Genomic DNA, 144,179 nt, shown 5'->3' with positions numbered 1-144,179 from the left:
TTCTCTTTCCTATACACTCTATTTCTCTCACCCTAACCCCCTCTTACTCTCTCCCCTTTCTCTCTCTCCCTCTATCGCTCTTCCCCCTCCTCCCCCCTCCACCCCTCTCTCGTGTTGCGTGGGGAGAGATTCCTTGGGCTTTGATTAATCTCTGCTGTCAGGGGAAGGTTCCTGTGTGTGGGTCCCAACAGGCAGGTTGCCCACTCCACATCTGGAACCTCTCCCTCTGCGGTCCCCTGCACACACACACACACACACACACACACACACACACACACACACACACACACACACACACACACACACACACTTCTCCAGTCCTACTGTCACTACCCTCTGCAATAAACACACCATCCCTCCATTATTGGTTCCTATTTGTTTTTCATTGTTTCTTGTAAATGAGTTGGAGTTTGAAAATTCAGGTAAAGATGTCAGTTTTAACTTTGACCTCTTTTTCCCTTGTAGTTATAGAAATAACTAAAAGGGTTAACATATTTAAACTGTGAGAGAATACCAACAGTGGAATCACTCTGGTATCTCTCAAATTAATGACGCAGAGCAGTGGTTCCCAAACTTTTTATAGTTCCATACACCTTCAAACATTCAACCTCCAGCTGCGTACCCCCTTTAGCACCAGGGTCAACACACTCTCAAATGTTGTTTTTCGCCATCATTGTAAGCGTGCCACACACACACTATATGATACATTTATTAAACATAAGAATGAGTGTGAGTTTTTGTCACAACCCAGCTCTTCTGAAGTGACAAAGAGCTCTTATAGGATCAGGGCACAAATAACAATATAATAATAGTAATCAATAATTTTGCTCTTTATTTAGCCAGCTTACATATACAACCTTTATTGTTCATCAAGGGCATGCTTGAAGGATACACATAACTCTGTAATGTTGGGTTGTATTGGAGAGAGTCTCAGTCTTAAATCATTTTCCACACACAGTCTGTGCCTGTATTTAGTTTTCATGCTCGTGAGGGGCGCGAATCCACTCTCACATAGGTACGTGGTTGCAAAGGGCATCAGTGTCTTAACAGCAAGATATGCCAAGGGCAAGAAACTTTGAGCACAGCCCTATCCATAAATCTGGCAGTGGCTTCTGATTATATTACATTTTCACAGAACCACTTTTTGCAATTTCGATGAGGCTCTCTTGTTCAGATATCAGTAAGTGGACTGGAAGCAGGGCAGTAGCTACATTAAATTTGCTTGAAACAGCAGAAATGCATAGCAGTACAGCACTCTGATTATGTACACCGTGATAAAACCTCATGTAAAAGCAACACTTACCGCTTCATCAGCAATTGTGGTATAGACAATAGAGTCCCAAGTAACGTTGACATTGTAATGATTCATATTATAATGTAATGATTATGGCACACCATGGTTTATTTGAATTTACCCCACTATATGTATAATAACATTGCTCTTTCTGACCTATCAATATCTTACTGTTATTAGTCTGGTTTGAGACCAAAATGCATCCCAAATGGAACCCTATTCTCTGGTCAAAAGTAGTGCAATTTGAAGGGAATAGGGTGCCATTTGGGACTCATTCCAACTCAATGGACTATTCAGTTCATGTTCTTAATGTAAATCTCCCTCTTTGGTATTCCCTGTACATATACATCCCAAATGTGGTTCTGGTTATAAAGAGAAACAGGGAGACAGAAAACGGGAGAGCACCCATGTAAATGTTCCTTTAAATCAACATGTTTGAGCACACTTTTGCTGAGATTTTGACATACAGAACTATAAACAGTGTAAAATAAATACCTGAAAATGATAAAGGAGCACTTTGGGCTTTATCAGTCCCATATGTTATTGTGTGAGTGTACACGAGTGCGAGCGCGAGTGCGAGACAGAACGTACGTGCTGCAGGGCTAAGGAAAGTTGCTTTCTCCAGCTAAAGTATGGCATCCTTTTCAGGGCTCTTATGTGTAAATATCCATTAAACCCACAGCCAAACAGGCAGCCAGACAGCTTCACACACTGCCAGACATTCCAGCATGGACTTTTTCCCCTAGGTCCTCCTTCACTACCAGTAATACTGACTTATTATAATATTAAGGTGAAATACTCCAATCTCCATATTAAGATGTTGTGCTTACCTGTTTTTTTTGTCCAAATGAGAAAAGCACAATTATTTTGATGTGAGTGTTTCTTTGGACAGGTGGTATGCTATCACATTTTGACCTTACAAGGAAAACACAAGGAAGAAGACACAGATAGAACAATAGTGTTATCATCAACAGTGCTTGGGAGTATGGTGTATATTTTAGGACATCCTCAGCCTCAAGCCTTACGCTTTCAAACCTTGAGTCAATCGTAATAATAATTAAAATGACCACAGTAAAAAGTATCCATCAAGTTTTGCTAGTCAACATCGGCACAACAAACAAAACATAAAGTTGAATACTACCTGACAACATCGAATCCAGATCAACACTTTTCGCTCAACAGACGCTACTTATCTCCTATCACATACTTGTATTACAGAATACATTCGCTGTTTGATTGACACACCGTAGAGCAGTGAGGGTGGAATTAGCGTTCGGGAGCACCAACGGTTTCTAGTCACAGACCCCTGCACACGATCCAAGAATTGTTGTTCCCTCTCACGTGAGGAGGAGGGGTGACAGCGGTTTCCAGGGGAGAACGACTGCCCCCTCTCATTGAAGCCACTGAAGTTCAAGGCCGACCGCAGTACTGCAGGCATTGTTAGCAGAAATTAGGATCCCCATTATAGCGAATGAAAAAATTGCAGTCTCTGTGGTCAATCTTTGCATACTTTTTAATCAAAGACAATATTAGTACTAATAATTGCTTCGAATACACCAGATGTATGTCCTAGAACCAATTTCTTTGAAAATCGCATCCAGATGAAAAGTTAGAAAAGGATAGCATACAGACAAAAAAGGGAGAAAGGACTTATCTAGAAAGTCTGATTTTCTAGGAGACTTCTAAAACACATGGAGGAATAGAGACCGCAGCAGTTCAACAACCAGGACAAAAGAAAGATGAGTGTTATACGGATAATTCAGTTGCCAATGGCAGCCTGCAATACCCCGTTCAACCTTGACTTACGCAACTTGACTTACGCATTGAGTGGAGGCAAGTTCACTTCCTGGAGTAGCTCAAATGAGAGTCAATAGCACATTGAAGACAAATTTAGGTTGGTTATGAGATCTTAACCAACCTAAATTTGTCTTCAATGTGCTATTGACTCTTCACATAGGAATGAATGCTGTCACGTGATCGTTGGCTTTGGTTATTCATTTTCAGTGCCTTCAGAAGTATTCACACGTCTTAACTTTTTCTAAATTTTGTTGTGTTACAACCTGAATCTGAAATGGATTAAATTTAGATTTTGGGTTACTAATCTACATACAATACCACATAATGTCAAAGTGGAATTTTGTTTGTTAAACATATTTGAAATTAAGAAAAAATGAAAAGCTGAAATGTCTCAAGCCAATAAGTATTCAACCCCTTTGTTATGGCAAGTCTAAATAAGTTCAGGAGTAAAAATATGCTTAACAAATCACATAATAAGATGCATGGACTCATTCTGTGTTCAATAAAAGTGGTTAACATAATTTTTGAATGACTACTGAATGGACTATTCAGTTCATGTTCTTCATGTAAATCTCCCTCTTTGGTCTTCCCTGTACATATACATCACAAATGTGGTTCTGATTATAAAGAGAAAAAGGGAGACAGAAAAGGGGAGAGCCCCCATGTAAATGTTCCTTTAAATCAACATGTTTGAGCACACTTAAATTTGTCTGTACCCCTCACATACAATTATCTGCAAGATCCCTATATCGAGTAGTGATGTCAAGCACAGATTCACCCACAAAACCAGGGAGGTTTTTCAAAGTCTTGCAAAAAAGGGCACTGATTGGTAGATGGGTAAGAAATAAAAATAAACAGTCACATAAATATCCCTTTGAGCATTGTGAAGTTATTAATTAGGCTTTGGATGGTACACCCAGTAACTGCACAGAAACAGGCGTCCTTCTTAACTCAGTTGCCAGAAATTAAGGAAACTGCTCAGGGATTTCACCATGAGGCCAATGGTGATTTTAAAACAGTTACAGGACGGTTGAAATAATGTAGGGTAATGTAAAAAAAATCTCAGGACATAGACATATCTGATATGGGCAGAAAGCTTAAATTCTTGCTAATCTAACTGTACTGTCCAATTTACAGTATATATTACAGTGAAAGAACGCCATGCTATTGTTTGAGGAGAGTGCACAATTATGAACTTTAGGGCAGTCTTGATACAACCTTTTGAACAGATATACAATGGTTCATTGGATCAGTCTAAAACTTTGCACATACACTGCTGCCATCTAGTGGCCACAATATAAATTGTGCCTGGGCTGGATGAACACATTATGGCCTTTCTCTTGCATTTCAAAGATGATGAAAAAACTAAACAAAACAAATTATGTTTTTTAATTCATATTATCTTTTACCAGATCTAATGTGTTATATTCTCCTACATTCATTTCACATTTCCACAAACTTCAAATTGGTGCCTTTCAAATGGTATCAATAATATGCATATCCTTGCTTCAGCTCTTGAGCTGCAGGCAGTTAGATTTGGGTATGTCATTTAAAAATTGAAAAAAGGGTTGGGTCCTGAAGAGGTTTAAATAGTTGTGATATGAGAACTGAGGATGGGCCAAGAACAGTGTAGTTACTCCACAATACTAACCTAAATTGAAGAGCGAAAAGAAGGACGCCTGTACAGAATAAAACATCAACAAGGCACGTAAGTACTACTGCAATAAATTTGGCAAAGAAATTAATGTTTTACCCTGAATACAAAGCACTATGTTTGGGGAAAATCCAACACAACACATCACAGATATTCTTCATATTTTCAATGATGGTGGTGGCTGCATTATGTTATGGGTGTGCTTGTCATTGGCAAGGACTAGGGAGTATTTTATGATAAAAAGAAACAGAATACTGCTAAGAACAAAATCCTAACGATTATTCTTTCCAACAGACACTGGGAGAGTTGTATTCAGCAGGACAATACCCTTAAACAAAAGGCCATATCTATACTAGGGTTGCATAACCAAGATGACTTTGAATGTTCCTGAGTGGAAAGTTACAGTTTTGACTTTATAGCAATGATCAACAACAAACTTGACAGAGCTTGAAGATTTTTTTTAAAGAATAACATTGTACAATCCAGGTGTGCAAATCTCTTAGAGACTTGACCAAAAAGACTCACAGCTCTAATCACTGCCAAACGTGTTTCTAACATGCATTGTCTCAGGGGGTGAATACTTATCAAGATATACAAGTACATTTTTCTTCTTCTTTGACATTAATTAAGTTTAATCTCACCTTGTAACAACAATATGTGAAAAAAGTCAAGGGGTCTGAATACTTTCTGAAGGCACTGAAGCCACCTGGAAGTAATGCTACCTGGTCCCCAGTGCAGGGTTATAAGGAGACCTGTGGACAGCAGTGATCTCGTTAGTGTAGCCTGTAATTATGAGCAACACTTGACACACTGAACAGGGGAACTTGATCATCCACCTCTTCCTGTAACTGTAATACAGCTCTGCATTGAGAAGGGTTTTTTGCTTTTATTTCTGTCCATGGTCGATCAAGTTTATTTTTGTGGAGATGTGTCGTTAGTGTGTAATGGGGTGAGAAGGGAAAATCATATATTTTTTAAGGGATTTATCAGCAGTTGTGAATGTGTTTGGCACAGTATTGCAAAATAGAAACTTTACTATCCTTTAAGATAGGTTATGTTTATCCTGCTGTGTTTTAACAATGCCTTGCAATGTTTTACTGCAATGGATGAAATCTTTGATTTGTATTTAGTATTCTATTCATTTGTGTGTGTGTGTGTGCAGCTCAGGTCACCACACGCTCTGAAGCGGCAGTGATAATAATCGGGAGGAGCTAATGGTCAGTGAACGCACACAAGTGAGTCCTCTCACCCCCAGTGCCTAATGATTTCCATTACTTATTCCAAGTCGAACTCCTCCACACACACAACCTGGGCTAATACCTACTAGTGGGGTCTCTGGCTGGACTTCCTCAGGCTGTGCATGTGCTTGCCCGCTCACCCCACTAGTTGGCAGCATGAGTGAAGCATGCTTTGTTGCGAAATAGGAAGCCAATTCTAGATTTAATTTGGAATTAGAGATGCTTAATATGAGTCTGGAAGGAGAGTTTACAGTCTAACCAGACACCTAGCTATCTGTAATTGTCCACATATTCTAAGTCAGAACTGTCCAGAGTAGTGATGCTAGGAGGAAGGGCAGGTGTGAGTAGCGATCGGTTGAAGAGCACGTATTTAGTTTTACTTGCATTTGGGAGCCGTTGGAGGCCACGGAACGAGAGTTGTTTGGCATTGAAGCTCATCTGGAGGTTAGTTAATAATTAACACAGTCTCCAAAGAAGGGCCAGAAGTATACAGAATGGTGTCGTCTGCGTAGAGGTGGATCAGAGGATCACCAGCCGCAAGAGCGACATCATTGATGTATACAGAGAAGAGTCGGCCCGAGAATTTAATCTTGTGGCACCCCCATAGAGACTGCCTGAGGTCCGGACAACAGGCCCTCTGATTTGACATACTGAACTCTATCAGAGAAGTAGTTGGTGAACTAGGTGAGGCAGTCATTTGAGAATCCAAGGCTGTTTAGTCTGCCGATAAGAATGTGGTGATGGAGTCGAAAGCTTTGGCCAGGTCGATGAATAGTTTTGCATTTTGTCGACGGCGGTTATGATATCATTTAGGACCTTGAGTGTGGCTGAGGTGCACCCGTGATCACCTCGGAAACCAGATTGCATAGGGAGAAGGTACAGTGGGATTCAAAATGGTCAGTGATTTGTTTGTTAACTTGGCTTTCGAAGACCTTAGAAAGGCAGGGTAGGATAGATATAGGTCTGCAACAGTTTGGGTCTAGAGTGTCTCCCCCTTTGAAGAGGGGGATGACTGCAGCAGCTTTTCAATCTTTGGGAATCTCAGACGAGACGAAAGAGATGTTGAGCAGGCTAGTAATAGGGGTTGCAAAAGTTGCGGTGGATAATATTAGAAAGAGAGGGTCCAGAATGTCTAGTCCTGCTGATTTGCAGAGGTTCAGATGTTGCAGCTCTTTCAGAACATCAGCTATCTGGATTTGGGTGAAAGAGAAGCAGTGGAGGCTTGGGCAAGTTGCTGTGGGGGTTGCAGAGCTGTTGAATGGGGTAGGGGTAGCCAGGTGGAAAGCATGGCCAGCCGTAGAAAAATGTATCGGTGGTGACAGTGTTTCCTAGCCTCAGTGCAGTGGTAGCTGGGAGGAGGTGCTCTTATTCTCCATGGACTTAACAGTTTCCCAGAACATGTTTGTGCTATAGGATGCAAATTTCTGTTTTAAAAAGCTAGCCTTTTCTTTCCTAACTGCCTGTGTATATTTGTTCCTAACTTCCCTGAAAGTTGCATATCGGGGAGGCCATTAGAAGCTAATGCAGTACGCAAGAGGATGTTTTTGTGCTGATCAAAGGCAGTCAGGTCTGGAGTGAACCAAGGGCAATATATGTTGCTGTTTCTACATTTTTTGAATGGGGCATGCTTATTTAAGATGGTGAGGAAAGCACTTTTAAAGAATAACAAGGCATCCTCTACTGATGGAATGAGGTCAATATCTTTCCAGGAGACCCGGGCCAGGTCGATTAGAAAGGCCTGCTCGCTGAAGTGTTTCAGGGAGCGTTTGACAGTGATGAGAGGTGGTTGTTTGACCGCGGACCCATTACGGACGTAGGCAATGAGGCTGTGATCGCTGAGATCCTGGTTGAAGACAGCATAGGTTTGTTTAGAGGGTAGGTTGGTCAAGATGATATCTAAGAGGGTGCCCGAGTTTACGGATTTGGGATTGTACCTGGTTCTATGATAATTTGTGTGAGATAGAGGGCATCTAGTTTAGATTGTTGGTCGGCCGGGGTGTTAAGCATATACCAGTTTAGGTCACCCAACAGTACAAACTCTGAAGATAAATGGAGGGCAATTCATGCACATATGGTGTCCAGGGTGCAGATGGGGGCTGAAGGGCATCTGTAACAAGCGGCAACAGTGAGAGTCTTGTTTCTGGAATGGTGGATTTTTAAAAGTAGAAGCTCAAACTGTTTTAGCACAGACCTGGGTGGCATGACAGAACTCTGCAGGCTGTCTCTGCAGCAGATTGCAACTCCACCCCCTTCGGCAGTTCTATCTTGGTGGAAATTTGTATAGTTGGGAATGGAAATCCTGGCCTTCCTAAGCCAGGATTCAGACATCAGGGTTGGCAGAGTGTGCTAAAGCAGTGAAAAAAACAAACTTAGGGTGGAGGCTTCTGATGTTAACATGCATGAAACCAAGGATTTTGCGGTTACAGAAGTCAACAAATGATACCGCCTGTGGAATAGGAGTGGAACTGGGGTCTACAGTTGCCTGGGTTAACCTTTTTGGGATAGGGGGCCACATTTTCACTTTTGGATGAATAGCGTGCCGAGAGTGAACTGCCTCCTACTCTGTCCCAGGTGCTAATATATGCATATTATTATTAATATTGGATAGAAAACACTCTGAAGTTTCTAAAACTGTTTGAATGATGTCTGTGAGTATAACAGAACTCATATGGCAGGCGAAAACCTGAGAAAAATCCAACCAGGAAGTGGGACATCTGAGGTTTGTAGTTTTTCAAAGCTTGGCCTACCGAATACACATTGAGGTATGGATAAAGTTGCACTTCCTACGGCTTCCAATAGATGTCAACCGTCTTTAGAAACTTGAATGAGGATTCTAATATAAAAGAGAGGCTCGGGAGACCTCTTTGAGTCAGTGGTCTGGCAGAGTGCCTTGGTCTCATGACGCGTGGGCCCGACAGAGTTAGCTCTCATTCCAGTGCTTTTCTGAAGACAAAGGAATTCTCCGGTTGGAACATTATTGATGTTTCATGTTAAAAACATCCTAAAGATTGATTGCATACATCGTTTGACATTTTTCTAAAGGACTGTAATGGAACCTTTCAAGTTTTGGACAAAATGCCTGCGCCTCATGAAGATGGATTACTGGGCTGAACACGCTAACAACAAGTGGCTATTTGGATATAAATTATGGACTTTATTGAACTTTATGGAACAAATCGGTAATTTATTGTCGAACTGGGATTCCTGGGAGTGCCTTCTGATGAAGATCATCAAAGGTAAGGGAATATTTATGGTGTTGTTTCTAACTTCTGTTGACTCCAAAATGGCGGATATTCCTCTGGCTGTCAAAAAGAAAGAAGGCACTCTTCATATAATTAATTAAATAACCTTTATTAGTATGGCATGTTCAATAGAAACAATGTTTTCTGGCATTCTCAGATTATGCTTTTTCCGTAAAGGTTTTTTGAAACTGGCACAGCGGTTGCTTAAAGGAGAAGTCTATCTTTAATTCTGTGAATAACACTTGTATCTTTTATCAATGTTTATTAAAATCAACAGATGTTTTGGAACCAAAACATTACTGCACGTAAGGCGCCAATGTAAACTGAGATTTTTGGATATAAATGTGCACATTATCGAACAAAACATACATGTATTGTGTACATGATGTCCTATGAGTGTCATCTGATGAGGATCATCAAAGGTTAGTGATTAATTGTATCTATATTTCTGCTTTTTGTGACTCCTATATTTGGCTGGAAAAATGTCTGTGTTTTTTCGACTTGACTATGACCTAACATAATCATATGTTGTGCTTTCGCTGTAAAGCATTTTTGAAATCGGACACGATGGGTGTAACAAGATGTTTATCTTTCATTTGCTGTATTGGACTTGTTAATTATGGCTGCAGTCCCCATACCGGGATCGATTTGACAACTACCAGTGAAAATAGAGGCCGCCATATTCAAACCACAGAAAATCACATAATTACAATTCCTAAAACATACATGTATATTATATCATTTTAAAGGTAATCTTGTTGTTAATCCCACCAAAGTGTCCGATTTCAAATATGCGTTTGATGACGATGAGAGAGGTTTCGTCTCTGAAGGCATCAATTAACATATGTGAGGTCTCCGCATGTGTGTGGGGTTGGAATAAAGAGGTTCTTTTTTTTAGCGGGACAGTGGGCCCTACAGTGAAATAAAACAAATAAAACTAGCCAAGACTGCAGTAGACAAGCCGTATTGACATTAGAGAGAGGTATAAAGCAATCACGGGTCTTGATCAGGAGAGCTAAGACATCAACGGGTAAATGGCGATGAATGGGCAGAGCGGTTCAGTTAGATACTTACAGGACCTGAGTTCGAGGCTGGGTCCGACATGTAAACAAAATGAGGTACCGTGTATTGAAATAGTTCAGGGGGCATCAGCTGTGTAGCGTAGTCATCATAGGATCAAAAGAGTAGCAATAGGTGAGTCAGGGTGCTGTATGGTATTCACTACTACGCTGGGCGAGCAGGGGACACAGCATTCCGAAAAGCTACTGGGCCAGGGCTAGTAGATGGTTATGTGGCGATATCCTATCACAATAGCCTGTTGAGACCACATCAGGCGATCACGTCGGCAGTCCAGTCGTGATGGATCGGCATGGCTGTGTGTCGACAATAAAGGGTCCAGGCTATTTGGCAAAGGAGGTATTGTAGTACTAGAATTAGTTGGTATATGGGCCTAGCTTGAGGCTAGCTCAAGGCTAGCTGGTGCTTGCTTCGGGACAGAGGTGTTAGCTAACAGTAGCCACTCTGGCAGCTAGCTAGGAGTAATGATCCAGTGTAATGATCCAGAGCGGCAGTAATCTGGTGATATGGTAGAGAGAAGCAGTCCGATATGCTCTGGGTTGATATTGCCGTGTGTAAGACAAGCAGGTGTTGTCCGAGCTAAGGGTGGCTGATGTCGTGGGAAATAAGGCGAGGACCGCTAGCCGTGGCTAAAAAAGAATAGTAGCTAGTTAGCAGGCTAGCTCTTGATGGAAGTTTCAGCTATAAGGAATAAAAATAGCAGATCCGTCCACATTGGGTGAGGCGGGTTGCAGGAAAGTATATTTAGTTTGTAGATAGAAGTGAGAATAAGGTATATACAAAAAAGACCAGCTATTTACAAGGGATAGGACACAGGATAAGACAAAGACAGATATACACGTCCGACTGCGCCACCATCTTGGATTCTTTTTTTTTCACCTCGTGTTGAAGTTAAAAGTTTTAACCACTTCAAACATGTTGCTACCGCCTCACGTTTCCTGATCTAATATTAATCTCTGTTGGCAATCATTTTATTCCCTCTGGCTAAAGGGGATGGTTCCGTCAGTATGACACGCTCTGATCTCACTTGGGGTGTGGCTTCTTAATTATGCACAATTTATAGGAGATATATTATCTTATACCTCCTAAAATCACATTCATATCTTAACAAAAATAATTTAATCATTTTTCATATTATATGCACGTATTGCATGGAAACTTGACAGATAAAGGGGATATCATTTCCAAGTTACAGTATTTCATCCATACAGTTTTTAATGACTACACAAAATGCAAAACAAGATGTCATTAATTTTCTATAGCTCTCCACTGACCTTTCCCCACATTCTTATGTTTACATTTACATTTACATTTAAGTCATTTAGCAGACGCTCTTATCCAGAGCGACTTACAAATTGGTGCATTCACCTTATGACATCCAGTGGAACAGTAGTGCATCTAAATCTTTTAAGGGGGTGAGAGGGATTACTTTATCCTATCCTAGGTATTCCTTAAAGAGGTGGGGTTTCAGGTGTCTCCGGAAGGTGGTGATTGACTCCGCTGTCCTGGCGTCGTGAGGGAGTTTGTTCCACCATTGGGGGGCCAGAGCAGCGAACAGTTTTGACTGGGCTGAGCGGGAACTGTACTTCCTCAGTGGTAGGGAGGCGAGCAGGCCAGAGGTGGATGAACGCAGTGCCCTTGTTTGGGTGTAGGGCCTGATCAGAGCCTGGAGGTACTGAGGTGCCGTTCCCCTCACAGCTCCGTAGGCAAGCACCATGGTCTTGTAGCGGATGCGAGCTTCAACTGGAAGCCAGTGGAGAGAGCGGAGGAGCGGGGTGACGTGAGAGAACTTGGGAAGGTTGAACACCAGACGGGCTGCGGCGTTCTGGATGAGTTGTAGGGGTTTAATGGCACAGGCAGGGAGCCCAGCCAACAGCGAGTTGCAGTAATCCAGACGGGAGATGACGAGTGCCTGGATTAGGACCTGCGCCGCTTCCTGTGTGAGGCAGGGTCGTACTCTGCGGATGTTGTAGAGCATGAACCTACAGGAACGGGCCACCGCCTTGATGTTAGTTGAGAACGACAGGGTGTTGTCCAGGATCACGCCAAGGTTCTTAGCGCTCTGGGAGGAGGACACAATGGAGTTGTCAACCGTGATGGCGAGATCATGGAACGGGCAGTCCTTCCCCGGGAGGAAGAGCAGCTCCGTCTTGCCGAGGTTCAGCTTGAGGTGGTGATCCGTCATCCACACTGATATGTCTGCCAGACATGCAGAGATGCGATTCGCCACCTGATCATCAGAAGGGGGAAAGGAGAAGATTAATTGTGTGTCGTCTGCATAGCAATGATAGGAGAGACCATGTGAGGTTATGACAGAGCCAAGTGACTTGGTGTATAGCGAGAATAGGAGAGGGCCTAGAACAGAGCCCTGGGGGACACCAGTGGTGAGAGCACGTGGTGTGGAGACGGATTCTCGCCACGCCACCTGGTAGGAGCGACCTGTCAGGTAGGACGCAAACCAAGCGTGGGCCGCGCCGGGAGATGCCCAACTCGGAGAGGGTGGAGAGGAGGATCTGATGGTTCACAGTATCGAAGGCAGCCGATAGGTCTAGAAGGATGAGAGCAGAGGAGAGAGAGTTAGCTTTAGCAGTGCGGAGCGCCTCCGTGATACAGAGAAGAGCAGTCTCAGTTGAATGACTAGTCTTGAAACCTGACTGATTTGGATCAAGAAGGTCATTCTGAGAGAGATAGCGGGAGAGCTGGCCAAGGACGGCACGTTCAAGAGTTTTGGAGAGAAAAGAAAGAAGGGATACTGGTCTGTAGTTGTTGACATCGGAGGGATCGAGTGTAGGTTTTTTCAGAAGGGGTGCAACTCTCGCTCTCTTGAAGACGGAAGGGACGTAGCCAGCGGTCAGGGATGAGTTGATGAGCGAGGTGAGGTAAGGGAGAAGGTCTCCGGAAATGGTCTGGAGAAGAGAGGAGGGGATAGGGTCAAGCGGGCAGGTTGTTGGGCGGCCGGCCGTCACAAGACGCGAGATTTCATCTGGAGAGAGGGGGAGAAAGAGGTCAGAGCACAGGGTAGGGCAGTGTGAGCAGAACCAGCGGTGTCGTTTGACTTAGCAAACGAGGATCGGATGTCGTCGACCTTCTTTTCAAAATGGTTGACGAAGTCATCTGCAGAGGGGAGGAGGGGGAGGGGGAGAAGGATTCAGGAGGGAGGAGAAGGTTGCAAAGAGCTTCCTAGGGTTAGAGGCAGATGCTTGGAATTTAGAGTGGTAGAAAGTGGCTTTAGCAGCAGAGAGAGAAGAGGAAAATGTAGAGAGGAGGGAGTGAAAGGATGTTAGGTCCGCAGGGAGGCGAGTTTTCCTCCATTTCCGCTCGGCTGCCCGGAGCCCTGTTCTGTGAGCTCGCAATGAGTCGTTGAGCCACGGAGCGGGAGGGGAGGACCGAGCCGGCCTGGAGGATAGGGGACATAGAGAGTCAAAGGATGCAGAAAGGGAGGAGAGGAGGGTTGAGGAGGCAGAATCAGGAGATAGGTTGGAGAAGGTTTGAGCAGAGGGAAGAGATGATAGGATGGAAGAGGAGAGAGTAGCGGGGAGAGAGAGCGAAGGTTGGGACGGCGCGATACCATCCGAGTAGGGGCAGTGTGGGAAGTGTTGGATGAGAGCGAGAGGGAGAAGGATACAAGGTAATGGTCGGAGACTTGGAGGGGAGTTGCAATGAGGTTAGTGGAAGAACAGCATCTAGTAAAGATGAGGTCGAGCGTATTTCCTGCCTTGTGAGTAGGGGGGAAGGTGAGAGGGTGAGGTCAAAAGAGGAGAGGAGTGGAAAGAAGGAGGCAGAGAGGAATGAGTCAAAGGTAGACGTGGGGAGGTGAAAGTCGCCCAGAACTGTGAGAGGTGAGCCGTCCTCAGGAAAGGAGCTTATCAAGGCATCAAGCTCATTGATGAACTCTCCGAGGGAACCTGGAGGGCGATAAATGATAAGGATGTTAAGCTTGAAAGGGCTGGTAACTGTGACAGCATGGAATTCAAAGGAGGCGATAGACAGATGGGTAAGGGGAGAAAGAGAGAATGACCACTTGGGAGAGATGAGGATCCCGGTGCCACCACCCCGCTGACCAGAAGCTCTCGGGGTGTGCGAGAACACGTGGGCAGACGAAGAGAGAGCAGTAGGAGTAGCAGTGTTGTCTGTGGTGATCCATGTTTCCGTCAGTGCCAAGAAGTCGAGGGACTGGAGGGAGGCATAGGCTGAGATGAACTCTGCCTTGTTGGCCGCAGATCGGCAGTTCCAGAGGCTACCGGAGACCTGGAACTCCACGTGGGTCGTGCGCGCTGGGACCACCAGATTAGGTGGCCGCGGCCACGCGGTGTGGAGCGTTTGTATGGTCTGTGCAGAGAGGAGAGAACAGGGATAGACAGACACATAGTTGACAGGCTACACAAGAGGCTACGCTAATGCAAAGGAGATTGGAATAACAAGTGGACTACACGTCTCGAGTGTTCAGAAAGTTAAGCTTACGTAGCAAGAATCTTATTGACTAAAATGATTAAAATGATACAGTACTGCTGAAGTAGGCTAGCTGGCAGAGGCTGCGTTGTTGACTATGTAGGCTAGCTGGCAGTGTCTGCGTTGTTGACACTGCACTAATCAAGTCGTTCCGTTGAGTGTAATGGTTTCTACTGTGCTGCTATTCGGGGCTAGCTGGCTAGCTAGCAGTGTTGATTTACGTTACGTTGCGTTAAAAGAACGACAATAGCTGGCTAGCTAACCTAGGAAATCGCTCAAGACTACACAATTATCTTTGATACAAAGACGGCTATGTAGCTAGCTATGTAGCTAGCTACGATCAAACAAATCAAGCCGTTGTACTGTAATGAAATGAAAAATGTGATACTACCTGTGGAGCGAAGCGAAATGCGACCGGATTGTTGAGTGCGGAAGTTCTGTTACGTTAAGGACGACGAATAGCTGGCTAGCTAACCTCGGTAAATTAAGATAATCACTCTAAAACACACTCTAAACTACACAATTATCTTGGATACGAAGACAGCAAAGACAACTATGTAGCTAGCTAACACTACACTAATCAAGTCGTTCAGTTGAGTGTAAGTTGTGCTGCTAATCGGTAGACGGTGGACTAGCTAACGGTAGACGTTAGCTAGCTAGCTAGCTGCAGGGCGGTGTAGACTGCGTTAGGACGACGAAATACGATAATTACGCAATTATCTATGATACAAAGACGGCTAAGACGGCTATGTAGCTAGCTAAGAAGAAAAATTGCTAAGATTAGACAAATCAAACCGTTGTACTATAATGAAATGTAATGAAATGTAATACTACCTGCGGACCGAGTGCAGATGCGACCGCTCACTCCAACCCGGAAGTTCAAGGTTGAAGGTTATGTTGGAATTATTGTTCTACTATTCACGTTTGACCGTGCATGAGTTTCAACGGGTAAACTTTTGTGAAACAAAGAACTTTCCTTGGGTTAAATACTTGAGGGGGAGAGAAAGTCTCATTTTCCTGTAATTTATGACAGGGTGTGAACTGTCAACCATCCAGCAGCTCTCTCTGTGGGCGAGAGAGGGCCTGGTTACTGTCAGCTTTTGCCAAGCTGATCTGACCCATTCTGATCCTCACAGGATAGTCATGACACTCCTCTCCCCTGAATTATTGATTCCAGACTCAGCCCTGGAGCATGTGACTATAATATAGGCATAGCCTGGTCCCAGAGCTGTTTAAAAATAAGCTAAATCAAAAAGGGTAGAAAAGATATTAATATTTTTAATGTTCAAAAAATGTATGTGAAAATGTATATTTCAGAATCTATACAAAATCCATATTTGAGAGAACACTATAAGGAGCATAAAGACAGCAAGATGTTGTCTGAATCATGTACGGTTCACAGGTCATAGTGTCTTACCGGAGGCATACAAAGGGTCTAAAATTGCAAATTTCATCACGATTTTCCATCATGTTTGTGATACAAATGTAAAAAGCATGTTAAACATCCTTCCTCCCAGTGAAGTTCCTATGTAAGAATTGCCAGAAAAATCTGAGATACCAAATATTTTTCGCTCCCACTAATGTGGAATCACCCGGTAATGGTGACGGCAGAGTTCAGCAACTTAGCGGTTTTTGCCAGAATCAGGGAAGCCAGTCTGGTCTGGTATGTGTTGGGTTTAATGGAGGTGGAGAAGTAGGGGATGGAGTGAGTATGGTGTGGAGAGCTGGTGAGTAATGGGGCTCTCCTGGGGGAGACCAACTTCCAGGCCTACGACTACAGTCCGGGGAGCCCCACCTGGCACAGCTACCATAAATGCCCCTGTTTTTACGCCATGAATCGAACAAACGCTTTTGGTTTCATATTGGTTGTGGGAACAAAGCCATACATTTACCATACCGGTAAAACTGATAATCCCTGTTCTGGGAACGTACATTTGATGTTGCAGGGAGGTTCTGAGAACATTCTCCTCTGGTTCCTTTAAAGTTTTTCTGGTAGGTTTTATAAACGCTCTGAGAATGGAAAGTAAAGGTAATTTTGAGGTTTTTTTTTAAAGTTCTTAAAACGTTCACTGCATGTTTCAAAAACACTTTCAATAACACTGCTAGCTTATTTTGGGTTAACATTTGTTCCCCTCCTAGCACAGATAGGACATGGAAATTAATTTTGTTTGGCATTAATCAAGCAAACACCATTTTGTTTTGCTGTGACACGACATCAATGAGATTCAAACCTGTGTTCGATATTCTGATCTCTATCGTTGGAATTAATCTACTGCGCCACCAGGATGTAGCATGCCATGTTTTTTCTACCCATACAAAACTGTTCATTTTAGTCTATTCAAACAGACCCAATTTCAAAGAAAACAAGCACTCAATCTCTTCGAGCGTCCCCCCTACTTTTTTTCAATTTCCACCTGAAGACATACCCTAATCTAACTGCCTGTAGCTCAGGCCCAGAGGCAAGGATATGCATATTCTTTGTATCATTTGAATGGGAACATTCTGAAGTTTGTGGAAATGTTCATTGAATGTAGGAGAATATAACACAATAGATCTGGTACAAGAAAAGAGATATAAAGAGCATACGTTTTCTGTTTTTTTATTGTTGTAGCATCTTTCACATGTACTAGAATAGCCATACAGTCAGATGGGATGCTGGAGATAATTTTGATGGATAATGAAAGAGGGCAACTGTAGTTGTGCAAAGTTTCAGACTGATAACTTCAGGAATGGGTGAGCTACATGACATTTAGCCGAATTGGTGAAATGATATATAACTATATACAACATATCAAAAAGCAATTCTAACACACAAAAACAATTATAAAAATAAAAAAACTGGTGTAGACCCTTTGGAAGACCCTGAGTCCTCTACACAATATTTTGCTGCTGGTGCCATGCCCCATAGCAGTCTCTATATGCTGTAAAGCAGAGGCAAACTCAACAAGTGGTGCAGGTGATGGGGGACTTCATGCGACACAGAACACAACGACGCCTCCATGCTGTGCCCTTTTGGCCCTGAGGCACATTCATGCCTGCAGTTATGAGTTTTGGCATATGAACACCACTGGAGGCAGGAGTAGAGGGGGTAGAGGGGGCAGAAGTAGAGGGGGCAGAATGTGATGCAGTGGACTTCCTGCTATAGCCAGCAAGCTCCCGGATGAGCAGCTCCCTGAAGGCTAGCTGTGAGATGAGGGGCTGTCCACAGCTCTTCGCCATTTCCTTCTGCAGGATGAAAGAATTCACCACAGCAATGTCAATGAAATGGTAAAACAATGTACTATTTCTTTGTCTTATGGAGAATATTGTAGTACCCTATCAGTGCGTCTGATAGGTCTACACCTCCCATGCCCTTGTTGTAGTCCTTGATAGCTGCAGGAATGGGGACATATTTGGTGGTCCATGCCCCAGTAGCGTCCTTCACACGCCTGACGACGTGATCGCCACTGAAGGACTTGTGGAGCACATCACCACCTCTCTGGTATCCATCCACTTCACAAACAGCAGGCCATCTTCACGGATCCATCGAATGGTACCCCGCCCAGCCCGCTTAGGCATGTTGTTCACCTTTGTCTTCAGAAAGCCCACTCTGTTGGTCCGAATGGTGCCACAAGCCCACACCTCCCACATCTTCCTCAGGCCTGCAAACAGGGTAGGGCTTGTGTAAAAGTTGTCCACAAAAAGATTGTAGCCCTTTCCCAGCAGTTGAAAATCCAATAACTCCATGACGGAATCGTAACTGAGTCCCTTACCTGTTGGAAAACTGCTTTTCCCCTCATAACCAAAACAATTGCATGTGTATACACACACAGAATCATCCAAAACAAACAGCTTGTAACCCCATTTTGTTGGTTTGTTACGCATGTATTGTTTTAGGCCCATTCTGGCCATTGTGGCTACCATCCTCTCATCTATGGACAAGTTCTGGGTGGGCTGAAAATGAGTCTTCCCATGCTGGGGTAGAGAGGTTTGACTTTGCAGAGCCTCTCCTCCTGTCATTCTCCTCATCAACTGCTGGGTCACTGATGTGAAGCGCCCGTGAGATATTTAGAAACCTTGTAGAGGACATGACAGTGGGGTGGAAAGGCAGTTGATAGAGTGGGGATGTTTTCCAGTAAACCTTTAGGGTTTTTAACTTCACCAGCCCCATGTAAATGACCATTGAAAGGTAGCAGAAAAGGTCTGACATGGAAATGGGCTTCCATGCCTCTTTCTTTCCTGCTTGCTTCCTAGCCCCAAACTTGTTTGTATTACACACCAGGGAATCAACAACTGACGGGGTGAAAAACAGTTGAAAAAGTTGCATGGGGCTGTATTTCGAGGTCATGTCCTGCTGAGGTCCTGGTGGCCTTTTTGGTCTGAATATTGCAGGACGTGTCTCCTCATCCTCCTCCAGCACAGAGTGCCATTGCCCTCTCTGACAGCAGGTTCCACACTTCCCTTCCTCCGCTTCTTTGTTTGTGTCTTCACACCTCTAGATGGCCGGGCGGAGGTAGGTGTGGAGCAGGAGACAGCAGGGGTCCGGCTGGATGAACCCGCTTCAGTGGGGGATGGGCACCTTGGCACCGGGGGGCTCCCAGTCGGAGTCGCTATCAGTGTGAAAGAAAACATTTAAAAAATATATTTGTTATGTATGAGCCTTTAATCATCACGTAAAATAAACAGCTATGTATTGTATAGAGCAGAGGGAACAGTCACTAAGGTGAAGTGCTGTTCCATTCAACTCCGGTTGTGGGCCTGCCCTCCCCATAACAGCACCCAATGGCTATTTCATATGGAAATGGAGTGGAGCAGCGGGCGCAGTGACCATGTGTGTGTTTGCTGTTCTACTCCATTCCATTTTAATAAAACATTTAAAATATATGTATATATATCTGACATGGAATATATATATATATACACACACACACACACACACACACACACACACCCAAACAAACAACACACACACACACAGGTTATGGGTCATACATATACGCTCACTCAAAGATTCTTCAAACAACAAATCTGTCTCACTTTCTCGATCAATTTCTTCTATAATCTGGTGCAAATCTGTATACTTAGACTTGGACTTCGCTTTGCCTGATTTATTCGCCATGATGTCTTCAATGAAATCGTTGAAAAAACACTTTCCAAAATACTGCTGTGCGTAACGCGCCTGACTGCAACAAGTCAATGGCGAATGAAGTTCGTTACGCGTGCGTTTACGAACAAGGGATGGTGGTCCAACCCATAACCATCACATACTGGCGTTTACCTCAGCTCATTGGCTATCTACCAAGCTAGATTTCAAGAAGATCAGTGGTCATTGGGCAGAAATACAGTCAATCAATGAGGTCATTGCTCGTTGTTTTCAAATCAGTTATTTTCGGTCAATACGCCTGCACAAAGAACAATCAATTATGGCTGTGTTACAAACATCAAGAGGATTGCAATGAAACCAACCATGACTAGAAAAACGATTGTTTAGTGTGTATAATTATGTTGAATGCTTCATCAAAAGTTGATAGAGATGGAATTCACGACACAAGCGGTTTACAAAATGTTTTCGTGTTAGGCTATAAAAATTGATTTTATCAAAGACAACGGCACTTCTTTTGATCACTGGGACCCTCAGGAGGAGAAATAAGAGCAAGATCATAAATCATAATTTTACCTTCATATGTGAACGTATCAAAACTGTCATGGAGGGAAAAGTTTGTTGTTGTTGATCGCTCTTCTCAAACAAAAGCATGGTATTTGTTCTCTGTAATAGCTATTGTAAATCGGAAAATGCAGTTTGATTACAAGATTCTAATCTTTTGAAAGATGTAAGACACTTGAAATTTCAATAATGTTTAATGTTACGACGTTGTATTTTTAATTTGTCGCTCTGAAATTTCCCCGGATGTTGATCCCGTTAACGGGATCGCAGCCATAAGAAGTTAACCTCTCTAGGGTAGGGGGCAGCATTTGGAATTTTAGATGAAAAGCATTCCCAAATTAAACGGCCTGCTACTCGGGCCTAGAAGATATGATATGCATATAACTGGTAGATTTGGATAGAAAACACTCTAAAGTTTCCAAAATTGTTAAAATAGTGTCTGTGAGTATAACAGAACCGATTTGGCAGGCAAAAACCTGAGAAAAATCCATTCAGGAGGTTTTTTTCTTTTTTTTAGTTTTCTATTCAATGCCATTACAGTATCCATTGACTTAGGACTCAATTTGCAGTTCCTATGCCTTCCACTAGATGTCAACAGTCTTTAGAAATTGTTTCAGGCTTGTATTCTTATAAATGAGGGAGTAAGACCAGTGTGAATGAGTGAACCCTACCGTGTCGCAGAGCTTTTTCATGCGCAATCCCGAGAGAGTGCATTTCTTGTTTACCTTTATATTGACGACTTTATTGTCCGGTTGAAATATTATAGATCATTTAGGCTAAAAACAACCTGAGGATTGAATATTAACATCGTTTGACATGTTTCTATGAACTTTACGGATGCAATTTGGATTTTTTGTCTGCCTGTTTTGACTGCGTTTGAGCCTGTGGATTACTGAAGAAAACGCACAAACAAAACTGAGGTTTTTGGATATAAAGACACTTTATCGAACAAAAGGAACCTTTATTGAGTAAAGGAATGTCTTCTGAGTGCCACCATAGGAAGATCATCAAAGGTAAGGGATTCATTTTATCTCTATATCTGAGTTTTGTAACGCTTCTGCTTGGCTGGTTACTGTTTGTAATAATTTGTCACCTGGGCTATGTTCTGGGCTAGGTATGTTCTGGGCTAGGTATTCTTTCGCCGAAAGCATTTTATAAATCTGACACTGTGGTTGGTTAACAAGAATTTAATCTTTAAACCTATTTCAAATATGTTTTTTTTTTCTGAATTTTTATAATGAACATTTCTGTATTTGAATTTGGCGCTCTGCAATCTCACTGGATGTTGGCCAGATGGGACGCTAGCGTTCCACATACCCTAGAGAGGTTAAACATTTATTTATTAACTAACTAAATAATAACACAGAATACCATACACACTCACATTAAATAAAAGTCACTAGTTACTGACTTGATTTGACAGCTGGAAAGGGGGCTGGGGAAAGATTCAGAGTGGGAGAGACAAAGAGAGTCAACTTATCGTACATACATTTGGAAACTACGCTCACGGAAATACGAATACTTATTACCCTAACCACTGCTCATTCGAATTAGAAATGAAAAATATATTTACGCGTAGATGAGTTTCTCTGTCGCCTTTCTGTTGAAACCAATCGATAAGTCTATTGGTAGTGGCTCGATGTAAGGCTCTGGTTGTCCACCAGAGGTCACAATGTCCTTCTTAGTTGTAGAACTTCTCTGGTCTTGGAGTTAATCTAGATACTTCAGATGCACCAGTGATAGTCTAAGATGGGGTTTCTTCCTTCCAACCTCATGTCTTGAGTCAAAGTTCTAGGACCACTTGTGTAATTATTTAGTTAGTTAATCACTGGTGCATCTAAAATATCAGAGTGCTTAAAAGCGAGTCCTTTTACGCACTCTGGCCGAAGGGGGCCTTCCATCATGCTGGCATGAACTCTGAGCTCACTGGGGCGTGGCTACTGACTGGGCACAAGTTTAGATTAAAAAAAGTATAATTGAGAAGGCATTGCTATGTGAACCTAATACATAGGACGCAAACATAGGACGCAAACACTTTCAGAATTACTGTTACCTTGATATACCATCCCTAATGACATCACAAAATAATAAACAATGTGACAGGATTATTCTTTAGACCCCCCCCCAGACCATTCTTAACATTTGGACATCTAAAATTAATGTTCCAATGCTCACTCTTTTGATGTTAGAGTTTTTAGGCGGGCCACACTCTCTGTAGACAAAGCATTCCTTTGGTGGATACTGACAGGCAGAGAGGAAGTGTTAAGGTGTCAAGACCGGCACAGCCCACCTACCCCTCTTCTGTGGGAGAGAGGAGGTCTTCAAACATTTGTCTAGCTGATGGGGCTTTTGATCCACTGTCAGTGTAACAGTACTATTCTTGCGTTGTGTACAATCAGTCATCGACACGGAACTCCAACATGTAGCACCAGTCATGTAGATTTATTCTGATAGGAACGACACAAAATTGCACGTCATGCAATGCTCGTCTCACCATCCAACTCTGCACTCACGCACGCTGGTTTGGTGCTTGTTCACTGGGCTACTTACCAAAATAATACAATTACAATATACAATATATATCTTTAACAATGTACCTGATAGGAACGACACAACACTCACGCACTGTACAAAATATATGAACCCCCCCACCAGACACAGTAAGTTGCTAGCTAGTACTGGTGGGAATTCTTTACAACAAAATGCACAACAAATACAACAAATATTCTCCAAAAACCGCTGCATCTTATGTGTGATGTTCGAATAACATTTACAAACAATTTGATATAAATTATACATTTAAATCATCACTTGAGAGTATAAAAATCACTTTTGATGTACAGTGCTTTGCAACCAACAACTTACCGCTGGTTTGGTGCTTGTTCACTGGGACGATTCTAACTGGAACATCCCCCCTCGTAAGCAAGCTACGCAAACCAGCCAAATAGATGCCATGTTGAGTAGGTGAAGGCAAGACAAACTCAAACCAAAAACCCATTGGCTTAACAATAAAGTGGCAAGGGGAATCACCAATATAACCCTGTTACATCAGGAGAGTCATGACAGTGCACATGTTTTCTAAACCACACTCCAACATTTACTGCAGGGTGCCGTGTGTGACAGCAGCATCCTGGAAAGACACCCGACCAGCTGGTGTGAGGAAGTAGTCCTTGAGGTTGTTGCACATGTCTATAGCAACTCTAGTTGCACTGTCTACTGACATGTTTATTGTATTTTAAGAAGCCGGTGTCCTCTTGTACCACCTGTTTCCACGACGCAGGTCCTCAGTGGGTGCGGAGTAGTCAACAAATGTGTGGTGGGTGTACAATGTTGACGACTGTTGTAAGTGTCTGTGGTGCATAGGTAGTTGTCGAGGGCTACGCAGGCCTTCACAATGGTCTCAGCTTTTCTCTGGGGCAATCTCAAGGGCTCGTCCCAGGATCCTCCATCGCACAGCAAGGATGCCAAAGCAGTTAGTTCTCTGAAATTCTTCTGGCTCTTGAGTGACATTAGTTGTAAATCTTCTTGGCATCAAAGGCCAGAAGAAGCTTTGAAAATTAAACATTTCATTAGTATTGAACAGGAACATGAAGGCTATCAAATGTGTACTGTAATAAAATGTGTTGTCTATATTTTATCCTCCTACTGGGATGCCAGAACACTTTTTTTGTGAGACATATCATTACAACTTCTATTCACATTGGTATACTTTTCACATACGATTACAAGTTACATGCATTTACAGTATCTTATGGTCGCATCATGTTGACCTTCAGAGGGAACTTGCTTCACAAGAAAATTCCCTCATCTCCCACCCTCCCAAATGCGCCCATGTCGACCATGGTCATCAAGTCATTAAATCTGCCAGCTGACATCCAAAATTATTGAAAATGTATTTCATCATCAATGCTTTGATTAGGTTGGACAAGAGACATGTATTCTCCATCATCCCAACTTGTAGTGTTAAGTAGACAAACATGCCATTTTCTCCCTCATTTGTTTTTCAAGTTCAAGCTCTTCCAATTTGGAGACAGACATGTTTGCTTTGGCTTCTGTAGCTAGTTAAATCCTTAAAGTAGTGTTAAAGACACAGAATACCAGAATGTAGCTAGCTAGCTAGTATTTGCAAACAGGCAAGAACAAACCGGATCCAGATGTTCAAAAGTGTCGGCCCCTCTTGTTTGGTAAGCTACTCTAGCACCCAAAGCCCCCTAGTGGATATATACACTCCACAAGGTGGACTTCCTCTCTGGGTGAAACGGAAGGAAAAGTATCCGCTGACCCAAAAACTCCACTACGAACATGCACGTCCATAAATCTATGCATGCAAACAGTGTAGCGGCCTTAACCCTAATTGTAACCTTAACCCTAAACCTAAAATAGCCTTTTCCCTTGTGGGGACCAACGAAATGTACCCAAAAATACACACAATTTACTCACAGTTAGAGTTAGGCTGAAGGGCTCCCGAGTGGTACAGCGGTCTAAGGCACTGCATCCTCAGTGCTAGAGGCATCACTACAGACCCTGGTTTGATTCCAGGCTGTATCACAAACATCTGTGTTTTTGTGTCCCATAGGGCGGTGCACAATTGGCCAGCGTCGTCCGTATTAACACTTGGCCGGGGTAGGCTGTCATTGTAATTAATAGTTTGTTTTTAACTCACTTGCCTAGTTAAATAAAGGTTAAATAAATGGGCAGTCCTGTAAGAGAGGGGTGTGCGTGCATATCTGTGACTGTGTGAGGCCCCGACTTGATCCACTCCTTATCTTTATACTGCATCTGAACTTGTGACTGTCTGGCCGAGAGCTCACTGAACTGACCTTTAGCAGCTCTCTACTATATGGTCTGGTCTCTACTATATGTCATAAACGAGGGGAATTTTCCTTTTAAATTTTAATGACAGCTTATCACCAGGGGATCAGTTAAGATCAGATGCAGATGGTGGTGCTGGAGGTGGCAGGCAGGGGTATGACTGGATGGTATTGTAAGACACTTGAGAAAACACCAATGTCAGGCTTAATGTGGGAGAGAGGTTAAGGGGAGAGAAAGCGAGAGAAGGGAGAGAAAGCGAGAGGCCCTCCACATTGTTTGGTTCTTATGGTTAGTGGACTTGTGGTCGGCTGATGACAGTAGCCTGGCTTTCGCAACTACTGCAGAAATATGGAAAAAGATCTGGCCCACTCAGAGGGGGGTCTCGGCTCCCTAGATTGCGCCGTTAGCCTGGCTCTGCTAATTATGTATGTCGTTCCTAGTTGCGGTGACCAAGGCTGGGGACCAGAAACTGTCAGGATCTTACCTGGGACGCCAGCTTTCCCTTGCCCACCAGCACTCTCCCTGGCTCGCCCCCAACCGGCCCACACGGCTTGCCTGACCGCTGTTTTGACAAGTGCTTCAGACATTGCCCGAATGTCACCGAGAACCCCACCGGCCTGCCAAAAATGCTAACTAAACATAACAATAATTAAGAAGAGAATGGGGAGAAAGTAGAGGCTGAAACGCTAACAGAAGCAGAGTTGGAGGCAGCAGTGGTGGTGGTCATTGTGGGGAGGCTTAGATGCAGGCCTGATTGGAATTTCAGGGGGATGCCATGGAGCTGTGCTGGGAATGGTGGAAATGGTGGGACATTTAATGGTTTCATTGCCTGGGTCTCCAAGACATTCTGTATAATGAATAAAATTCTCTCTCTCGTTACCCACAGGTTTATTATTCCTTAAAGATAGATATTTTTTTTAAAGTCACAGCTAATGCAAATTCCTAAGCCTTATTGAGGAACACATTTACAATTGCTCAATCAGACCCACAATTGATATATTGATTTGTTTTTAAATAATCCATTGTGAAGCCAATTCTGCTCATTTAGTGCAATGCATACAAAATCAGCGCTTTGCTTCTGAAGTCCTCCAGCTGGATACATAACACAGGAGATGTCTTTTAATTTACAACAGCCTTAATTTTCTTGGAGCTTGCTGAATTTTGCAAATCTAAGGAGGGAGTTATCACATTTAGATTTAGTTTGTTTTCTTATATCTAAAACATGTGGGGAGAGGAAGAGTCAACAAGGGTGTCTGGGGCCGCGTTGGAACGGTAAACATGTGTAGTCACCAGATAATGACAAGCTGATTGTGCACTTTCGCACATGAGGAATACACTACGGAGCACGACCACATATCCAACTGTCGACTGTAACATTGTGGCAATAACAAGGAAGCCAAGGTTGGCTTAAAGTATATAGATTAATTGACTGCTAACCTACAAAGCATTGCATGGGCTTGCTCTTACCTTTCTTTCCGATTTGGTCCTGCCGTACATACCTACACGTACGCTATGGTCACAAGACGCAGGCCTCCTTACTGTTCCTAGAATTTCTAAGCAAACAGATGGAGGCTTTCTCCATTTTTATGGAATGGTCTGCCTACCCATGTGAGAGACGCAGACTCAGTCTCAACCTTTAAGTCTTTATTGAAGACTAATTTCTTCAGTAGGTCCTATGATTGAGTGTAGTCTGGCCCAGAAGTGTGAAGATGAATGCAAAGGCACTGGAGCAACGAACCACCCTTGCTGTTTCTGCCTGGCTGGTTCTCCTCTCTCCACTGGGATTCTCTGCCTCTAACCCTATTACAGGGGCTGAGCCACTGGCTTACTGGTGCTCTTCCTTGCCGTCCCTGGGAGGGGTGTGTCACTTGAGTGGGTTGAGTCACTTACGTGATCTTCCTGTCCGGGTTGGCGGCCCCCCTTGGGTTGTGCCGTGGCGGAGATCTTTGTGGGCTAAACTCGGCCTTGTCTCAGGATGGTAAGTTGGTGGTTGAAGATAGTGGTGTGGGGGCTGTGCTTTGGCAAAGTGGGTGGGGTTATATCCTGCCTGTTTGGCCCTGTCAGGGGGTATCGTAGGATGGGGCCACAGTGTCTTCTGACCCCTCATGTCTCAGCCTCCAGTATATTTGACGAAGTAGTTTATGTATCGGGGGCTAGGGTCAGTCTGTTATATCTGGAGTGTTTCTCCGAAGTAGTTTATGTATCGGGGGCTAGGGTCAGTCTGTTATATCTGGAGTGTTTCTCCTGTCTTATCCGGTGTCCTGTGTGAATTTAAGTATGCTCCCTCTAATTCTCTCTCTTTCTTTCTTTCTTTCTTTTTTTCTTTCTCTCTCTCGGAGGACCTGAGTCCTAGGACTATGCCTCAGGACTACCTGGCCTGATGACTCCTTGCTATCCCCAGTCCACCTGGCTGTGCTACTGCTCCAGTTTCAACTGTTCTGCCTGCGGCTATGGAACCTGTTCACTGGACATGCTACCTGTCCCAGACCTGCTGTTTTCAACTCTCTAGAGACAACAGGAGCGGTATAGATACTCTGAATGATCAGCTATGAAAAGCCAACTGACATTTACTCCTGAGGTGCTGACCTGTTGCACCCTCGACAACCACTGTGATTATTATTATTTGACCCTACTGGTCATCTATGAACATTTGAACATCTTTGCCTTGTTCTGTTATAATCTCCACCCGGCACAGCCAGAAGAGGACTGGCCATCCCTCATAGCCTGGTTCCTCTCTAGGTTTATTCCTAGGTTCTGGCCTTTCTAGGGAGTTTTTCCTAGCCACCATGCTTCTACACCTGCATTGCTTGCTGTTTGGGGTTTTAGGCTGGGTTTCTTTACAGCACTTTGTGACATCAGCTGATGTAGGAAGGGCTTTATAAATACATTTGATTGATTGATTGATTGATTGATTGATTGATTGATTTTGATTGATTTGGGCTCCCAAGTAGTGCAGCAGTCTAAGGCACTGCATCTCAGTGCAAGAGGTGTTACTGTGGTCCCTGGTTCAAATCCAGGCTGTATCACATCCGGCTGTGATTGGGAGTCACATAGGGCGGCGCACAATTGGCTCAGCATTGCCAGGGTCTTAACTGACTTGTTAAGTAAATTAAAACAATTACTGTTATTTATTGTGTTACTTTTTTTTTCTTTTTTTTTTTTTTTTTACTTAACTCTATATTCTTAAAACTGCATTGTTGGTTAAGGACTTGTAAGTAAGCATTTCACGATACGATCTACACGTGTTGTATTTGGCGCATGTAACAAATCAAGTTTGATTTGAAGTTATTTAAAAAAGATCATGCAAAATGTTCTCAGAATTCTTTTGTTGAAGATGTAAACATTTTTGTAAAATTATTCATGCCAAGTGTTAAGAAACTAACTGTAAGAACTGCTAGAGCTGCCTGAAAAATTGTATGGTTCAAAGAAATTATGCAAAGGAGGTGGAAAAAAAGTCAGCCTGCTCAGCTGATTGGTTGACATACTGTACATTGAGAAATGCTGTGACTAAACTTAAGAAGTAAAATAAATGATATTACCAAACAAAGATAAATGACATAAAAACACAATGGAAAAAGACTTGAGTACCTTAAATTATATCATGGTTAGAAAACCCAATTAATCTCCATCGTTCATTAAAGTTGAGGGATCATTTATAATATACCCTTTCAATATTGGCAATCATTTCACAAATAAAGTGGAAAAACTCATAATTGAAATGACAACGTTGAACAGTGAAGCATCATTTTTTTGGTATAAAGATCTGATAATGAAAGAGAAGGATTGCTGTTTTGAATTTGGTCAAGTTAATGTGGGAGAGGTGGAAAAACTCTTGTTATCCATCAGTAATGATCAGCCAACAACTGAGAATGGTAGCAGACTGTATTGTCACCCCTATTTGCTATATCTCTAACCAAAGCCTAAAGGAGTGTTTGTTTCCACTACAGGTGTGGGAGGGAGCTAATTTAATTCTGCTTCCAAAAAACAGTGAAGCACCCTTTGCTGGCTCTAACAGCCGCCCAATCAGCTTGCTGCCTGTTTTTAGTAAACTGATGGAGAGGATTGTGTTTGAACAAATACAAAGATATTTTTGAAAGAACAATTTAACTACTGACTTTCAGCATGCATTTGTGACCCCTTTCAGGAAACTAGGCGTATGTCGCAAGTCGTTTCTTCACAGGAGAGCCATTTGAACGTAAACTTTTTTGAGGTTGATCAAAATGCATTTTTGGGCAGAAATGCCTTCTCAAACATGTGAACTTTCATGTACTTTAATAACAAACTTGTATGCCATCTGTAAATACAAATAAATTGTTAAATTACGAGCCTAGTTGGTTTAACCAAAGAAAAAACAGCAACCTTCCCGCTAGCCGTGATTGACTGAGATAATGAGTGGGCTGGACATGCCGAGAGATGAGTTTGGATTGGTCTGCCATATAGCATGCCTCTGTCTATTTGAGCTGGTCAGTATGTCTATGTAATCCTGCCTAACGTGGCTTTTTTTAAATGTATCGTGTATTAAAACTGCATAAGTGCTGTTCTCCACTTTCTGGAGGACTGAGTTTGGAATCAGTGGAATTCCAGTATGATAGCTTCTGGATAACATATTCAAACTGAACTAGCTAGATACCATTGAACCTGGTTGGTTAGCTACCTGCAGATACAATCAGGGTAGTAAAGTAATGAGTTGTGATTACGGTTCGTTGTTTACCAAGCTAGCTGTCTGGCTCACTAGCTAACATTACATGTATGACATTATGTGTAACAGACAATCTTACAGCACAGTTGCAGCCACCAATGGTCTGGATAACATAACAGCCTAACCAGCTCCGCTAGGGTGAGTAATGTTCAGTGAGCTGTTCTCTTGTCACATTCTGACCTTAGTTATTTTGTTATGTCTTTGTTTTAGTATGGTCAGGGCGTGAGTTGGGTGGGTTGTCTATGTTCCTTTTTTTATGATTTGGGATTTCTGTGTTTGGCCTGGTATGGTTCTCAATCAGAGGGAGCTGTCATTCGTTGTCCCTGATTGAGAACCATACTTAGGTAGCCTGGTTTCACTTTTGAGTTGTGGGTGATTGTTTCCTGTGTCTGTGTTTGTACCACACGGAACTGTTTCGATATTTTTTTTTGTAGTGTTCAGTTTTATATATTAAAATGGACGCTGCACATTGGTCTGACCTCTCTTACTCCTCGTCAGAAGAAGAGGACAATCGTTACATCTCTCTCACTTCTGAGCTTTACTGCTGTCGTTAGTACATTCGGATCAACCCTTAAAGACATGGGTGGGGATAAAGCTTAAGAGGGTTTGAATGAAGCTGAATGTGTGTAGACAAAGAGGGGCTCTCCAATAGTAGAGCGCCTTGCAAAAGTATTCATACCCTTTGGTGTTTTTCCTACCTGTAATTTAAAAATAAATGTTTTATTTCATGTAATGGACATACACAAAATGGTCAAAATTGGTAAAGTGAAATGGAAGAAAATACCTTGTTTCAAAAAAAAAAAATTATAATACCACCGGAAAATTGGAGCATGCATATGTATTCACCCCGTTTGTTACGAAAGGCCCTAAATACGATCTGGTGCAACCAATTACCTTCAGAAGTCACATAATTAGTTAAATAAAGTCTACCTGTGTGTAATCTAAGTGTCACACCTGTTCTGAAAGGCCCCAGAGTCTGCAACACCACCAAGCAAGCGGCACCATGAAGATCAGGCTCTCCAAACAGGTCAGGGACAAAGTTGTGTAGAAGTACAGATCAGGGTTGGGTTATAAAAAAATATCAGAAACTTGAATATCCCACGGAGCACCATTAAATCCGTTATTAAAAAATGGAAGGAATATGGCACCACAACAAACCTGCCAAGAGAGGGCCGCCCACCAAAACTCACGAACCAGGCAAGGAGGGCATTAATCAGAGAGGCAACAAAGAGACCAAAGATAACCCTGAAGGATCCGCAAAGCTCCACAGCGGAAATTGGAGTATCTGTTCATAGGACCACTTTAAGCCGTACACTCCACAGAGCAGGGCTTTACGGAAGAGTGACCAGAAAAAAGCCATTGCTTAAAGAACAAAATAAGCAGATATGTTTGGTGTACGCCAAAAAGCATGTGGGAGACTCCCAAAACATATGGAAGAAGGTACTCTGGTCAGATGAGACTAAAATTGAGCTTTTTGGCCAGCAAGGAAAACGCTATGTCTGGTGCAAACCCAACACCTCTCATTACACCGAGAGCACCATCCCCACAGTGAAGCATGGTGGTGGCAGCATCTTGCTGTGGGGATGTTTTTCATCTGCAAGGACTGGGAAACTGGTCAGATTTGAAGGAATGATGGATGGCGCTAAATACAGGGAAATTCTTGAGGGAAACCTGTTTCAGTCTTCCAGAGAATTGAGACTGGGACGGAGGTTCACCTTCCAGCAGGACAATGACCCTAAGCATACTGCTAAAGCAACACTCAAGTTGTTTAAGGGGAAACATTTACATGTCTTGGAATGGCCTAGTCAAAGCCCAGACCTCAATCCAATTGACAATCTGTGGTATGACTTATATATTGCTGTATACCAGCGGAAACCATCCAACTTGAAGGAGCAGTTTTGCTTTGAAGAATGGGCAAGCTTATAGAGACATACACCGAGAGACTTGGGGTAATTGCTGTAATTGCGTCTTTACAAAGTATTGACTTTGGGGGGTGAATAGTTATGCACGTTCAAGTTTTCCATTTTTTTTGTCTTATTTCTTGGTTGTTTCACAATAAAAAATATTTTGCACCTTCAAAGTGTTAGCCATGTTATGAGAGCTCCCCCCAACTTTGTGCAATTTCGCCTGAAGACATACCCAAATCTAACAGCCTGTAGCTCAGGCACAGAACCAAGGATATGCATATATCCATTTGAAAGAAAACACTCTGAAGTTTGTGTAAATGTGAATTGAATGTTGGAGAATATAACATAGATCTGGTTTAGATAAAACAATGGAAAAAAACATACGTTTTTTATTTTTATTTCATCATTAAAATAACAAGATAAAACAAACATTCAGATAGGATGATGGGGACAATTTCAGTGAAAAATATAAGAGGGCAACAGTACTTATGCAAAGTTTCAGAATGATAACTTCCAAAATGAGTGTGCTACCTGACATGAAGTCAACCAGGTGTCCCACACAAGTAGCCCAAATGTACCCAAGTGGCCAAATTGGTGAGGGTATACATTTTTGAAAGAAATAACTACATTCAAAATAACAAAATGGTATTCTAACACCCCCCCCCCCCCAAAAAAAAAAAAAAGAAATTGAGAAAAATAAATGAACAAAGAAAAAATAGGGGGAAAAAATAATATTGATAAAAAAAATTATATGTACACATTTACAAAATAACATGGGTAACTATTTACACACTTTCAATATTTGGAAGACCCTCAGTCCTCTATCAAATCAAATCAATTTATATAGCCCCAGTCTAAAACCCCAAACAGCAAGCAATGCAGGTGTAGAAGCATGGTGGCTAGGAAAAACTCCCTAGAAAGGAAAAAACCTAGGAAGAAACCTAGAGAGGAACCAGGCTATGAGGGGTGGCCAGTCCTCTTCTGGCTGTGCCGGGTGGAGATCACAGTGGTTGTAGAGGGTGCAACAGGACAGCACCTCAAGAGTAAAAATGAACAGTTTAGGGTTCCATCGCCGCAGGCAGAACAGTTGAAACTGGAACAGCAGCAAGGTTGGGTGGACTGGGGACAGCAAGGAGTCATCATGGCAGGTAGTCCTGAAGCATGGTCCAAGGGCTCAGGTCCTCTGAGAGAAAGAAGGTGAGAAAGAGAGAGCAGACTTAAATTCACACAAGACACCGGATAAGACAGGAAAAGTACTCCATATATAATATACTGACCCTAGCCCCCACCCACTTTATTATGTCCATAATATCGACAGAAACATGGTAAACGTTTTTTATAATCAATCCTCAAGGTGTTTTTCAAATATCTATTTAATATATCAACCGAGCGAGAGGAAAAATGACTACCTCTGTCTTTTACGCTAGAATCACTCTGAGAGCCCTGAGCTGGGCACTTACGCAATGTAGTCGTTCACGGTCATTCTTCAACATAAAGGCGTGAAACTGCGTCAAAATGCTGTAGACACCTTAGGGAATACGTAGAAAAGGGAATTTCGTTGATATCCCTTTCAATGGCCAATAGGGGTGCATAGGAACATAACGGTTTCAAAATAAGAGGCACTTCCTGATTGCATTTTCCTCAGGGTTTCGCCTGCAATATCAGTTCTGTTATACTCACATACAATATTTTGACAGTTTTGGAAACTTTAGAGTGTTTTCTATCATAAGCTGTCAATTATATTCATATTCTAGCATCTGGTCCTGAGAAATAGGCGGTTTGCTTTGGGAACATTATTTTTCCAAAAATAGAAATAGTGCCCCCTAGTTTCAAGAGGTTAAACGAAGTACCAATGTACAAACACACACATCACTGATTACATTATCAATGGTAGTTATGATAGTTGAATTGCAGGAGAGACACGTGATAGTACCTTGAGCAACCTGATTCAAGTGTCCTCCACTACTCTGAAACGGGACTGGCTCAGCCTTATTTTGCTGTTGGCATGTTGTTTTGGTTTATCTAAAGCTATCGAATGCTAGTTAGCTAGCAGTGATCTTAGCTAGCCAGTTTGAGTTGAAACATTATTGAAAGCAAGCTAGCTACATTCTATCTAATCTGAAATGCTAATGAATAGGTTACAGTTGCCATGATCTGGCATGATAGCCAATCGAGATCCCTCCACCATGCAGTTGAAGAAGCTGTTGTTAGCAAGGTAGCTATCTTGCTAACATTAGCAAAGCAAATATTCCTCTGACATTACATCACACATTAGGGAGAAGATTTGTATTTAGCTATTCACAGTATCATGGCTAGCCTGGCTAGCTAGCATTATCAAATAATAAACTGAACAAAAATGTAAACACAGCATGTGAAGTGTTGGTCCCATGTTTCATTAGCTGAAATAAAATATCCCAGTAATGTTCCATCAAACAAGAAAATGTATATCTGTCAAATGTTGTGCACATATTTGTTTACATCCCTGTTAGTGAGCATTTATCCTTTGCCAATATAATCCATCCACCTGACAGGTGTGGCATAATTAAGAAACTGATTAAACAGCATGATCATTACACAGGTGAACCTTGTGCTAGGGACAATAAAAGGCCACTATAAAATGTGCAGTTTGTCACACAACACAATGCCACAGATGTATCAAGTTTTGAGGGAGGGTGCAATTGGCATGCTGACTGCAGGAATGTCCACCAGAGCGGTTGCCAGATAATTGAATGTTAATTTCTCTACCCTACGCTGCCTCCAACATCATTTTAGAGAAGTTGTCAGTACGTCTAACCGGCCTCACAACTGCAGACCACGTGTAACCACGCCAGCCCAGGACCTCCACATCCGGCTTTTTCACCTGCGGGATCGTCTGGGACCAGCCACCCGGACAGCTGATAAAACTGTGGGTTTCCACAACCGAAGAATTTCTTAACAAACTGTCCGAAACAGTTCTTCCATGTCCTGCATACTCACCAGACATGCAACCCATTGAGCATGTTTGGGATGCTCTGGATCGATGTGTACGACAGTGTGTTCCAGTTCCTGTCAATATCCAGCAACTTCACACAACCATTGAAGAGGAGTGGAACAACATTCCACAGGCCATAATAAACAGCCTGTTCAACTCTATGTGAAGGAGATGTGTCATGCTGCATGAGGCAAATCGTGGTCACACCATATACTGACTGGTTTTCTGATCCATGCCCCTAATTTTTTTTATGTATCTGTGACCAACAGATACATATCTGTATTCCATGTCATGTGAAATTAATACCATGTGTTAATGGAAAAAGGGGGACATGTATGTTGACATAATTGCAATCCCAACCTCTCATGTAAATTCAGACGAACTCACTTCCAAAACTCAGTTTCATATTTACACTATTGTAGTCAAATTTGACAGTAGAATAAATGTTTCTGAATCATATCGATGTCACATAGGCCGTTTTCAAATAGAGAAGGTACTTTTTAGATTCAGTCGCCCTTTAACAGCAATCATTATGAGAGAATATATGATTGATAAAAACATCACAGTTGGAAATGGGCTGAGGGGAAAAAATAGTCAATTTTTTATTTGTCACACTTGCCAAAGATAGAGTCAAAAGTCACCTAAATTTCTTCACTCAAAGGCTGACGGGAGATCTGCAGAATTATTGAAATGACACTTTAAATAAAAATGTATTTAATTGAAACAGAAGGGTTCAGAAAAAAAGTGTAATGTTGGCAACATCCTTGAGCAGGCTTAACTACTTGAACCATCCTTTCAAATTAAAATTTCTTATTTGAGTAAAAATGGTTTCTTTCCCTCCGCTCTCTTAATTTTTGGGACTTTTCTTTTAATGGATCTCATTTGTCAAGCCAGAAGAGATACACACTTTTGGCTGTGGCCTTCATAGAAAAATAGATCGTTTTTTTCTCACTAAAAAACAACCCTTCTAGATGAGTGTTATTACTCCTTTGTCTTTTCCTACTCAATGATTCCTAAATCTCCCCTCTGTTCCAACTCCTGCAGTCCCAGTTCACTTTGGCAGGAGAGAACAGGCATCTGTCCAAAACGTCAACCCGTCCGTCTGACCTCACCATGCCCCCACTTAATACACACACACGCAATCAACTCATACTCACATTAAGGATATTGTAATGATCTTGGCCTGACTAGTGGAAGCTGGCTTAGTGTGGAATGGCCCCATTTGATAGTCTATGAACGTTCCAATAAATCACAGACACCAAGGACCAAGTACTCTTGCTTACCCACATATGAAAAGCATCGCCACGTTGCTCCAGTATCTCTCCAACTCTCTCTATCTTGCTTTCTCTCTCTCTACCCTTCCTCTCTCTACCCCCCCCCCCCCCTCTCTTTCTACCGCACCCTGCCTCCCTCTATTTTCTCTCTCTAATTGGAGACAGTGTCCGGTCTGGAGAGCTTCACTCTATTTCATCTCTTTCTCCTGTCTGACAGAAAATCTACCAACACATCTGTCTCATTCAAGAGTCAGCGACTTTAGAAGGTTCACCAGGGGGGAAATTCCAACATCAAGCTTTTTCTGATGATGTTCTTGCTTTTATTTATTTTTATCAGGTTACAAAGAAGTGTTACCTAAACAGCCCTTAAACACTCTGTGGCCTATATACCAGAAAAGGAGGTTGAAATGACTATTTCTTTCTGAAAGATCGTATCTTATCCAGGCCATATTTGAGAACAGAGTGGCTCCGCTGGCTAGTTTGAGAGGTTGGGTGATGTTAACCTGTTGCGACTCTAGGGGCAGTATTTTCATTTTTGGATAAAAAACGTTCCCCTTTTTAAACAAGATATTTTGTCACGAAAAGATGCTTGACTATGCATATAATTGACAGCTGAAGAATAGCTGTAAGGGAATAGCCGTAAGGGACCACATTGAGCAAGTGCTCACATGATGGCTCCCGCAGAAAATCTTGCGTAAAGTACACAAGTAGCCATTTTCGCTTCATATGAGAAACCAATTGTCCCGACGGATATTTTATCGAATAGATATGTGAAAAACATCTTGAGGATTGATTCTAAACAACGTTTGCCATGTTTCTGTCGATATTATGGAGCTAATTTGGAAAAAAGTTTAGCGTTGTAGTGACTGCATTTTCCGGTCGATTTCTCAGCCAAACGTGAAGAACATATTTCGCCTACAAAAATAATATTTTTGGAAAAAAGGAACATTTGCTATCTAACTGAGTGAAAACATCCAAAGTTCTTCAAAGGTAAATGATTTAATTTGATTGCTTTTCTTATTTTCGTGAAAATGTTGCCTGCTGGTAGCAGAGCCTAGCATAGCATTATGCCATGATAAACTTACACAAATGCTTGTCTAGCATTGGCTGTAAAGCATATTTTGAAAATCTGAGATGACAGTGTGATTAACAAAAGGCTAAGCTGTGTCTCAATATATTTAATTTGTGATTTTCATGAATAGGAAGATTTTCTAGGAAGATTTATGTCCGCTGCGTTATACTAATTAGTTTGAGGCTATGATTACGCTCCCGGATCCAGGTTTGAGAGTCACAAGAAGTTATTAACATCCCAATCTCATTTAGTAACACAAGCAGGTGATCTGTGTGCCATGCTTAATTAATGAGCCTGTTTGTGTGGTAACAGTGAGTAGGTGAAGAAAGGAGGCCTTATTTTCCCTCACGCCACAATGAGCAGAAAACTGAGAAAATTATACTTTAAGGCTCAAGTGCATCACACCTTTACAATATGTGGTACCGAGAATTGAACTATTGACTCTTTCATGAACCCTGGCACATGTTGGTATCCATTTAGCTGAAAGGGTCAGTCTTTTGAACAAAGAGCTAGTTCTAATTCTACTTAATAAGATAGCTCAAAGAAACTGGGTGGCAAACTTTGATCTGTGGTATCCTGGAAGGTCTACCCCGGGGGTTGGTGATAGAGGGAGGGTACGTGCCATGATGTTGGCTCCCTCTGCTGGGAGAATACGGGCTGGGCACCCCAACGCTGATGCCCCAAGTAGAGGTAATGAGTGGAGAGTGCCAACCAGCAGTGCAGGCCACATAAAGTGAGCACCTCGAGGGAAGACAGAGAGACAGACATGGAGCCGAATCTGAGAAGAAGGACTGAGCTAAGTTATATTGTTGTTATGTTTATTTTGTTGGAGGTGGAGGCAACAGACGGACCAGCTGACACAGGAATCCTCAAGGGCCAGCTCGGGATGGTCCAGTTAGAAGACCCCAACCTCCAGAATGTGAGAGGCCAGGTTATCGTGGTGGAGGGCACACTATTACCCGGGGTAAGTGAGTGGCGCTACCCCCTCATCGCCATCAAGCATAATTGATTGTATCAGGTAGTAAAGCACAATGGGGAGACGAAGACTTATTTCTCATACCCACCCAGTATGTTAGGACTGTCTTGCAGCTCGCCTACACCCACCTGCTCGGGACACACCTGGGATGGAGAAAACCATGGAGCGGATTGGGAATCGGTTCCACTGGCCCGGAGTCAAGCGCGCCATGGAGGACCACTGTCGTACCTGCCCAGAGGGCCAGATCACAGCTCAGAGGACACATTATAGGAACCATTTGGTTCCCTTGCCGATTATAGGGTGCCGTTTGAGCGGATGGCAATGAATCTGGTGGGTCCGTTGGTGAAGACCGCGAGGGGGCACCAATACATCCTGGTAATCGTGGATTATTCCACCTGGTATCTGGAGGAGATCCCATTACGCATGGCGGCAGCGAAAGGTATCACATGGGAGCTTTTCCAATTATTCAGCCGGGAGGGTATTCCTTGGGAAATCGTGATGGACTAGGGCACGGCATTCATGTCTCGTGTAATAAAAGATGTCTGCAATCTTTTACGAATCAAACAGGTGAGGACCAGTGTGTACCATTCACAAAAGGATGGGCTAGTCGAACACTTCAAGAAGACCCTAAAGCAGATGCCATCGGAAGAAGGCCATCGGGAGAGATGGGAGGAACTGGGACCAGTTGCTGCCCCACCTGATGTTCTCGGTGCACAAGGTACCCCAAGTGTCTACTGGGTTCTCCCCCTTTGAGCTCCTGTATTACCGTCAGCCCCACGGACTGCTGGACCTAGTCAAGGAGATCTGGAAGGAGCAACTGACCTCCCTTCGTAGCATGTTGGAACCCGTGGAGCAGATGAGGGAGATGATGACAGCTATTTGGCCAGTGGTAAGGGAGCACATGGCACAGGTGCAAGACGCCCTGGGGCGCGTATACAACCGGTGGGCTCAACCATGAGAGTTCCACCCAGGTAAGAAGATCTTAGTGTTGATCCCCACTACAGAGAGCAAATTCCTGGCTATGTGGTATGGGCCCTACGACATTGTCGAGCGGGTAGGCAATATTAATTGTAAGGTCCGCCAACTTGGGCAGAGAAAACATCTACAGCTTTATCATGTGACCCTACTAAAGAAGAGAGGTGCTTTGCGCAACGTGGACCTGGCCACAGCAGAACCCACCCTCTATTGAAGTTTCCATGGGGGTACACCTCAGTGCTACCCAACGACAAGCGCTCCGAGAGTTGGCCCAGCCGAATACAGCCATGTTCTCGGGGAGCACGGATCTCGTGGAACATCATATCCACAGACGTCTGGGAGAAAAAGTGCGTAAACGGCCATACCAGATACCAGAAGCCCGGAGGGCGAAGGTCCAGAGGGAAATTATGACAATGCTAGAGCTGGGGGTACTGGAGGAGTCCCATAGTTAGTGGTCTAGCCCTATAGTGCTGGCACTGAAACCGGACAAAACCGTCCGCTTCTGCAATGACTTCCAGGGCCTGAATGAGGTCAGTGAATTCGATGCCTACCCCATGCCCCCAGGTGGACCGCTTGGGGAAGGCAAGATACATCAGCACCCTGGACCTGACAAAGGGGTACTGGCAGGTGCCGCTGGCATCGGCCTCCTGGGAGAAGACGGCCTTCTCCACCCCAGGGGGGCTATACCACTACCGGGTTCTTCCTTTTGGGCTGCACGGGGCCCCAGCAACCTTTCAGCGACTCATGGACTGTGTCCCGTGCTCGCGCTGTGATCACGCTGCTTATTTGGATGATATAATCGTACATGGTGAGTGTTGGGAGTCCCATCTCTGTAGGTTACAGGCGCTACGGGATGCGGGGCTGACCGCAAACCCCCACAAGTGCAAGCTGGGCTATACCGAGGAGGAGTACATGGGCAATCGAATCGGGCGGGGAAATTTGAAGCCCCAAGAACCAAGAGGTAGGTGAAGTTGTTCCTGGGGTTAGCAGACTACTACAGTCGATTTGTACCTAACTTTGCCGCAATAGCTTCTCCCCTCAAAAACATAATGAAGGCATGCCTACCCCAGATGGTGCGAAGGACAGAGTACACAGAGGCGGCATTCCAGGCCCTGAAGGACTCATTATGTTCGCACCCGGTACTCGTCTCCCCAGACTTCTTAAAAAACCTCCTGGTCCAGACAGACGTGTCCGACACGGGTAGGGGCCATCTTGTTCCAAGAGCAGGAAGGCGAGGAACACCCCATCATGTATGTCAGCAGGAAGCTCCTCCCGAGGGAGAAGAAGTATCGAATTGTCGAGTTGCATCGCCATGAATTATTACCTCCTCGGGAGGAAGTTCACCCTGATCACTGACCATGCCCCTCTTGTGTGAATGGCAAGAGGTAAGGACACAAATGACCACTGGTTCCGATTTTCTTTCTCTGTCATCCACAGGTCAGGGGCCCAGCACGGCAATGCGGACGCCCTCTCCGGGAGGGATGCAAACCTAGCCCTGACCGCACCTCCCTCTCGGTTGCTTAGAAAAGTTGTGTTTTCTGACTAGAACCTCCCTGTCTCTGTGTTCATCTCTGCAACCCAACACATCTCTCAACCCAACACAGCACAGTTTACCACAGATCTTATATCACTTCAAGGTGTGTATACTTCCATCGCTGCCCTGCCCAGCCACCTCTTTTAGGGGACGGTTAAGTGCATTGCTACCTGAGACCTTAAAAGTACAGCCGCCCCATTTCCAGAAGGTCAGGGGTATTGATAGTATTTCTTGAGTACATTGTGTTAGGGTGGGAAGGGTTGCGGCTTTGTGCTCCAATTAATGGGGAATTTACACTTGGTTACATCTGGAACATACACTTTCTTTTAGGTAACTTGCAGACACTGAAAGGTTGATAGGGCCAGATTATGTATTCCTCTGTTTGCCGTTACCTGATTAATTTAGCTGTCGTGGTCATACAATGAGATTGTGGAACATGCAGAACTGTCAAAAATTCCTCTGTCCTTGACACTCGAGTTCCCGTGAGGCTCTGTGATACAGTGAATCGAGGGCTGTCCAATCGATTAGCGACTACTTTCTAAGCACCTTGCAGAGTTTATTAAAAGCTTGCTTCGCCTTCACCCGTTCAGAACAGATAGAGAAAAGGTGTCATGGTTCTCTAACATGCAGAGTGGAGGAGAAGGAGCTGCCTCGTTTATGTTAAATTTCAATTAATTAATGTTGTCTTGGCTCCCTCCCTCAATAAGCATGCTGGTCAGATGGGAGGTTTGGGATACTGTTGTTCCAGATATAAAACTGTGCACAGCCCTGGCCAATGAAGTCCAGGCTCTCTGAAAACAACTGACAATAGCTAGAGGAAGATGCTAGGCTTCATCAACTGCCTGCTAATGTAGGTCATCTTGTTGTTTTCATCCTTATTAACGCCCCCTTGAGTTGCAAAGAGCATCCTCTTGTAGAGTATATTGTTGAGTGGTGGGCAAACAGCTAAACCAGTTTAATCAAATCAAATAAAAAATTATTTATATAGCCCTTCGTACATCAGTTGATATCTCAAAGTGCTGTACAGAAACCCAGCCTAAAACCCCAAACAGCAAGCAATGCAGGTGTAGAAGCACGGTGGCTAGGAAAAACTCCCTAGAAACGCCAAAACCTAGGAAGAAACCTGGAGAGGAACCAGGCTATGTGGGGTGGCCAGTCCTCTTCTGGCTGTGCCGGGTGGAGATTATAACAGAACATGGTCAAGATGTTCAAATGTTCATAAATGACCAGCATGGTTGAATAATAATAAGGCAGAACAGTTGAAACTGGAGCAGCAGCACGGCCAGGTGGACTGGGGACTGCAAGGAGTCATCATGTCAGGTAGTCCTGGGGCATGGTCCTAGGTCCTCTGAGGGAGAGAAAGAAAGAGAGAAGGAGAGAATTAGAGAACGCACACTTAGATTCACACAGGACACCAAATAGGACAGGAGAAGTACTCCAGATATAACTAACTGACCCTAGCCCTCCGACACATAATCTCTGACATGGGTAGGCAGACAGTTCCATAAAAATGGAGCTCTATAGGGGAAAGCCCTGCCTCCAGCTGTTTGCTTAGAAATTCTAGGGACAATTAGGAGGCCTGCGTCTTGTGACCATAGCGTACGTGTAGGTATGTACGGCAGGACCAAATCAGAGAGATAGGTAGGAGCAAGCCCATGTAATGCTTTGTAGGTTAGCAGTAAAACCTTGAAATCAGCCCTTGCTTTGACAGGAAGCCAGTGTAGAGAGGCTAGCACTGGAGTAATATGATCAAATTGTTGGGTTCTAGTCAGGATTCTATCAGCTGTATTTAGCACTAACTGAAGTTTATTTAGTGCTTTATCGGGTAGCCGGAAAGTAGAGCATTGCAGTAGTCTAACCTAGAAGTGACAAAAGCATGGATTAATTTTTCTGCATCATTTTTGGACAGAAAGTTTCTGATTTTTGCAATGTTACGTAGATGGAAAAAAGCTGTCCTTGAATGGTCTTGATATGTTCTTCAAAAGAGAGATCAGGGTCCAGAGTAACGCCGAGGTCCTTCACAGTTTTATTTGAGACGACTGTACAACCATTAAGATTAATTGTCAGATTCAACAGAAGATATCTTTGTTTCTTGGGACCTAGAACAAGCATCTCTGTTTTGTCCGAGTTTAAAAGTAGAAAGTTTGCAGCCATCCACTTCCTTTTGTCTGAAACACATGCTTCTAGCAAGGGCAATTTTGGGGCTTCACCATGTTTCATTGAAATGTACAGCTGTGTGTCATCCGCATAGCAGTGAAAGTTAACATTATGTTTTCGAATAACATCCCCAAGAGGTAAAATATGTAGTGAAAACAATAGTGGTCCTAAAACGGAACCTTGAGGAACACCGAAATTTACAGTTGATTTGTCAGAGGATAAACCATTCACAGAGACAAACTGATATCTTTCCGACAGATAAGATCTAAACCAGGCCAGAACTTGTCCGTGTAGACCAATTTGGGTTTCCAATCTCTCCAAAAGAATGTGGTGATCGATGGTATCAAAAGCAGCACTAAGGTCTAGGAGCACGAGGACAGATGCAGAGCCTCGGTCCGATGCCATTCAAATGTAATTTACCACCTTCACAAGTGCCGTCTCAGTGCTATGATGGGGTCTAAAACCAGACTGAAGCATTTCATATACATTGTTTGTCTTCAGGAAGGCAGTGAGTTGCTGCGCAACAGCCTTTTCTAACATTTTTGAGAGGAATGGAAGATTCGATATAGGCCGATAGTTTTTTATATTTTCTGGGTCAAGGTTTGGCTTTTTCAAGAGAGGCTTTATTACTGCCACTTTTAGTGAGTTTGGTACACATCCGGTGGATAGAGAGCCGTTTATTATGTTCAACATAGGAGGGCCAAGCACAGGAAGCAGCTCTTTCAGTAGTTTAGTTGGAATAGGGTCCAGTATGCAGCTTGAAGGTTTAGAGGCCATGATTATTTTCATCATTGTGTCAAGAGATATAGTACTAAAACACTTGAGCGTCTCTCTTGATCCTAGGTCCTGGGAGAGTTGTGCAGACTCATGACAACTGAGCTTTGAAGGAATACGCAGATTTAAAGAGGAGTCCGTAATTTGCTTTCTAATAATCATAATATTTTCCTCAAAGAAGAAGTTCATGAATTTATCACTGCTAAAGTGAAAGTCATCCTCTCTTGGGGAATGCTGCTTTTAGTGAGCTTTGCGACAGTATCAAAAAGGAATTTAGGATTGTTCTTATTTTCCTCAATTAAGTTAGAAAAATAGGATGATCGGGCAGCAGTAAGGGCTCTTCGGTACTGCACGGTACTGTCTTTCCAAGCTAGTCGGAAGACTTCCAGTTTGGTGTGGCGCCATTTCCCTTCCAATTTTCTGGAAGCTTGCTTCAGAGCTCGGGTATTTTCTGTGTACCAGGGAGCTAGTTTCTTATGAGAAATGTTTTTAGTTTTTAGGGGTGCAACTGCCTCTAGGGTATTACGCAAGGTTAAATTGAGTTCCTCAGTTAGGTGGTTAACTGATTTTTGTCCTCTGGCGTCCTTGGGTAGACAGAGGGAATCTGGAAGGATATCAAGGAATCTTTGTGTTGTCTGTGAATTTATAGCACAAATTTTGATGTTCCTTGGTTGGGGTCTGAGCAGATTATTTGTTGCAATTGCAAACGTAATAAAATGGTGGTCCGATAGTCCAGGATTATGAGGAAAAACATTAAGATCCACAACATTTATTCCATGGGACAAAACTAGGTCCAGCGTATGACTGTGACAGTGAGTGGGTCGAGAGACATGTTGGACAAAACCCACTGAGTCGATGATGGCTGAAAGCCTTTTGGAGTGGGTCTGTGGACTTTTCCATGTGAATATTAAAGTCACCAAAGATTATAATATTATCTGCTATGACTACAAGGTCCGATAGGAATTCAGGGAACTCAGTGAGAAACGCTGTATATGGCCCAGGAGGCCTGTAAACAGTAGCTATAAAAAGTGATTGAGTAGGCTGCATAGATTTCATGACTAGAAGCTCAAAAGACGAAAACGTCTTTTTTTTTGTAAATTGAAATTTGCTATCGTAAATGTTAGCAACACCTCCGCCTTTGCGGGATGCACGGGGGATATGGTCACTAGTGTAGCCAAGAGGTGAGGCCTCATTTAACACAGTAAATTCATCAGGCTTAAGCCATGTTTCTTTCAGGCCAATCACATCAAGATTATGATCAGTGATTAGTTCATTGACTATAATTGCCTTTGAAGTAAGGGATCTAACATTAAGTAGCCCTATTTTGAGATGTGAGGTATCATGATCTCTTTCAATAATGACAGGAATGGAGGTGGTCTTTATCCTAGTGAGATTGCTAAGGCGAACACCGCCATGTTTAGTTTTGTCCAACCTAGGTCGAGGCACAGACGCGGTCTCAATGGTGATAGCTGAGCTGACTACACTGACTGTGCTAGTGGCAGACTCCACAATGCTGGCAGGCTGGCTAACAGCCTGCTGCCTGGCCTGTACCCTCACTCACCTTACTCATTTCTTTACTTAAATTTGAAACGATATAACAATTCTGTTCTGTTGGATGGTGTCAAACAATCATTTAAGGTTACCCAATTTGACTGAGTGGTATATTTTTCATCACAGAACCAGAATTTCCGCCTAAAATGACATACCCAAATCTAACTGCCTGTAGCTCCGGACCTGAAGCAAGGATATGCATATTCTTGATTCCATTTGAAAGGAAACACTTGTGGAAATGTAAAATTGATGTAGGAGAATATAACACATTAGGTCCGGTAAAAGATCATACGAAGAAATAAACATATGTTTTAATTTACAATTTTCACCGTTGAAAGGCAAGTGGTCATTCTCTCTTTCTCCCCTTACCCATCTGTCTATCGCCTCCTTTGAATTCCATGCTGTCACAGTTACCAGCCCTTTCAAGCTTAACATCCTTATCATTTATCGCCCTCCAGGTTCCCTCGGAGAGTTCATCAATGAGCTTGATGCCTTGATAAGCTCCTTTCCTGAAGACGGCTCACCTCTCACAGTTCTGGGCGACTTTAACCTCCCCACGTCTACCTTTGACTCATTCCTCACTGCCTCCTTCTTTCCACTCCTCTCCTCTTTTGACCTCACCCTCTCACCTTCCCCCCCTACTCACAAGGCAGGCAATACGCTCGACCTCATCTTTACTAGATGCTGTTCCTCCACTAACCTCATTGCAACTCCCCTCCAAGTCTCCGACCACTACCTTGTATCCTTTTCCCTCTCGCTCTCATCCAACACTTCCCACACTGCCCCTACTCGGATGGTATCGCGCCGTCCCAACCTTCGCTCTCTCTCCCCGCTACTCTCTCCTCTTCCATCCTATCATCTCTTCCCTCTGCTCAAACCTTCTCCAACCTATCTCCTGATTCTGCCTCCTCAACCCTCCTCTCCTCCCTTTCTGCATCCTTTGACTCTCTATGTCCCCTATCCTCCAGGCCGGCTCGGTCCTCCCCTCCCGCTCCGTGGCTCGACGACTCATTGCGAGCTCACAGAACAGGGCTCCGGGCAGCCGAGCGGAAATGGAGGAAAACTCGCCTCCCTGCAGACCTGGCATCCTTTCACTCCCTCCTCTCTACATTTTCCTCCTCTGTCTCTGCTGCTAAAGCCACTTTCTACCACTCTAAATTCCAAGCATCTGCCTCTAACCCTAGGAAGCTCTTTGCCACCTTCTCCTCCCTCTTGAATCCTCCTCCCCCTCCCCCCTCCTCCCTCTCTGCAGATGACTTCGTCAACCATTTTGAAAAGAAGGTCGACGACATCCGATCCTCGTTTGCTAAGTCAAACGACACCGCTGGTTCTGCTCACACTGCCCTACCCTGTGCTCTGACCTCTTTCTCCCCTCTCTCTCCAGATGACATCTCGCGTCTTGTGACGGCCGGCCGCCCAACAACCTGCCCGCTTGACCCTATCCCCTCCTCTCTTCTCCAGACCATCTCCGGTGACCTTCTCCCTTACCTCACCTCGCTCATCAACTCATCCCTGACCGCTGGCTACGTCCCTCCCGTCTTCAAGAGAGCGAGAGTTGCACCCCTTCTGAAAAAACCTACACTCGATCCCTCCGATGTCAACAACTACAGACCACTATCCCTTCTTTCTTTTCTCTCCAAAACTCTTGAACGTGCCGTCCTTGGCCAGCTCTCCCGCTATCTCTCTCAGAATGACCTTCTTGATCCAAATCAGTCAGGTTTCAAGACTAGTCATTCAACTGAGACTGCTCTTCTCTGTATCACGGAGGCGCTCCGCACTGCTAAAGCTAACTCTCTCTCCTCTGCTCTCATCCTTCTAGACCTATCGGCTGCCTTCGATACTGTGAACCATCAGATCCTCCTCTCCACCCTCTCCGAGTTGGGCATCTCCGGCGCGGCCCACGCTTGGATTGCGTCCTACCTGACAGGTCGCTCCTACCAGGTGGCGTGGCGAGAATCCGTCTCCTCACCACGTGCTCTCACCACTGGTGTCCCCAGGGCTCTGTTCTAGGCCCTCTCCTATTCTCGCTATACACCAAGTCACTTGGCTCTGTCATAACCTCACATGGTCTCTCCTATCATTGCTATGCAGACGACACACAATTAATCTTCTCCTTTCCCCTTCTGACGACCAGGTGGCGAATCGCATCTCTGCATGTCTGGCAGACATATCAGTGTGGATGACGGATCATCACCTTAAGCTGAACCTCGGCAAGACGGAGCTGCTCTTCCTCCCGGGGAAGGACTGCCCGTTCCATGATCTCGCCATCACGGTTGACAACTCCATTGTGTCCTCGTCCCAGAGCGCTAAGAACCTTGGCGTGATCCTGGACAACACCCTGTCGTTCTCAAATAACATCAAGGCGGTGGCCCGTTCCTGTAGGTTCATGCTCTACAACATCCGCAGAGTACGACCCTGCCTCACACAGGAAGCGGCGCAGGTCCTAATCCAGGCACTTGTCATCTCCCGTCTGGATTACTGCAACTCGCTGTTGGCTGGGCTCCCTGCCTGTGCCATTAAACCCCTACAACTCATCCAGAACGCCGCAGCCCGTCTGGTGTTCAACCTTCCCAAGTTCTCTCACGTCACCCCGCTCCTCCGCTCTCTCCACTGGCTTCCAGTTGAAGCTCGCATCCGCTACAAGACCATGGTGCTTGCCTACGGAGCTGTGAGGGGAACGGCACCTCACTACCTCCAGGCTCTGATCAGGCCCTACACCCAAACAAGGGCACTGCGTTCATCCACCTCTGGCCTGCTCGCCTCCCTACCACTGAGGAAGTACAGTTCCCGCTCAGCCCAGTCAAAACTGTTCGCTGCTCTGGCCCCCCAATGGTGGAACAAACTCCCTCACGACGCCAGGACAGCGGAGTCAATCACCACCTTCCGGAGACACCTGAAACCCCACCTCTTTAAGGAATACCTAGGATAGGATAAAGTAATCCTTCTCCCCTCCCCCCTTAAAAGACCTAGATGCACTATTGTAAAGTGGCTGTTCCACTGGATGTCATAAGGTGAAAGCACCAATTTGTAAGTCGCTCTGGATAAGAGCGTCTGCTAAATGACTTAAATGTAAATGTAATGCTTAAATGCAAGAGAAAGGCCATAGTATCAGATAGGAGTTCAGTTGTAATTTAGATTTTGGCCACCATATGGCAGCAGTGTGTGTGCAAAGTTTCAGACTGATCCAATAAACGTTACAATACTACACTAAATTTTGTATCAAGTCTGCCAGGAGAATGCCCAAATGTGCCAAATTGGTCAGTTGATCCGTTTTCCAGTACATAACTATAGAGAACATAAACATGTAAGAATACATTTAAGATTTAAGTTTAGTTACATCCAGGAATGTCGTACATGATAGATAAGTACCTTCCCTGCAGAAAAAAACACTAACACACATCTAGATGGCCGGGCAGGGTGAGTGTGGGGCCAGAGACATCAGGGGCTCAAACTGTATAACCCAGTTCCTACATTTGAATATAAAAATGTATTTTATCAAACAAAACTATGCTGCATTTTATCTCTGGGACCATCAGGATGACAAATCAGAGCAAGGTTACTGAATGTAAGTACATTATTTACCTTCAGAGGTGAATGTATCAGACCAGTTGCCATGATTCTGTTTGGTTGTTATGCACTCTCCTCAAACAATAGCATGGTATTTTTACACTGTAATAGCGACTATGAATTGGACACTGCAGTTAGGTTAACGCAAATTGAAGCTTTCTGCCCATATAACACATGTCTATGTCCTGGAAAGTTGGCTGTTACTTACAACATCGTCTAATCGTATGAGCGCACGTTAGCATCCACCATCCCGGTTTAAGGACACTGATCCTGTAGAGGATAAACACAAGGAAAAATAAAGAATGAAAATAATGTTTTCAACAAGCCTAAATGAAGATAGTGGTTCTCTGGTATTATAAAAACAATGGAGGTTTTGTATAGTATCAGAAATCTCACCTTCACTGTAGATTAGCTCAAGCACTTGGAAATGATCATGTCAATGTAAATTAAATTATACAACTTTAGTCATCTGGAAATAATGAGTACAGTAACAATACCTGCTCATGAAGCCAAGTCAGTCAACATTTACTGCTGCCATACTTCAAGGCTGTAAATTCTCAAATAAGGGTACATAGAGATTTTGTCTTCAGTGCATGAATCTAATGTCTAGGCTGTATTCTTTTTATCTCGGTAGGGACACCATTTTGACATGTCAGGGGGATTAATGGCCAATGATAAGTGGGATGGTGTATTAACTACTTTGAGTGTTGCCATTTCCATTTCAAGCATAATTTGTGGGATAATGGGAATTACAGTAGATCTGAAGTAGTAGGGTAGAAGGACTTTCAGTGAGGGACACAGATCCAAAAAACGTGCCAGTTTAGCTGAGCCAGACTATCAACAGCAAAACAGACGGCATACAAACATGCTCACAGACAGACACTCAAACATCTGCACGTTCACACACACACAAACACACACTATAACAGCTTTTCTATATGGCAGCATGAGCACTATGAGCCGAGGGTGTCTTCGCAGTGGGAGGGCGAAATGTAGGCAAGTTGGGAGTCTCTGTGTTTGCGCATGTGCACGGCTCACATATGTGCATGTATGTGTTGCAATGTTAGCATAAGCCAAGGCAGGACCCTCTGAAGTTCAGTGGTTTGGGGTGTTAATTATCTGATCAGCTTTTTTCTGATAATGTAAGTCAAAACGGCAGAGCCAACTCAGGATGCAAAACTCAGGTTCAAAGTAAAACCATTGACCATACGTATCAAACCTCTCAGAGTATGAGTGCTGCTCTAAGATCAGGTCTTGCCCGTCTATGTAGTCTTACTAATTGCAATCTAAAATGCAGAACTGATCCAAAATCAGCCCTCCTACTCTGAGACGTTTGATAGATATGGTTCCAGATCTTTTCACACGAGTGCATTTCTAACCTTGAGAGTAGACACACTTCTCAGAACCGTTCCCTTGTGAAGAATGCATACAGAAATGCCCAAATATAAAAGCCCAATTCGATGAACTGTCGTCATTCAGCTCGTTCGCCAGGTTTAACATTCTCCTAAACAGGCAGCCAGGAGAGCAAGACTTCAGGAAAGCACAAGGCAGCCTGTTTCCAGTAGTCGGCAGTATCGACTAACAGATACTATATCACGCCTTGTCGAGCCAGTGTCCAACCAGGAAATGGGAATTACAGAGTAGCATGGCCTTGAAAGCATGCTATGCAGAGCCCTTCACAAGCATGAATTTGGATCCTGAGCCCTACCCATGCCCACGACATTCAGGCCCTACCATACCCAGGCTCGATTGCTTCTGTCAAATTTAAAGCCTGGCCTTGCAGGGAATGACCACGCATTTAAGAGTGCCTTCTTTCCCCCACCTGTGTGAGTTCAAATAAATCCTGGAGGCTCTTGTAGTTATGCAAATGAAAATGCATCAATTTATACTGTAACTATATCAGAAAATAGAAAATAGTCCAGAAAGTGATGCAGAGCTGGGCCTGGGCATGCTGATTGGGGCTTGGCCTGGGTCATTTTAATGGAGCAAGAGGGACATCTAATGGTTGTATTTAGACAGTGTGCTCTTTTTCCACATTGTTTTCTCACTAGTATCTCAAGTCTCCCTTTGTCTATGGCTGTGAGTGTAATATGAGCCCATGTGCTACAGTATAGTTATTCATATGCATCTTAAATGTCACACTATCCCCTATGTAGTGCACTACTTTTGATCAGGGCCCACAAGGGTAGTATCTGAAGTTGTGCACTACATAGGGAATAAGGTGCCATTTGGGACTCAAACATGGTTATATGCTTAGGCTTAACTACATGTGTAGTGTAATGGTTTTGACTTGACTTGAGGTGATTGTTTGTTAGGGGTGCAAGGTAGGTCATCCCTACCAGAGAAACATTGGATTTCTCCTTTGTCTCATCTGTCAGTCATGTCTACACCAATACAAAGGATTCATGTAAAAGTCAGTATTGTGAAATACACTTTGCATAAACCCTTAAAACATTGGAAGCAGTAAGTAACTTCAAAACAAAGGTGTTAATTTCCTTTTCTTATATTATTCAAATTAAAATATCCCACAAACATAACAGAGTCTCAAAATAATAATAACTTTGGTTCCTTAGGAAAGGCACATTCCTCCGGCCTAAATGGTGTCTGGCTCAGTAAATGACTACAGTGAACCTATTTGACCTGTCTAGCAATGTTCATAAATACATAAGGGAGGATTCTGAGTCACATGGTGAACAAGGTGATTAGCTCACGAAATAACTCTTAAGCCAAATTTGTGTTTGGGCTGGACTCTACAAAGAGTCACTCACTAGCCCCATTACTAAGGTCACCAACACATTCATTGGTGGCGTTACCAATAGTCTGGAATAATGCAGATCTTTGTGAGGAACTACAGGCCCATTAGTATACTACCTGTGGTGTTGAAGGTTGCTGAAAAGTGTGTAGCAGAGCAACTGATTGCCCACTTCAACAACAGCCCCTTCACAGAAACTGCCAAATGCTTTCTTTGGAAAATGTGAAGTCCAAGATGGACAAAGGGGGCATTGTTGGGGATGTGTTTCTAGACCTAAGGAAAGTCTGTCATACTGTTAACCATGAGGTTCTCATCACAAAACTGTCCAAATCAAACTTTCACCCCAATGTCTTGAGATGGATGAAATCATACCTTGAAAGCAGAACCCAGTGTCAGAGTGAGCAATGAGATGTCACCCACTCTCAGCTTTGATGTAGGCATGCCCCAAGGGTCAATCCTGGGGCCACTGCTGTTCAGCCTGTACATTAATGAGCTGCCTGTCTGTTTGCACTGGGTCTGAAGTTCAAATGTATTCAGATGATACAGTGATTTATGTGCATGCAAAGAGCAAACAACAAGTTGCACAATAAGTCACTACTTCAATGGTCCATGTTACCAAGTGGCTGTGTGAAAAACTGTCTGCATGTTAGTCACAAATAGGGCAACTTATGCTACTAAGCCAGATGTCTATGTGTCAGGGGAGAAGATCCAGTTGGTATCAAATTTAAGTACCTTGGCATCATACTTGATTCCAACGTCTCTTATAAAAAGAAAATGAAAAAGGTATCTCAAATAACCAAAATCAACCTGGCTAATTTCCGACACATACAAAATTGTTTGACTACAGAGGCAGCAAAACTGTACTTCAATGCTATGATACTCCCCTGATTGGAACAGCCGTAGCACTCAAAGAGAAATGCGCCACAACAAAATGGCATTCTCTTGCGACACCGACTATTTTCCCTCCCATTAGGTCAAAGTTCACAGCAAATGCTCCATTACACTTTCTAGTGAATGAGGACATCTAGTGGAAGACGTAGGAAGTATTTCCAGATCCATAACTTGTTGGGAAGGGAGGGGGCAATGACGTCAAAGTTGCCCCAACTTTCAGGATTTCAAAACTTGTTTGGAAGATTGCCTGCCCTGCGAGTTCTGTTATACTCACAGACATAATTCAAATGGTTTTAGAAACTTCAGAGTGTTTTCTATCCAATATTAATAATAATATGCATATATTAGCAATTTAGGACAGATTTTGATGCAGTTCACTATGGGCTCGCAATTCATCCAAAGTGGAAATACTGCCCCCTGTCTCTAACAGGTTCATACTGCTTGACTAGTTGTGCCCAAGCTTGCTGTACACCATTAAAACCCATTCAGTCTGTCTACAAACAGGCTCTCAAAGTGCTTGATAGAAAGACAAATCGCCATCATTACTGTTACATCCTTAGAAAGCATGAGTTCCTAAGTTGGGAAAATCTTGTGCAATACACAGAGGCATGTCTTGTATTCAAGATCCTAAATGGCCTGGCTCCACATCCACTTAGTACTTTAGTCAAACATAAACCAAACCCATGGCAGCAGATCCACAAGGTCTGCCATGAGAGGTGACTGTATAGTTCCCTAAAGGAAAAGCAGCTTCAGTCAAACTGCTTTCTCTTTGAGAGCATCCATGTCTGGAACACACTGTCATCCGACACACATACAGTACATACAGTGGCTTGCGAAAGCATTTTCCTTATTTTGTTGCCTTACAATCGGGAGGGGTTTGTATAATTTAATTTACAGTTGAAGTCAGAAGTGTACATACATATACACATTTTGTTGCATTTTTTTAACGTTTAATAAATTGCATGTTACATTTACCACATTGGTAACACAACCTTAAGTGTCCTTCAAATAATAATACTAAATAGTAATACATGTATTTATAGCACAGTAGTTACATGTAATTACTATATAAATAATTTAAATTGAAGTGTGCTCTCTCTAATTCTCTCTTTCTCTCTTTCTTTCTCTCTCTCGGGGGACCTGAGCCCTAGGACCATGCCTCAGGACTGCCTGACATGATGACTCCTTGCTGTCCCCAGTCCACCTGGCCGTGCTGCTGCTCCAGTTTCAACTGTTCTGCCTTATTATTATTGGACCATGCTGGTCATTTATGAACATTTGAACATTTTGGCCATGTTCTGTTATAATCTCCACCCGGCACAGCCAGAAGAGGACTGACCACCCCACATAGCCTGGTTCCTCTCTACGTTTCTTCCTAGGTTTTGGCCGCTCTAGGGAGTTTTTCCTAGCCACCGTGCTTCTACACCTGCATTGCTTGCTGTTTAGGGTTTTAGGCTGGGTTTCTGTACAGCACTTTGAGATATCAGCTGATGTACGAAGGGCTATATAAATCAATTTGATTTGATTTGATTTGACATACTATGTGATTACACTGTAATAGCGGTTTAGTGCTATAGGTTACTACACAAGTGGATATGTAATTACAAATCAGCTTGATGGCAGTCATTCCACATGTATAATTACTTTTGTCCCTTTTGTTCAAACTCCCGAGCCCAACAATGGTAATCTTGGCACTTGCAGAGCCTTTCTTGTGCAATGCTCACTAGTATTTGAGCAACAGCCCTACTCTGTGCTAGTGAACGAGCCAAGATTCAGTCACCTATCTGCTTCTCCTACGGTAGATTCACGGAGGAGATGAGGAAGGCCTTTGACCACCCGGTCTGTGGGAAGGATGCCGATAAACTACTTCTGTCCCTTCGTCAAGGCTCCCAGAGTATGGCTGAAATAGCATGTGAGTTCCGCACCCTCGACGCAGAGAGCAGCTGGAATGAGGAGGCCCTTCAAGGAGCATTCCGGAACGCACTCACTGAGACCCCCAAAGACGATTTGGTGTCCAGAGAGGAGCCTGATGGACTTGACGAACTCATTTCTCTCACTATCCGCATTGACAAACATCTCTGTGAGTGTCGGAGGGAGAGGGGAGGTAGGGTTGCATGCCCCATAACATCTGCTTCAGTGCCTTGCTCTCCTCCTCCGACTGCATCACATCTCCAGGCATGTTCTAATCCTAAACCCATGCAGCTCAGCCGGACCCGTCTATCTCCAGAGGAGAGGCAGCGGTGTATTGTCACCTGGTCTCCACTTGTTCCCTGTGTCCAGCAAAGAGGGGGCTCAGCAGTAGTGGGGGGATATACTGTTGAACCAAATGGTCTGTTCATCTCCCAGACCCCTGCTTGAGGCCAACCTTGTGTGGCAGAGCCAGGCTTTTCCTCTGTCTGCTCTCCTCGATTCAGGTGCCGACGAGAGCTTCCTGGACCGAGGGGTCATTAACCAGTTGGGTCTGGATACTGTTTCTTTCGATTCACCTCTCGATGTCAACACTATCAATGGAAAGCTACTCTTCCGTGTTTTTGAGAGAACTGTTCTTGTTATCCTGCATCTCTCTGGAAATCACCAGGAAAAGATCAGTTTCCACATAATCGACTGTCCTTACTCTCCCCTAGTTCGGTGTCATCCACGGTTAAAGCTACACAACCCACAGATTGACTGGTCCACCGGGAGGGTAACTACTTGAAGTACTGTACATTTTGTCATTCCAATCATCAACATTCTGCACTTCCACCTGCCTTGTCTGCACCCCAGACCTCACCTGTCACCCTGGCATGAACCAGACAGTTGCCTTCCTGCGTCAGCGATTTTGGTCACCCACCATGGGGAAAGACACTCGGGAATGAATCTCATTCTGCTCGGTCTGTGCCCGGAACAAAACCTCCTGCTTCGCCCTCTTCCCATACCCAGTCGCCCCTGGTCATACATAGCTCTGGACTTTGTCACTGGTCTTCCCCCTTCGAAGGGTAACTCAGTCATCCTCACTAATTTTTTCTTATCGCTTTTTTTTCTTCAAAGCGGCTCACTTCATTTCCATCTCCATGCTTCCTTTCTCCTGGGAGACTGTGGACCTGCTGGTATCCCATGTGTTGTGGCTGCATGGCATCCCTATTGACATAATTTCTGACGGAGGACCCCAGTTTACATCCCAGGTATGGAGAGCATTCTGCACAGCACTTGGTATTATTGTTAGCCAGACCAATGGAAAGACCAAGCTGTGTGACTTCGGCTAACCCTTCCACCTGGAGAGCCCAGCTACCCTGGGTGGAATATGCCCACAACACCCTCATCAATACCTCATCAGGTATGTCACCCTTTGAGTGTGCTCTGGGTTACCAACATCCCTTGTTCCCTGCCCAAGAGGTTGAGGTAGCAGTGCTCTCAGTTCAGGACCACATTAACTTTTGGCATCGCACCTGGAGGAGGGCCCAGGCTGCTCTTCGTGCCTCCGCCAGGACCCAATTCCAAGCTAACCGTCAATGTGCATCAACCCCAGTCTACACTCCAGGCCAAAAGGTATGGCTTTCATCTAAGGACTTGCACTTGAAAGTGGTTTCCAGAAAACTAGCGTCCCGATCCATTGGTCCCTTTGAGATTGATTGTGTCATAAACCCCTCTGCGGTACATCTGAAACTCCCAGACTCTCTCAAAATCCACCCCACCTTCCATGTGTCCTTAATTAAACCAGTCTGCTCCAGTCCCCTGTCCCCTCCTGCAGCTGCTCATTGACGACCATCCTGCCTACACCATCCAGCGGCTTTTGGATGTGCGCCGTCATGGTTGGCAGTATCTGGTGGACTCGGAGGGATATGGACCCGAGGAGCGCTGCTGGGTTCCCCGTGATCACATTCTGGATCCCTCCCTCTTACAGGATTTTCATACCTCACAGCCAGACAAGCTGGGTCGTGCGCCAGGTGGCAACCGTAGAGGGGGGTGTACTGTCTCTCTCTCTCTCTCTCTCTCTCTCTGTGTGATTGGAGACAGGTGTGCTGGAGTCAGAGCAGATCCCTACCAGCTGCAACTCATTCCATAATCAAGACTTCTACAAATCATAATCTCTGCTCAGTCAGTTCATGCTTCTAGCTATCTATGATTATTCAAGATCCTATTATGCTGCTGTGCCTGTTTCCCTGTCTGATGCTGTTTATCCTCTCATTGCAGTTTTACCGCTCTGTCTCTGGCGTCTGTCTCCGGTTCCACAACACCCTACTACCCTGTTCTGGATTTAGCTCACCACCACTACTTTGGATTCCCCTCCGGACCTGTTTATCCGGTTCTACCCAGCTCACTCCAACCATGTGTTACAATAAATATCTTGGTTCATTCATCCCTGTTTCCTCATCTGAGTCTGCTCTTGGATTCCCCTGTGCCGCTCCGCCTAACAGATTACAACTGTGAGTCTTTTTGGGTAAGTCTCTAAAGGATTTGCACACCTGGAGTGTACAATATTTGCACAATATTGTTTTTGAAATTCTTAAATCTCAAGTTGGTCGGTCATTTTCAAGTCTTGCCATACATTTAAGCCAATTTAAGTCAAAACTGTAACGAGGCCACTCAGGAACATTCAATGTCAACTTGGTATACAACTCGAGTGTATTTAGCTTATTGTCCTGCTGAAAGGTGACTTCATCTCCCAGTGTCTGACGTAAAGCCGACAAACAGGTTATTCACTAGGATTTTTCCCGTGCTTAGCCCCATTCCATTTATTTGTTTTCCTGGAAAAAGTCCCCAGTCCTTAACAATCTCTTTCAGCTAGGGGGCAGTATTTTCACATCCGGATGATGCTCGCAGGCCCAAAGTAAACTGCCAGCTACTCAGGCCCAGAAGCTAACACTAAAGTCTCTAAACTGTTTGAGTAATGTCTGAGTATAACATAACTGATATGGCAGCCGAAAACCTGAGAAAAATCCATCCAGGCAAAAAAATTGAGGTCACTCTCTTTTCAATGAGAGTTCTATGGGAATCTAGATTTCTGTGAGACTTGCTTGAAGTTCCTATCACTTCCACTGGATGTCAACAGTCTTTAGAAATTGGATGATGTTTTTCCTTTGAGAAATGAAGAAGTATGGAAGTTCAGAATGAAGGTCGAGTGAAGTTGTAATGGTTTTCGTCATCGGATGAGGAAGAGATGTCGGACCAAAGTGCAGCGTGGTATATGTTCATGTTTTTTTTATTGAACTGAACACTAATACAAAATAACAAGAGAATAAATTAAACCGAAACAGTCCAGTAAGGTGCAAACACTAAACAGAAAATAACCACCCACAAAACCCCTGTGGGGAAAAAGCTACCTACGTGTGTCAACAGCTGTCCCTGATTGAGAACTATACCCGGCCAAAACAAAGAAATACAAAACATAGAAAAAGGACATAGAATGCCCGCACAAATCACACCCTGACCAAACCAAAATAGTGACATAAAAAGGTGCGGACTCCGGCCGCAAAACCTGACCCTATAGGGGGGGTCTGGGTGGGCATTTCTCCGCGGTGCCGGCTCTGGTGAGGGACGTAGACCCCGCTCCACCTCTGGCTCAGCCCACTTAGGTGGCGCCTCTTGAGCGTAGACTCACGCCGCCGACCCCAGACTGGGGACCCTCATAGAGATCCCCGGACTGGAGGACGCTGCTGGAAGCTCCGGACCAAAGGGCGCCTCTGGACTGAAGGGCGCCTCTGCACGCTCCGGACTGAAGGGCGCCTCTGGACGCTCCGGACTGACGGATGACACTGGCGTCTCCGGACTGGAGGGCGACTCTGGAGGGAGGAGACGCAGAGACAGCCTGGTGTGTGGGGCTGCCACAGGCCTTCGGACGAACCGGGCTGTGGGGGAGCACTGGAGATCTGATACTTACCACTCGCACCTCTCCATTTGGTTCAATGCCCACTTTCGCCCGGCACATGCTAAGCACAGGCATAGGGCGAACTGAACCCTCCCAGCGACCCGGAGACACAGTATGCAGAGCCGGCGCAGGATACCCTGGGCCGAAACGGCGCACCGGAGACCAAACGCGCTGAGCTAGCACAATCTGCCCTGTCTGGATGGCTACTCTCGCATGGCACTTGCGGGGGACTGGCATGTAGCGCTCCGGGCTATGAGCGCGCACTTGAGACACCGTGCGCTTCACTGCATAACACGGTGCCTGACCAGTACCACGCTGCTTCCGGAAAGCACAGTAATTTGGCTCAGGTCTCTCGCCTGACTCTGCCAATATCCCCGTGTGCTCCCCCCAAAACATTTTGGGGGGCTGCCTCTCATGCCTGCTGCGCTGACTTTCCTCATATCGCCTCATACCGCCTCTCAGCTTTAGCTGCCTCCAGTTCTTCTTGTGGCGGCGATATTCCCCAGCCTGTCTCCAGGGTCCCTGTCCGTCCAATATCTCCTTCCATGTCCAGTAGTCATGAACCCTCTGCTCCCTGTTACCACGCTGCTTGGTCCGTTTGTGGTGGGTGGTTCTGTAACGGTTGTCGTCGTCGGATGAGGAAGAGTAGTTGGACCAAAGCGCAGCGTGGTAAGTGTTCATGTTTTTTTATTGAACTGAACACTAATACAAAATAACAAGAGAATTCATGAAACTGAAACAGTCCTGAAAGGTGCAAACACTAAACAGAAAATAACCACCCACAAAACCACTGTGGGAAAAAGCTACCTAAGTATGGTTCCCAATCAGAGACAACGACAGACAGCTGTCCCTGATTGAGAACCATACTCGGCCAAAACAAAGAAATACAAAACATAGAAAAAGGACATAGAATGCCCAAACAAATCACACCCTACCAAACCAAAATAGAGACATGAAAAGCTCTCTACGGTCAGGGAGTGACAGAAGTGTACTGTTTGTTAGAGGCGCGTGACCTGAAAGCTCGCTCCACTTTTTTTTATCCACTATTGAACGCAGTTTATCCTGTCTTAAATTTTTATGATTATTTACGTAAAAAAATACCTAAAATTGTTTGGACAAAGATTACAGGTCATTTATTAGATATTTTCTAGTCATGTTGCGCGAGTTGGAACCGCTGTTTTTCTGGGTCAAACGTGTCAAATAAATGGACATTTTGGAGATATAACAATGGAATTAATCGAACAAAAGGACCATTTGTGATGTGTATGGGACATATTGGAGTGCCAACAAAAGAAGATCTTCAAAGGTAAGGCATGAATTATATCATTATTTCTGTGTTTTGTGTTGCGCCCGGCGGATTAAAATATGAATGTCATGTGTTTGTTTGGTGGTGTGCTATCCTCAGATAATCGCATGGTTTGCTTTCGCCGTAAAGCCCTTTTGAAATCTGACACATTGGCTGGATTAACAACAAGTGTAGCTTTAATTTGGTGTATTGCATGTGTGATTTAATTTCAAGTTTAATATTTATAGTAATTTGAATTTGGCGCTCTGTCATTTCACCGGATGTTGTCGAGGGGTTAAGCTAGCGGAACGTCTAGTCGTAACAAGTTAACAATTACAAGCATGCCCATAACATGATGCAGCCACCGCTATACTTGGAAATATGGAGATTGGTACTCAGTAATGTATTGGATTTGCCCCAAACATAACAATTTGTATTCAGGACAAAGTATATTGCTTTGCCACATTTGTTGCAGTATTACTTTAGTGCCTTGTTGCAACCAGGATGCAAGTTTGAAATATTTTTCTTCTATACAGTTTTCCCATATCACAGCCATTAATTAAACATTAAATCCCTGAGCAATTTCCTTCCTCTCCGGCAACTGAGTTAGGAAAGACGCCTGTATCTTTGTCGTGACTGGGTGTATTATTACACTATCTGTTACACCCTGATCTGTTTCACCTGTTCCTGTGATTGTCTCCACCCCCTCTAGGTGTCGCTTATTTTCTCCAGTGTCTTTATCCCTGTGTTTCCTGTCTCTCTGTGCCAGTTTGTCTTGTATGTCAAGTCAACCAGCTTGCTTTTCCCTTACTCCTTTTGCTATTCTACTTTTTGTAGTCCTCCTGGTTTTTACCCTTGCCTCTTTCTGGACTCTGTACCCACCTGCCTGTCTGCCACTCTGTACCTCCTGGCCTCTGATTTGATTTTGACCTTTTTGCCTGTCTACGACCATTCTCTTGCCTACCCCTTTGGATTATTAAACATTGTAAGACTCCAACTTTCTGCCTCCTGTGTCTGCATCTGGGTCTCACCTTGTGAGTTGATACCATCCAAAGTGTAATTAATAACTTCACCATGCTGAAATGGATATTCAATGTCATCTACCAATAAATGCCATTTGTGAGGCATTAGAAAACCTCCCTGGTCTTCGTGGTTGAATCTGTTTTAAATTCACTGCCCCACTGAGGGACCTTACAGGTAATTAATGTTTGAGGTAGTCATTAAAAAAACATGTTAAAGACTATTATTCCACAGAGTGACTCCATGCAACTTATTATGTTTCTTGTTTGGCACATTTTTACTCCTGAACTTATTTTGGCTTACCATGAGAAAGGGATTGACTACATTTCAGCTTTTCATTTTTAGTTAATTTATACAAATGTCTAATATAATTCCATTTTGACATGATGGGGTATTGCGTGTTGGCTATTGACACAATCTAAATTTAATAAATTTTAAATTCAGGCTGTAACACTACAATATGGAAAAAGTCAAGTTGTTGTGAATACTTTCTGAAGGCATTGTACATATTCACATGTCTAGGCCTACATCATTGGTTTTAACTAATATAAAGCTGTGGCTTCTCATATGTTGGGAATAATTGTTTCTAAATTTCTCTGTGCTTAATGTTTGCATATGCTAGAGAAGTCAACAGAAGAGCAAAATACTTCATCCAGTTCAGGGCAGTATGTTGCAACTTTTGGGTTGCCTGTACAAGAGACTGAGCCAACGTAGCTAGCACAGTGTAGCTAGCACTAGACAGTGTTTTTGTCATTGTAAGCAGAGCAAAATATATAGGTAATTTGTCTATCGGCACGGGATGAGAGGAAATCCATGTGTTTTGAGATATTAGACAGAGTAAATAATAAAATCTAACTTTATTTGTCAAACGGACTGAAATCGCCGTGAAATGCTTAATTACAAGCCCATAACTAACAGTGCAGTTCAAGAAGAGTTTGTTTATTTATTTTATTTATTTCACCTTTATTTAATTAATCAGGTAGGCAAGTTGAGAACAAGTTCTCATTTACAAATGCGACCTGGCCAAGATAAAGCAAAGCAGTTCAACACATACAACAACACAGAGTTACACATGGAGTAAAACAAACATACAGTCAATAATACAGTAGAAAAATAAGTCTATATACAATGTGAGCAAGTGAGTTGAGATAAGGGAGGTAAAGGCAAAAAAAGGTCATGGTGGCGAAGTAAATACAATATAGCAAGTAAAACACTGGAATGGTTGATTTACAGTGGACGAATGTGCAAAGTAGAGATAGAAATAATGGGGTGCAAAGGAGCTAAATAAAAAAAGAAATACAGTAGGGAAAGAGGTAGTTGTTTGGGCTAAATTATAGATAAGATAAATTATAGATAATTATAGTTAAGAACATATTTACCAAGTAAAGTAATTATAAAAGTAGCGCAATAAGAATAACAGTAATGAGGTTATATACAGGGGGCACCGGTACCGAGTCAATGTACAGGTTATTTGAGATCATTTGTACATGTAGGTGGGGGTGACTATGCATAGATAATAAACAGCGAGTAGCAGCAATGTACAACAGAGGGGGGGTCAATGTAAATTGTCCGGTGGCGATTTTGTAAATTTTTCAGCAGTCTTATTTATGGCTTGGGGGTAGAAACTGTTGAGGAGCCTCTTGGTCCTAGACTTGGAACTCTGGTACCTCTTGCCATGTGGTAGTAGAGAAAACGGTCTATAACTTGGGTTACTGGAGTCTCTGACAATTTAATGGGCTTTCCTCTGATACAGCCTATTATATAGGTCCTGGATGGCAGGAAGCTTGGCACCAGTGATGTACTGGGCCATTCACACTACCCTCTGTAGCGCCTTATGGTCAGATGCCGAGCAGTTGCCATACCAGGCGGTGATGCAACCGGTCAGGATGCTCTCTGGTGCAGTTGTAGAACCTTTTGAGGATCTGGGGGCCCACGACATATCTTTCTAGTCTCCTTAGGGGGAAAAGGTTTTGTTGTGCCCTCTTCATGACTGTCTTGGTTTGTTTGGACCATGACAGTTCGTTGGTGATGTGGACACCAAGGAACTTAACACTCGACCCGCTCCACTACAGCCCCGTCGATGTTAATGCGGGCCTGTTCGGCCCGCCTTTCCCTGTAGTCCATGATCAGCTCCTTAGTCTTGCTCACACTGAGGGAGAGGTTGTTGTCCTGGCACCACACTGCCAGTTCTCTGACCTCCTCCCTATAGGCCGTCTCATCATTGTCGGTGATCAGGCCTACCACTGTCTAGCCAGCAAGCTTAATGATGGTGTTGGAGTCGTGTTTAGCCAGGCAGTCGTGGGTGAACACGGCATACAGGAGTGGTCTAGGTACACACCCCTGATGGGCCTCAGTGTTAAGGCTCAGCGTGGCAGACGTGTTGCCTACTCTTACCACCTGGGGGCGGCCGTCAGGAAGTCCAGGATCGTGTTACATTCAAAATCCTAATGTAACAAATCATCTCAATTATTTCTACTGCTGAAAGGAAATCATTATTTGACATTAAAATATTTTATTATTCTTCATGTTACATTCAAAATCATGATTTATTTCATGATTGGCTGTTAAAGGTTGGCTTATCAATGCTCTTTGTCCTGTATTTCGAACATTTGCGGATAAATGTGCCACCAATCGAGTGTTTTTTTTTAAACGTAACTTTATTTAACCCTTTACCGTGTATCTATGTTTTTCCTCTGCATGCCTTTGTTTGTTTGGTGAAATCCATACTTTTTAATAAAATGTTAATCAAATACAACTACCGACTGTTTCCTTGTTGAGATTGAATTGGCCCATGACCATTCCCTGATTTGCCAATCTTATAACACCAATGAGTCAGTCATTGGTATGTGATTAACTCTAGTCTGCGCTCAACTCTGTGGAGGAGTTGAGGTACTTGGCAAATCACAGTACAATACACTACAGTATCAACAAGCTGAATTCAACTTTGGATTGGATATCTGATGCCTGTGTGTAGTACACCAGCCACGATTCATGTGAGTGACACACATTGTAACTTCTATTATGCTGCTCTGTGATATGATAATTAACAAATCAAACATATCTTATCATTATGGAATTGTTAGTCCAGTATCATGACGGGAGTGAGTCAGTTGGGCCGCTTGGGTGAGTAGTTTTTACAAGAAGTTGTCAAATATTATTTTTGAACTTTTCATACGAGTTGAGACATTCAGGAACTCTCAAAATCAATAAGCCTAACATGATGTTGGTAGAAAATGTCATTCAACTTAAGTGCAGTGAATGTATGTCTTAGCTGTAAAATTACACTGTACAACTACAAAACAATATGCTGAAATGACTTACAAAACACCTCACGTTGTCACAACGAAAGCTTCATACTAGTCAACACTAGTGCAAATATTTTCAGTGCAGTGAGTTAACCTTGAACTTTTCCCCACATGAATGCAGTCACTGGTCAGTACAAGGAGTGTTCAGTACAGGGAGTGCTACATGTAGTACATTTATTTGTGCATTTATGGAAGGAGTCTGGTGGAAAATAGCCTTTTTTCTAAACTGACTGAAATTGCCTATTCAAACTGTTACTTCTCTTTCAATTTGAACTCCTGTGTCCGTCCCATTTGAAAAGGGGAAAACACGGCTATTGGGAAACACTTAAAGGAACTTGTCAAAAGAGATTATATGTTTTATCTTGTATTCCTGTAAGTAATTTTATTGGCCAAAAGATGTCATACAGCTCAATCATATTAATTTGAATTCAAGTTGATAGTTTTTACCTCAAGTTGTTCCCAATCATTTTAGTTGCTATAATAATATTTAATACCTATTTAGCCTAATAACAATGAGTATTGGGTTGTTTCTTTTAGTTCCACAATGAGCCAAGGCATAATCAAGGAGGAAATTCTTCGCGATGATCTAAAATACTACTTCATGAGCCCTTGTGAGAAATACAGGGCCAGACGCCAGTTACCATGGAAACTGGGGGTGCAGATTCTGAAAATCGTCATGATCACATCACAGGTATAGTCTGAGAAGTGTATCATGAGAACTGTTTCTCTCTTTTTAGGAATTATCAAAGGTAATTGCTAAGAATGGCTATTCTGGCTGTTAGTCTGTTTCTGCTCGCTGTCTTGTCAACTCCTTATGGAATTGGTTTGGCATGGCATAAGGAGTTGGCGGTAGAGCATAAAATAACAGACTGGCAGCAAGGCTTAAGAATGCGATCAACCCTTATGGATTTTTTTTACTCTCACAAATCATTAGGTGAATTTACACTGATTTGGTGACATAACAATTTGATATGGTTGTGATATGAAAGGCAAATGCACAAATTAGGCTGTTTTAGTATTTTGTTCATCATTTCATTGTTGATACGATTCCCAAAGATTGTGCATGTCAACAATCAAGTTTTCATGATGAAGCACTTTTCAGTGCATCATACTATCCCTTTAAATTGTGTATTTCTTCTCCCACTAAGCTTATCTTGTTTGGACTGAACAACCAGCTTGTGGTTTCCTACAAGGAGGAGAATGCTATGACCTTCAAGAACCTGTTCCTCAAGGACTATAGTGGAGTTGATGAGGACGATTACAGTGTAGCTCTTTACTCCCAACAAGCCGTCTATGACAGTCTGTTCTATGTGCTGGATCAGGCAAGTCTCCAAGTCCCATATTCATAATAAAGCATCTCAGAGTAGGAGTACAGATCTAGTATCTAAACAAGTCTCCTGACTGTCCTTCTCTTTTCCTCTAACCCAAATCTCTTTCTTACTGTCGCTTTCTCCCTTGCCTATCATCGGTTTCATAATCATTCCTGTATTTTTGCCGAGTAAATTGGTCTCTGCCACTCATCAGGCAATTTTCCCCTGGGTTATCAATATTGCAGAGTCATGGTTATAGCCTAATGCTGCACACATAAGCATTTCACTCTTAAAACAAATATTTTATTTTAGAGATATAGGGTGACAGTGGGGAAAAACAGAGGTTGTGTCAAAGGGCAGCAGCTCAGATTTTCTCTTCGCCGATACCGTAGACGTGTGCTGCAGGCTGCGACATTACTGCTAGACCAGCCAGGCCACCTTTTACTGTTTTATGAGTCTGATTGTCCTTTTTTGTTTAAGGTGCTGGTGCAACATTTCATTAGTAGTTATGACTCATACACATAGCATTACACACAGTAGCTGGTAATGAGCAGAATGCACTTGTGTTTGAATGGTGTTCTGTTCCCTGCAGTACCGCCAGTTGGGGCGCCTCTCTGTGGGGCCTATCAGTTACGCTGAGGAGGATGGGAAACTGTTACCTCTGGTCATCTGTAAGGAGTACTACAAGAGAGGCAATGTGGAACCCTCGGACGATGCCTACGACATTGATGCTCAGTTAGAAAAAGGTCAGTGGACTCCAAGGGCGAAATTGTGGAGTAGATATTTGGGAGGATGAACAGGAGACGGGGAGGGTGCACTGACAATTTCATTGACATTTTAAAGAGTATTTCCTGCAATTCTACATAGTTTGACATGACTTATTATACCTATTTTCAGGGGTATATGGAGGGGTATTTTGAAAAAACATGAAACGGGTAACTTCTTGCATTTTGCCATGGGGAAGAGAAACATTTTCAGTTTAAAATGCTATTCTATGAGATAATATGTTGCTGTTTTTAAAGCTAATTTTCTGCTACTCTACAACTTTTGCCATGAGGCTGAGAGAAAATGTTGCAGTTTTAAAGTAACTGTCCAGTGAAAATCTTACTTTTGAAAGTTAATATTCTGTTAACTCATACCTAAATAATGTTGTTGACTCAGCCTATACTCGTATTTGTGGCCAAAGTATAAATTGGAGAAAAAGCACTTCAAACCTGCACCTCAAACATCAAACAGACTGTTTAAATATGCTTGCTATTTCCTCATAGAGGATGATGTCATCCTCCATAGGATGATGTCATCCTTCAGAGAAGGAACAACTTCAATTGGCCTACATATGGTTTAATTAGTTCTTCCAATCTTTTCATCTTTTGCAGTTTGTATGACACATGATCCAACAAGCGTGAGCCAGTGGAAAGCAGAAAATGTGTCTTTTTTCAATCTGGAATTTTACAGGTACAGTTACTGAGCCAGGTGGCAACTGGGTCAGACAACTAGGTTGTGTTCATTAGGCCATACAACACAAAAAAAACATGTTTCTTATTGGATATGTGAGTGTTTCTTAAGCCTAATGAACACAACCCTGATCATTGGAAAAGCTCCTCGCCACGGCACACGGAACCGGTTGGGGTCGGCCCGCCCTCCATTTGTTTTCATTTGCGGAGGCTTTCCTAACTGTTCATACCTCAGTGTTCCAGATAGACAGGAAATGGGCAGAGCGGGGCTCATATGGCTCAGTGGGTTCACGTAGGCAAGTTCAGTACAAAAAAAACATTTCATAACGTTGCAAATAGGAAGGCCATGAATAGACATGCCTCCTTAGAATAGCAGCAGTCATCAAAATTGTTAAGGCTTTATATATATACAGTGAGGGAAAAAAGTATTTGATTCCCTGCTGATTTTGTATGTTTGCCCACTGACAAAGAAATGATCAGTCTATAATTTTAATGGTAGGTTTATTTGAACAGTGAGAGACAGAATAACACACGAAAAAATCCAGAAGAGCGCATGTCAAAATGTTATAAATTGATTTGCATTTTAATGAGGGAAATTTGACCCCTCTCAATCAGAAAGATTTCTGGCTTCCAGGTGCCTTTTATATAGGTAACGAGCTGAGATTAGAAGCACACTCTTAAAGGGAGTGCTCGTAATCTCAGTGTGTTACCTGTATAAAAGACATCTGTCCACAGAAGCAATCAATCAATCAGATTCCAAACTCTCCACCATGGCCAAGACCAAAGATCTCTCCAAGGACCAAAGATCTATCCAAGGATGTCAGGGACAAGATTGTAGACCTACACAAGGCTGGAATGGGCTACAAGACCAACGCCAAGCAGCTTAGTGAGAAGGTGACAACAGTTGGTGTGATTATTCGCAAATGGAAGAAATACAAAGAACTGTCAATCTCCCTCAGCCTGGGGCTCCATGCAAGATCTCACCTCGTGGATTTGCAATGATCATGAGAACGGCGAGGTATCAGTCCAGAACTACACAGGAGGATCTTGTCAATGATCTCAAGGCAGCTGGGACCATAGTCACCAAGAAAACAATTGATAACACACTACGCCGTGAAGGACTGAAATCCTGCAGCACACGCAAGGTCCCCCTGCTCAAGAAAGCATATATACATGCCCGTCTGAAGTTTGCCTATGAACATCTGAATGATTCAGAGGACAACTGGGTGAAATTGTTGTGGTCAGATGAGATCAAAATGGAGCTCTTTGGCATCAACTCAACTCAACCGTGTTTGGAGGAGAAGGAATGCTGCCTATGACCCCAAGAACACCATCCCCACCGTCAAACATGGCGGTGGAAAAATTATGCGGGGTGTTTTTCTGCTAAGGGGACGGGACAACTTCAACACATAAAAGGGACAATGGACGGGGCCATGTACCATCAAATCTTGGGTGAGAACCTCCTTCCCTCAGCCAGGGCATTGAAAATGGGTCGTGGATGGGTATTCCAAAATGACAATGACCCAAAACACACGGCCAGGGCAACAAAGGAGTGGCTCAAGAAGAAGCACATTAAGGTTCTGGAGTGGCTTAGCCAGTCTCCAGACCTTAATCCCATAGACAATCTGTGGAGGGAGCTGAAGGTTCAGTTTGCCAAACACCACCCTCGAAACCTTAATGACTTGGAGAAGATCTGCAAAGAGGAGTGCGACAAAATCCCTCCTGAGATGTGTGCAAACTACAAGAAACGTCTGACCTCTGTGATTGCCAACAAATCAAATCAAATGTATTTATAGAGCCCTTCGTACATCAGCTGATATCTCAAAGTGCTGTACAGAAACCCAGCCTAAAACCCCAAACAGCAAGCAATGCAGGTGTAGAAGCACAGTGGCTAGGAAAAACTCCCTAGAAAGGCCAAAACCTAGGAAGAAACCTAGAGAGGAACCAGGCTATGTGGGGTGGCCAGTCCTCTTCTGGCTGTGCCGGGTGGAGATTATAACAGAACATGGCCAAGATGTTCAAATGTTCATAAATGACCAGCATGGTCGTATAATAATAAGGCAGAACAGTTGAAACTGGAGCAGCAGCACGGTCAGGTGGACTGGGGACAGCAAGGAGTCATCATGTCAGGTAGTCCTGGCGCATGGTCCTAGGGCTCAGGTCCTCCGAGAGAGAGAGAGAAAGAAAGAGAGAATTAGAGAGAGCATATGTGGGGTGGCCAGTCCACTTCTGGCTGTGCCGGGTGGAGATTATAACAGAACATGGCCAAGATGTTCAAATGTTCATAAATGACCAGCATGGTCGTATAATAATAAGGCAGAACAGTTGAAACTGGAGCAGCAGCACGGTCAGGTGGACTGGGGACAGCAAGGAGTCATCATGTCAGGTTGTCCTGGGGCATGGTCCTAGGGCTCAGGTCCTCCGAGAGAGAGAAAGAAAGAGAGAAGGAGAGAATTAGAGAACGCACACTTAGATTCACACAGGACACCGAATAGGACAGGAGAAGTACTCCAGATATAACAAACAGACCCTAGCCCCCCGACACATAAACTACTGCAGCATAAATACTGGAGGCTGAGACAGGAGGGGTCAGGAGACACTGTGGCCCCATCCGAGGACACCCCCGGACAGGGCCAAACAGGAAGGATATAACCCCACCCACTTTGCCAAAGCACAGCCCCCACACCACTAGAGGGATATCTTCAACCACCAACTTACCATCCTGAGACAAGGCTGAGTATAGCCCACAAAAATCTCCGCCATGGCACAACCCAAGGGGGGGCGCCAACCCAGACAGGATGACCACATCTGTGAATCAACCCACTCAGGTGACGCACCCCTTCCAGGGACGGCATGAGAGAGCCCCAGTAAGCCAGTGACTCAGCCCCTGTAATAGGGTTAGAGGCAGAGAATCCCAGTGGAAAGAGGGGAACCGGCCAGGCAGGGACAGCAAGGGCGGTTCGTTGCTCCAGAGCCTTTCCGTTCACCTTCCCACTCCTGGGCCAGACTACACTCAATCATATGACCCACTGAAGAGATGAGTCTTCAGTAAAGACTTAAAGGTTGAGACCACGTCTCTGACATGGATAGGCAGACCGTTCCATAAAAATTGAGCTCTATAGGAGAAAGCCCTGCCTCCAGCTGTTTGCTTAGAAATTCTAGGGACAATTAGGAGGCCTGCGTCTTGTGACCGTAGCGTACGTGTAGGTATGTACGGCAGGACCAAATCAGAGAGATAGGTAGGAGCAAGCCCATGTAATGCTTTGTAGGTTAGCAGTAAAACCTTGAAATCAGCCCTTGCTTTGACAGGAAGCCAGTGTAGAGAGGCTAGCACTGGAGTAATATGATCAAATTTTTTGGTTCTAGTCAGGATTCTAGCAGCCATATTTAGCTGAGGTCACTGTCTATTCAATGAGTTTCATTGGGGAACTGGATTTCTAAGGCACTTGTTTGCAGTTCCTACCGCTTCCACTGGATGTCACCAGTCTTTGGAAAATGGTTGAGGTTATTCCTTTGTGAAATGAAGAGTACGGCCATCTTGAAACAGTGTAACACTGTTGAGAGTTGGGCAAGACTAGAAAAGTAGCATCAGTTTGTTGTTGTTCTGTATTGAAAACAGATAGACCCATCTTCAATTTGATAGATTATTAACGTTTAACCTTTTGTGACTAGGGGGCAGTATTTTAATTTTTGGAAAAATAACGTTCCTGTAGTAAACGGGATATTTTGTCAGAACAAGATGCTAGAATATGCATATAATTGACAGCTTGGGATAGAAAACACTCTAAAGTTTCCAAAACTGTAAAAATATTGTCTGTGAGTATAACAGAACTGATATTGCAGGCGAAAGCCTGAGAAAAATCCAATCCGGAAGTGCCTCATGTTTTGAAAGCGCTGCGTTCCAATGCGTCCCTATTGAGCAGTGAATGGGCTATCAACCAGATGACTTTTTCTCCATATTCACCAAGGTGTCTACAGCATTGTGACGTAGTTTTACGCATTTATGTTGAAGAATACCCGTAAGTGGCTACATTGCGCAAGTGGTCACCTGATGCTCTCAGAGTGATTCTCGTGTAAAATACAGAGGTGGCCATTATTCCAATCGGTCCTACTGAAAAACCAATTGTCCCGGTGGATATATTATCGAATAGATATTTGAAAAACACCTTGGGGATTGATTATAAACCACGTTTGACATGTTTCTGTCGATATTATGGAGCTAATTTGGAATATTTTTCGGCGTTTTCGTGACTGCAATTTGACTCCCTGATATGCATAGTGCTACTGATTTTGGAGCGCAAAACAACAATTATCACTGCAGAAACAATAATTAGTCGGGAGAGCACATACATTCTCATCCACTCTATTTTTTGCAGAGTGTTAAATATAAATGATACATTTTTTGCAGGTGATCTAATAATTTGTCCAGGTAAAAATGTTTTTGAATGTGCATTTCACGATCTAACAAAATCGTAGCCTACTTTTTGCGGTTTACATTGGAGTTTGGTGTTCTAGGTCAGAGATGGGCAACCTCGATGGGAGTGGGAGCCACAAGTCTGCATACCGAAATGAGCATTCCCCACCACATTGCATTTTTAGCATCACCTGTCTTGACAGTGAATAATTATTTTTTTTGTTTTAGAATACATTTTGTGCCACAAAACATGGAATTTAAAAAAAATTGGGGGGAGGTTAGCATCTTTGATTTACACAACATGCTTACCACTTTGAAGACGCAAAATATTTTTTATTGTGAAACAAACCAGAAATCAGACAAAAAAACAGAACTTGAACGTGCATAACTATTCACCCCCCAAGTCAATACTTTGTATAGCCGGCTTTTGCAGCAATTACAGCTGCACGTCTTTTGGGGTATGTCTCTATAAACTTGCCACATCTAGCCACTGGGATTTTTGCCCATTCTCCAAGTCAAAACTGCTCCAGCTCCTTCAAGTTGCATGAGGTCCAATAGTGTAAAGCAATATTTAAGTCATACCACATTTTCTCAGTTGGATTCACTATGGGGATGGGGTTCTTGGGGTGATGAGAGATGTTGGGTTCGCGCCAGACATAGTGTTTTCCTTGATGGCCAAAAAGCTACATTTTAGTTTCATCTGACCAAAGTACCTTCTTCTGTATGTTTGGGGAGTCTCCCACATATCTTTTGGTGAACACTAAATGGGTTTGCTTATTTCTTTCTTTAAACAATGGCTTTTATGGGCCACTCTTCTGTAAAACCCAGCTCTGTGGAGTTTATGGCTTAAAGTAGTCCTATGCACAGATGCTCCAATCTCCGCTGTGGCGCTTTGCAGGTCCTTCAGGGGTATCTTGGTCTCTTTGTTGCCTCTGATTAAGCCCTCCTTGCCTGGTCCGTGAGTTTTGGTGGGCGGCCCTCTCATGGCAGGTTTGTAGTGGGGCCACATTCTTTCCATTTATTAATAATGGATTTAATGGTGCTCTGTGGGATGATCAAAGTTTCAGATACATTATTTTTAGAACCCAACCCTGATCTGTACTTCTCTACAACCTTGCCCCTGACCTGTTTGGAGAGCTCTTTGGTCTTCATGGTGACACTTTCATTACATGAAGGCCAAATAAAAAATATATTTAAAAAAAAATTAATTTCACCTTTATTTAACCAGGTAGGCATGTTGAGAACAAGTTCTCATTTACAATTGCGACCTGGCCAAGATAAAGCAAAGCACTTCGACACAAACAACAACACAGAGTTACACATGGAGTAAAACAAACATACAGTCAATAATACAGTAGAAAAAATAAGTCTATATACAATGTGAGCAAATGAGCTGAGATAAGGGAGGTAAAGGCAAAGAAATGCCATGTTGGCAAAGTAAATACAATATAGAAAGAATAACACGAATGGTAGATTTGCAGTGGAATGTGCAAGGTAGAGATAGAAATAATGGGGTGCAAAGGAGCAAAATAAATAAATACTGTAGGGGAGAGGTAGTTGTTTTGGCTAAATTATAGATGGGCTATGTACAGGTGCAGTAATCTGTGAGCTGCTCTGACAGCTGGTGCTTAAAGCTAGTGAGGGAGATAAGTGTTTCCAGTTAGAGATTTGTAGTTCGTTCCAGTCATTGGCAGCGGAGAACTGGAAGGAGAGGTGGCCAAAGGAAGAATGGGTTTTGGGGGGTGACCAGAGAGATATAACTGTCGAGCGCGTGCTACAGGTGGGTGCTGCTATGGTGACCAGCGAGCTGAGATAAGGGGGAACTTTTCCTAGCATGGTCTTGTAGATTACCTGGAGCCAGTGGGTTTGGCTATGAGTATGAAGAGACGGCCAGCCAACGAGAGCGTACAGATAGCAGTGGTGAGTAGTATATGGGGCTTTGGTGACAAAATGGATGGCACTGTGATAGACTGGTTCCAACTGATTGAGTAGGGTATTGGAGGCTGTTTTGTAAATGACTTCGCCGAAGTCGAGGATCGGTAGGATGGTCAGTTTTAAAAGGGTATGTTTGGCAGCATGAGTGAAGGATGCTTTGTTGCGAAATAGGAAGCCAATTCTAGATTTAACTTTGGATTGTTTGATGTGAGTCTGGAAGGAGAGTTTACAGTCCAACCATACACCTAGGTATTTGTAGTTGTCCACATATTCTAAGTCAGAACCGTCCAGAGTAGTGATGCTAGACGGACAGGCTGGTGCGTTCAATGATCGGTTGAAGAGCATACATTTAGTTTTACTTTCAATTAAGAGCAGTTGGAGGCCACGGAACTAGTGTTGTATGGCATTGAAGCTCGTCTGGAGGGTTGTTAAGTGTCCAAAGAAGGGCCAGAAGTATACAGAATGGTGTCGTCTGCGTAGAGGTAGGTCAGAGACTCACCAGCAGCAAGAGCGACATCATTGATGTATACAGAGAAGAGAGTCGGTACAAGAATTGAACCCTGTGGCACCCCCATAGAGACTGCCAGAGGCCCGGAAAACAGGCCCTCCGATTTGACACACTGAACTCAGAGGATTAGTTGGTGAACCAGGCGAGGCAATCATTTGAGAAACCAAGGCTGTTTAGTCTGCCGATGAGGATGTGGTGATTGACAGAGTCGAAGGCCTTGGCCAGGTCAATGAATACGGCTGCACAGTATTGTTTCTTATCGATGGCAGTTAAGGTATCATTTAGCACCGTGGCTGAGGTGCACCCATGACCAGCTCTGAAACCAGATTGCATAGCGGAGAAGGTATGGTGGGATTCGAAACGGTTGGTAATCTGTTTTTTGACTTGGCTTTCGAAGACCTTAGAAAGGCAGGGTAGGATAGATATAGGTCTGTAGCAGTTTGGGTCAAGAGTGTCCCCCCCTTTGAAGAGGGGGATGACCGCAGCTGCTTTACAATCTTTGGGAATCTCAGACGACACGAAAGGGGTTGAACAGGCTAGTAATATGTGTGGCAACAATTCCGGCAGGTCATTTTAGAAAGAAAGGGTCCAGATTGTCTAGCCCGGCTTTGAGTTTGTTGCAGCAAATTTCTGCTTGAAAAAGCTAGCCTTGGCTTTTCTAACTGCCTGTGTATATTGGTTTCTAGCTTCCCTGAAAAGTAGTTTATTATTATTAAAATTAGTTTGTAATGCAATAAAATAGGAAAAACCCTGAGGGGGATGAATACTTTTGCAAGGCACTGTATTTTATAACTAATTTCATGCAATTCTACTACTTTTTCCATGGGGATGAGAGGAAAATGTGCTGTTTTCCAGCTAAATTCCTGCTTTTCTACACATTTTGCCATAGGGTGGAGAGAAATGTTTGCAGTTTTTAATGATATCTGAGTGAGACTGAATAACAAAACCAATGGGGATCCCCCAGGCTGGTAATTCGACTATGATTACTAAATTTAGATACAGTAGCTGGTTGCTAGACTAATTTACCAATCTGAAAAAGGTTAGCGGGTATGGAATAATTGAGTTACTTTTTTTTCATCAATGACTGACATAATAACAGAACTGCTAATGCACAACCAAATTTCGAAATTGCAACTAATGTATTCTACTATTCTAACTTGCAACAGAAAAGGGTGACCACGAGGGTCTTTAAAAGGGGGCCTGCTAACCATGTGTATGTGACAAATTCAAATACAATTTGACTGTTCTCTCTACTACCACATGGCAAGTGGTACCGGAATGCCAGGTCAAAAAGGATTCTCAACACATTTTACCCCCAAGCCAGAAGTCTCCTGAACCTGGACTATTTGCATTGTGTGACCCTCCTCCCCACCCCCTACATATGTACCTACATGTACATACTACCTCAATAAGCCTGACTAACCGGTGTCTGTATATAGCCTTGCTACTGTTATTTTCAAATGTCTTTTTACTGTTGTTTTATGTCTTTACTTACTTACACACACACACCTTTTTTCACACTATTGGTTAGAGCCTGTAAGAAAGCATTTCACTGTAAGGTCTACACCTGTTGTATTCTGCGCAAGTGACAAATACACTTTGATTTGATCGAGGGCAATTCTTTATTATGTGAATTTCAACTCGGACTATGTACGACTTTACAACTGGTAATTACCACATATAGTCAAAGCGGCTCATGCCTCCACACGAGGACAACAACCGCCGGTGACCATAGCAATGGAGTAAATAAACATTTTCAACGTGTGAAAAGTGAATCGCTATAACACCATAAGCATGCATAAAGTATTTAGAGGAAACAAACGATTAACCCAAAAATAGATTAGAAAATAATGATATTTAGCTGATATTTGATATATTTAAATGATTTTTAATTACAATACAATAAAAAATAAACATAGGACATCACTACAAGTATATTTTATTCTTAAACATAATATCATTAAAGTAAAGCAAATAAACCAAAATAAGATGTACAAATCACTACACATGAATTGCCAGTGACAACAGTTTTAAAAGTTAAAACCTCTTAAAACCTCTTAGGGATAGTGAGAAGCTAGCGTCTCAAGTGGCCAATAGCCTTGGGAAATGCATAGTGCCAAATTCAAATAAAACGCGATAAAACTCAAACTTTCATTAAATCACACATGCAGGGTATTCAATTAAAGCTACACTCGTTGTGAATCCAGCCAACATGTCAGATTTTAAAAATGCTTTTCGGCGAAAGCATGAGAAGCTATTATCTGATTGCATGCACCCCCCGGAACCACCTGAATGAGTTGTAAACAAAATAATTAGCGTAGCCGGCGCTACACAAAACGCTGAAATAAAATATAAAACATGCATTACCTTTGACGAGCTTCTTTGTTGGCACTCCAATATGTCCCATAAACATCAAAATTGATCATTTTTTCCGATTAATTCCGTCCATGTATACCCAAAATGTCCATTTATAAAGCAGGTTTGATCCGGTAAAAAAACAGCTTTCCAAAACACAACGTCACTCCAAAACATTTCAAAAGTTGCCTATAAACTTTGCCAAAATATTTCAAACTACTTTTGTAATACAACTTTAGGTATTTTTAAACGTTAATAATCGATCAAATTGTAGACGGGGCAAACTGTATTCGATAGAGAAATTAAACAAAACATGCTCCTTTTTCCCTCTTGCGTAACTATCAACAGTGTAACATTGTTCCAGGATGTGCCTCTTCTTCGTTTCACCAATGATTAACTTCAACCTAATTCCAAAGACTGGTGACATCCTGTGGAAGTCGTAGGAACTGTAAAATGGTCGCCATCTAATTTCCCTTGGCAAAGACACCGAGGGAACGGTCTGAGGAAAAACATGTTTTTATTCTGAACAGTTTTTCCTTGGGGTTTTGCCTGCTACATAAATTATGTTATAGTCACAGACATGATTGAACCAGTTTTAGAAACTTCAGAGTGTTTTCTATCCACACCTACTAATCATATGCATAGAATATATTTCTGGCATGAGTAGCAGGAAGTTGAAATTGTGCACGCTATTTATCCAAAAGTGGAAATGCTGCCCCCTATCTCTATTAAGACCCCTTTTTTAAATGTTTGTCTCAAATGACAAACCAAATGTAACTGCCCGTAGCTCAGGACCTGAAGCAAGGATATGCATATTCCATTTGAAAGGAAACACCGAAGTTTGTTGAATTATGAAATTAATGTAGGAGACTATAACACATTTGATCTGGTAAAAGATAATACAAACAAAAATAAGAGAAAGTCCAGCACAGCAGGGGTTCAAACTGTAGAACCCAGTTCCTACGTTTGAATATAAAAATTGAATTAATAAAAAAAAACTATGCTACATTTTATCTCTGGGACCCTCAGTATGACAAATCAGAGCAACACTTTTGAATGTAAGTACATGATTTACCTTCAGAGATGAATGTATCAAACCAGTTGCCGTGATACAAGTTTTTTGTTGTGTACTCTCCTCAAACATGGTGTTTTTTGACTGTAATAGCTACTGTAAATATGGGTCAGTGCAGTTAGATTAACGATAATTTAAGCATTTTGCCCATATTTGATATGTCTATGTCCTGGAAATGTGTGCTGTTACTTACGTCATGCTAATCACATTAGTGCACGTTAACTCAGTACCTCAAATAAAATAAACAGAAAATGGTCAGGGGTTACAACTGTATACAGATGATACAGTTGTAAGAATACAATGCTTTTATTAAATATTTGACTTCAAGTATATATTGCAAGTATTTTGGATCTGGAAGCTTCATTAAATAGTACCCGAAAAAACACGTCTCAACGTCAACAGTGAAGAGGCGACTCAGGGATCCTGGCCTTCTATGCAGAGTTGTAAAGAAAAATACAAATCTCAGACTGGCCAATGAAAAGAAAGATTAAGATAAGCAAAAGAACACAGACACTGGACAGAGGAACTCTGCCTAGAAGGCCTGCATCCCGGAGTTGCCTCAACTGTTGATGTTGAGACTAATTGAGGACTTATGAGGTGTCTGATTCTCAAACTAGTCACTCTAATGTACTTGTCCTCTTGCTTAGATGTGCACTGGGGTCTCCCATTCCTCTTTCTATTCTGGTTAGAGCCAGTTTGCGCTGTTATGTGAAGGTGGTAGAGTATATCTTCAGTTTCTTGGCAGTTTTCGCATGGAATAGCCTTCATTTCTCAGAACAAGAATAGTTAGAGTTTCAGAAGAAAGTGCTTTGTTTCTGGCCATTTTGTGCCTGTAATCAAACCCACAAATGCTGAGGCTCCAGATACTCAACTAGTCTAAAGCCCAGTTTCATTGCTTCTTTAAATCAGGACAACAGTTTTCAGCTAAGGAAACATAATTGCAAAAGAGTTTTCTAATGATCAATTAGCATTTTAAAATTATAAATTTAGATTAGCTAACACAACGTGCCATTGGAACACAGGAGTGATTGTTGCTGATAATGGGCCTCTGTACGCCCATGTCGATATTCTATTAAAAATCTGCCGTTTCCAGCTACAATGTCTACACTGTATTTCTGATCAATTTGATGTTATTTTAATGGACATTTCTAAGTCACCCCGAACTTTTGAATAGTAGTGTAATTACTTAGCTCACTCCAAAATAGCACTCATAAAGGAGTTTCCCCTTTATCTCAAAAAATGTATTTGTCATCGAAGTCCATAAATTTAGACTAGTGATTACAAGGGTATATTTTGTGCAAGATCTTAAAAGTGAATATGTTTTACTTAATTTGATATACAACATTTGTGAGAGCTTTCTTCCATTACATTTCAGTAATATGTGCAAGCTAGCTGGTCTGTTTATGCCCTGAACAGATTGTGCTCTATTTCATTGCACTAGACGTCATCTTCACGGAGTCTTGCCACTCTACTGAATGGACATTTATGTTTGGGAGATTGCAAAATATTACCTTTTCATTCAAGACAGGATAAATATATTGTTTCGTTGCTAATAAAATATTTATTTACTTTTTCCTCAACTTGATCCTTTAACTTTATAGCAAGCCAAGTTGCACTGCAGAACAGCTAGCTAGGTAGCAAGCTAAAAGCTAAGGCTAGGTTGAAGATACAGTACCACGAGTAGCTAGCCACCGCCACCTAATAATAATAATAATAATAATAATAATAACAATTATCATAAACATCATTACTATCACAAACTTAACTAGGAGGCAAAAGTCATAATAGAATTTGCCTAACAGCCAATGTGTATTATTGAACATTACAATTAAAGTAGTACTCGCTTATTGAAATGGATAATTGTTAAAAAGTTGCTAGCTGTCCCATAAAGCCATAACAGAAAACGACATATTTTCATCATCTGTGGTTTGGAAACTTCTTGTACTTTATTAACATACTCTGACGGGGTCGTCACTAGTTACCACAGCCACAAAGTTAGAAAGAACGCCTACTCAAATCAAATTTTAATTGTCACATGCGTCAAATACAACAGTGAAATGCTTACTTACAAGCCCTTAACCAACAGTTCAAGAAAGTAAAGAAAATATTTACCAAATAAAAGAAAAGTAAAAAAAATAGCAAATGTAACAAAATAACAATGAAGCTATAGAGAGGGGATACAGGTACCGAGTCAATGTGCAGGGTTACAGGTTAGTTGAGGTAATTTTGGGGGAATTCCTCTGACACTGCCTGGTATACAAGCCAGATGGCAGGAAGCTTGGCCCAATTGATGTACTGGGCAGTAGTGCCTTGCGGTCAGAGGCCGAACTGTTGCCATACCAGGCAGTGATGCAGCTGTAGAACTTTTTGAGGCTCTGGGGTCCAACGCAAAATCTTTTTAGTCTCCTGAGGGGGAATAGGCTTTGTCGTGCCCTCTTCACGACTGTCTTGGGGTTGAGGGAGAGGTTGTTATCCTGGCACCACACGGCCAGGTCGCTGTCTCATCGCTGTCAGTGATCAGGCCTAACACTGTTGTGTCGTCGGCAAACTCAATGATGGAGTTCTGACTGGCAATGCAATCATGAGTGAACAGGGAGTACAGGAAGGGACTGAGCACACCTCTGAGGGGCCCCCGTGTGTTGTTACCTACCCTTACCACCTGGGGGTGGCCCGTCAGGAAGTCCAGGATCCAGTTGAGGAGGGAGGTGTTTAGTCCCAAGGTCTTTGGCTTAGTGATGAGCTTTGAGGGCACTATGATGTTGAATGCTGAGCTGTAGTCAATGAATAGCATTCTCACATAGGTGGTATTTTTGTCCAGATGCAAAATGGCAGTGTGGAGTGCAATAGAGGTTGTGTCATCTGTGGATCTGTTGGGGTGGTATGGAAATTGGAGTGGGTCTAGGGTTTCTGGGATGATGGTGTTGATGTGAACCATGATCAGCATTTCAAAGTGCTTGGGGTCGGTAGTGGAATGGAACCATGACATCAGGAACCAAAACTCCTCCGTAGTGATCCGACACATGATAGCTAAATCAGCTGTTCAATTTAACTTACGGCATGTCAACTGAGCCAGGATCACAGTCAAATGGATTGCGAAGTATTTCTCAAAGTAATCTTTCAAGCGTTGGAGGTGAGCAGTCATCACTTGTAAGTAAGTAGACTTGCACGAGCCTTGGATTGGGCGAGCCGGAACGGCTCATAAAGCAGAAGCCTATGTCCTGTTTCTGTAGCATCAGGCAGCTTGATGTACAAGTACACGCCCTGAACAGGACACTAGTCTATCGCAGGGCCTTACCCTCAATCAATCTCAATGCTGGGTGCCAAACGGCAACGAACCAGGTCCCACTTTCGTATGACTCGGCCAGGGATTGAACCTTCCAATCTCAGGGCGGACACTCTAATGACAAGACCACTCGTATGGGACACTTACTGATGCTGTTTTCTGTTAGAAACATGCACACCCAAGGGATGGGGGCATGAAATTCTTTCCTCTGAATCCACTGATTTGGTCACTTATCTGTAGAATGTTTTTGTATTTCCCCTGCGTCTTACGTTTAGTTCGTTCAATTTCTCAAATATGTATGGCAATGTAACAGTTTGCTTAATTCACTGCTTGAGCACACTCCGCCAACACTGATGTCATATATTCCGTGTCTGAATCCTGGCATAGGAAGTCCACCAAAAATTGTGAAATTTCCATCCCCAATAGCATTTGTCTTGACGGAAAATGTAAAAGGGGGAGGAATTGCAATATACTGTAGAGATAGCCTGCAGAGTTCTGTCATACTATCTAGGTCTATGCCCAAACAGTTTGAGCTTCTACTTTTAAAGATCCATCTCTCCAGAAATAAGTCCTTCACTGTTGCAGTTTGTTATAGACCCCCCCTTCAGCTCCCAGCTGTGCCCTGGACACCATATGTGAATTGTTTGCCCCCCATCTATCGTCAGAGTTTGAACTGCTAGGTGACATAAATTGGGATATGATTAATACCCCGGCCATCCTACAATCTAAGCTAGATGCCCTCAATCTCAAACAAATTATTAAATCAAATCATCAAATCAAATTTATTTATATAGCCCTTCGTACATCAGCTGATATCTCAAAGTGCTGTACAGAAACCCAGCCTAAAACCCCAAACAGCAAGCAATGCAGGTGTAGAAGCACGGTGGCTAGGAAAAACTCCCTAGAAAGGCCAAAACCTAGGAAGAAACCTGGAGAGGAACCAGGCTATGTGGGGTGGCCAGTCCTCTTCTGGCTGTGCCGGGTGGAGATTATAACAGAACATGGCCAAGATGTTCAAATGTTCATAAATGACCAGCATGGTCGTATAATAATAAGGCAGAACAGTTGAAACTGGAGCAGCAGCACGGCCAGGTGGACTGGGGACAGCAAGGAGTCATCATGTCAGGTAATCCTGAGACATGGTCCTAGGGCTCAGGTCCTCCGAGAGAGAGAAAGAAAGAGAGAAAGAGAGAATTAGAGAGAGCACACTTAAATTCACACAGGACACCGAATAGACAGGAGAAGTACTCCAGATATATCAAACTGACCCTAGCCCCCCGACACATAAAGTACTGCAGCATAAATACTAAACAGGAAGAATAGAACCCCACCACTTTGCCAAAGCACAGCCACCACACCACTAGAGGGATATCTTCAACCACCAACTTACCATCCTGAGACAAGGCTGAGTATAGCCCACAAAGATCTCCGCCACGGCACAACCCAATTATGAAGGAACCTACCAGGTCCAACCCCAAATTTGGGACACTGTGAAACGCTAGCAAAATTAAATGCATGCTCTTTAACTGATCGCTGCCCGCACCCGCCCGCCCGACTAGCATCACTACTCTGGACGGATCTGACTTAGAATATGTGGACAACTACAAATACCTAGGTGTCTGGCTAGACTGTAAACTCTCCTTCCAGACTCACATTAAGCATCTCCAATCCAATGTTAAATCTAGAATCGGCTTCCTATTTCGCAATAAAGCCTCCTTTCCTCATGCTGCCAAACATACCCTCGTAAAACTGACTATCCTACCGATCCTCGACTTCGGCGATGTCATTTACAAAATAGCCTCCAACACTCTACTCAGCAAATTGGATGCAGTCTATCACAGTGCCATCCGTTTTGTCACCAAAGCCCCATATACTACCCACCACTGCGACCTGTATGCTCTCGTTGGCTGGCCCTCACTAAATATTTGTTGCAAAACCCACTGGCTCCAGGTCATCTAAGTCTTTGCTAGGTAAAGCTCCGCCTTATATCAGCTTACTGGTCGCCATAGCAACACTCACCCGTAGCACACGCTCCAGCAGGTATATTTCACTGGTCACCCCCAAAGCCAACACCACCTTTGGCCGCATTTCCTTCCAGTTCTCTGCTGTCAATGACTGGAACAAATAGCAAAAATCACTGAAGCTAGAGACTTATATCTCCCTCACTAACTTTTAGCATTAGCTGTCAGAGCAGCTTAACGATCGCTGCAGCTGTACACAGCCCATCCAACCAACTACCTACCTAATCCCCATATTTGTTTTAGTTTTTCTGCTCTTTTGCACACCAGTATTTTCACTTGCACATCCTCATCAGCACATATATCAATTTAGCATGTAAATTGCTAAATTGTAATTACTTTGCCACTATTAGCCTATTCATTGCCTTACCTCCTACTTAATTTGCACACACTGTATACAGATGTTTCTATTGTTATTGACTGTACATTTGTTGATGCCATGTGTAACTCGGTGTTTTTGTCGCACTGATTTGCTTTATCTTGGCCAGGTCACAGTTGTAAATGAGAACTTGATTTAAACTGGCCTACCTAGTTAAATAAAGTGAAATAAATAAAAATTCCAATGTTACATCCATAAATAGAACATTATCATGCTCTGATCCCATATCTCCACGTAGTTTTGCAAACAGGCGTGCGCACAGTTAATGTGGTTTGATGTAGTTTACAATCGAAGTTACCTGCTGCAGTATATCACCTGAGTTCTGTGCTTAGATCTTTTGCCACCAGTTGCTCTCGGAGATAGATGGAGCCCCATCTGTGCAAAAGCCCACCATCCGATACCTTGTAGAATCTGTTTTTTTGCACATCCCCGGTGCCGTTTCATTCTCGGGAATCGTGAGACAGAACTGTGTGGGTATGGGGGTGTCGGTGTGTGTGTCGGCCCTCACAGCTAACGTCCCTTTGGAGAACATAAACTGGGGAGTTTGAGTTCAGACAGTTTCCTCTTGATTACTAGCAATGGCATAACTTATTTGTTTAACAGTATTATATGACAAAGATAATGATGTGAGTTTCTATGCCTCTGCCTCCCCACACATTGTTTTCACCATATCAATTGTGGCCGGTAATATCAAAGTCTGCAATAGTGTGTGGTTTCATGGCGTAGTGGGCCTAGAAAATCAGCATGGGAATTATTTTTCCATGATTTAAGGGCACTCTCTGGTTTCTTTTATATTTTAATAATTTAGATTTTTAAAGTTAACCACATTACAATGATGGGGGGGGGGTTGCTGAAGAGTATTTCTGTCTTTAATAAAGTGTGGGGAAAAACTCATTCTGATAGGCTGGGCCTAGCTCCCCAGTGGGTTGGCCTAGCTTCCAAGTGGGTGGGCTTATGGCTGCACCCATGTTTGTGAAATCCATAGATTAGGGCCTAATAAATTTATTTCAACATGATTAACTCTCCAGCAACCCCATTTTCAAATTCGGCAACCCCATATGGGGTCACAATCCATAGTTTGAGAAACGCTGGTTTATGGGTAATGTGAATGAGGTTTTACATGTACCTGCTGATGTCTCACCATGTAGGCTACGTTGTGTCGAGCGTGGTGGAATGAAAATGCATCTCAATCAAGGATAACGTGTCGTGGGCTGACCCCGCCAACTTTGCCCCGTTCCTTGTGCCGCAACGAGGGGTACTTGAATCATTTGGGGATTGATTTCTTATTAACGTCGGCATGTTTTCCTTTCAGGCTTGTCGATGTCAAGATCACTTTTCAACTTAAAGGAATCAACCTGCAAACAGTGCGCACACATGAGTTACCGGACTGTTATGTATTTTTTGTTACGGTAAGGTTCCTTTGTTGTGTTTAAACGTGTAACCCCATCATCATGCCCATGGAGCGCTGTTGGTACTGTTAGACCATTTTTAATCCGTTTTCAGTTGTCTCTTTCTCTAGATCACATTTGATAACCAGTGTCACAGCGGAAAGATAAAAATATTCCTTGACATTGATGCACTGAGCAGTGCGTGCAAAAACTGGACGATTTCAGGGACTGGTAAGTATAGTTAAGTTTGAGTTATTAAGAAACCAATTTGTTCATCAGGATTAATTGTCCTGAGTAATTAAATAAACACAGTATGTTCAAATACTTGAGGTGCCGTTAAGTAGGTGTGCATGCAAAGCAATGCACATCTCCAGATTTCTTACTCATATTATTATAATTATTTGATTTATTCCGCTCGTTCCAGCATTTAAATTACTTAAGCTATTAACATGAAACCAACTTCCAAATGTGCAGACCGACCCAACTTATTTTTGATATTGTATACTTTTGTACTACAGCAATATTTAAATGAAGTCACAATACATTTCAATGGAAATAAAAGTGCCATAGACTTACACCATATATACAAAAGTAAGTGGACACCCCTTCAAATGAGTAGATTTGTATATTTCAGCCACACTCGTTGCTCGCAGGTGTATAAAATCGAGCACCCAGCCATGCAATCTCCATATACAAACGTTGGCAATACAATGGCCTTATTGAAGACCTGAGTGACTTTCTGCCCTGCTAGAGCAGCCCCGGTCAACTGTAAGTGCTGTTATTGTGAAGTAGAAACATCTAGGCACAACAACAGCTCAGCTGCGAAGTGGTAGGCCACACAAGCTCACAGATTTGGACCGCAGAGTCCTGAATACGTAGTGCAGAAAAAACATCTGTCCTCGGTTTCAACACTCACAACCTCTGGAAGCAACGTCAGCAAAATAAATGTTAATCGGGAGCTTCATTAAATGGGTTTCCAAGATCACCATACGCAATCCCGACAAGCGTCGGCTGGAGATGTGTAAAGCTAACCCCCATTGGACTGTGGACTGTTGAAACTGGAGCAGCAGCATGACCAGGTGGACTCGGGACAGCTGAGAATATATTCCCGTATTCATAGTGCCAACTGTAAAGTTTGGTGGAGGAGGAATAATGGTCTGGGGGTGGTTTTTCATGGCTCGGGCTGGGCCCCTTAGTTCCAGTGAAGGGACATCACGCTACAGCATACAATGGCATTCTAGACGATTCTGCGCTTCCAACTTTGTGGAAACAATTTTGGGAAGGCCCTTTCCTGTTTCCTGGTTTGCTGAGATCGGTGTGTAAGAACTTGACTGGCCTGCACAGAGCCCTGACCTTAACCCCATTGAACGCCTTTGGGATGAATTGGAACACCAACTTCCGAGCCAGGCCTAATCACCAGTGCCCGACCTCACTAGTGCTCTTGTGGCTGAATGGAAGAAAGTCCTCTCGGCAAGATTCCTTCAGTTAGTGGAAAGCCTTCCCAGAAGAGTGGAGGCTGTTATAACTACACTGAACAAAATTTTTAAAGCAACATGTAAAGTGTTGGTCCCATGGCCCACCCATGGCTGCACTCCTGCCCAGTCAAATGATAAATCATAGATTAGGGCATAATGAGTTAATTTAAATCCACTGATTTCCTTATATGAACTGTAACTCACTAAAATCTTAGAGATTTCTGAATGTTGCGTTTATATTTTTGGTGAGTATACATATGTTGGCATAACATAACTCGCTAACAGTAACTATTGAACCGTTTAGCTAGATACACCAAACCAACTTTCTCATTTTCAGGCTATCCTAATTTCAAGTTATTTAACTTTTATCAACTATAATTATACACATTTTCTTAAAATACGTCACCAACCGTAAATCTTAAACCATTCAAGCTAGAGATACTAAACCAACTTCCTCATGTTCAGGCTATCCTGACATCGAATTCTTAAACTTTTATCAACTATAACTATATGAAATTGCATGAATTTGCATAAAGAAACTACAAACAATAATTATTGAAAAGTTCAAGCTACAGTATAGGCACCAAACAAAATTCCACATGTTCAGGCTATCCTAACTTCAAATACTTAAATGTTTACACCAACAAAAAACACAAATGTACATGCATTTGCATAAATAACTCATCAATAGGAACTCGAACTGTTTAAGCTACTGTAGAGCCAAAAACCCAACCGTCACATATTCAGGCTATCCTAAATTCAAATTCTTATATAATTTTATCAACTATAACTATGCAATTTGCGTAAATCAGCATAGAATTTTTAACCAACAGTAATTGTTGAACCATTCAAGCTAGATCACATGTTCAGGCTATCCTAACTTCAAAATCGTAACTGTAACAACTATACAAATGTAACTAAATTAACATAAAATGACTCGCCAACAGTAACTATTGATCTGTTCAAGCTAGATACACCAAACCAATTTTACATGTTCAGGCTATCATAAATTCTAAATCTTCAAAAGATTTCAACAACTATACAAATTGTAATACTTTAATTCAGTTATTTTATGCAAGTGTAACTTGTCTTCCGTTCAAGCTAGAGACACCAAACCGTCTTTCACATGTTCATTGCATAAATTAGCATACAATTTCCCACCAACAGTAAGTATTGATCCTTTCAAGCTAGAGATCCTAAACCAATTTCCTCATGTTTAGGCTATCCTAACATCCAATTTTTAGACTTTTATCTTCTATAACTACATGAAATGGCATACATTTGAATAAAAAAACTGCAAATAGTCATTATTGAACCGTTCCAGCTGTAGGCACCAAACATACTTCCACATGTTCAGACTATCCTAACTTCAAATTCGTAAAAACTATACTATACAAATTCGCATACTTTAACATAATATAACTCACCAACAGTATCTCTTAAACCATTCAAGCTAGAGATACTAAACCAACTTCCTCATGTTCAGAGTATCCTAACTTCAAATTTAACCTACTTTAAATAAAAAATGTACATACATTTGCATAAATAACTCACCAACAGTAAATCCTGATCCGTTCAAATTTTGCCACCAAACCAACCTTTACATGTTCAGACTGTCCTAACCTCAAATTCCTACTTTGAACAAGTTCAACTGTACACATTTGCATAAATTATAATAAATGTATAACCCACCAACAGTAACTCTTGACACATTCAAGCTAGAGACATCAGCCTATCCTAACTTCAAATTCTCAAAAAACGAATCAACTGTAATTATAAACATTTGCATAAAATTACCAACCCACAGTAACTCTTGAACCGTTCAAGCTAGAGAAACCAAACCAAATTTCTCATGTTCAAGCTATCCTAACTTTAAACTCTTAACTTTTATCAACTATAATTGCATAAATTAATAAAATGTATACCTAAAGGTGTCCTAAAATTCTAAATCAAATAGTTAAATGATCCATCGTATGACTATCTTAAAACAATTCCATATGTTAGCTTGTTAACCCCCCATCCAACAGCTTAGACTTTTAGAGGCTAATAGCATACACTTACCCACTGACAGTAACTCTTGAACTGTTCAAGATTGAGACACCAAACCAACTTTCACAAGTTCAGGCTATCCTAACTTCACACTTTTTGTAAAACTTTTGTCAACTATAACACCAAACCAACTTCCACATTTTAAGACTATTCAATCAATCAATCCATCACAAGCTAGCATGCACACCATATTTTCTTCAGGGAATGTACTTTTCTAGTTTAGCCTGCCTTACTAGCTTTTGCTAGTAGAGGACAGTTGGTAAGTTGCTCTAGAGTGTTTACTAAATGACTGTAAAATGTACTTGAGTATAATTAGACTTTTGTACTCTATTTGAACTAGGTCTCGTATAAGTCCAAATCCAACCATAATGTTTCTTCTCTATACAACCGATACTGAAGACTTCCAATGTTGACACTGTGACACTGTCAAAAGCCTCAAAGCCTTGGAAGCATGGGAAGAGTTTTGTAACCCAATTATGTAACCCATGTGTCTTTATCTGTTTCAGCTCAGAAGAACACACACTACCTTCTGGTGTTTGATGGCTTTGTCATACTGGTTTGCCTGACCTCGGCCGTGCTGTGCACACGCTCCATCGTTCTGGCAGTCAAATTACTGCAGGTCAGTTAATGATACATTATGGAAGTTTAGTTGCTAATTATATCCATCACATTTCGGCTTGAAAGGTCAATGTTGGCTGTATGGTTAATACACATGTGTGATGTGAATTTCTTGTCTCATAAAACCCAACTTGTGTTTTAGATAAAATAATATACGCTTTGCTCATGGGTGCGATGTCATTTCTGGACAATATTTATCTCCATTTAGAGGGATCCCTTTTGGCTCAAAAGCCAAGTTGTAGGTGTTCTGGAGCTTGACCCCTCACTGGCCAATAAGAATGTGCTCCATGGCTAAATATGTGGTTGCTTCAAGTTGAGTATTTACAGTCTTTTATGTATTGTGTTGTAATCAACTCCAATTGCAATATTCCATTATGGCCTAGTTTGTTAAATAGCCTACAGAAACAAAATAACAAAATATATGTAGGCCAGTCCTATCTTCGCTTAATGTGTTGAACATGTTTGCAGTCCACATTGTAAGAAGCCTAATTGCATGGATTCAATATGGAAATATATAGTTAAACCTAGCATTCACACTGATATACTGTAGGTGCTAGGCCTACTGTAAATTGCATTATGGCTGAGCCATGGACATGCCAAACATTGTCAATAAGCAAGATTAAATTCACTATTGATAAGGCTTTAAGATTGAATAATTCTGCTCAAAATGAAACAAGACTTGTTTTAAATTAGCTATGTCTAAATGCCCCATAAACAACCTTCATTGGAGGGAACGGAGGCTATGCAATTATATCTTCTTTTTTATTTTATTTTATTGAATATCCCTAACTTACAATATACTTGCAATGAAGCCGCTCAACAACTACACCACACCAGTCATCCAACAGACTCCCATTCAGAGAAACACACAGAAGCATCCAGGGTCAATGCCCTGCTCAAGGGCACGTTGACATATCTCCCACCAGGCCAGAAAACGTGAACCCGAACCCTCTAAGACCCCCCCCCATGGTCTCCCTATGGCTGTTCCTCAACCATCCGAGACCACTCCCACAGTCCCCCCCCACCAAAAAAAAAAGACAATGAATTACATTCCCCACCCCCGAGAACCCCTAAAGAGAAAAAAGAAAAGACAAGAAACAGCAAACAACACCGCAACAAAAACAAAGGACATCAAGGACAACTAAAATCATAACAGCAATGCCAACTGTATTTGTTGGAGTGCATGTCTGGCACTATTACGTGTGTGTGTGTGTCCGTCTATGCGTGTATTTGAATGAGTGTGTGTATATGCATGTGTACAAAGACCTGCACGGCATCAGCCTCATCTTTGACCATCATTCTATCTCCCACACAGCATTTCCACTCCCACTTATCTCCAATTACACATCCCAACCCTCAGCCCATCCCACCCATCTCTGCTGGTCACCCTCTATGGATTTCTATGCAACATATATCTTTCATCTATACTGTGATGTTTAACGTGCAATTCCAATCTATCTAATCGAATAGAATCCACACATTGCGAGTTGAAGATAAATACTTTTACTAAGAGTATTAGTAATTGACTAACCCGGTCTCTCCAGATCTCCTAACAGTACTATTTCTAGGGTCAATTTTAGAGGGTCAATTTTAGGGTCATTTTCAGCCATTCCAGAACCTGAGACCAAGAAACAGGCTACCTGAGGGTAATACCAAAATAAATAATCTATTGATTCTGTATCCTCAGAAGAAAATCTGCAGAGCTTTGATGATTTTATGACCCAAATTTTCAGCATTTTGTTGGTGGCAAGAATTCTATAATAATTTTAGCTGAAAAGCACTTGAATCTTGCGTAGTTTTATGTATCAACTCATACACCCTGTACCATGGGATCAGTACATCAAAAATCTCTTCAACTATTTTGCAACCTGTATGGCACAGTTGTCAACATGCTGGTCCTCAAATGAAACTGGTATACTTTCCTATTTATGCCATTTTTATTATTCCGCCAGTTTTGATCCTTTATATTGGGCAGACAGACGAGTCCCTACCTCTTCCCGCTGCCGCCTCCATTTTTGGGGTAATGTTGTAATCAATTCGTTGTACTCTAGGATTGAGCAGACCTTCCCATACAATTCTGATAACTCCATGAGGGACATAAATATAACTATTAGCTCTACTATTTCAATTTGCAATATAATTTAAGAACAAAATACCCCTTTCAAACATCTTTCCCATAAATACAGTTTTTTTTTATCAACCAGCACATTTGAGTTCAGCCATAATATTTGTTTTAATATTTGTTCTATCTTTTCAGGGGGGTGAAATTGAAATTGTAGCCAACTCTGGAAAGCTTGTTAGAAAAATAGAGATACTTTGAAAAAGTATCATTTTCAATTAATAGAAAATGAGACATGGCAATCTGCACAAAAGCAAAAAGGCCATTTTTAAAACAATGGATGTAGTAATCTACTTAAGAACTATTTAGGGTTCAAGTAAAACTTTTGAATACATTAAGCTTTTAGAGGATTGGTGCTTTATATTTAATAATCTCAACCCACCCAATTCATTTTATTTATATTTATATTGATTGTCTGGTTTAGCGTCCCAGATAAAGCTAAATTTGTTTTGCTCATATGATTTCAAAAATGAATCAGGAACAGGCAGCACCATAAGTAAATGAGTAAACTGAGATATGACTAAGGAGTTAATCAGGGCAATTTTCCATAAATAGACAGGCATTTACCTCCATGGTTGCAGGATCTTGTCAATTTTTACAAGATTTCTATTGAAATTCATTGTGGAGAGCTTATTTATATATTTTGAGATATGAATACCAAGTAGGTCTACTTCACCATCAGCACTTTTTATAGGTAAACTGCAGGGTAATGTAAAAGTTTAATTTTTTATAGATCCAATACGTAACATTGTACACTAATCATAATTAGGTTTTAGACCAGATAGTACAACAAAGTAATCTAGATCTTCAATGAGACATTGCAGGGATCTAGCTTGCGGACTTAATATACAACTTGAGTTATCAGCATACATGGACACCTTTGTTTTTAAGCATTGGATTTTTAATCCTCTAATGTTGTTATTGGATCTGATTTTAATAGCTTGCATTTCGATGGCCATAGCGAAAAGATATGGTGACAGTGGACACCATTGTTTAACTCCTGTTGACAATTCAAACTCTCTTGAGAAGTAGCCGGTATTTACTATTTTACACCTGGGGTTGATATACATTATTTTTACCCATTTTATAAGAGAATCATGGAAATTTAAAAAATCCAGGCATTTATAAATAAAATCCAGTCTTAATCAAATGCCTGCTATAATCTGTTATAAATGCCTGGCTTCTTTTAGATGTTTCATGATGTTCTATTATTTCCATGAGTTGTCATATATTAACTCCAATGTATCGTCCATGTAAAAAAACCTGTCTGATAAGGATGAACAATACCTGGTAAACCCTTTTAATTCTGAGTCCTATGCATTTCACTAGTATTTTTGCATCACAACATTGAAGTGTAAGGGGGCATTCCGTTTTTTAGATAGACTAGATCTTTATATTTTCCATCTGGGTCTTGTTTTAATAATAGAGAAATCAGAACTTCCTGCTGAGTACCTGACAGACTACCATTTCTACAGGAGTAGTTAAAACAATCTAACAATGGAGCTTGAAGTATATCAATAAAGGCTTGATATACCTCTACCGGTATGCCATCAAGCCCTAGGGATTTTCCAGACTGAAAGGATTTAATAGCCTCAAAGTTCTTCCTCTGTAATATGGCATTTGCAGTGATCTTTGTGTACATCGGTTAACTTCTTAAGGTATGGGGGGCAGCATTTTCACTTTTGGATAAATAGCGTGCCCAATTTCAACTTCCTGCTACTCATGCCAAGAATATAAGATATGCATATTATTAGTAGTGACATGATTATTGAATCATGTCTGTGAGTATAATAGAACTTATGTAGCAGGCAAAACCCCGAGGACTAACCGTTCCAAAAATAATTTTTTGAGGTCTGTCTGTTCAGTGAATTCTCATTGGGAAACGATATTTCTTAGGACTTGTTTTCAGTTCCTACCGCTTCCACTGGATGTCACCACTCTTTGGAATTGGATTGAGGTTATTCCTTTGTGCAATGAAGAAGTACGGCCATCTAGGAAATGGGTGAAACTGTTGAGAGCGGTTTGTTGTCTTCCTGTATTGAACACAGATAGACCCGTCTTCAATTTGATCGATTATTAACGTTAAAAGTTGTATTACAAAAGTAGTTTGAAATGTTTTGGCAAAGTTTACAGGCAACTTTTGAGATATTTTGTAGTGACTTTGCGCAATTTGGAAGCTGTTTTGTTCTGGATCAAATGTGCCAAATAAATGGACATTTTGGATTGATATGGATGGATTTAATCGAACAAAAGGACCAATTGTGATTTTTATGGAACATATTGGAGTGCCAACAAAAGAAGCTCGTCAAAGGAAAGGCATGTTTTATATTTTATTTCTGCGTTTTGTGTAGCGCCTGCAGGGTTGAAATATGCTACTCTCTTTGTTTACTGTTGTGCTATCATCAGATAATAGCTGGATTCACAACTATTGTAGCTTTAATTTAGTATCTTACATGTGTGATTTAACCACTTAAGCCTACCCGCTACTTTTTCGAACATTCTGTTAAAAATCGCGCAACATTTCAGCGTCCTGCTACTCATGCCAGGAATATAGTATATGCATATGATTAGTATGTGTGGATAGAAAACACTCTGACGTTTCTAAAACTGGTTAAACGTGTGTCTCATCAAAAAGTGGAAGAAAAACTGATCACCAAAATCTGGGAAAAATATCAATCCGCCACTTGCATGTATTGTCTATGGGGAAGCAAATTACATGGGGCTGAGATTGCAAGTCCTACAGCTTCCACACGATGTCGCCAGTCTTGTCAATTGCCTGGGCTTTGTTTCTTGGTCAAACGAGTAAGAGAGAGCCCATTCCTTCCGGTCTCCGACAGGATGTTTTGGAGGAGAAATTTCCGAACATGATTTGAAGACGTGGAGCTATTCAATACACATCGCCCCGTGATCAATTTGATAGATTATTAACGTTTACTAATACCTAAAGTTGGATTACAAAAGTATTTCGAAGTGTTTTGTGAAAGTTTATCGTCGACGTTTTTAATTTTAAAAAATGACGTTGCGTTTTAAAACGGCATTTTTTCCTGGATCACACACTTTTCATAGATCGATATTTAGGGTATATATGGACCGATTTAATCGAAAAAAAGACCCAATAGTGATGTTTATGGGACATCTAGGAGTGCCAACAAAGAAGATCGTCAAAGGTAATGAATGTTTTATATTTTATTTCTGCGTTTTGTGTAGCGCCGGCTATGCTAATTATTTTGTTTACGTCCCCTTCAGGTATTTCGGGGTGTTGCATGCTATCAGATAATAGCTTCTCATGCTTTCGCCGAAAAGCATTTTAAAAATCTCACTTGTTGGCTGGATTCACAACGAGTGTAGCTTTAATTCAGTACCCTGCATGTGTGTTTTAATGAACGTTTGAGTTTTAACGAGTGCTATTAGCATTTAGCATAGCGCATTTGCATTTCCAGATGGCTAGATGGGACGCATGCGTGTCGGGTGGGCTTAACAGGTTAAACAAGATATTTTGTCACAAAACGATGCTCGACTATGCATATAATTGACAGCTTTGGAAAGAAAACACTCTGACGTTTCCAAAACTGCAAAGATATTATCTGTGAGTGCCACAGAACTGATGCTACAGGCGAAACCAAGATGACATTTCAAACAGGAAATGCCCCAGATTTTGAAGGCGCTGTGTTCCAATGTCTCCTTATATGGCTGTGAATGCGCCAGGGAATGAGCTTACACTTTCTGTCGTTTCCCCAAGGTGTCTGCAGCATTGTGACGTATTTGTAGGCATATCATTGGAAGACTGACCAATTTACACTACATCTACCAGGTGCTCGCTTGGTGTCCTCCGTCGCAATTATTGCGTAATCTCCAGCTGAGTGTATTTTTCCATTTGCTTCCGAGGAGAAACCCAACTGCCACGAATGATTTATCATCGAATAGATATGTGAAAAACACCTTGAGGATGATTCTAAAAAACGTTTGCCATGTTTCTGTCGATATTATGGAGTTAATTTGGAAAAATGTTCGGCGTTGTAATGACTGAATTTTCGGGGTTTTTTCTTAGTCAAACGTGATGAACAAAACGGAGTGATTTCTCCTACACAAATAATATTTTGGGAAAAACTGAACATTTGCTATCTAACTGAGAGTCTCCTCATTGAAAACATCCGAAGTTCTTCAAAGGTAAATTATTTTATTTGAATGCTTTTCTTGTTTTTGTGAAAATGTTGCCTGCTGAATGCTAGGCTTAATGCTATGCTAGCTATCAATACTCTTACACAAATGCTTGTGTAGCTATGGATGAAAAGCATATTTTGAAAATCTGAGATGATAGTGTTGTTAACAAAAGGCTAAGCTTGTGAGTGAATATATTTCTTTCATTTCATTTGCGATTTTCATGAATAGTTAACGTTGCGTTATGGTAATGAGCTTGAGGCTATGATTACGCTCCCGGATATGGGATTGCTCGACGCAAGAAGTTAATGCAACCGCGGTGTCAGATTTCAAAAGAACTTTACGGAGAAAGCAAACCATGCAATAATCTGAGTACAGCCTTTAGACAACAAAGCAGCCAAAAAGATTCCCACCATATTGGGTAGTAAACATTACTCAGTAATAGCATTTTAAATATTCACTTACCTTTGATGATCTTCATCAGACTGCACTCCCAGGAATCCCAGTTCCACCATAAATGTTTGATTTGTTCGATAATGTCCATCAGTTATGTCCAAATATCTTCTTTTGTTAGGGCGTTTGGTAAACAAATCCAAAAGCACGTTCAGGTCGAGCCAAACGTTGGACAAAAAGTTGAAAAAGTTCCGTTACAGCCCGTAGAAACATGCCAAACTAAGTATGGAATCAATCTTTAGTATGTTTTTAACATAAAACGTAATTAATGTTCCAAAAGGACAATTCCTTTGTCTGTACAATTGAAGTGGAACCTTTCACGTGAGCGCGCCAGACCGAGGCTGTGGCACTCTGCCAGACCACTCAAAACAAAAGCCCCTCCTTTATAGTAGAATCCTCAAAACAGGTTCTAAATACTGTTGACATCTAGTGGATGCCTTGGGAAGTGAAACATAACTAATATCACCCTGTATCTTCAATGGGGGCTGAGTTGAAAAACTACAAATCTCAGATTTCCCACTTCCTGGTTGTATTTTTCTCAGGTTTTTGCCTGCCATATGAGTTATGTTATACTCACAGACATCATTCAAATAGTTTTAGAAAAGTCAGAGTGTTTTCTATCCAATACTAATAATAATATGCATATATTAGCATCTGGGACAGAGTAGGAGGCAGTTCACTCTGCGCACGCTATTCATCCAAAAGTGAAAATGCTGCCCCCTATCCCAAAAAGGTTAACATAAATCTTCAATAATGCTTCAACCGGACAATTCCTTTGTCTGTAGAAATGCAATGGAACACAGCTACCTCTCATGGGAGAGAGAATGAGCTCATGTCCTTCTGGCAGACCTCTTACTCAATCAGCTCTCATTCTCTCCTCCTTCACAGTAGAATCCTCTAACAATGTTCTAAAGACTGTTGACATCTAGTGGAAGCCTCAGGAAGTGCAATCGGACCAAATGTACACTCTCTTGGATAGGCAAAGAGTTGAAAAACTACAAACCTCAGATTAACTATGAGTTAACACTATCAATAAAATTCCCAGCTGCGCCTGAAACTGCGAGCGCTTTATGCTGGGAATGCGGAGAAAATTCAGGAAAAGTGACAGACACAAACATATGTGCAACAAAGGGCTCTGCATGAGAATGGTGCCGGCTCACCTGGGGTGACGCCAGAGCACCCTGCCTGCTGCCTCGGCACCTAACCAGCAGTGTGACCTCTGTGGCCACAGATGGTGCACGAGCGGGAACCCCCTCCGGTCTCCCTGCGCCCCTCCCAGCTCCATGGGTATCGGAGAGGGGGTGCGGGAGGATGTAACCACCAGACCCCGATCTGGACGTCTGCGAATAGCGACCAGATTATCCAGCTGGATGGACAGATCCACCAGCTGGTCGAAAGTGAGGTTGGTGTCTCTGCAGGCCAGCTCCCGAAGGACGTCCTGGCACAGACTGCAGCGGTAATGGTCGATCAGAGCTCTGTTGTTCCATCCCGTGCCGGCAGCCAGGGCAACCCCCTGGGAGCTCCTCGTCTCCTTCCTCAGATGGTAGAGGCACTCACCCACCGCTCTGCCCTCTGGTGGGTGGTCGAAGATTGCCTGGAAACGGCGGGTGAACTCCTCAAAATGGTCATCTCCCTCTCTCCACACGGCATTGGCCCACTCCAGGCACGAGACGAGGGCAGACACCTTCTCACGGTCCGATGGAGCTGGGTGGACCGTGGCCACGGTCCATTGAGGCACTTAACACTGTGTTATAGTCTCCTACCATAATGATTTGATCATTTGTTGCCTGTAAGTTCAATAAGTTTATATAAATATTTTCAAAGAAGTATGGATCACCCTGATTTGGACCATATAGATTAATGAGCCAAATCTCTTTTTCATCCACTTTCATATTCAAAAAGATCCACCTTCCTTGTGAATCATTCCTGACTATTTTCTCTTTCAGATCAACAATTTTGTTAAATTAATATCGTCACACCTTTTGAGTTCATTTGTCCATGACAGAAAACATGTTCACCTCCCCATTCCTTTTTCCACGCAACTTCATCTAAGGATGTAGAGTCAGTTTCCTTTAAACAGTATATGTTATATTCCTTTTCTTTTAGCCACGTAAAGACGGATCTTTTTTTATAATCTGCTAAACCGTTGCAATTATAACTGACTATAGTTATTTCACCCTTTACCATAACTAGATACTATTCTCAGTCTAAATTGACCATAATTAGGCCTTGTAAAGTTACTGCCATCAGAGGTATTATGACGGTCAAAATTAGAGCTTTCAAATGTCTGGTATTTAGAATTCAAGAAATAGGTTCTAGCAATATTTGTTTTATTCCCTTGCCTGTTTGACTGTGAGCCAATGCCACAGACGTTAGAAAATTGAGACAAGCTATTATGCGTGTAGTAAATCTGAGTAGGTTGGTGTGTATGATATTGGATGGGATTTAGTGAGTGTGTACGATGTCTGTATAAGAGTAAGACTATAATGTCTGCTGTCCAAATAAACAATAACTCTGCCACTTTGCATGGTTGAGTGTCTATGTGTGTAACATGTAGTGTGTGTAGTCTTAATATTCAAGATGACAATTGTAATCCATATCGTTGCATCAAAATTGCCTTTAACATCATTGAAAAACACATCCCAGCATTTCCATAGCAATTGACGTTTCACATGATCATGAAAGAGGCCTTGAAAGAGACGGCTTCACTACATTACAAATGTATTCCGTACAATATTATTATTCCCTAATGGCCCTATTCTGATATCTTCCCCTTGCTTGTTGTAAACATATATAAACATGTAGACAAAGACATCAAAAAGATAGACAAATGAGAAACATATTCAATTATATATATATATATATATATATATATATATATATATAAAACAGTTCTCGACAATTGAGAGATGTGGGAGAGGAGAGAAGGGAAAGAGAAGAGAGCGAGATCAGGTGTATATGTAAGCAAGCATGTAATTGAGTACGTGTGTGTTCATATCCACTTCATAGTGTTTAGATATTTTTACAGCTCCCATACTTTATTTATTTCGTAACCTGAAGTCCCTGTAGAATTTAGTACAGCTATGGTGTTATGGAGCTGTCTCAGAATAGCTGTCCATCTATAAAGAGTTTGTCCACAAGGAGAAAGGCACGCTTACCCTTCTCCCTTTGTACCAGATACAGTCTCTTACGATATTTGTTTATCTCCCTTGAAAATTGGTCATTGAGACCGAATTTGGTCCCATTATGCTACCTTCCCCTGCTTTTGATCAGCTCTTTTTGTTGGTAGTGTTCACTTTTTGTGATGATTGGTCGGGGACCCTTGGTCTTGCTGCTCCAAGTTTGTGTGCTCGGTGGAAAGCCACCTTGTTTACAGTCTCTCTAGGAAGTTAAGGCGGATTGCATGAATTCTCTGATCGCGCCCTCTGGATTATTGGATGCGTCCTCAGGAATCCCAGACCAGAAAATCATATTTTTTCACGCATGCTACGACTTTGTCTAGTAGCGACTCCTTCATCACCCTGTTTTCCCTGAGTAGACAATCCATGTTGGAATCGTGGATTTTTACCTTGGCTGTAAGTACATTGTTCTCTCCTTGGAGCATGAGAATTTCACTCTGGTTAAACACCAAACTCCCCCTCAGCCCTGCTACCTTCTCACACAACTTTTCAAGTGTTGCATGAATTCCAGCCAGAGCACCGTCCTGTTCTTCTACGGTAAGTAAATTGTCCGTGTCTGAAGATGAATCTGTTTTTCTTTTTTAGGGGGGGTTAAAGTTCTTTTGTGAGGTAGTCAGATCTTTCCATGATGGAGTATGTTGTTCCTCCATAGCGTAAAGCTATTGGTACTCGTCAATTTCCCTCAGGATCTCCTTAGTATCCAGGTTGGCTTTACTGCAACCAGTTATTTTATGAAAAGATAACAATGAGTCTTTCCCACGACGACGACAGGTGTCTGTAGTACCGCCAGCTAGCACTCACGGAATCCACTCAAAAACACGTTTGGTATTAATATTTAATTAATAGCGGTTTCGTTTTAATCAAAACTAACAAACCAAGTGTTTTCCAGCATAGTGTTCAGGTGCGCACTCTTGGTTTTTAATCAAATGAAATGAAAAACAATCAATATTTTTTTAAAGAAACAATAATTATGAACAGGATGGTGTCAAAAACATTATATGATAAATCATATCTCTGGTTCAATGGCATTTGCACATTTGCACGTCTATACAAAATACTAAGATCCTGACAATTGTATCATTGCCTATAGTACCAGTCAAAAGTTTGGACAATAACTTATTTATTTTTCTTTATTCTACACATGGAATGCTTCTCCGACCGTCTTGAAGGTGTTCCCACATATGCTGTGCACTTGGCTGCTTTTCCTTCACTCTGCAGTCCAACTCATCCCAAACCATCTCATGTGCCCGAGATGGCATAGCAGTTCAGACGTCTTTTGTCCTCGTCTTGTCGTGTCGTATATATATATATATATTTTACAACTTTTTTCACATACATTTTATTTTTATTTTCCATCAACTCATCTTCAATACACTCTCCTGCAACCTGCCTTACCAATTGATATGTATAAATACGTATTATTTACCTCAAATCTGCAATCCTCCAAGAAGCTAGCCAGAAACTCCAAGAAGCTAGCCAGGAGCTAGCCAGAAGCTAATCAGAAGCTAGTTAGCTTCTTTACTGGCAACTCGTTAGTATTCAGCTAACCACGGTTTGTGGTCATCAGCTATCCTTTAACTCGAAACTCTATCGCCAGTTTTGTACTGCGCAGCGCGGCTCGGAACGGAACATACCGGACCGATTTTTCTCTCCATGTCCCTGGATTTCAGCTGCTCTCTGGACATTCACTCCCGGATCTCACAGCTAGCTGGCTGCTATCCGTGTGTCTATCTGCTTTCGTCGATTCCGGAGCAAACATCAATTACTCCGGAGCTAGCCAGCTCCGTCAATCACTCCTGAGCTCCGTCAATCACTCCTGGGCTGCAGTCACCTATCCGGACCCGCTTTACTGCCTACGCGGAGCCCCACCGGCCTTCACAACTGGACTGCCGACGTTATCTACCCGAAGGAGATCCGGCTGGCTCCTCCGTCGCGACGTTACCTGAACGCCCATCTGCGGCCTGCTAACCGTTAGCTGTCTTACCGGCTGCTCTCAGAATAGACAATCGGACTATTTATTTATTTTTATTATTATTATGTTTCTTCTTGGGCCTCTATAACTATATCTATTGTTTTTATTTTTTTGTTGTGTGATTTGGACTAATCCCCTCTACAACACGGAACTCCACTAATCTACTGACGGAACGCAAGAGGTGGCTAACAACAGACCTCCATCCTATGCTAGCTTGCTACCGATGTCCTGGCTAGCTGTCTAAATCGCCGTGACCCCCAAACCAACCTCTCCACTCCCTGGACCCTTTTGATCACTCGACTAAGGATGCCTCTCCCTTAATGTCAATATGTCTTGTCCATTGCTGTTCTGGTTAGTGTTTATTGGCTTATTTCACTGTAGAGCCTCTAGTCCTGCTCACTATACCTTATCCAACTTATTAGTTCCACCACCCACACATGCAATGACATCTCCTGGTTTCAATGATGTTTCTAGAGACAATATCTCTTCTTCATCACTCAATACCTAGGTTTACCTCCACTGTATTCACATCCTACCATACCTTTGTCTGTACATTATACCTTGATGCTATTTTATCGCCCCCAGAAACCTCCTTTTACTCTCTGTTCCAGACGTTCTAGACGACCAATTCTTATTGCTTTTAGCCGTACCCTTATTCTTCTCCTCCTATGTTCCTCTGGCGATGTAGAGGTGAATCCAGGCCCTGCAGTGCCTAGCTCCACTCCTATTCCCAGGCGCTCTCTTTTGATGACTTCTGTAACCGTAATAGCCTTGGTTTCATGCATGTTAACATTAGAAGCCTCCTCCCTAAGTTTGTTCTTTTCACTGCTTTAGCACACTCTGCCAACCCGGATGTTCTAGCTGTGTCTGAATCCTGGCTTAGGAAGACCACCAAAAATTCTGAAATTTTAATTACAAACTACAACATTTTCAGACAAGATAGAACTGCCAAAGGGGGCGGTGTTGCAATCTACTGCAAAGATAGCCTGCAGAGTTCTGTCCTACTATCCAGGTCTGTACCCAAACAATTTGAACTTCTACTTTTAAAAATCCACCTCTCTAAAAACAAGTCTCTCACCGTTGCCGCCTGCTATAGACCACCCTCTGCCCCCAGCTGTGCTCTGGACACCATATGTGAACTGATTGCCCCCATCTATCTTCAGAGCTCGTGCTGCTAGGCGACCTAAACTGGAACATGCTTAACACCCCAGCCATCCTACAATCTAAACTTGATGCCCTCAATCTCACACAAATTATCAATGAACCTACCAGGTACCCCCAAAGCCTTAAACACGGGCACCCTCATAGATATCATCCTAACCAACTTCCCCTCTAAATACACCTCTGCTGTCTTCAACCAAGATCTCAGCGATCACTGCCTCATTGCCTGCATCCGTAATGGGTCAGCGGTCAAACGACCTCCACTCATCACTGTAAAACGCTCCCTGAAACACTTCAGCGAGCAGGCCTTTCTAATCGACCTGGCCGGGGTGTCCTGGAAGGATATTGATCTCATCCCGTCAGTAGAGGATGCCTGGATATTTTTTTAAATGCCTTCCTAACAATCTTAAATAAACATGCCCCATTCAAGAAAATTAGAACCAGGAACAGATATAGCCCTTGGTTCTCCCCAGACCTGACTGCCCTTAACCAACACAAAAACATCCTATGGCGTTCTGCATTAGCATCGAACAGCCCCCGTGATATGCAGCTGTTCAGGGAAGCTAGAAACCGTTATACACAGGCAGTTAGAAAAGCCAAGGCTAGCTTTTTCAAGCAGAAATTTGCATCCTGCAACACAAACTCAAAAAAATTCTGGGACACCGTAAAGTCCATGGAGAATAAGAACACCTCCTCCCAGCTGCCCACTGCACTGAAGATAGGAAACACTGTCACCACTGATAAATCCACCATAATTGAGAATTTCAATAAGCATTTTTCTACGGCTGGCCATGCTTTCCACCTGGCAACTCCTACCCCGGTCAACAGCACTGCACCCCCAACAGCAACTCGCCCAAGCCTTCCCCATTTCTCCTTCTCCCAAATCCATTCAGCTGAAGTTCTGAAAGAGCTGAAAAATCTGGACCCCTACAAATCAGCCGGGCTAGACAATCTGGACCCTTTCTTTCTAAAATTATCTGCCGAAATTGTTGCCACCCCTATTACTAGCCTGTTCAACCTCTCTTTCGTGTCATCTGAGATTCCCAAAGATTGGAAAGCAGCTGCGGTCATCCCCCTCTTCAAAGGGGGGACACTCTTGACCCAAACTGCTACAGACCTATATCTATCCTACCATGCCTTTCTAAGGTCTTCGAAAGCCAAGTCAACAAACAGATTACCGACCATTTCGAATCTCACCATACCTTCTCTGCTATGCAATCTGGTTTCAGAGCTGGTCATGGGTGCACCTCAGCCACGCTCAAGGTCCTAAACGATATCTTAACCGCCATCGATAAGAAACATTACTGTGCAGCCGTATTCATTGATCTGGCCAAGGCTTTCGACTCTGTCAACCACCACATCCTCATCGGCAGACTCGACAGCCTTGGTTTCTCAAATGATTGCCTCGCCTGGTTCACCAACTACTTCTCTGATAGAGTTCAGTGTGTCAAATCGGAGGGTCTGCTGTCCGGACCTCTGGCAGTCTCTATGGGGTGCCACAGGGTTCAATTCTTGGACCGACTCTCTTCTCTGTATACATCAATGAGGTCGCTCTTGCTGCTGGTGAGTCTCTGATCCACCTCTATGCAGACGACACCATTCTGTATACTTCGGCCCTTCTTTGGACACTGTGTTAACAACCCTCCAGGCAAGCTTCAATGCCATACAACTCTCCTTCCGTGGCCTCCAATTGCTCTTTAAATACAAGTAAAACTAAATGCATGCTCTTCAACCGATCGCTACCTGCACCTACCCGCCTGTCCAACATCACTACTCTGGACGGCTCTGACTTAGAATACGTGGACAACTACAAATACTTAGGTGTCTGGTTAGACTGTAAACTCTCCTTCCAGACCCATATCAAACATCTCCAATCCAAAGTTAAATCTAGAATTGGCTTCCTATTTCGCAACAAAGCATCCTTCACTCATGCTGCCAAACATACCCTTGTAAAATTGACCATCCTACCAATCCTCGACTTTGGCGATGTCATTTACAAAATAGCCTCCAATACCCTACTCAATAAATTGGATGCAGTCTATCACAGTGCAATCCGTTTTGTCACCAAAGCCCCATATACTACCCACCATTGCGACCTGTACGCTCTCGTTGGCTGGCCCTCGCTTCATGCTCGTCGCCAAACCCACTGGCTCCATGTCATCTACAAGACCCTGCTAGGTAAAGTCCCCCTTATCTCAGCTCGCTGGTCACCATAGCATCTCCCACCTGTAGCACACGCTCCAGCAGGTATATCTCTCTAGTCACCCCCAAAACCAATTCTTTCTTTGGCCGCCTCTCCTTCCAGTTCTCTGCTGCCAATGACTGGAACGAACTACAAAAATCTCTTAAATTGGAAACACTTATCTCCCTCACTAGCTTTAAGCACCAACTGTCAGAGCATCTTACAGATTACTGCACCTGTACATAGCCCACCTATAATTTAGCCCAAACAACTACCTCTTTCCCAACTGTATTTAATTTATTTATTTATTTTGCTCCTTTGCACCCCATTATTTTTATTTCTACTTTGCACATTCTTCCATTGCAAAACTACCATTCCAGTGTTCTACTTGCTATATTGTATTTACTTTGCCACCATGGCCTTTTTTGCCTTTACCTCCCTTCTCATCTAATTTGCTCACATTGTATATAGACTTGTTTTTTTTTACTGTATTATTGACTGTATGTTTGTTTTACTCCATGTGTAACTCTGTGTCGTTGTATGTGTCGAACTGCTTTGCTTTATCTTGGCCAGGTCGCAATTGTAAATGAGAACTTGTTCTCAACTTGCTTACCTGGTTAAATAAAGGTGAAATAAAAAATATTTAAAAAAATTGGGTTGAGGTCAGGTCATCTGATGCAGCACACCATCACTCTCCTTGTTTAAATAGCCCTTACACAGCCTGAAGGGGTGTTGGGTCATTGTCCTGTTGAAAACCAAATGATTGTCCCACTAAGAGCAAACCAGATGGGATGGCTAATCTCTGCAGAATGCTATAGTTGCCATGCTGGTTAAGTGTGCCTTGAATTCTAAATAAATCACTGACAATCTCACCAGCAAAGCACCCCCACACAATCACACCTCCTCCCCTATGCTTCATGGTGGGAACCACACATGCGGAGATCATCACCTACTCTGTGTCTCACAGACAGCTGTTGGCAAAAATCTCAAATTTGGACTCATCAGACCAAAGGACAGATTTCACTGGTCTAATGTCCATTGCTCATGTTTCTTGGCGCAAGCAAGTCTCTTCTTCGTATTGGTGTCCTTTAGTAGAGGTTTCTTTGCAGCAACTCGACCATGAAGGCCTGATTCTTCTGAACAGTTGATGTTGAGAAGTGTCTGTTACTTGAACTCTGTGAAACATGTATTTGGATTGCAATCTGAGGTGCAGTTAACTCAAATGAACTTATCCTCTGCAGCAGAGGTAACTCTGGGGCTTCCTTTCCTGTGGCGGTCCTCATGAGAGCCAGTTTCATCACAGCGCTTGATGGTTTTTGCGACTGCACTTGAATAAACTTTCAAAGTCCTTGAAATGTTCTGCTTTGACTTACCTTCATGTCTTAAGTAATGATGGACTGTAATTTATCTTTGCTTATTTGAGCTGTTATTGCCACAATATGGACATGGTCTTTTACCATATAGGGCTATATTCTGTACACCACCCTTGTCACAACAAAACTGATTGGCTCAAACGCATTAAGAAGGAAAGAAATTCCACAAATTAACTTTTAACAAGGCACACTTGTTAATTGAAATGCATTCCATGTGACTACCTCGTGAAGCTGGTTGAGAGAATGCCAAGCGTGTGCAAAGTTTTAATAGCTAGCTAAGTGACATAATTGAGGGTTGACATTGGTTATGATTATGAATGTGGATGCATTTCAGAATCAAAAAATTGTAGGCATGACGCAAGATGAAAGAACCTTCCAGAAGGACAACCACCTCTGCAGCACTCCACCAATCAGGCCTTTATGGTAGATTGGCCAGATGAAGCCACTCCTCGGTAAAAGGCACATGACAGCCGGCTTGGAGTTTGCCAAAAGGACTCTCAGACCATGAGAACCAAGATTCTGTGGTCAGATGAAATCAAGATTCAACTCTTTTTAGCCTGAATGCCAAGCATCACATTTGAAGGAAACCTGGCACCATCTCTACGGTAAAGCATGATGGTGGCAGCATATGTTTTTTAGCGGCAGGGACTGGGAGACTAGTCAGGATCGAGGGAAAGATGACCGGCGCAAAGGACAGAGACCCTTGATGAAAACCTGCTCAGGATCTCAGACTGGGTTGAAGGTTCACCTCCAACAGGACAATGACCCTAAGCCCACAGCCAAGACAATGCAGAAGTGGCTTCAGGACAAGCCTCTGAATGTTCTTGAGTGGCCCAGCCAGAGCCCAGACTTGAACCCTATTGAACATCTCTGGACAGACCTGAAAGGATCTGTGCAGTGATGCTCCCCATCCAACCTGACAGAGCTTGAGAGGATCTGCAGAGAAGAATGGAGAAACTCCCAAGATACAGCTTGTAGCTTCATACCCAAGAAGACTTGAGGCTGTAATCGCTTCCAAAGGTGCTTCAATAAAGTACTGAGTAAAGGTTCTGAATACTTATGTACAGTGCATTTGGAAAGTATTCAGACCTGTGAACTTTTTCCACATTTTATTACGTCACAGCCTCATTCTAAAATGGATTAAATAGTTATTTTCCCCTCATCAATCTACACACAATATCCCATAATAACAAAGCACAAACTGGTTTTGACATTTTCGCAAATGTATATCAAAAAAACTTAAATATCACATTTACATAAGTATTAAGACCGTTTGAGTGAAATGAAATCAAAATCAAATGAAATGTTATTTGTCACATGTGCTGAATCAAACAGGTGTCACGGTTTTCTTCCTCCTCTTCCTCTGAAGAGGTGAAACAGGGATCGGACCGATATGCAAAGTGGTAAGTGTCCATAGTTTTAATAGGAAAACTCAAACATGAACACAACTACAAAACAAGAAACGTGAAAACCGAAAACAGTCCAGTATGGCACAAGCACTGACACAGGAAACAATCACCCACAAAATACCCAAAGAATATGGCTGTCTAAATATGGTTCCCAATCAGAGACAACGATAAACACCTGCCTCTGATTAAGAACCACTCTAGGCAACCATAGACTTACCTAGACAACTAAACTGAACACAACCCCATTAATCTAATAAAACCCCTAGACAAGACGAAACACAATAAATCACCCATGTCACACCCTGGCCTAACCAAAATAATAAAGAAAACAAAGATAACTAAGGCCAGGGCATGACAGTACCCCCCCCCCCAAAGGTGCGGACTCCCGGCCGCACACCTAAACCCATAGGGGAGGGTCTGGGTGGGCGTCTGTCCATGGTGGCGGCTCTGGCGCGGGTCCGTTTTAGTAGTATCCTAGGAACGGCGACCCTCGTCGCCGACCTAGGATTGGCAACCCTACTAAATGGCCCCACTGGACTGAGGGGCAGCTCCGGACTGAGGTAGCTCAGGACTGACAGGTAGCTCAGGCTGGTTGACGGCTCTGGCAGCTTCTGGCTGAATGGCGGCTCTGGCAGCTTCTGGCTGAATGGCGGCTCTGGCATCTTCTGGCTGAATGGCGGCTCTGGCGGATTCTGGCTGACTGGCGGATCCTGGCTGACTGGCGGCTCTGGCGGATCCTGGCTGACTGGCGGATCCTGGCTGACTGGCGGCTCTGGAAGATCCTGGCTGACTGGCGGCTCTGGCATATCCTGGCTGACTGGCGGCTCTGGAAGATCCTGGCAGACTGGCGGCTCTGGCGGCTCCTTGCAGACTGGAGGCTCTGGCGGCTCTGGACAGACGGGAGACTCTAGCGGCTCTGGACAGACGGGAGACTCTAGCGGCTCTGGACAGACGGGAGACTCTAGCGGCTCTGGACAGACGGGAGACTCTAGCAGCTCTGGACAGACGGGACACACTGTAGGCCTGGTGCGTGGTGCCTGCGCTGGTGGTACTGGGCTGAGGACACGCACCTCAGGGCGAGTGCGGGGAGGAGGAACAGGTAGTACTGGGCTCTGGACAGACACAGAAAGCCTGGTGCGGGGGGCTGCCACCGGAGGGTTGATGCATGTAGGTGGCACTGGATAGACTGGACCGTGTAAGCGCACTGGAGCTCTTGAGCACTGAGGCTGCCCAACCTTACCTGATTTAATTGTCCCGGTCGCCCTGCCAGTGTGGCGAGGTGGAATAGCCCGCACTGGGCTGTGCAGGCGAACCGGGGACACCATGCGTAAGGCTGGTGCCATGTACGCCGGCCCAAGGAGACGCACTGGAGACCAGATGCGTAGAGCCGGCTTCATGGCACTTGGCTGTATGCCCACTCTAGCCCGGCCGATGCTAGGAGCTGGTATGCACCACACCGGGCTATGCACTAGGGACACCACACCGTGCGCTCCACAGCATAACACGGTGCCTGCCCGGTCTCTCTCGCTCTCCGGTAAGCACAGGAAGTTGGCGCAGGTCTCCTACCTGGCTTCGCCATACTTCCTGTGTGCCACCCCCCAATACATTCTTTGGGGCTGACACTCAGGTTTCCAGCCCTGGTTCCGTGCTGCCTCTTCAAAACGCCGCCTCTCCGCTTTGGCTGCCTCCAGCTCTGCCTTGGGGCGGTGATATTCCCCCGGCTGTGTCCATGGTCCATCACCATCCAACTCATCCTCCCATGTCCATTCCTCCTTGCGCTGCTCCTGCTGCACCTTGGGCGGCAACACTCCCCCGGCTTTGCCCAGGGTCCTCTCCCGTCGAGGATTTCCTCCCACGTCCAGAAGTCCTGATTGCGCTGCTCCTGCTGGCGCTGCCTGTCACCACGCCGCTTGGTCCTGTTGTGGTGGGTGATTCTGTCACGGTTTTCTTCCTCCTCTTCCTCTGAAGAGGTGAAACAGGGATCGGACCCATACGCAGCGTGGTAAGCGTCCATGGTTTTAATAGGAAAACTCAAACATGAACACAACTACAAAACAAGAAACGTGAAAACCGAAAACAGTCCTGTGTGGCACAAACACTGACACAGGAAACAATCACCCACAAAATACCCAAAGAATATGGCTGCCTAAATATGGTTCCCAATCAGAGACAACGATAAACACCTGCCTCTGATTAAGAACCACTCTAGGCAACCATAGACTTACCTAGACAACTAAACTGAACACAACGCCATTAATCTAATAAAACCCATAGACAAGACGAAACACAATACATCACCCATGTCACACCCTGGCCTAACCAAAATAATAAAGAAAACAAAGATAACTAAGGCCAGGGCGTGACAACAGGTGTAGACTTTACTGTAAAATGCTTCCTTACAAGCCCTTAACCAACAATGCAGTTCAAGAAATAGAGTTAAGAAAAATATTTACTAAATAAACTAAAGTAAAAAATGCAATAAAAAGTAACACAAAATAACAAGGTTATATACAGGGGGTACCGGTACAGAGTCAATGTGCGAGATTAGAGGTTAGTCGAGGTAATTTGTACATGTAGATGGGGGTAAAGTAACTATGCATAGATAATAAACAGTGAGTAGCAGCAGTGTACTCAGTACTTTGTTGAAGCACCTTTGGTAGCAGTTACAACCTCGAATCTACTTAGCCTCCGTATTTGTTATCTGCCCTCTTGGTCCTGGTGTCATCTCTAGCCTATCTTTTAGCTAAATCCAACTCTTTGTTTCGAATCCTCTTCGCTATATTCTGGATGAAACATCTACGGTTGAATGTCACCATGTAGCTCCATTGTCAAATTCATGTTGATGACTGGAATCCCTTGAAGCCATTATGGTCTGGTCAGTTCTTTCAATTTTGCCCAAAGGATTGTGTTAGTGTCCGCTTCCCTTTTTAAAAAAGGCCGCCTTGGGGGAGGGAGAGGGCCAGAGCATGAGGCTCCGCTCCCCAGGAGTTAAAATGTGTCAGCTTGTATATTTAGCAATGAATCTGCTGATAGGAACATCACTGAAAGATGTTTAATGGCTCTATCAAACGAGGACAGCCATATACATGCCCAAAAACGTATAGTGTGATAAGTATCACATTGAGCCTTCGTGAAATACCACAAAGCAGGACTACATTTATTTTCAGATCTCCCCCATCAATACACCGGAAGCCGTCATAGGGTGTATCATGGCTTTTATAACCATGTGTGTGGTTTATTACAGTATACAATGATCTTTCAATTCCTGGCCTCATGAATTTATCCCCTTTATTCCAGAGATTTTCCAGGTTCTTCTGTGAGAATTATAATCACAAGGTGTGTGAGACTGACAAAAAGGAGTTTTTAAATGGCTGGTATGTTTTGGTGATCGTCAGTGACGCTATGGCCATAGTAGGATCCATATTGAAGATGGAAATACAAGCAAAGGTAATTCTCAACTCAAATGTTCAAACTCCTTGAAAGAGTTTAAGCTGACATACATTTACCAGACATTTATTTCTTTCCTAAATTTAATAGGAACATGTTAATTTTACAAACACTTATGTTTTACAAAATATATGGTTTTGGAAATGTATTTGAATTATCCTGCTTACTGCAAGATGTTACATGTTTAATAACGGCAATAAATGATTGATGTCTAAATCATAGGATGATAATCTATCATATTAGTTTTGAACATGTGGAAGAAGTGGGTGTTTCCATTTATAGCTAATCAATTACTATTTTATAATACAGAAATTAAGAAATAAAAAACTCTAGAAGAGAGGTTGAGAAATAAAAAAAAATCCCCGTTGCCTGGGCACAGAATCAAAGCTTGGACTTTGTAACAAAATGGTTGAATCAAGACATTGTAAAACTCCCAAGGACTATTTACTCTAACCTGAGTGACTTTCGAGTCAGATTTTTATGACTTGCATGTTAACCATTTACCCCCAGTTGGCATAAGGAAAATGAACTCCTCTCTCCCTTCTAGAGTCTTACCAGCTACGATGTGTGCAGCATCTTTCTGGGAACTTCTACGCTGATGGTGTGGGTGGGAGTGATCAGGTACCTGGGCTACTTCCAAAAGTACAATGTAAGTTTGATCAAAGACATATTTATTTAGTGTATTCAAAGATAATTATCCAGTAGGAATAGACTAGTCCTGTTTGGCCACATGCAAACTCAGACTTACATAAATAATACATTGGAAAATACAATTTGAAAATCTATACATAATGAAAGTGGTTAAAAACAAGGATGTTGCAATAAGAATTATTCATCAACTAAAGGAGCACTATCTTAAACACTGATTCAACCCAGGTTTTACAGTGTGTGTGTGTGTGTACATGCCTGTGCACATACGTGTGTGTTCCAGGTGCTCATCCTGACTATGAAGACTGCCTTCCCCAAGGTGATCCGCTTCTGTTGCTGTGCTGGCATGATCTACCTGGGGTACACATTTTGTGGCTGGATTGTACTTGGCCCTTACCATGAAAAGGTACTGACTGGGAATGGCAATGCCGACACTCATTTGAATTCTACACAATAGGGACTCTCGAGTGGCGCAGCGGTCTAAGGCACTGCATCGCAGTAATAGCGCCGTCACTACAGACCCTGGTTCGAGCCTGGGCTGTATCACAACCGGCCATGATCAGGAGTCCCATAGGGCAGAGTACAATCGGCCCAGCGTCATCTGGGTTAGGTGAAGGTTTGGCTGGTTGTAAATAAGAATGTGTTCTTAACTGACTTGCCTAAATAAAAATACAAGGCTTCATATTTTAGAACCATTTCCTTAACTGTACACAGCTTAAAGTGAAAGTCCTCTGTGCGTACCGGCCCAATTCAAGCACTGGTGATATAAATAGGCTTCATGTGGCCTGGTGTGGTTTTGCAATAGCCTGAAACTGAACTTGTTTACACTGTTGCCTAACAATTTGATGTATTGTTATCCATTTACAACCACAAGATGGCAGTATGTATACATGTTGCTGCTTGTTGTTGCTTGTCTAGTCAGTGTTGCACCATTATGAGGCACACACATGCCTTAATCATTAATGTTAGCAACGAAGGGCACAAGTGTCTTAAGTGATCGTTGGGTTATAAGAAAAATAATTTACGGAAGTTGAGAAACATTGCAGTTGTAAACAAGAGCTCACATGGTGGACTGCAGAATCCTCAAGCTAACTTTAACCTGTGTAAAACTACACAGCCCCACTTTATTTGGATTGTCTCTTATAGTTGGTCTACAAATGTTCAAACTATCAACAAACTATCAAAAGCAATTTACATGCAACACTTTGCTGGGATTAGGGTTAGGTTCAAGGGATTAGGTTTAGGGTTGGGGTAAATTGACACAGTAGTTAGTATAGTGAACAAAAATATAAATGCAACAGAACCATACATTTATATATATGTATGTTTTTATTTATTACATTTTTTTCCCCCTTTTTCTCCCCGATTTCGTGATATCCAATTCGTAGTTACAGTCTTGTCCCATCGCTGCAACTCCCGTACGGACTCGGGAGAGGCGAAGGTCGAGAGCCATGCGTCTTCCGAAACACGACCCTGCCAAGCTACACTGCTTCTTGACACACTGCTTGCTTAACCCGAAAGCCAGCCGCACTAATGTGTTGAAGGAAACACTGTACATCTGGCGACCATGTCAGTGTGCATGCGCCCGTTCCGCCTCAAGAGTTGCTAGAGCGCGACTGGACAAGAGCATCCTGGCCGGCCAGACCCTCCCCTAACCCGGACGACGCTGGGCCAATTGTGTGCCGCATCATGGGTCTCCTGGTCGCGGGCCCGGCTGTAACACACCCGGGATCGAACCGACATGCAACAATTGCAACGATTTTACTGAGTTACAGATCTTACAAGGAAATCAGTCAATTGAAATAAATGTATTAGACCCAAATCTATGGATTTCACATGAATTGGCAAGGGTGCAGCCATGAGTGGGCCTGGGAGGCCTACCCACTTGGGGGCCAGGCTCACCCACTGGGGAGTCAGGCCCAGCCATTCAGAATGAGTTTCTCAGTTTCAGCCAGTCCGAATACTCCTTAGTTTCATCAGCTGTCCGGGAGGCTGGTCTCAGACAATCCCACATGTGAAGAAAGCGGATGTGGAGGTCCTGGGCTGCCGTGGTTACATGTGGTCTGCGGTTAGGAGGCTGGTTGGACCTACTGCCAAATTGTCTAAAACAATGTTGGAGGTGGCTTATGGATGAGAAATTAACATTAAACTCTCTGGCAACAGCTCTGGTGGACATTCGTGCAGTCAGCATGCCAATTGCACGCTCCGTCAACTTGAGACCTCTGTGGCATTGTGTTTTGTGACAAAATTGCACATTTTAGAGTGGCCTTTTATTGTCCCCCAGCACAAGGTGCACCTCTGTAATGACCACACTGTTTAATCAGCTTTTTTTATATGCCAACCTGTCAGATGGATGGATTATCTTGGCCAATGATAAATGCTCACTAATAAGGATGTAAACACATTTGTACTCAAAATTTCAGATAAATAAGCTTGGACAATTTCTGGGATCTTTTATTTCAGCTTATGAAAACATCGGATCAACTCTTTACATGTTGCATTTATATTTCTGTTTAGTAATAGTTTGGGGACTATCCAAATACAGTGTTACCCTTACAGGTTTACTATCTTAATTTGATCACTCTGTTGTCACAGAGAATTTTCCTGCAAATCAGGAAATGCAAATTGTAGTATTTAAAAAGGCTTTTGTAATTTCCACTTTAAAATGACAGACTTGATTTATCCTATCAAAAAATGTATCAAACCGCTACAAAAATTTTCATTTAATTATAATCCACATAATAGTTCACATTTCCTGTTGCTGCAGATCTAGAAAATGGTCAAATTAAGAGAACATCTGTGTACTTGTACGCAGTCCAAATAAGGTGTGACCCTATTTTGTCTTCATTAGTTTGACATTTTCCTCTCATACTCTAAGAGTTTTCTGAATGATGGCATGAGTGAAATTATAATATTTATTGTAACTTTTCTGTAAGGAGGACGTTTGTTTTAAACAGAGCTTTAGCATACACGTTGTACACGCAATGCAATCAAGAGCTGCAGTATCAGATCCCCCATTATTTAAAATGGGGTGGTGCGTTTACTTATAGTGCGTTCGTGTTTGCAAGAGGAAAATGTTGCCCAATATGTGTAAAAATGGCACCAAACTGTCCTCACTGCACAGGTACATTGCAGAGAGGCTGTTCAGACCACAAAGATAGATATCGTTAATAGATATTGTTTTATCTCTATGATTCAGACTATCCATGACCACCTCAGTATTCAACTCTGGTGTCTGTTGCAACAAGATGTTCACTCGTACTTACAACAGGGTATGTGTCCCAAATGGCATCCTATTCCCTATATAGTGCACTCCTTTTGACTCCCTATGGGCCCTGGTCAAAAGTAGTGCATTATGTAGGAAATGGGGTGCCTTTCGGGATGCAACCATACACTGCGGCCAGGGAAGTTACCATAACATCAACTAATTTAGACATTGTTTACCATCTGCAATAAACAAGGGATGTTACAGAGCTGCCCTCCCACAAGTCCCTTACCCTACCTAGGATCTATACCGTCTGTCTGAGTGGGCTGTGCTTAGATGCTATCGCTCTTTGTTTGTGGTGATGTCTCCCCCTGAATCTGACTGTGTTTTGGGATCTGTTCCTCTCTCTCCCTCGCTCACTCTTTCTCTCTCTCTCCTCTCTCTTCTCTCTTTTTGCAATCGCTCTCCCCTGTTTCTCTCTGTCCATCTCTCTGCTCCTCTCTCTCATTGTCTATGCCTGTCTCTCTCCCCTCTCTCACTCTGTACTCGGTCCCCTTCCCTCTCTCATCTCTTGCTTTCTTTCTCCTCCCCCTTCACCCTTCTCTTTTTCTCACTCCATCACAGTTTGAGGGCCTGAGTCGGGTGGCCGAGAGCCTGTTCTCGCTGGTCAACGGCGACGACATGTACACCACCTTTGCACAGCTGAAGGACAAAAACAGCCTGGTGTGGCTGTTCAGCCGCGTCTATCTCTACTCCTTCATCTCCCTCTTCATCTATATGGTGCTCTCACTCTTCATCGCCCTCATCACAGACGCCTACGACACCATCAAGGTACTCACTCATACCTTTGCTGGTTTGTGTTCAGTTGGCACGAAACGTAAGAAAATGATCTGAAATGGAGTGAAATGGGGAGGTACTATCTGAACTTGCCAATTTAGGAACGCTCACTTTGTTATCCGTTGCAAAACATTCTGAAACATTTTTCTAAGGTGTGGCCTGATGATCATGACCCACTGACCCAGGTATCAGGTCTAAATCCCAACCATACAACCCCAAATCCATAACTATTGTCCAAAAACAGCTTATTGAGATTTGAGGAGGGTTACATATGTAAACGGTCCATATCAGATATGTTTTAATGTCTAGTGAAAATGAGGGGGCCCAGGCACATTATTACACATAATTCATTCAAAGATATTGAATTTAGCCATCAGTGCCCCTTTAAAACAAAATAGTACATGAACAAACATTATACATTTATGTGTGATGAGAGAAACAACAATATACGTTGAAAGATTAATCAACTGAGGACCCTTTCATGTGTTAATGAGCAATGGAATTGGAATCGGAATTGGAATTAGAGATTTTGTCCAGTATGGCATTATTTATTATTCATCCTTTAATGTTTTTTCTATGGGCCCAATTCAGACGTAGTAAATGTACGCCTTTCCTACGCACGTCTTTCCTATGCACTTTTCAGTAGTTGGTATTCAGACTTACCTTATGCATATGCATAACGGGCTTTACAGGCGTGTTTCCCTTGCCCGCGAAGGACACAATTTATTAAACAGCTGAAAACCCTCCCACTTGCTGGCCAACAGATTTTCTTGTGGAGTTTTCATTCAATAGGCATTTCCGTACATTCATCTAAACCACCCCTTTAAATTTTGCATACCTATTAATTCTCACTAGAATATACGAAGAGAATGATTCAGAATATTAGGGATCAATGAAAGATAGCCATGTAAATAGACACATTTGTCTCCTATCCAGCAATAATTGGTAGATTTAAAAAAATATATAAAAAAATCTGATCTTGTATATTATTTAGGGTTAGGAAAGTATTTCTGAAAAAATAAAAGGGTTTGGAGAACATTTATGTTCAAAATATATTGATGAATCAAAAATGGTGGTTTGATTCATCCTGAAAGTTGCCATATCATTGAAATATTGGAAGGTGAGAAGTGTACAATATGGGTTGAACAGTAGTCCTATAAATCTACCTTAATAATCCTCACTAATCATGGAACTGTGACAACGGCCCAGTCGTCGTGAACCGTGCGCCAGCATCCAGATTTAAACTGCTACGTACACTATGTACGAAAAATTAGGAACACCTTCTTAATAGCGACACCAATTTTTCTAAATGCAGTGAAAAGTCTGGGCATATAACTGAAAGATTCTAGCAATCATAAATCAACTCGGTAGGTTTGGGGCTATACTGTCATTTGCACACAGGCTACAGACGCCTATAGTTTGAGTCTCCAAATTTCAGGGCCAGCATTTCATAAACTTGGTGATATGTTGACAGGCTTCAGTTCGCTGCCATAAGACTGGTTTTACATTTGTCTCTGGCGATCTTAATGTAAAATAGATCTAAACAATTGTCATTTATATTTACAATCGCCTCATTCAAATGACTTACTCATTTATGTAGCTCTTTTGAGTTGTAAATTGCAGTGTTGTAAATCGCAGGGAAAAAATAAAGTAGATGTAGTTCCATTGGAACCACAGGTTGCTCAATCTAATCGTTTCATTGTGCATGAAGGTGGTCGAATTATGAGGGAATTAAGTCAAGGTCAGAATACAACTTATCTGTAGACACACCTACGCAACACCTTCATTTCTTTGATCTTCACCCCAAACGAATAGAGGGTGAATAGCATGCTTGCTTTAAGTTCAAGGTCAGAATACACGTAAACAGAAAAGTTTATTAAGCGTAATTAGTGCCTTCAGAAAGTATTCACACCTCTTGATTTCTTCCACATTTTGTGTTACAAAGTGGGATTAAAGTGGATTTAATTGTCATTCTTCTCAACGATCTACAAAAAACATTCTAATGTCAAAGTGGAAGAAAAAATGTGAACATTTTTTTTAAATCCTTCAAGCTCTCCCAAGTTGGTTTTAATTATTGCTAGACAGCCATTTTCATGGCTTAATATAGATTTTCAAGCCAATTTAAGTCAAAACTAGGCCACTCAGGAAATGTCAATGTTGTCTTGGTAAGCAACTCCAGTGTATATTTGGCCTTGTGTTTTAGGTTATTGTCCTGCTGAAAGGTGAATTAATCTCCCACTGTCTTGTGGAAAGCAGACTGAACCAGGTTTCCCTCTAGGATTTTGCTTGCGCTTAGCTCCATTCCATTTCTTTTTATCCTGAAAAACTACAGTCATTAACGATGACAAAAATACCTATAACATGATGCAGCCACCACTATGCTTGGAAATATGGAGAGTAGTACTCAGTATTGTGTTGTTTTGGATTTGGCCCAAACATAAGAATTTGTATGCTGGTTATAAAGTGAATTTCTTTGGCAAATTTTAGGCAGTTTTACTTTAGTGCCTTGTTGCAAACAGGATGCATGTTTTGGAATAATTTTCACTGTCAATTTGGTTAGTATTGTGGGTTAGCTACAATGTTATTGATCCATCCTCAGTTTTCTGCTATCACAGCCATTAAACTCTGTAACTGTTTTAAAATCACCATTGGCCTCATGGTGAAATCCCTGAGCGGTTTCCTCCTTCTGCGGAAACTGAGTAAGGATGGATGCCTCTCTTTGTAGTGGCTGGGTGTGTTGATGCACCATCCACCAAGTGTAATAGATAACTTCACCATGCTCAAAGGGATATTTAAAGTCAGCTTTTTTTACCCATCTACCAATAGGTGCCCTTATTTGTGAAGCATTGGAAAACCTCTCTGGTCTTTGTGGTTGAATCTGTTCGAAAATTCACTGCTCGACTGAGAGACCATACAGATAATTAATTGTATGTGTGGGGTACAGACATAAGGTAGTCATAAAAAAATTATGTTAAACACTATTATTGCACACAGAGTGAGTCCATGCAACTTATTATGTGACTTGTTTACCTTGCCATAACAAAGGGGTTGAATACTTATTGACTCAAGACATTTCAGCTTTTCATTTTGAATTAACTTGTAAACATTAAAAAATATATAATTCCACTTTGACATTATGGGCCATTATGTGTAAACCAGTCATAAAAAAAAATCTGAATTTAATCCATTTTAAATTCAGGCTGTAACACAACAAAATGTGGAAAAAGTCAAGGGGTGTGAATACCTTCTGAAGGCTCTTTCCATTTAATTCGGGTCAGAATTCCCCCCTATGTGAATTCAGTCTCATAGTACTTTTATTCTACCCTACCGACAGAACTACCAGAAGAATGGTTTCCCCATGACAGACCTGCAGAGGTTCCTGAGAGAGCAGAATGATTTCCCCCCTAGCGAGGAGGGCAGCGAGATGGACACAGAGACTGGAATGGGACACCCAGCACTGTGCTGTTGCAGACGGTAAAGTAACTTTAAAATAGCATTACCCCATATAATTCAAATTAGTAACAGACAATCTATTTTTAAGCAAAGTTCTATTTTATGATGATGGTAGTATAGTGTGTTAAGGTATATGGCACATTATTATGACATGTCATATAGTATGGCTATGTAATATTTTTATTTAATCCCCTAGTCGATGTTCGCACCCCCTCAGAAATCTAATTAGAATAATAAAAACATCCCCATCAAAATTTGTCAGTTTAATCTACAGATATAAGTTTCCACATCATCTGTGCTGAAAGATGGCAGAGCTAGAGCAGTGTGTGTCAGACCATGAGACATCCCGGAAACTTCTGTTGTCCGAACGGTTTAGCTTACAAAATATTATGACCCCTCTATGGAAAGATGAGATTCTCACGAATATGAAAAAAATAAAGAATATGGCAATTTTATAAATGGTAAAATTGCGTGACACGATTGCATTTTAGAATCCCGCTACCCCCATTTTAGGCAAATTTGTTCTGCATAGCCCACTGCCCTGGGTGTGCCGGGTTTGCTCATTTTCAACCAATCCATTGATCCTAATGAGGAAATCTCCACCCACCCGGGGCAGGTTTTGCTGATATTTCCCTGCTACACGTGGAAATCACCACAACGTTCCCACCTCCAATTGCCAAATAAGTATCAGCAGCCTGCGTCAGTCTTTGAGTTGTGCCTTTAACCATTTAGCCAGTTAGTCAACAAAAAAAATCAATAATAACCTGGTTGGGATTGAGAAGACTAAATTCTACACATTTTTCAGTGTTAGTGTTCCATCCAAATCCAACAACTTCAATCACCATTGTCTCTCCACATAACTGCTCTTACGTGAAAATCATGTGTAATTTCCCTTCAAAACAGTTTCTATCAATCTCTGTCATCTAGGGCAGAGCGCAGCCGAGTGGAGTTTCCTCCTCACTGAAGTTTAGCCCAGCCCTTTGTGGCCTGAGAAATGAAATTAGTGGTGGGAGAAATGTGGACACACCCAGCGATGTGCTGATTACAGAGGAACCAAGGGTTATATGCTGGGAAGAGACTTCACCCTTTGGCTGCTCTGTGCACTGAGATAAACAACAGCATTGATTGTGAGTCCCAAATGGCACCCTTTTCCATATATAGTGCACTACTTTTGACCAGGGCCCATAGGGCTCTGGTCAAAACTAATGTACTATGTAGGGAATAGGTCAAAGTAACCAGTGCCATACTGGCTATGTGTTAGCCTGGTCCCAGATCTGTGTGTGCGGTCTTGCCAAACACTGGCGTGACAATGACCTTAGGAATTTTCTAAACACAGATCAGGGACCAGGCTAGATATGTGTGCCACTATATGATTAACTGATGATGTCTGGAAAGCAACAGCTCGTGCTGGTCAACAAATTATGACCATTTCAAGGTCTCTATGTCTTCTGTTTATTTGCAGTATAGCATGTGTTTGAATCTGTGGACAGTATGTGCGTGTGAAGGAGTGGCCTTCTCGAAAGAAATTCATTTAAAAGTGTATTTATTCTAAATATTTACAGAGCAAGTTGTGTTCGTATTTCCTTATTTTATTTAATAATTTACCAAACATTCCAGCTTCTAGATATTGTATTTCCCATCATTTTAAACTCATTGCAGTCATGTGTCCATTATTAAGTGTTACTTGATTCCTATTGGTCCAGTTGATGGAAGTGGTTATTTGACACAGGTGTTTCAGCTCAGTAATTGGGTCACCTGCCATGTTAAAAATAGGTGTGTCTTGAACATTGGATTCCATAAAAATGTGATGCCTAGTGTTGGGATGAGTAACTACTGGAAGTGTTGTTGAATCCAATGGGTTGCTTTAACATTAGCTAGCCTGCTGATGAAAACGGCAGTTTAATTAAAAACTAGCATGATTTCAATCTTCTCTATATATTATTTTCATAATGGGATAATTAGGTGTACAGTGCCCTCTCCCATCCCTGGATTGAGCTATGTTTTCTGAGCCATATCACTCACTGGCTAAATGGCATCCTGATCATGGCAGCCTGCCATTAAGACTTTACAGGGAAGATGAAATTACAGTGACCATAAGGTCTAAATCTTTAGGCTACTGCCATGTTAAATATGTGTGCCAGAATGTTTGAGTGTTGAATGTCTTAACTACGGTGAGACGCCTCTGTTTTTAGCTGTCAGTTTTGTTTTAACTTACTGCAGTTCAATAAATGTGATACACTTAAAGGACAGATTAAAAAAGGTAACGGCCAGCCCTCGCACATTAGCTATGTTCCCTTTAAGTTGTCCAGTGATTTAAAAAAAATTTTTGTTGACATTTAGAAGTTCATATAGACGCGACAATTGCCTGCTAGGATGTGTTTTCATTTAACTAATACATTTATTTGTATAAGCAGCTGGGTGTAATGATATCACCCCCCCCCCCGAGAAAAAAAATAGTACAGTACAATTGACTAATATTTGAATAATTATGTGCAAACATACTGCCATGGTGGAACTTGCATTCATGTAGTTGTGAAATTGCCAGCCAACCAAAACTAAGGCTCAGGAATTCTTGAAGGTCAGGACAATCCTTGTTCTGCAAAGAAACATGATCTTCAAAAGTATTCGGCAAAAAAAAAAGTTTCCAAAGGAAGTTAGACACTTGTCGAACGGCTACAATTACACGCCTCTTTTTTTTTTACATCGCTTTTGTTGAATAAACCTGGGTCAATGGAAACCTTAATGTGACACTCCAGCAGCATATCTGTGACTCTTGGAATGGAACAGCTAGTTTTGGTCAACAAATGGCCATTTCAAGGTCTCTGTTTTGCAGTATAGCATGTTTGACTCTTTGGGAGGCTTGTATCTGCCACTCTCAGCACTTGATTCACTGTTGATGCTTGGTAACCAACAGTTAGTGCTGGTTAACAGGTGGCCAGTTCAAGGTCTGTCTGTGTTGCATATAGATGGGTTAGCTGAGAACATCATGAATGATGTGCGTTATGATTCTAGATGGTCAGTTAGCTAGCAACAATGACAAGAAGCTTCCATGTGGGGAATCATAGGTGGCTCATTTTTAGCTCATGTCTTGTTATTGATACTATGTGGGGCCTCGCAATACTCGTTAGTATTGTGGCAAGGAAACAAACTGCCTTAATGTTAGAAACTAACAATGCTGTCATCCAGCGTCACATTTATTTTCCAAGCTATAGCGCACAATATTTTACATGCAGCAGGTTAAGGATGAAAGAGTTTGGTCTGATTCGTGTTGTCATTTTTGCCATGGAAAAAAATATCCGGATGCAGCGATCATCCCGGCCTTAAATACCATGTCTTGTTTTGACAAGTGCTTATTATGTATGTTTTCAATGAAGGTTTTGAGGAAATATAGTTTACATGCCAACAATCCTTTGAAATTTGGAAGGATTACAAGCTCTTTGATGAGGAGAGAGTTATGTTGGTTCTTTTATGCATTGACAGTTTATTCTCCCACCTGAATGACTGTGGATTTAGGTTTTTGTGATTTCTCAATTGCTCTGAGATTTACCAAGTGTTTTTTTTAAAGATGCTTTTTAAATCTTGTTTGCTCCCTTTTTAAACACTTGTTTATTCATGTGAACACTTTATTGTGCTGAAGTCTTTTTAAACAACATTATAACCGCGTGGCCTTTCAGCCTATAAATACCTGCTACACAATGTTGCCGAGCGTTCACTTTAGCATATGCATATCAACCCGCAAACATAAGCACCAACGCTTGATAAATGGTGCATAAAGGATTAATTAAGAAATATTGTGGAACTGTATCATGAAGTCACATGCACCATTATCCATTTATATTGCACATTCATCCACTGATGACAGAATAGCATATTTTAATTGTATGATACTAGTTTATGCTTTGATTTCTATATACCTTATCAAACAACTCCGAGTAGGAGTGCTGATTTAGGACACATTTTGCCTTTTAGATCCTTGATCAGCACTCTGAAATGCTTGATACATATAGCCACTTGTGTAAATCCACTGAGCTGTGTGTCACATGAACAACAAGCATTATCAGTGAGATATGGACTGTGGGAGCTTACGCAGTATCCTCATGTCATGCCAACTGTTATTAGTGGATTATAAGTGTCACGACTTCGGCTGAGGTCGGCTCCTCTCCTTGTTCTGGCGGCGTTCGGAGGTCGAAGTCACTGGCTTTCTAGTCATCACTGATCCATGTTTCCTTTTTCCTTTTGTTTTGTCTTAATTACGCACACCTGATTTCTATTCCCTTATTATGTTCCTTATTTAACCTCTCTGTTTTGTCCGTGATTGTTTTGTGTTACCGTGTGTGTTGGAAGGTTTTCTCATTATGTGATGTTTCCTTGTTGGAGATATTCCGTTTTTTGAGTAAAGACTTTTATCTTTTTCCTCAAACCTGTGTCCTGCGCCTCCCTCAGACAACAAACCCAGCATATTGTTACAGAATCACGGACCATATTCATGGAGTCAGCAGGCGCAGCCAGTCCTCCTCTCCCGGTAGAGGAGGACCATGCTACAAAGTCTAGGGACAGCCATGGATCGTGTGCTGCAGACTATGGACAGATGGGAGAGAGGAGGATTTCCAATTAATCAAGCCACACCATCTCCTCCCGCACCGATGCCCACCCATCCGTCATCAGGGTTCAGTGGGATTCGGCTCTCGCTCCCCCCGTGTGCGTATGACGGAACAGCTCCCGGGTGCAAGGGGTTCTTACTCCAGCTTGAGCTCTACCTGGCAGGTGTTCAGCCGGCCCCTTCGGGATGCGAGAGAGTGAGCGCCCTCATCTCCTGCCTAACGGGTAAAGCCCTGGAGTGGGCCAACGCCTGGACAATTATGAGGACTTCTCCCAGTTTTTGACCATCCACCAGAAGGGAGAGCGGTGGGGGAGCATCTGTTCCATTTAAGGCAGGGGATGAGGAGCGCGCAGGAGTTTGCGCTGGACTCTGGCGACGTGTGCTGGATGGAATGAGCGGGCACCAAAACGATCAGTACAGGTGTAGTTTGCGAGAGGATGTTCGTAGGGAGCTAACCTGCAGGGACACCACTCTCAACCTGGACCAGCTGGTGGACTTATCTATCCGGCTGGATAACCTGTTGGCCTCCCACGGACGTCCAGATCGGGGTCCGTTCGTCCAATCTCCCAGCTCCGTTGACCCAACACCTATGGAGTTGGGAGGGGCTGCGATGAGGGGGGCCGGAGGGGGGACCATTCCATGTACTAGCTGTGGCCGCAGAAGGCACACTGCTGGTCGGTGCTGGGGAGGTCCTCCGGGAGGTCGAGGTAGCAGGCGGAACACTGGTGGTTCATCCCAGGTGAGTAGGCACACAACTCACCCAGAGCCCCCTGTTGCTTACATGTGGTTACCTATTGAATTTCCTGGATCTTCCCCTCATTCCCAGCATCAGGTGCTAGTAGATTCAGGCGCAGCTGGGAACTTTATTGAGAGGTCCTTGGCACTTAGATTAGGGATTCCTACTTTCCTGTTGATGTTCCCTTCCCTGTACATGCCCTAGATAGTCGTCCTTTGGGGTCGGGTCTAATTAGGGAGGTCACAGCTACCATTGATATGACAATCCAGGGGGGTCATAAGGAGAGAATTAATCTCTTTCTTATCGACTCTCCTGCGTTTCCCGTTGTATTGGGTCTTCCCTGGTTGGCCTCTCGTGATCCTACTATTTCGTGGCAACAGAGGGCTCTCAAGGGATGGTCCAGTCAGTGTTCAGGGAGGTGTGTAGGTGTTTCCTTAGGTGCCACTATGGTGGAAAGTCCAAACCATGTTTCCACCATGCACATTCCTCCCGAATATGCCGATTTGGCACTCGCCTTTGTAAAAAAGAATGGTGACTCAATTACCAACCCATCGACCGGGGGATTGTGCGATAAATCTCCTGGTCGGCGCTGCACTCCCCTGGAGTCACGTATATCCTCTGTCACAAGGGGAGACGGCGGTTATGGAGACATATGTCACCGAATCTCTGGGACAGGGATACATTCGGCATTCCATTTCGCCTGTCTCCTCGAGTTTCTTTTTTGTGAAGAAGAAGGAGGGAGGTTTACGCCCGTGTATAGACTATCCAGGTTTGAACCAGATTACGGTAAAATATAGTTACCTGCTGCCTCTCATCGCCAGTATGACAGAGTCAGTACACGGGGCGCGCTTCTTCACAAAATTGGACCTCAGGAGCGCTTACAAACCTGGTGCGTATCCGGGGAAGGGGATGAGTGGAAGACGGCATTTAGCAGCACTTCTGGGCACTATGAGTACCTCGTCATGCCGTATGGCTTAATGAATGCTCCATCAGTCTTCCAATCCTTTGTTGATGAGATTTTCAGGGACCTGCACGGGCAGGGGGTAGTGGTGTATATAGATGACATTCTAATATACTCCGCTACCTGCGCCGACCATTTGTCCCTTGTGAGCAGGATGCTTGGTCGACTGTTGGAGCATGACCTATAGGTCAAGGCGGAGAAATGTCTGTTCTTCCAACAGTCCGTCTCCTTCCTAGGTTATCGCTTTTCCACGTCAGGGGTGGAGATGGAGAATGACCATGCGTAATTGGCCGACTCCAACCACGGTAAAGGAGTTGCAGCGGTTTTTAGGGTTTGCCAACTACTACCGGAGGTTTATCCGGGGTATGGGGCAGGTAGCGGCTCCCATTACCTCCTTGCTGAAGGGGTGACCGGCGCGACTGCAGTGGTTAGCTGAGGCGGATAGGGCTTTTGGTCACCTGAAGGCTCTGTTTACTACGGCTCCCGTGCTCCCGTGCTGGCACATCCAGATCCCTCCTTAGCATTCATAGTTGAGGTGGATGCGTCCGAGGCTGGAATAGGAGCTGTGCTATCTCAGCGCTCGGGCACGCCACTAAAACTCCGCCCCTGTGCTATCTTTTCGAAGATGCTCAGCCCGGCGGAGGGAAACTATGACGTGGGGGATTGGGAGTTGTTGGCTGTTGTCAGAGCCCTGAAGGCGTGGAGGCATTGGCTTGAGGGGGGCTAGACACCCTTTCCTCATTTGGACTGACCACCGAAATCTGGAGTACATTCGGGCAGCGAGGAGACTTAACCCTCGCCAGGCAAGGTGGGCCATGTTTTTTACCCGCTTTGTTTTCACCCTGTCCTACAAACCAGGTTCCCAGAACGTTAAGGCGGACGCACTGTCCCGACTGTATGATACAGAGGAGCGGTCCACGGATCCCACTCCCATAATTCCAGCTTCTTACCTGGTGGCACCGGTGGTATGGGAGGTGGATGCTGACATCGGGCGGGCGTCACGTGCAGAGCCTACCCCCCCACAGTGTCCAGTTGGGCGTTTGTACGTTCCGTTTGATGTTCGCGATCGTTTGATCTGTTGGGCCCATACTTCACCCTCCTCACCCTTGTCATTCACCCTTCACCCAGGTCATCCTGGCATCGGTCGGACAGTGCGCTGTCTTGCTGGGAAGTACAGGTGGCCCACGTTAACTAAGGATGTGAGGGTTTATGTCTCCTCCTGTTCGGTATGCGCACAGTGCAAGGCACCTAGACATCTGCCCAGAGGGAAATTACAACCCCTTCCCGTCCGCAACACCGTGGTTACACCTATCGGTGGATTTCGTGACGGATCTTCCCCCGTCGCAGGGTAACAACACAATCCTGGTCATTGTAGATAGGTTTTCTAAGTCCTGCCATCTTCTTCCTTTGCCCGGTCTCCCTACAGACTGCGGAGGCCCTGTTCACCCATGTATTCTGGCACTACGGGGTGCCTGAGGATATAGTTTCTGATCGGGGTCCCCAATTTACGCCAAGAGTCTGGAGGGCGTTTATGGAATGCCTGGGGGTCTCGGTCAGTCTTACCTCAGGTTTCCACCCCGAGAGTAACGGGAAGGTGGAAAGAGTCAACCATGATGTGGGTAGGTTTCTGCGGTCCTGTTGCCAGGACCGACCGGCGGTGTTCATCCCCTGTGCGGAGATGGCCCAAAACTCCCTCCGCCACTTGTCCACCGTCCACCAACCAATCTTCTTTTTCACTGTGTGCACTGTGTGCACCATGGCATCAGAGCCAGATCGAGGCTCCTGCGGTGGATGAATGGTTTCGGCACTCGGAGGAGACTTGGAATTCTGCCCATGTGCGACTACAAAGGGCCATCAGGCGGCAAAAGGCGAGTGCCGACAGCCATCGCAGTGAGGCCCCGGTGTATGTACCGGGGTATCTGGTCTGGCTCTCGACCTGAAACCTACCCCTTCACCTGCCCTGCCGGAAGCTGGATCCGCGGATTGTGGGGCCATTTAAAGTCCTAAGGAGACTGAACGAGGTTTGTTATAGGTTACAACTCCCCCTGATTACCATATTAACCCCTAGTTCCGTGTGTCTCTCCTCAGGCCGGTGGTGGCTGGTCCACTCCAGCAGTCTGATGTGCGAGAGGTTCCTCCTCCGCCTACTGTCATGTTCGGGCGGCATTCGGCGGTTGACGTCACCGGCTTTCTAGTCATCACCGATCCATGTTTCCTTTTTCCTTTTGTTTTGTCTTGATTACGCACACCTGATTTCTATTCCCTTATTATGTTCCTTATTTAACCTCTCGTCTACCTTTCTGTTTTGTCCGTGATTGTTTTGTGTTACCGTGTGTGTTGGAGGGTTTTGTCATTAAGGCTAAAATCTATGTGTTATTTCTTACGTTGTTACCCCGGGAAATATTAGGTTATATTACATAGTCGGGATGAACTATTGGAGATAAGAGCAACGTCAACTCACCAACATTACGACCAGGAATACGACTTTCACGAAGCTGATCCTCTGTTTGGTCCACCACCCAGGGCAATGGATCGGATCCCAGCCGGCTACCCAAAACAACGGCGCCGCAGAAGGGGCAGACGGCGCGGTCTTCTGGTCAGGCTCCGTATACGGGCGCACCTCTCCCAAGTATACGACTCGCCAATGTCCAGTCTCTTGACAACAAGGTAGACGAAATCCGAGCAAGGGTTGCCTTCCAGAGAGACATCAGAGATTGTAACATTCTCTGTTAAAACGGGAACAGGGCTCACTCGGGATACATCAGAGTCGGTACAGCCACATGGCTTCTTCACGCATCGCGCCGACAGAAACAAACATCTCTCTGGTAAGAAGAATTGCGGGGGTGCCTTATGATTGATGAGACGTGGTGTGATCATAACATACAGGAACTCAAGTCCTTTTGTTCACCTGACCTAGAATTCCTTACAATCAAATGCTGACCGCATTATCTACCAAGAGAATTCTCTTCGATCATAATCACAGTCGTGTATATCCCCCCCCAAGCAGACACATTGATGGCCCTGAAAGAACTTCATTTGACTCTATGTAAACTGAAAACCACATATCCTGAGGCTGCATTTATTGTAGCAGGGGATTTTAACAAGGCTAATCTGAAAACAAGGCTCCCTAAATTTTATCAGCAAATTTTATCGAATGTGCGACCCGGGCTGGCAAAACCCTGGATCATTGTTTTTCTAACTTCCACGACGCATACAAAGCCCTCCCCTGCCCTCCTTTTGAAAAATCTGACCACGACTCTGGAAACTAAAACAGGAAGCACCCGTGCTCAGGTCTGTTCAACGCTGGTCCAACCAATCGGATTCCATGCTTCAAGATTGCTTCGATCACGTGGACTGGGATATGTTCCTCATAGTGTCAGACAATAACATTGATGAATACGCTGATTCGGTGACCGAGTTTATTAGCAAGTGCATCGGTTATGTTGTACCCACAGCGTCTATTAACCTCTTGCTTCTACTCGGGACGCTTGCGTCCCAACTAGAGCTCTGGAAATGCAAATGCGCTACGCTAAATGCTAATAGTATTAGTTAAAACTCAAAAGTTCATTAAAATACACATGCAGGGTATCGAATTAAAGCTACACTCGTTGTGAATCCAGGCAACAAGTCAGATTTTTTAAATGCTTTTCGGCGAAAGCATGAGAAGCTATTATCTGATAGCATGTAACACCCCAAAAGACCCGCAGGGGACGTAAACAAAATAATTAGCATTTCGGCGTTACACAAACCGCACAATAAAATAGAAAACATTCATTACCTTTCACCATCTTCTTTGTTGGCACTCCTAGATGTCCCATAAACACTATTTGGGTCTTTATTTCGATTAAATCGGTCCATATAAAGCCTAGATATCGTTATATGTAGACTGTGTGATAAACGAAAAACATCGTTTCAAAACGTAACGTCATTTTTTAAAATTCAAAAAGTCGACGATAAACTTTCACAAAACACTTCAAATACGTTTGTAATGCAACTTTAGGTATTAGTAAACGTTAATAAGCGATAAAATTCATCAGGAGGCGATGTAAAGATCATTAGCTGTCCGTCTGGAAAAATGTCCGGCTAGAAACTCAACGAAAATATCCGGTCCTAGACCTGAGGAGATACGGTGCCCTGCATGTGTTTGACCAAGAAAAAACTCGATGGGAAATGACAAGACTCTAGACACCGTGTGGAAGCTGTAGGTACTGCAACCTCAGTCAATTAATTGTGGTTCACCTTTATCAATGGGTTCAAGTAGCGCATGGATATATTTTCCCATTTTCAGTGATCAGTTTTTCCTGTGCTTTTCGATGTAAATGCTGTTCTGGTAAAGCCACAGCAGTGATTTAACCAGTTTTATAAACGTCTGAGTGTTTTCTATCCACACAGACTAAGCAAATGCATATACTATATTCCTGGCATGAGTAGCAGGGCGCTGAAATGTTGCGCGATTTTTAACAGAATGTTCAAAAAAGTAGAGGGTCGACTTAAGAGGTTAAAACATTGCCCAACCTGAAACTGTGGATTGATGGCAGCATTCGTGCAAAACTGAAAGCACGGAACACTGCTTTTAATCAGGGCAAGATGACCGGAAACATGACGGAATACAAACAGTGTAGCTATTCCCTCCGCAAAGCAATCAAACAAGCTAAGCGTCAGTATAGAGACAAAGTAGAGTCGCAATTCAACGGCTCAGACACGAGAGGTATGTGGCAGGGTCTACAGTCAATCACGGACTATAAAAGGAAAACCTGCCCTGTCGCAGACCACGATGTCTTTCTCCTAGACAAACTAAACAGAGTTGCTCACTTTGAGGACAATACAGTGTCAAACCTTATCTGTTGGCTGTTCGCACATGCTTCAAGAGGGCCACCATTGTTCCTGAGAGACTAGTGAGAGACTAGTCAAGGACCATATCACCTCCACCCTACCTGACACCCTAGACACACTTCAATGTTCTTACCGCCCCAATAGGTCCACAGACTACGTAATCGCAATCACACTGCACACTTCCCTAACCCATCTGGACAAGAGGAATACCTATGTAAGAATGCTGTTCATCGACTACAGCTCAGCATTTAACATCATAGTACCCTCCAAACTCATCATTAAGCCCGCTCTGTGCAACTGGGTCCTGGACTTCCTGACGGGCTGCCCCCAGGTGGTGAGGGTAGGTATCATCTCCACCCCACTGATCCTCAACACTGGAGCCCCACAAGGGTGCGTTCTCAGCCCTCTCCTGTACTCCCTGTTCACCCTTGACTGCGTGATGATGCACGCCTCCAACTCAATCATCAAGTTTGCAGACGACACTACAGTGGTAGGCTTGATTACCAACAACGACGAGACGGACTACAGGGAGGAGGTGAGGGCCCTTGGAGTGTGGTGTCAGGAAAATAACCACACACTCAACGTCAACAAAACAAAGGAGATGATTGTGGACTTCAGGAAACAGAGGGAGCAGCCCCCTATCCACATCGACGGGACAGTAGTTGTGAAGGTGGAAAGTTTTAAGTTCCTCGGCGTATACATGACAGACAAATTTAAATGGTCCACCCACACAGACAGTGTGGTGAAGAAGGTGCAGCAGCGCCTCTTCAACCTCAGGAGGCTGAAGAAATTCAGCTTGTCACCAAAACCACAACTTTTACAGATGCACAATCGAGAGCATCCTGTCGGGATGTATCACCACCTCGTACGGCAACTGCTCCGCCCACAACTGTAAGGTTTTCCAGAGGGTAGTGAGGTCTGCACAACGCATCACCGGGGGCAGACTACCTGCCCTCCAGGACACCTACACCACCCGACGTCACAGGAATGCCAAAAAGATCATCAAGGACAACAACCACCCGGGCCACTGCCAGAAGGCGAGGTCAGTACAGGTGCATCAAAGTGGGGACCGAGAGACTGAAAAACAGCTTCTATCTCAAGGCCATCAGACTGTTAAACAGCCATCGCTAACATTGAGTGGCTGCTGCCAACATACTGACTCATCTCTAGCCACTTTAATAATGAAAACTTGGATGTAAGAAATATATCACTAGCCACTTTAAACAATGCCACTATATATAATGTTTACATGCCCTACATTACTCTTCTCATATGTATATACTGTACTCTATACTGTCTACTGCATCTTGCCAAAGCCGTTCGGCCAAAGCCGTTCGGCCATCGCTCAATCATATATTTTTATTCATTCCTTTACGTGTGTGTGTATAAGGTAGTTGTTGTGAAATTGTTAGGTCAGATTAATTGTTAGATATTATTGCATGGTCGGAACTAGAAGCACAAGCATTTCGCTACACTCGCATTAACATCTGCTAACCATGTGTATGCGACAAATAACATTTGATTTGAGCCCACTAATTCGCCTGACATTATTGACCCATTAATTGTTGTAGTCTTCACGCAGCTAATGGACAACTTTCAACTTACAACCGTGATGTGCTCATTAGGCACCAAATGGAAGAACATACTACCTGAATTTGTCCAATACGGAATGTTTGTTTTTATTTATATACAGTACCAGTCAAAAGTTTGTACACCTACTCATTCCAGAGTTTTTCTTAATTTTTACTGTTTTTTACATTGTAGAATAATAGGGAAGACAAAACTATGAAATAACACATGGAATCTAATAGTAACCAAAAAAGTGTTAAACAAATCAAAATATTAGCGATTCTTTAACGTAGCCAACCTTTGCCATGACAGTGTGCACTCTTGGCATTTTCTCAACCAGCTTCACTTGGGATACTTTTCCAACAGTCATGAAGGACTTCTCACACATGATGAGCACTTGTTGGCTGCTTTTCCTTCACGCTGCGGTCCAACTCATCCCAAACAATCTTAATTGGGTTGAGGTCGGGTGGTCGCGGAGGCCAGGTCATCTGATGCAGCTCTCCTTCTTGGTCAAATAGCCCTTACTTAGCCTGGACGTGTGTTGGGTCATTGTCCTGTTGAAAACAAATGACAGTCCCACTAAGAGAAAACCAGATGGGATGGTGTATTGCTGCAGAATGCTGTGTGGTAGCCATGCTGGTTAAGTGTGCCTTGAATTCTAATTAAATCAGTCACCTACAAAGCACCATCACACCTTAATACTTCACAGTGGGAACCACACAAAAGACACCATGATTGGAATCAAAAATCTCAAATTTGAACTCATTACACCAAAGGACAGCTTTCCACCCATCTAATGTCAATTGCTTGTGTTTCTTGGCCCATGCAAGTCTTTTTATTGCTGTACTTCAGTGGTGGTTTCTTTGCAGCAATTTGACAATGAAGTCCTGACTCATGCAGTTTCCTCTGAACAGTTGATGTTGAGATGTCCGTTACTTGAACTCTGATGCATTTATTTGGGCTGCAATTCCTGAGGCCTGTCACTCTGGGTATTCCTTTCCTGTGGCGGTCCTCATGAGAGCTAGTTTCTTCATCAGCGCTTGGTTTTTGTGACCGCACTTGAAGAAACTTTCAAAATTCTTAATATTCAGTATTGACTGACTTTCATCTCTTAAAGTAATGCTGGACTGTCATTTTCTCTTTGTTTATTGGGAGCTGTTGACATAATATGCACTTCATCTTTTACCAAATAGCGCTATCTTCTGTATACCACCCCTACCTTGTCAGAACACAACTGATTGGCTCAAATGCATTCAGAATAAAGACATTACACAAGGAATACCTGTTAATTAAAATGCATTCCAGGAGACTACCTCATGAAGCTGGTTGAGAGAATGCCAAGAGTGTCCAAAGCTGTCATCAAGGAAAAGGGTGGCTACTTTTGAAGAATCTCAAATATAAAATATATTTGGATTTGTAGTAAGCAAAAGTGTTAGTTTTGATGTCTTCACTTTTATATTAAATATAAGTACAATTACAGAAACCCTGACATGAGTAGGTGTCATCTGTCGTGGTAATTTCCTGTATTACTAAGTGAAAGGAGAGTTTACAAACCACACACAAGTCAGAGATATACTTTAAACTTCATCTTTTAAAAATATAAGCTTCACCATACCCCGTTGACTCTCAGATCATTTCAGTGTCTATACATGAATTCTGAGAGTGCTTACAAAAGAATACTTCATATTTTATTGCCAAGATACACCCCTCTCAACTCACAATGACGAACCACAGATCTTAGGAACTTTACAAAGGGCCTTTTACTTAAAAGAGGAGTATCCCATAGCCAGATAGCATTAGCTATAAATTATCGTTCAGTTTTCTCTCTAAGGTTCTACTTCTCGTTCTTGGTACTTCCTATTACCAAAACATTACCTCATCCAATGGCATATGTCAATTCTAGATACTCCCATCTCAAATACAATCCCTCCTGGACAAGCTCACGGAGAGGAGTGAGCCTCTAGGTCATATACTATGAAAGACAAGTTTCGACTTCAGAGGGGACATACAATGGTTCCAGACACTGCCATACACCTCCCCCCAATGGGAAAGTAGGGAGTGACTGGTGTACAGACATTGTGGAGCCCTTCACACGGTTTAACAGATACCCTCACATATTAAGACAATCCTGACCTCTCCCCTCTCTGGGCCCCAAGTGACTTGGGTTACCTAACTAATTCTGATTCTGCTACGACACATCCTTTGACTGTTACTGTGTATTTAATTTTGGTAGTGTGCCCTAACTAATTTGTCTCTAATAGGTTCGTGTTTTTTTTGTTTGGTTTTTCTGTTTATACTCCATGTTCCTGAATGACATTTGCGACCTCAACTGAGAACCACATTCCCTAAATGTTCACCAGATGGCGCCGCGATTGGTTTGCTAGTTTTCTTGTAAAGAGGGATTTGAAATATTAGCATTATCTAATAGGCACTCTTTGAAATTCCACAAAGTTGTCAACCGGGACACCCATATCAGAGAGAAAGATTAAATATGATAATTTCCATTTTGAATATTTGAAGGGTATGGCTTTAGCAGAGAATGTTTCTAATTGTCTTTTTCAGCAAACAATGAGGTTGTTTGGGGTTGTTCTCATTTTTGTTATATGAGAAACAGAAAGAGACTGAATTAAGATTACAGATCATGGTCTCATTCAAAGGGAGAAATGCTGCATGTCCCCATTGGGGGAATGATCTGGTCTATGTTCCTGAGCTGTTATGCAAAACTCTAACCTAGCCACTCTTATCTTAGCAGCAGCTGGCTACACAAGTGTTTAGCTAGCTAATGTTATATCCCGACAACATTGAAGCTCAACATATTTTGGTTCTAAACCTTATTCAAAATTGAAATTGTATCTGTCTTAAATTCAATGTAGGCGATCTGTTTTGATGTTCCAAAATGAGTTAGCCAGGTTCACGTCTTTTCCGAGTAGCCCAGCTATAGCTAGCCAGCTACCAAACTAAAGCTAACTCGTACCTTAAACATTGACCCTCACCATAATACTTTTGTTAAATTCTGTGCTGTGGCGCGGTGGTCTAAGGCACTGCATCGCAGTGCTACCTGTGCCAATAGAGATCCTGGTTCGAATAAGTCTGTAGCAGCTGGCAATTACCGGGAGACCCATGGGGTGGGGCACTATTGGCCCAGCGTGGTCAGGGGAGGGTTTGATTGGCAGGGATGTTCCTGTCCCGTCGCGCAGTTGACTCTTGCGGCTGGATGGGCGCAATGCACTCTGATACGGTCACCAGGTGTACAGTGTTTCTTTCGACACATTGTTGCAGCTGGCTTCTGGGTTAAGCGGGCATTGTGTCAAGAAGCAGTGTGGCTTGGCTGAGTTGTGTTTTGGAGGACACACAGCTCTTCATACAGGAGTTGCAGCGATGGGACAAGACCGTAACTACAAATTGGGTACCTTATTTTGTAAATGACTTCAGTGCCATTGACTGTTTTGCGGGTACTATTTAATTTAAGCTGCCAGTTTAGGACTTGGGGTGTCTTTCTCAAATTAAACTATTGTACTTGTCCTCTTGCTCAGTTGTGCGCCGGGGCCTCCCACTCTTTCTATTATGTTCATAAAGAAAGATTGACGGGACAACAATTAGACTATGGTCGCTTATTAAGATGCTATGGTATTTTGAACTAAGCACATTAGTTTGGAAACTATTAGGAAGTAGTCGATTCTAGAATAAGACTTCTAGAATAAGATTCTAGAATAATGACTGAGTAGTCTGTCTGTGGGATGTTGCATTCTCCAGAGGCCCTCTAGATTCCTGAATTTGATTAGATTAATCAGAACCTGGACAGAGGTGATATTTGATGGCGTACGTGTAGACAGTCTGTCAAATTGCCTCCAATTATTAGATTAGTGGTACTAAGATCTGGGAGCAAATCAAAAACATTTTAAGAAAGAATTGTGGCTTGTCAATGCTGGGGCCATAGACGTTCAACAGGGTGACAAGGGGTGTTTTTACGAAAGAGACAAGTGACAATTTTAAACTTGAAATCCAGTTGGAGCTCAGATGTCGCTGCACCATGGTTTGTACGTGTGTTTCTTACAGTAAGTGTAAGCACCTTTTGCGAGCGTGCTTGAGACACCTTTAAAACTTCTTATGGCTAGGCTCGACAACATTCCGATGAAAAGGCAGAGCGCAAAATTCAAAAATATGTTTTGAAATATGTAACTTTCATACATTCACAAGTGCAATACACCAAATTAAATCTTAACTTGATAATCTACCCATCATGTCCGATTTCAAAAAGGCTTTACAGCGAACGCACACCATATGATTGTTAGGTCAGAGCCTAGTCACAAGAACACATATAGTCATTTTCCAGCCAAAGAGGAGTTCCAGCACAAAAAACAGAAAGAGAAAATGAATCACTAACCTTTGATCTTCATCAGATGGCACTCATAGGACTTCAGGTTACACAAAACATGTATGTTTTGTTCGGTAAAATCTCAGTTGACATTGGCGCTTTATGGATCTAATGTTGTGCCTCGAAAACATCCGGCGAATTTTCAGAGCGCCACAATTTACAAAAATACTCATAATAAACTTTGATAAAAGATACAAGTGTTATACACAGAATTATAGATATACTTCTCCTTAATGCAACTGCTGTGTCAGATTTCAAAAAAGCTTTACGGAAAAAGCAAACCATGCAATAATCTGAGTACGGCGCTCAGACACAAAAACAAGCCATACAGATACCCGCCATGTTGTGGAGTCAGTAGAAGTCAGAAATAGTGTTATAAAAAAATCACTTACCTTTGATCTTCATCAGAATGCACTCCCAGAAATCCCAGTTCCACAATAAATGTTTGTTTTGTTCGATAAAGTCCATCATTTATGTCCAAATCGCCTTTTGTCCAGGCGACTGTTCAGACAAAGTGATCAGCTCAGATGAGCGTGATCTGCTCATGCCACTCTGACCTCTGGTTGAAACAGCTCTCATTCACCCCCACTTCACAGTAGAAGCTTCAAACAAGGTTCTAAAGACTGTTGACATCTAGTGGAAGCCTTAGGAAGTGCAATATGACCCCATAGACACTTTATATTTGATAGGCTATGAGTTGAAAAACTACAAACCTCCGATTTCACACTTCCTGGTTGGATTTTGTTCCCGGGTTTTCGCCTGCCATTTGAGTTCTGTTATATTCAAACATCATTCAAACAGTTTTAGAAACTTCAGAGTGTTTTCTATCCAATACTACTAATAATATGCATATTATCGTCTGGGCCTGAGTAGCAGGAAGTTTACTCTGGGCAAGCTTTTCATCCGAACGTGAAAATACTGCCCCTATCCCAAACAGGTTTTAACATCTGACTGATTCCTGAGATCGTTTCCTGACATTTATATCCAAGATGATTTCAAATTTAACATCTTAATTATGTACAAATTAAAATAAATCTTCTGGCTGCAGAAAACAACCAAACACCGTAACAGACACTAGAGAAACCTACCCCTCGCCACTGCTTCCCCAAATTAAGTACTGTTCTCCATCTCTCGTAAATGAGGACCGCCAGGAATGATGGCTAGAATAGACAAATTAATACATTACTGCTTATGAATCAATGTAAAATCCACTGTTTGCTCAGTCAACATCCCAGTAATTTGTCGCGAGTGATTTCAGCTTTGCAGAGGGTTTGTAGAGGAATACACAATCCCTCCATCAGTGCTCAGACTGTCCACAATAGGCTGAGTGAGGCTGGACTGAGGGCTTGCAGGCCTGTTGTAAGGCGGGTCCTCAACAGACATCACCGGCAACCATGTCGCCTATGGGGGTTGTTGCCGGTGATGTCTGGTGAGGACCTGCCTTACAACAGGCCTACAAGCCCTCAGTCCAGCCTCTCTCAGCCAACTGAGGACAGTCTGAGCACTGATGGAGGGATTGTGTATTCCTGGTGTAACTCGGGAAGTTGTGGCAACTCAAATCGGAAAACAAATGGCTCCTGATGGAAAAAAGACATCTCTCTGTAGGCTACCAAAATATTGTCAACTTCTCAATGGGCCTATTTTATTTTTTATTTAAACTATATTTAAAACAGGGATTCACAGATTAAAAATATTTTACAAGAGCCCTGTATGCATTACAATAACAGAATAATAAAACATATACTTGTTTTTTTTATATATACTGTAATTCAGCACACAAGAACAAAGTAAACACATTTAATAAAAGCAATCACATTCAACTACAGAGGTCCTCAATCAATTTCAACAGCCCGAGTGACACCAGCACATGTAACTGCTGTGAACTCTGTTCCACACATTCGGGGCAAAAAACAAAATGAACATTTTTCCAAATCTGTGGAGACTGAAGGGATCTCTAGTGTTATCCATTCCTGAGAACGGGTTTGGTAACTTATGATTCTTAACTTAATTAAGGAAGTTACATATAGAGGCAGTTTTTATAAGATTGCTTTGTAAATAAGAGAATGCAGCTCTCTTACAGACAGTGGTCCATCCTACATTTTTATACAGACTACAATGATGAGTCCTAAAATTGTCACCTGTGATAAAACGTGTTGCGGAATGGTAGACTGCATCAAAGGGTTTGAAAAGAGCCTGCTTCATGCATGTAAACAATATCACCAAAATCCAATAGAGGGAGAAGCATTGTTTCAATCTTTTTCCTACTTTTAATGCTAAGGCATGATTTATTTTGATATGTAAAAAAAACTGTAACTGTTCTGAATCTAAAGTTTTATGTTTGATGCAAATACAAAACATGTACCACTCTCTCCAGATTTTAAAGCATGGTGGTGGCTGCATAATGTTAAATCATAGCAGAAAACCTGCCTCGGTCTGCTTTCCACCAGACATTGGGAGATGAATACACCTTTTCAGCAGGACAACCTGAAACACAAGGCTATATCTACACTGGGGTTGCTTATCAAGTAGATGGCGACTGTTCCTGCGTGGCTGAGTTCCAGTTTGACTTTGACCTCTACTTGAAAATCTATGGCAATACATAAATGGTTGTCTAGCAGTGGTGATTTTAGCATGTAAATCTTGGTGGGGCAAACTCAGATTATAATTTTTTAGATGCATGCCAGACGAATCAATACATGAATTGCACTACAACTGTGAGTAACAGTGCCCACAAACGGTTAGGGCCTATAAAAAGCTGTCCCGACAGCAGAGCTTTCTTTTTAGCACCATGAAGTGAATTCTTGGCCAGGTGTAGCGGCGGTGTCAGCGGAAACTTTTCTGGCAACGAAACTGTACATTCAGCCTAAATTTTTACTGCCTTTTTAAAAAATATGGCTGACCTTGATAAAACAAATGTTTCTACTGACAATTTGAGATGTACAAACTATGGCAAAGGGAATGACGAGTGGATAAGAGGCAATCCGTAATTTTGATTAAGACATTAATGAGTGAGCTAGGACGGACTTAGTCAACTATTTGTTCAGCACTTGAAGTGTACAGCAACCGAATTCAGAACAGTACTCTCCCTGTACACCAAGTCAGAACCATAGGATAAATAAAGGGGACATAAGCAGAGAATGAAATCTCTCCCAATATTTGATTACATTTCTCTAAAACAGGCTACATGCTCTAACCGTAAGGCGCTGCAGAGGGTAGTGCGTACGCCCCAGTACATCACTAGGTCCAAGCTTCCTGCCATCCAGGACCTATATACTAGGCGGTGTCAGAGGAAGTCCCTAAAAAATTGTCAGACTCCAGCCACCCAAGTCATAGACTGTTCTCTCTGCTACCGCACAGCAAGCAGTACCGGAGCGCCAAGTCTAGTTTCAAAAGGTTTCTTAACCGCTTTTACCCCCTGGAACAGCTAATCAAATGGCCACCTGGACTATTTACATTGACACCCACCCCCTTTGATTTTTACACTGCTGTTGCTCGCTGTTTATATATGCATAGTCACTTTACCCCTACTCTACAAATGTTCAAATTACCTCGACTAACCTGTACCCCCGCACATTGACTCTGTGCCGATACCCCCTGTATATAGCCTCTTTATTGTTATTTTTTTTACTTAAATTCTTTGGGACAGGGGACAGTATTTTCACGTCCGGATGAAAAGCGTGTCCAAAGTAAATGGCCTGCTACTCAGACCCAGAAGCTAAGATATGCATACTATTAGTAGATCTGGATAGAAAACACTGACGTTTCTAAAACTGTTTGAATCATGTCTGTGAGTATAACAGAACTTATTTGTCAGGTGAAAACATGAGGACAAACCGTTCAGATATATATATTTTTTTTCGAGGTCACTCTCTTTTCAATGAGATTTCATTGGGAATCCAGATTTCAGATCGACTTTCCTGCAGTTCCTATCGCTTCCACTGGATGTCAACAGTCTTTAGAAATTGGTTGAGGTTTTTCCTTTGAGAAATGAAGAAGTAACACTGTTCAGAATGAGGATCGAGTCTAGTGTACTCTTTGTTAGAGGCGCGTCAAAGGTAAGGCATGAATTATATTTTTATTTCTGCATTTTGTGTCGCGCCTGCAGGGTTGAAATATGCTTTCCTCTCTTTGTTTACTGGGGTGCTATCATCAGATAATAGCATCGTTGGTTTCGCCGTAAAGCATTTTTGAAATCTGACACGTTGGCTGGATTCACAACAAGTGTAGCTTTAATTTGGTATATTGAATGTGTGATTTCATCCAAGTTACATTTTTATAGTCATTTATTTGAATTTGGCGCTCTGCATTTTCACTGGATATTGGCCAGGTGGAACGCTACCATCCCACATATCCCAGAGAGGTTTTAACCAATAATACGGTTCAAGAAATAGAGTTAAGGGCTTCTAAGTAAGCATTTCATGGTAAGGTTTACTTTTGTATTCAGCCCATTTAACAAATAAAAAATGTATTTTATTTTTATGTACACCACCAAGTCAGAAAAGTAGACTAAGTTATGAAGGGGAAAGGGACCAACTTATTAGGATGAGAAACATGGGCTACTAACAGCTTACTACACAACATACACTTAGTATTACTTTCTTAGCTACTCTATACATATCTCCCTGGCGTATTATTACATAGTTTATGCAGCAGCATACAATACATTTTTGGACCTCTATGTTCCCGACATGGAATTCCGAGTTGGATGACCATTCAAAACTTATTTTCCAGTTGTCTTGAATTTACTGAACTCCTGAGATTTCTGCGTTTCCAGTTGTTTTGAACAGCATGGCCAATGTATTCAACCTTTTCTGGCCCATGGTGTGTTGCGAGTGAATGTTTTATCATTTTAAGCTTATCAAAGACCCTTAAACCTTGACTTGGACCATACCCTTTCCACTGAAATAGCAGGCTAGTGATTGTTTTGTAAAGCTTGCAGTTGGCAACTGATTCCTTCCAAACCACTAATTGTTGAATTTACAACTTGTGTAAGGTTCCTGACAGACAAGCACCAATAGTTTTTACTTATTTCTCTTCAATTGAGAAGGATTTGCCAGTAGACTGACTTGATTCATGATGACTGCTAGCTAAGATTTTGTAAAGTATGATGTTGATATGATCAGTCCAATCAAAGCTATGCAGATAAAATGCCGTCATATAACTATCTGTGGCCAATGATCTTGAGCCTTCTTGGATGGGCACTTCTAATGTTAATCTATGGCAGCTAATCTAAGTCAGTTCCAATACGATATTTACAACGTGCAGAGATACTCGAGTGATTGTCGATACTGTAGGGGTAAGGGGACTAGGCAACAGGATAAAAGATAAACAAAGTAGCAGCTGGTGTGTAGCGTCATAAATGTGAGTCAGCAAACTATGGAGTGAGTGTAGGGCCCTGTGAATGTGCAAAGATTGACCTTTTATTACAAAGATACAAGGGTAACTCAGTCCGTGTAGGTATTTATCAGTCATATTGCTTGGGGACAGAAGCTGTGAAGAGCATGTTGGTGTCGGATTTGACGCACTGGTACCTCTAGCCGTGCAGCAGCAGAGAAAATAGTCTATGGATTGGGTGGTTGGAGTCTAATGATTTTTCCGGGCCTTTTTACACCGCCTGGATGGCAAGGCGCTTGGTGCCAGGGATGTACTGGGCTGTCCGCATAACCCTCTGTAGCGCCACGCTACCGAGGGCGGTGCTATTGCCATACCAAGAATTGATTCAGCCAGTCAATATGCTCTCAATGGTACAGCTGTACAATCTTTTGAGGATTGGAGGGCCCATGCCAAACTACAACCTCCCTGAGGGGAAGACGCACAAGCTCGCCTCCTTGACGACATTTGTCTTTAGTGATTTGGACACTGAGTAACTTGAAGCTGTCTAACTACTCCACTACCGCCCCGCCGATGTGGATGGGGGCGAGCTTGCCCCTCTCCCCACCACCCCTGTTTCCTGTAGTCCCCAACCTTGGTCTTGCAGACCTTGAGAGAGAGGTTGTTCCTCTGGGCACCATACTGCCAGGTCACTGCCAGGTCACTGACCACCTCCCTGTAGGTGATCAGGCCTACCACCTCCGTGTCGTCAGCCAACTTGATAATTTGTGATGGCGTCGTGGGTGAATAGGCAGTGACGAAGCGCACATGCCCCTGTGTTAAGGGTCAGCATGGCGGAGGTGATGTTGACTACCCTCACCACCTGGGGTCTGCCCATCAGGAAGTCCAGGACCCAGAGTCCTAAGCTTGATGACGAGCATGGACGGGACAATGGTGTTGAACGCTGAGCTGTAGTCAATGAACAGTATTCTCTCACAGGTATTGCTCTTATCTAGGTGGGTGAGGGCAGCGTGGAGAGCAATTGAGATTGCATTGTATATGGATCTGCTGGCGTAATGCCAATTGGAGTATGTCTAGGGTGGCTGGGATGGTGGAGTTAATGTGTGGAGTAACCAGCCTCTCAAAGCACTTCATGATTACAGATGTGAGGATTAGACCTGGAACGCACCCTGGAATACCATCGGGGCCAGTGGCCTTGCCGGCGTTGACCTGATTTTAAAGACCCTTCTCTCATTGGCCTCGGCGAGCGAGATCACCCAATCCTCTGGGTTGGTGACGGCTCTCACACCCGGCTCAATGTTGTCAAAGCATGCATTAAATGAATTGAGTACGTATGGTAGAGGCATTGTCAGGCAGATCACGGTTAGGTTTTCCTTTGTAATCCGTAATGAACTGTAGCCCTTGCCACATCCAGCACGGGTCAGAGCCTGTATTATGATTCCATCAATGGTCTCTGACTTGGGGTCAGACCCGCTCAGGAGGAACTAACTTTTTTCGATGCTGAATTGAACGTCATTGTTTTCTCAAAGGTGATAATGTATTTTTTTTGCAAAACTCTTCACTGAATTTAAAAGTAATTAAAGTAATCTAGTTTTCCCAAATATTTGTCCTGATAGAGTAAGTGATTGCAAAAAAATAATCGGGTTACATTTAACTCCCGAGTTAAATTTTCTTGGGCTCCCGAGTGGCGCAGTAGTCTAAGGCACTGCATCTCCATGCTTGAGGCGTCACTACAGACTTCCTGGTTTGATTCGACTTTATCACAACCGGCTGTGATTGGGAGTCCCATAGGGCGGCGCACAATTGGCACAGCGCTGTCCAGGTTTTGACGGTGTAGGCTGTCAATGTAAAAAATGTGTTCTTAACTGACTTGTCTAGTTAAAGGTAAATATTAACTGATCACATGTAATCTGTTACTCCACAACCCTGAATATGACCCAGGTCTACATGAGTCATTTGATGTATAGTATACTGCAGCACTTTACATGGATTAACCCTGATCCCTTGGACATTTTCTTTGGATGATAAAGGAAAGGAGACTGTAGTTGGGGATTTGGAACAGTAAAGGGAACAACATTATGTACTTATAAGGAGGGCTCATCCTCCACTGGACAACTTTGCCAACAACTAATCATCATGTTGGGCATTGCAAATGAATGGCAACTACTTCGGTGTTTCCTTTACATTGTATTAACAAGAAATATAAGCCTTTTCAATATGTTCTACATTCTAACTTTCAGGGACTACAACCAAATGCCACATTATTCCCTACATAGCACTACAAATGGAATAGCGTGGCATTTGGAATGCAAACACAAAGCTTTAAGTTTTACCAGACAACCTAGGGTTGAAGAGCCATATGGACTTGTCATATAGCTGTCATGACGTGCCATCAACATAATTGCCTCCTGGTGGCAAACTTAGCTAAAGCAGTTGCCTCACATGACAGTGCTCATTAACCATGGGTTCGAGCTCCCCTTATGTCAAGCAATTTTGGTAAGGGAAACACTGCTTGTCCTGTGTTCAATGAGACAGTCGATAATTATAAAACATTGTACATGTAAGGGTAGCCTGCTTTACGCGTTCACATGTCAAATAATGTGTTTTTTCCCTAAGGGTGATTGAAGCTAGTAAAAGATTTTCTGGAATGACAGTCAACTTTTTTTTGTTTGGGATTATGACTGGATTGTTCTGTTTCAGGGCTCCAAGCAATGATGACATCATACTCATCAGCTGACAGCAGCCACACCTGGGAATGTTGGGAGCAGAGGATGATTCTGGAAATTGGGAACCCGGAACTCTGAAATACAGGAAAGAACCCTGATGGAAATACTGTTCAATAATATTTGGGATCATGCAGGTTTTAATAGGCAGAATTTGTATATTTTCCACGGAAGCAAATGTGGAATATAAGTGCCAAATAAATTTCTTTATATTGCCTTTTAAACATTAAACTAAAAGCCATGTATGATATCTGCTGGCTCCACCTCCACCTCTGAGGAATGGGCCTGGATAAATGTAGCCACTCTCAAATTCATAGGCGGGGCTATGGATGCAAGGACTAACCATCATGACGTCAAAATTATAGTTAACTATGTTTTGTTGCTATACAGTGTTTTACTTTGTTTACAAACATTGGCGTAAAAAAAAAAAACTTATATTTTGGGTTCTAATGGTGTACGACTGTTGAACTAAGCTCATGAGGCATTTTCACAGGGACATTCTTCAGAGGTTTACAGAACCAGAAAGTCATTTCAGGCAAGCACAGGGAGAGCATGTCTGCTATGTGATTCTGATGCCCTTCGTATGTATGCAACATCAATGTGAAACACATGTCATTTATTTTTCGGAGATTTGTATGTTCAAAATAAATCTGTAAATGCACTACTAAAAATAATTTGTCTTTATCATTTGTCTATTATTTTGTCCATATAGGTATTTTGTCCATTTTGGAAATACCATTGTGTCTAAGGCCACCATTCATTTTCAGTAAATAGAAAAGGTAATGCAGTCACTTGCAAAAGGAAGAAGGTAAATCACAGAATCCACTCATGCTATGTACTTAGTAATTGAACTTGGTAATTGAACTTTGGAATAAAGAGCTCATGACACCTGTAAGCTGCAAAGTCAATATTATTGAAAGATGAACTGCCTCTACACACAGGCATGCATGTCTTCCCTGTATCATAAAGAAAATAAAATGTGAGTCTGCCTTTCCCAGGTTTAAGACGGCAGGGAAAAGACAATTTGCAGAAACTGAACCTTGAGTGCATGACAGAATAGGAGACAATGATAAAGTGGCATGTATTTTTCTGTTACATGCATTATTTGGTCATTTACTTTGACTACATAGCTGTGTAATAAATCTGTTGTGGCTAAGTATTTCATGAATGTGTTGTAACGGGTCCCAACTGCATTCAAGGATAATGAAAAGGCATACAGTATTTAGTCATCTTAATAGAAGCATCATTACAATAACAGTGTAGTGTCATGGCTGTAATCAAAAGTGCTAGTGAATGGTAGTGATTAGTCACGGGACCCCCTCCCCCCAAAAACAATCTCCAAGAAATTTGCCTGCAATTCTGTTATGATATATTGTTGTGACATGAAATATCAGTTAGCAAACAATAAAATTGTATCTATTTTAAATGCTTGATC

The 144,179-nt window shown here is 42.8% G+C and overlaps 1 protein-coding gene across 3 annotated transcripts; it reads left to right on the top strand.

Annotated features, from left to right (window-relative positions):
• Positions 1–63,301: 63,301 nt before the first annotated feature.
• On the top strand, positions 63,302–143,418 carry mcoln2 (mucolipin TRP cation channel 2). 3 transcript variants are annotated; one of them, XM_029677068.2, is made up of 14 exons: positions 63,302–63,450; positions 64,300–64,453; positions 64,911–65,084; positions 65,665–65,818; positions 66,449–66,527; positions 83,803–83,899; positions 84,010–84,109; positions 87,909–88,021; positions 109,324–109,473; positions 110,021–110,122; positions 110,405–110,527; positions 113,951–114,157; positions 117,498–117,637; positions 142,722–143,418. In XM_029677068.2, exons 2-14 carry the CDS (start codon positions 64,307–64,309, stop codon positions 142,756–142,758), a joined length of 1,623 nt encoding a protein of 540 aa, XP_029532928.1. In that variant the 5' UTR covers positions 63,302–63,450; positions 64,300–64,306; the 3' UTR covers positions 142,759–143,418. The 3 variants fall into 3 exon arrangements, with proteins under 3 accessions (XP_029532928.1, XP_029532927.1, XP_029532930.1); XM_029677067.2 differs by lacking the exon at positions 63,302–63,450 and adding an exon at positions 63,457–63,580; XM_029677070.2 differs by lacking the exons at positions 63,302–63,450; positions 109,324–109,473 and adding an exon at positions 63,457–63,580.
• The last annotated feature ends 761 nt before the right edge of the window (positions 143,419–144,179 follow it).

The sequence above is a fragment of the Oncorhynchus nerka genome, linkage group LG13, assembly GCF_034236695.1.
Source record: "Oncorhynchus nerka isolate Pitt River linkage group LG13, Oner_Uvic_2.0, whole genome shotgun sequence".
Taxonomy (NCBI): Eukaryota; Metazoa; Chordata; class Actinopteri; order Salmoniformes; family Salmonidae; genus Oncorhynchus; species Oncorhynchus nerka.
Note: the sequence above shows the minus strand (reverse complement) of the source record. Positions and strands in the feature narration are given on the sequence as shown.

Coding starts and splice junctions, on each gene's coding strand:
- mcoln2 (XM_029677067.2), top strand. CDS start 63,528: ATGGAATTGTTAGTCCAGTATCATGACGGGAGTGAGTCAGTTGGGCCG. Junction 65,085..65,664: donor TGTTCTATGTGCTGGATCAG/GCAAGTCTCCAA, acceptor TGTTCCCTGCAG/TACCGCCAGTTGGGGCGCCT. Junction 117,638..142,721: donor GCACTGTGCTGTTGCAGACG/GTAAAGTAACTT, acceptor GTTCTGTTTCAG/GGCTCCAAGCAATGATGACA.